The sequence below is a fragment of the Sebastes umbrosus genome, chromosome 5, assembly GCF_015220745.1.
Source record: "Sebastes umbrosus isolate fSebUmb1 chromosome 5, fSebUmb1.pri, whole genome shotgun sequence".
In the NCBI taxonomy this organism is placed as follows: domain Eukaryota; kingdom Metazoa; phylum Chordata; class Actinopteri; order Perciformes; family Sebastidae; genus Sebastes; species Sebastes umbrosus.
In genome coordinates this window covers 24,883,439-25,027,617 of record NC_051273.1, presented here as the reverse complement: position 1 = coordinate 25,027,617, position 144,179 = coordinate 24,883,439, and the positions used below count along the sequence as shown (strand labels likewise).

The 144,179-nt window shown below is 37.7% G+C and overlaps 6 protein-coding genes across 13 annotated transcripts in view; 3 read left to right on the top strand and 3 right to left on the bottom strand.

Annotated features, from left to right (window-relative positions):
* Positions 1–25,871: 25,871 nt before the first annotated feature.
* On the bottom strand, positions 25,872–46,470 carry kdr (kinase insert domain receptor (a type III receptor tyrosine kinase)). Of its 2 annotated transcripts, none has more exons than XM_037771200.1 (31): positions 46,168–46,470; positions 45,272–45,365; positions 44,988–45,190; positions 43,514–43,635; positions 41,464–41,632; positions 41,054–41,193; positions 39,824–40,007; positions 39,365–39,479; positions 39,049–39,215; positions 38,787–38,943; positions 37,114–37,234; positions 36,884–36,995; positions 36,585–36,784; positions 35,749–35,917; positions 35,268–35,414; positions 35,053–35,184; positions 33,005–33,111; positions 32,576–32,711; positions 31,623–31,727; positions 31,427–31,540; positions 31,058–31,146; positions 30,696–30,858; positions 30,500–30,591; positions 30,286–30,408; positions 29,321–29,432; positions 29,139–29,238; positions 28,954–29,059; positions 28,053–28,198; positions 27,825–27,909; positions 26,780–26,865; positions 25,872–26,673 (listed from the first exon to the last, which is right to left on the bottom strand). In XM_037771200.1, exons 1-31 carry the CDS (start codon positions 46,232–46,234, stop codon positions 26,457–26,459), a joined length of 4,080 nt encoding a protein of 1,359 aa, XP_037627128.1. In that variant the 5' UTR covers positions 46,235–46,470; the 3' UTR covers positions 25,872–26,456. The 2 variants fall into 2 exon arrangements, with proteins under 2 accessions (XP_037627128.1, XP_037627130.1); XM_037771202.1 differs by having other exon boundaries at positions 41,464–41,629.
* A 5,442-nt stretch (positions 46,471–51,912) lies between these two features.
* Positions 51,913–54,899, top strand: srd5a3 (steroid 5 alpha-reductase 3). Its single transcript, XM_037771276.1, has 5 exons — positions 51,913–52,183; positions 53,196–53,347; positions 53,425–53,610; positions 53,694–53,819; positions 53,904–54,899. Exons 1-5 carry the CDS (start codon positions 51,972–51,974, stop codon positions 54,161–54,163), a joined length of 936 nt encoding a protein of 311 aa, XP_037627204.1. The 5' UTR covers positions 51,913–51,971; the 3' UTR covers positions 54,164–54,899.
* A 2,677-nt stretch (positions 54,900–57,576) lies between these two features.
* tmem165 (transmembrane protein 165) lies at positions 57,577–64,287 on the top strand. Its single transcript, XM_037771282.1, has 6 exons — positions 57,577–57,892; positions 59,351–59,576; positions 59,672–59,847; positions 60,913–61,095; positions 61,317–61,422; positions 63,413–64,287. Exons 1-6 carry the CDS (start codon positions 57,767–57,769, stop codon positions 63,487–63,489), a joined length of 894 nt encoding a protein of 297 aa, XP_037627210.1. The 5' UTR covers positions 57,577–57,766; the 3' UTR covers positions 63,490–64,287.
* Positions 64,288–69,930: 5,643 nt separating this feature from the next.
* clocka (clock circadian regulator a) lies at positions 69,931–100,915 on the bottom strand. Its single transcript, XM_037771233.1, is given in 24 exon segments — positions 69,931–71,119; positions 72,231–72,507; positions 72,683–72,870; positions 72,962–73,171; positions 74,924–75,082; positions 75,993–76,163; positions 76,286–76,386; positions 76,480–76,624; positions 76,886–76,961; positions 77,068–77,215; positions 77,332–77,438; positions 78,418–78,500; positions 79,928–80,046; positions 80,143–80,197; positions 80,199–80,257; positions 80,968–81,088; positions 81,251–81,340; positions 82,746–82,837; positions 82,939–83,087; positions 83,331–83,390; positions 84,729–84,820; positions 84,904–85,138; positions 95,706–95,790; positions 100,733–100,915. Coding segments are annotated over 21 exon segments (2,700 nt in total). The 5' UTR covers positions 84,749–84,820; positions 84,904–85,138; positions 95,706–95,790; positions 100,733–100,915; the 3' UTR covers positions 69,931–70,849.
* A 7,060-nt stretch (positions 100,916–107,975) lies between these two features.
* On the bottom strand, positions 107,976–119,746 carry nmu (neuromedin U). 2 transcript variants are annotated; one of them, XM_037771300.1, is made up of 9 exons: positions 119,064–119,744; positions 115,017–115,072; positions 114,889–114,936; positions 114,730–114,783; positions 114,562–114,591; positions 111,886–111,960; positions 110,094–110,147; positions 109,954–109,996; positions 107,976–108,191 (listed from the first exon to the last, which is right to left on the bottom strand). In XM_037771300.1, exons 1-8 carry the CDS (start codon positions 119,257–119,259, stop codon positions 109,961–109,963), a joined length of 549 nt encoding a protein of 182 aa, XP_037627228.1. In that variant the 5' UTR covers positions 119,260–119,744; the 3' UTR covers positions 107,976–108,191; positions 109,954–109,960. The 2 variants fall into 2 exon arrangements, with proteins under 2 accessions (XP_037627228.1, XP_037627229.1); XM_037771301.1 differs by lacking the exon at positions 111,886–111,960 and having other exon boundaries at positions 119,064–119,746.
* Positions 119,747–138,086: 18,340 nt separating this feature from the next.
* The window catches only part of exoc1 (exocyst complex component 1), a 14,184-nt gene continuing 8,091 nt past the window's right edge, over positions 138,087–144,179 (top strand). For 3 of the 6 annotated variants that reach the window (XM_037771226.1, XM_037771229.1, XM_037771228.1), the window contains exons 1-9: positions 138,087–138,199; positions 139,678–139,809; positions 139,891–140,021; positions 140,133–140,292; positions 140,554–140,571; positions 141,944–142,131; positions 142,316–142,543; positions 143,616–143,748; positions 143,952–144,061. In XM_037771226.1, the coding sequence (XP_037627154.1) occupies positions 139,686–139,809; positions 139,891–140,021; positions 140,133–140,292; positions 140,554–140,571; positions 141,944–142,131; positions 142,316–142,543; positions 143,616–143,748; positions 143,952–144,061 (1,092 nt within the window). In that variant the 5' untranslated portion in view covers positions 138,087–138,199; positions 139,678–139,685. The remainder of the gene's footprint in view (positions 138,200–139,677; positions 139,810–139,890; positions 140,022–140,132; positions 140,293–140,553; positions 140,572–141,943; positions 142,132–142,315; positions 142,544–143,615; positions 143,749–143,951; positions 144,062–144,179) is intronic. The other 3 variants (XM_037771232.1, XM_037771231.1, XM_037771227.1) reach the window with 1 other exon arrangement.

Here is a 144,179-nt window from a genome sequence, read left to right as displayed (position 1 = left end):
ACCAAATCAACATCATGAAATTTGAGACGCATGCTTAGGAAACAGGTAATCACTTAAAATTCCAAAACACGTGTGGATGCATTCAATGTTACATGTGTGGCATTTGGCAAAGATTGTTATTAGGGCTGTCAAAGTTAATGTAATAATGCAAATTCTTAAAAAGAAATGACGCAGACGTCTCTTTGCCAATGTAAGTCTGAGGGAAAAAGTATTTTTGGGCTCAATGGAACCACGTGACGGAACGGAAGTTATAGTACCGCCATTTGGCCACTACGAAAATTGGGATCAACTACCGCCACTCTTCCCTGGGGGCTTGAAGGGTACCAACGAGTCTCACCTTTACAGACATGCCCACTTTATGATAATCACATGCAGTTTGGGGCAAGTCATAGTCAAGTCAGCACACTGACACACTGACAGCTGTTGTTGCCTGTTGGGTTTGAGTTTGCCATGTTATGATTTGAGCATATTTTTTATGCTAAATGCAGTACCTGTGAGGGTTTCTGGACAATATCTGACATTGTTTTGTGTTATTGATTTCCAGTAATAAATATATACCTACATTTGCATAAAGCAGCATATTTGTCCACAAATATCCCTTTAAGGTACATTTTGAACAGATAAAAAAATGTGTGATTAGTTTGGGATTAGTCGCGATTGATTATGGACAAACGTTATTGATCGAGATTTAATATTTGAATCGATTGACAGCCCTAATTGTTATAGAGACTCTTCTTGTATTCAAAGCTAAACCGGTATCTGGTCACTCGTTACCTGCTCATGTAGTTTGTGTGTGTTTGGTCATGAGTGCTACTTGAACCACGGAATCGCTGCAGGCTGGCGGGGATCCCCAGACGAGAGTTTGAAATAACAAGCTCCTGTTTTCATTCTTTGTGCAGAACTGTTTTGGACCCATAGGCAGTACATTTGTGAAAAACATGCTTGTAAAAATGTCTTCTCACCAGTATAAGGTATGAGCCATAAACTCAAGCCTGAATAGATTCTTTTTGTCATTTAATATCTTCCACAATCATTTCTCATAAGCACCCACAGACCACTCCTAAAGGCTCCTAATGGCTGAAACCAAATCTCTAATTTAACTTCCCCGAAGCATTAACTCCTGTAAAAGACCCCATCAATTATCACACATTGATTTTTCCATTCACATAAACGTCTTTTAGGATAACAGAAAAATTATTTTTGTCTGATCAACATGTGAAAACACGTGTGACGACAGCTTGTTGTCAAATCCAGCAAACGGAAGCTTTTTATGTATCCGACAGCACGCTCATTAAATGGAAAATTAAAACTAATAATAATTCACAAGTTGCTTAGAAGAGTCTCAATACACAAAAAACAAAGCTATACTTTGTGTATTTTCCCTTTAGCCAGAGCACCATCTCTGCCCATAAAAACAAGATTGTAATGTGAGAATGTTTTGTCTATGTGTGCTCAGATAGAGGAAGCATCCGTCTCCCCTCTAAGGCGGTCTCTGTCCAAAACATTTCCTCCGATGTGTTTGGTGGAAAACAGCGGGGGAAGGCACGGGGTTACTGGAAGATATAAGTAGGAACATGATACCTGTCTTCATGCTAAATGTTTGTTCAAGTCCGTACCCGCCCACTTACGAGCAACAGTTACAGGAGTCGCTGTCAGTTTTGATAAATTTGCCAACTTTTTAACTGCTTCTGTAATAGTGATATAAAGGTGCAAGCAGGTGTATGCAAATCTAAACTAGAGACCATCTTGTGATGGGATCACACCGGGGTTATTAGAGTAAACTAACACAAAAATAAGCAGTATTGTTAAATATTGTTAGTAAACTGAAACTAAATAAAAACGATATTCTTTAAGAAAAACTAAACTGAGAATAGAGAATGAGTTAGCATATTTGCACTCCGGTTCCCTCGTCATGGAAGTCAATGGGTTTTATAGATATACACGCCTCATATTTACTAACTGGGCATAATGAGGTGTAACCCATCCATCCATTACATTTCATGAAGATATTTATATCTAGACGACTAAATCCGACTTTTGAGTGTTCCGTTAAATTAATAAGTCTGGGTATGTTGAACTCGCTTGGTAGTACAGGCCTCTGTAAAGTTTCGTGACTGCCTCTTGCACGGTTGGGATCGCAGTGACAAAATATAGTTATGACCTGGCTCGAGTGGTCATCACAAAAAAGAGATACACAATACGAACATTTAACAAAGGAAGCTTAATTTACACAAACTAAACCAAATTAGACCAAATTAATGGTTAACTGCGTGGAGTGTGCAAATAAGTGGTGTCAGTACTGTGTGTGTGAGTGCATGAGTGAAGAATGTGTGTGTTGTAAAGGTGAAAAACAAAACATGAAAGGTGAACTAAAACAACATACTAAATCAAACCAAACAGGTGCCTGTAGGGAGAAGGGAACGAACTGCTGCAGCAACACAGCAGCCAGAGAGAGAGAGAGAGAGAGAGAAAGAGAGACAGAGAGACAGCAGGTCTTCACCGGGCCCAGGTATTCAGGTGTTCCCCCTTGGCCCTAACGAACCCTGACACCAGATCATTGGAAACCATGGAAAACAGATTGACAGGAAAAGGCAGGGGTCGTCACACCTACTACACCCGGCCTGCAGTCAAATAGTCAAATAATTACACCCTATGTAATTTCTTAACCACTTTTCATTGACCTCGATGGAAAATGTCATGAGGTCAAGGAAAGGTGAGGAGGAAACTTAGGAAATCAGGAGAATCAGACTGCATTTACAACATATTTAAAGAGACTCTATGTAAGAATCAGAAATTGCTTGTTAACAGCGACACCTGTGGTCGTTAAGTCAATGAAAGTCAGCGTCCTGTTGCTCCCGCTTGTGCTCGCTCTACATAGACATGAACGAGCATCGCTCAAAACAGTGAGGCGACACACGTCAATTAAAACACAATATCACTCTATATTTTACCTGCTTGAAAGTAATGTTATAGCTGACCAGACAAAGGTGTCTCCATGAATCACTGCTGATCCTAGTGTTGGCTTTTCCTGCTTCAGCCTCCCGACTGCGGCCGGAGGGAACAGGGGAGACACCGGAGTTTTGGTCGGAGACGATAACGTTACTCGAACATTGAATGCTATCGATAAATTACAGTCACCAGGACACATGACTGCTTGTGATTCCTTGCTCTGTGGACGTGTGCATGTGTAACCTAAATTTGGTAGAAGTTCATGCAGCGTTTTTTCCTATCTTTATTCAAGAGCGTGGTCTTTCAATTTCAAGAGCATGACTTTTTCTTTTTTTTGTACCTTCCATCAAAACCCTTTCCTTGCACTCAAATAGCCCCTGCTTGCGCTTGGACTTGCTCTGCTTCTGCTAAAACTGCATGCTTGCACTCAGATGAAAATGCACAAAAATATGTTGTTGAAAGTCATGCTGAGCGTCACGCTAAAAAAGGGATATTTGTGTCTACGTACACGAATCAAATAGATTAAATTTCGTGACTATTTCACGAACTGCCGCGACACTGTGTTGTCTATACATATGAATAGATCGAAACGGGGATATTGACGAAACAAGACAGACAAACAAAGCATGACAAACAAAAACAATATATACATATAAAAATAAAGCAACTTTATTTATGACACATAAAACATGAGTACAGTGACAAACTTGATGCTGTCCAAAATAGAGTGGTTGTTATTGATGACCGAATGCTGAACTGCGACTTTCTTGAGTTTGCAAAATTAGCTTATAAATTGACAAATCATATGTGTGATTCATGACGCAGTTCAAACGAAATAAAAAAATTCTCCCATCGTACATATTTTTTCCAAACTAAGGTCCTACTGGGGGACACTGGAAGGGGAGGGATTTCGCCTCTCTAAACCAGCCCCACGCTGTCGCAACTGGTAATAAGCAAAAGAGAATCTGACACCAGAGCAATTTGTTGTTTCTTGTTTATAGGTAAATATCACCTGAAAAGAAAATGTATGTAGAAAATTATAAATGAATTAAACTAAATGCTACCACTTATTTTCAAGCCACAATTAAAATAATTAAACTAATAATAATATACCATTTCATAACTAGAGGCCCTTTCACCACCTCCTACCCCTATTCTTCGAACTCAAGCTTTCATTTTGATCTCTTCACACCTGTAAAGTTTTGTGACCACATCTTGCACGGTTGAGTTATTGCGGTAATAAAATCTGTCCACACACAGAAATAAAAACACCTGGCAAAGTTCCCCACTACTGTAGGTGTCTCCTGGACCACATTTTGCCGTGATGACACAATGACTCACAAGATGAAAACAATATCGGCGTCGCTGTCGAGGCTGGTAAAAATGAAAACACCTTTCGCCCAGGAGACCGGTGTTTGTGTCCTGTGTGAAACCACAAGTCAAAGTTGATTTGTAACTTCTGTACTTAAGTCACGGCACTTTCGGTGTTGTTTTAAACCAAACCATGATCTTTTCTTAAAGTTAACTAAGTAGTTTTTATCATGTAACTTCTGTATTTAAGATACGCCACTTTTGGTGTTATTTTAAACCAAACAGCAATCTTTTCCTAAACTAAACAACAAAGTAGTTTTGTTGCCTAAGCCTAATCAAGTTGATCTTTTCCTAAACTTAACTAAGTAGTTTGTTGCCAACCAAGTCGATCTATTCCCTAAACCTTGCTAAGTAGTTTTATTTTGAAAAGACTGTAGCGGATATTTACACGTGCGTCATGTGTTGCTGGACATTCGTAGGAAAACGCACAAAAAATACATTGTTGAAAGTCGTGCTGAGCGTCACGAAAAAAAAGGGAAATTTGTGTCTATGTACATGAATCACAGAGATTACATTTTAGGACTATTTCACAAACTGCTGTGAGACTGTGTTGGTGTGCCGGCGTTGCTTCGCCTTTGATGGATGTGTGAATGGAAACATATCAAACATGCCAACACACATTTGTCTATATCACTTAGATGTTCCAATCACAAAACAACCTATGTTTAGTATTTTCAGTTTCATAGCATAATGTTGCATTCACATGAAAAAAGGCAGACAGACACGTTCTGGACAAACAAACAGTGGGATGGAATGGAAGGCAAAACGAAACACGCGTGACGATATGTTGCTATGATGTTTGAATAAAATATATCAAATAAAATTATTTTGTGTCTACTATTTTATGTAGTTATTCTAGTGATGCAATGTAAATGCAGTTTCTCTTCAAATACTAATGCAAACTTAAACAACTTTCTCCGGTGTGAGGGAGCTACGTAACATCCGACTGTAAGTTCTGTCGCAGAGGACGGCTAAAAGTTAAAATATTTTAACTTTAAATGGCAATTATGTCTACTGTTATCGTTGCTGGTATTCTCTGCCGGCCTCGCCTACTGACCTGTTCTCGTCCATTAACGTGATATCCGATTTTGCCGTCCACCGTCTGCCTGATTCTACGTGAATGCAGCATAAGAGATGCTTTTCAGTTTTATGGCTTATTGTGACCAGTTGGCTTTTGGGAAAATGTTTGTTCAGTGTTCGTACAGAAATGTTTGAAATGCTCCTTATTTTAATTATGAAAATAGTAAAGTCATACCAAAGTGCTTCCTCAGTCCCCAGCCAGAGGATTTTGTCTGTCTTTACCAAGCCACCAGGAAGAGCACCAGGCTTTGAAGCAAATTTTTTTTAGGTTAATCAACCTCCCAGTACGAACACTTGAATAGTCCTTATTGAAATCATGAGGTCGTAAAAGTTGTAAAATTCACTAATAGCTGAATCCAGAGTTATTTTCTTTCCTCCGTTCATGTGAACGAGACCCAGACCGCGGAGATAAAAGAAACGCTACTGCGCCTGCTCTGTGGGCTCAATGGATACGGAAGATCACCGGCTGATATATAGGATATATCCAGTTCTCTTTGTACATCCATGGTCTTGACACTTGCACTACTATTTCTGTTTAAAATAAACTGAAAGAAACGTATCCTTATGCATTTGGGGTTTTTCTTTTGCTGTACCGAACCATGACTCAAATCTTAACTTGAAGCATTAACTCCAGTAAAAAAAACATCAATTATTACAAGATTATTATTATTAGATTTTTTTTTCTCTGAAAACGTGTAACTACAGCTCGTTCTTTCAAATCTACCAATGAAAGCATTTTGTGTATACGAAAGCACTGTTATGAATGGGAAAGTTAAATCTGTTTCCACCACAGACAACACTGGAAGAAGCCAACTTTTATTTCACCTGTGGCTCTGTAATCAGCTCGATAAAGGTGTTGACATTTGGTGGCCGGGCATAAATGCTGCTTGCGTCAACAGTATAATTTACATTCCTTTCTATTGTGTCATAGAAAAGCATAGTTGCGTGTAAAAACAAATGTTCATGGATTTATGCAGTTTTATAACAACGCAAAAGTTTAAAAAACAAAACAAAGATTTCTATACACAGAAAATGTTTTTTCTCTGACGTGAAAACACGTGTGACAACAGCTTGTTGTCAAATCCACCAATGAAAGCATTTTGTGTATCAGAAAGCACGGTTATTGAATGGGAAAATTAAAATTCCACCAAAGACAGCACTGGAAGAAGCCAACTTTTTTCACTTGTTGCTCTGTGATCATTTAAAGTCTGCTATGTGGCCTGTAATCACTGTTCGACTGCAGTGTACAACTCAATATGATTGTTGACATTAAGGTGACCGGGTAGAAATGCTGCATGCGTCTGTCGTATAATTTACATTCCTTTCTATTGTTGTTGTCAGTGGGCAAGTGGGCCCTCTTGTTAGCAAAATTACCCTTGTTAACCTGCCGTACCTGCCACCCTCCACGGTATAATTTATGTTCCTTTCTGTTGCGTATGTGAAGTATTTGCTAATCTCTCACATGAGCAGAACTCTAGTTATAATAATTATAAAAAAAGAGAAGCCCTGGAAAAACTGAGAGAATATAAATCATCATGTATGATGCAATTTTTACTAAACAGGCCTTGTGCATACTTGCCAACCTTGAGACCTCAAAAAAAGGGAGGATCTCGAAAACCAAAGCATTTCAGAGCAGTGCGGGTCATGTCTTTGCCTGGGTATGAAAAAATATATTGCATTCAGGAAGATTCAATGATATTCTGCATAATAATAAGCAATGTGCTTCTGTTCGTTGCACGAAGAGTTTGAATTTACGGAACAATGGCCGTTTGTTTTCGGGATTACAGGCTGACGGACAAATGGGGTTTGGGATATTTTTCAGGCCGTTTCAGAGCAAAAGGTGTTTCATGTTAACTGGTGACTTTCAGCCAAATGCGTCCGTGGTTGCTCGTGGTAACTTATGTAAATGGTTAGTGTAGATAATAAACACAAATGAGTATGTTATTTATAATTGATTTGAGAGGACGCCTACATGTTCTGTTCATGTTTTCAACAGCTGCTGTCACTACGAGAGATCACGACACATTTGGTTGGGAGCTTTGTTTGAGGGCGTGCGAAACTAGCCGCTAGACATGTTATTTGGTGACATCACCACATTACAGAAGAAAAGGCGGGACTTCAATCAAGGCGTTTCAGGCAGTTCAGGAGCAGTGTTGCTGTGGGGGAGAGGAAATCCCTTTGGCGTGGACTTTGGGCTATGTAACTTTACAGATCTTTTACCGGCACCAAAAGAAAAAATACATAACACACTCAAGGAAAGGGAAAAAGCACAAAAAGCATAATAGCTCCCCTTTAATCCAAACCATGATCTTTTCTAAACCTAACCAAGTAGGTTTGTTGCCTAAATCAATACGTTATTGAGAATGCAGTTTCGAAGTGGCAAAAGCGCGACTATCAGTTAACGTTGATACACGCATCTAGTGCGTAATGTTGACATGAAACTTTTTGTTCAGAAACATCAAGACTCATTCATGGTTTACAAAAACGTACAATGCCAACATTTTATTAAGGTGACTGGGTTTGTCATGTTGTAGCTCATGGACAACCCAAACCCTCTGATAAAAAGTGTAGTTTTATCTGAGCGGTTGAAGTCTATAATATTTGTTTTTGTATTTTATCACATGAGCTCAGTATTTACACAAGAGAGTCTGTTCTCACGGATGATAACAATAATGGCTGTATTATTGCAAACATGTTAGAGGCCATTGTCAAGTACTATTTACCAAAAGTAGCTATTCTCACACATCTAACAAATGCAATAATAGTTATAACTTTGCTAGTGAACTCCTCATTGGACCCCTCGTGGTTCCCAAGACCACAGAGTCAGAATGACAAATGAGCTTTTATCACTTGAGTACTCTATAGTGTGAATTGTCAACTTTGCACTTCCTTCAATTTTAGTACATAATCACATGAACTTGTTGCAAACTCTTCCCACTATAATGCTTTGTTTGTTGTGAGCTATAAACCTATCAACATGATGCTAACAGACTGCAATGAACCTCTGAGAGTCACAAGAGAGGAAGTAGCTGGTCTGACACGGCTATACTTTTCATATTGTCTATGCTGTCAGTTATCACCCTGTAGACATTCAAAACACAGTTTCCCAGGGAGGAAAAAGGTTGTTTGTAGCTCGAGTTCAGACACATTTACGACGCAGATATGACTGGAAATTGCAGCTTTGAGAGAAGAGACGCTTGATTAATTCACTCCTCCGAGTTTGATATTTTTACTCAAAGAAAGTTTGCCTGGATATGAATCATAACTAGACAACTCTGTAATTCCCTCTGTGGCCTTTTGTTTAAGTTTCACATTTTATTGGGAACAGGTGGAAAAACCTGTGGGAATTATCATCAGCAGCGCTCCTGCAGCATGCCCTACAGGCCTCGTTTGCTTATGCCAATATTGACATAGCCAATGAAAGCAAGATGTAACAACCGAGTGTAAGAAAGTACTGTTGTAAGGTAAGCTCTGTTGTACCGCTACATGAATGTTAAGACTAACAAATATGTTTGAAATGTGTTATTTGGCTTTCCTACTATTTCCATCATAAGCCTTCACTAAAGGCACTAACTATGATATTTCCCCATCTGTTACAGCTTATATACAGAACTGTGGTATGAAGGCTTTGTGATCTCGTAGTACTTTTAATCAATCTTCAATTTAAATCACGTGTTGACCGGCGTCCATCGAACTGCTCTGTGTCTTACTGTGACTTAGGGTGACTTGAGGATGCCAACTATTTGTAGTTGAACTTTATGTGAAGTCTTGCCGGAATGTATCAAGTGATTGCTACAGGGCATGAGGGAAATGGGTGTGTTTGAGAGGGGAGTTAATCGGTTTGTGGATCATGGAGGGATTAGGAGCCGCTCAACTGGTTAGACAGATCCTTCAAAACACAGCCAAACTGGATGATTAGAAAGCACTAATTACTACACTTTTTTTACACACCCACACATGTGCACCAAGCCCCCAGGAAGAGCGCCGGTCGATGATCCCAACTTTCGTAGTGGCCAAACGGCGGTACTACAACTTCCGTGTCCGTCACGTGATGTTATTGGGCCAAAAATACTTTTTACCATAGACTTACATTGGGAAAGAGACGTCTGAAACTCAGCGGTTCATTTTTTTTTTAGGTAAATAAACTCCCCGCGTTCATATGAATGAGACGAGGCTGGAGCGCCAAGCCATGACAATGGCGTGACATTGGGACCCCGTGACCGAGTCATGTGACTGAGCGCACGCTACTGCGCATGTTCCACGTGCCCAAGATACGGTTACTTTGCCAGGCGGAAGTCGGGACATTTTGTCTTCATGCGCCACTGAGCAACTTTCATAGGAATGAACGGGGCCCCGCCTCCAACGCTGTATCCAGTTCTCTTCATACATCCATGATGTGCACGCATCAAACTTATTCCCACATTTTTTGCAACTTGTTGTGTAAAGAATTTCTGACTTATTCCAACTTTTAAACATTAAATAAGTTTACAGATATTTGCATTTCATTTTTTACTTTGCTTCAGTTCCTCATTACTGGGTGTGTTTTCTTAGTAATGAAGTGATGTTTGCACAGAGGCAATTTAGTTTTAGACATCCGGGTAATAATTGAGATTACAGTCCACAAATTGCAGTGTAATTATTTGGAATTTATGGGTTAACAATGAAATACTTACTGGGTTAAGTACAACAAAACAAACAACTCTCTGTTTTAAACTGTAGATCACTCAGTACTTATTTAGTACACCCATATTATTATTGCATAACATGGCAGGAGAAATTACAGTGGGGATATTGAAATTAAATGTTTTATGGTATGGTTTGCTTATCTTAAATACGATAAATGACATGTCAATTCTATGTTTTGTATTGATTTATTACCCCTGTATTCCCTTGTACATACCTAGAAAGTATTTCTGTATGATAAGATAAAATTATATTTATCCCGAGGGAAAATGCTGTGCAGCAGTTCAATAAAAAGTGGGAATTGTGCAAATATAAAAAGTCTAAGATAACAATAAGGTCCAAAATCCAGTAGCTTTGGATCAATCTGAGTTGCATATAGATATGTATGTACAGTATCAGATCTGAGGTATAAGTAGGCTGCACAGGGCAAACTGCATTCTGTGTGAAAGGTTGAGTTGTATTTAATGTAAATAGCCTACAGTATATAGATTTACACATTTAGCGATCTGTAAATATTTACTCTGTAGTCGGAGTGCAAATAGTGCATTTGCCTATAATAAAAACAGAATTATGAGTACTCCGAAATGGTATGTTTTTTTCTGTTCTTTCATCATTTTGAACTCCTTTAATCATATTTCAGCTATAGAATCAAATGAAATGATGACTAGTAGGCCTGAATAATGTAATTAAAGGTTGTCCATTAGCCTCCCGATACGCCTCAAATGCTGGCAGATGAAAATCTAACTGCAGACGTGTGAACAATTTCATGGACTTTTCCACTGTAGCTGAACCATTATGATCGCTTCGGGTAACTGCAGTTCCTCTGATGCTGCTCTGTAGTCATCACAGTTTTCTTCTCATATGGACAGTAAGACATTTAGGATTCAGCAGCTGTGACAGAGGAATCAACAACCTGCTAATCACTCATTTCAGAGTTTCTGCTCCACACATGGAGTTGAACTGCGTATTCTGAATTTTGAATGCCAAACTATGTCGTGACGTATTTTGTTCAAACCAAAGTTTTTTTTTATCTACGGGAGCCCTGAGAGCTCAACGCACTGCAACTTAGAAAACACGTGCAAATAGACAAAAAGAACCTAAGTGAAGAAAATATCAGCATTTAGAAAAAAATGCTGCAAGGAAAGAAAACTTGATCAATTAGAGGAACGTAAGTCACACAGAACACCACGGAAATTAGACTTAGATTTGGTTGCGTTTTCTGTATTTGCAGCGCATTTCTGTATTTGGTTGTGTTTTCTGTATCAATAGACCAAATTCCCCAACCACTGTGCCAATCATGACAAAGCATGAAGGATGTGTCCACAAGGGTACCTGAAATATACCCTGAAATTTACATTCAAATCAACCACTAGGGGCCGCTACAAATCAGACTATACATCAGAAATTGTTTGACCAATCAACACAAAATATAAATGTTTTATGACAATTATGAACCAAGTGTGTAAAACTATTTAGAAATTACTCCATAGAGGGCGCCACCAGTTCCAAATATGTGCATGGACCTGGCGCAAACTTGGCCATAAATCAATGAGTTTGTCCAAACATCACCAAAAATTGCTGGATATTTTTAATTAAGCTGCTGAAACGTCACCAAAATGCCAAGAAATATAACTGGCGGGACGTTGAGTGTACAAGTACTGAAGGGCTGCATACATTGTAATGATGAAACAAGTGTGTGTCTCTCATTTGACAATTCAGCTGCTTCCTTTTGTTGAGCAAAAAAAAAGGCTTGAATCCGCGAACTGTCGCTTACGGCTGTCATTTTGTATTTTTGTATATTTGGTCGCGTTTTCTATATTTGGTTGTGTTTTTTTTGTTTGTTTTTGCATCACATTTTTGTATGTGGTTGTGTTTTCTTTTCTTTATTTGGTTGTGTATGTTTTCTGTTTTGTGTTTTCTGTATTTTGCACTGCATTTCTATTTGGTTGTGTTTTTCTGTATTTGCAACATTTTTCTGTATTTGGTTGTGTGTGTTGTCTGTGTTTGCAATGCTTCGGGGGAGCGGTACCCCTGAGGGGAGTTTGCGTGTCAGTAACAGTAAATGTTTTGTTCCACTCAGGCGTCAACTTGTTTTTTCACTTCAAATTCATAGAAATATTATATTTCATACTAAAAATCCTTTTCTGAAAATAACCACATAAAATGTAGTGTTGCTCTCTACCCGTCACCATTGGGAAATAAAAGACCAAGTGTTGAGAGTAACTCAAGTCTTACTTTGACGCTGTTTTCTGGTTAGAAAATGCTGCAGATGAAGACAGACTCAGTGTGAATGTTGCCTGTGTTGAATCAGTAGAGCTGCAGCTGTATTGGCTCTGTCAGACCACTGCAGGATTAAAACCATCTCCACTAAGATCAGTTCAAAAGGGCAGAATTTGAATGTGTTTGCTTCACACCACATGGAGGGCATATCGTGGCCATTCTTTGATACAGTGTGGGGGGGCAGATGCACTTTGGTGACTTTAGAGAGTTTATTTCTGTCAGTCTGTCATATAAAAAGAGTATATTTTCCCCACTTAAGCCTGAGGCCCCTACAGAGCACCAACACAGCCCACTGTCACTGATCACATGAGTGGAAGGGTGTCATCCCCAGGCCAAGGCCAGAAGTCAAAAAAGCACATGACTACTACATTGGCTCAGTAGCACATGCATCCAAGCAGACACATCAAAGCTCACACTCTCGCACAAGATCCACTGTAAGAAACAAAAACAGTTTTATGTGAAAAACAAGTCCTCACAAGTTGAAAAACACGCCACACGCACTTTGCTTTGAGTAAACATTGTTGGATCCAGCTCAACCCTTCCAGAACGCAACAAGGCTCAGCGTTCCAGACCAAAAGCTATAAAATAAAGAGACGAGGAGGCTATTAAGTGAAAAAGAAAAGAAAAGGGAAAACAATCATGACTTTGTGCGGAATTTCTAAGATGCCTGTGTGTTTTTGAGAGGAGACAGAGGGGTCGGGGGGTGAAGCAGACGCCATGGATGTTGTTGCTTTGTCGTCGGCGTCTGATTGTTTCAACACATTTGGCTCAGTGAGCACACTGGAGATTATTGTTCTTTTTGAATGAAAACCTTTTGTTGAGTGTGGTCATTCAGAATTGAGGAAACACTGTAATGTGAAGCAGACTGGGCTCATTAATGTTTAAACATACTATGTGGTGGAGTGGCGTATAGGCAACAGTGGAACTGAATAGCTGAGTGTCCGATATCCTCAAACAATCACCACTATAGTCCAAGACCAAGCGGTGCTTGTCAAACCTGAACCGTCAAAGACTTTCTTTTCAAATTAAGTTCCCCTATCATGGATAATTAAATGAACAGTGTGTTACAATTAAAGGGATCTATTGGCAGAAATGGAATATAATATTAATACGAGGGCTGTCAATTGATTAAAATATTTAATTGTGATTAATCACATTTTTTATCTGTTCAAAATGTATCTTAAAGGGAGATTTTGTCAAGTATTTAGTTCTCTTATCAACATGGGAGTGGACAAATATGCTGCTTTATATCAATGTATGAATATATTTATTATAGGAAATCAATTAACAACGCAAAACAATGACAGATATTGTCCAGAAACCCTCACAGGTACTGCATTTAGCATAAAAAATATGCTCCAATCATAACATGGCAAACTGCAGCCCAACAGGCATCAACAGCTGTCAGTGTGTCAGTGTGCTGACTTGACTATGACTTGCCCCAAACTGCATGTGATTATTTTATATCTACGTAGGGATCGGGTCCTCTTCATGGAGCCGGCCGCCATGTTGCACCGCTATGTTTCCACAGTAGCCCAGAACGGACAAACCAAACTTTTCCTGTTCGGGCCGGAGTCGATAACGGTACTCTCTCCAGAGTTAACTCCCGTCACTACACTAAGCCGCCTGGAAACAAAACACAGGAAACCTCTGTTGGTCTGGAGGAGCTGCAGCATTTATTTTTTGCACAAACTTCAACTTCCACTGATCATTCACTTGATATTCTCAAAGCTAAACTAACTGTTCTGCTCCACTATCTCACTTGTTCCGAACCTCTACTATATCAACTTTATTTAATGAATATAACTCATCAGTTAAACGCCAACAAATATGAATTGAGTCTTCCTAACACTAGCTCTGAACAGATTATAATATATAATTAGAACTACTAATGCCAAGATTTGTTTTAATCAAAGGAAATATTTAAATAAAAATACAATAATTTATTTCCTAATCATTTGAATTGTGTGTTTTATGCAAATAACCACTATAGATGACAGTAAGAAAGTAAAAGGATAATATTTCAAATTGTTGACGGTTGGAATGAAGCAGCAGTGAAAGCAGTGCTGTTTATTTAAAATATGAAATTGCAATAAAAATATTTTGTCCCTAAAATCAATGAATAATTGGGTTTATTGTATCTCAATATTGATCAAAATTATTGTGATTATCATTTTGGCCATAACTGTGCATGCCTACATTGACGTGGGTTCTGTTGTCACCATAAAACAATCAACAACTGTACTAGTCAAATTACCACAGCGAACATTTTAATGACCCTTCTACTCCTGTTTTATTTCTATGATGCAGTGTCTATAGTGGGTGAAGCTATATAAGCTATGGCTAAATTGATTTTTATGGCCCCGAAGCTGTTTATGGAACAATTTAGAAAATATGTGCTTGCAAATCTGATAAAAAATGTCAAAAAACAAATCCTGTGAAATCGGAAAAAAAAACCTTCAACACAACAGACACTAAATACTAGTATGAGTCACTGACATTTATCCCTGAATAGACATGGAACTAATGGAAGACAGAGGAGGATGTTATTTGAAATGAAAGATAAGAGACAAATTAAATGCCTGTATGAGACCAAATGCAGTTTTTATTTTTAGATCTTTCTTGAACTCTCATGGTGCCTTCAAATGAAACTTGTGAGCTTGTGTTTACAACATGGGACGTCATGTACACAATATGCTTGGCATTCAAGTGGTTAAATTGCGAGAACATCGCTGCTAAGCAACAGCAATATTACCGTTACTGTCGCCATCTAGAAGTCACAGAGGCTAACGATTTAATTTAGCAAGAAATGTAAAGCTATTATGACAGAGGGAAAAGATGAGGCCGTTGGGAATATCAACTTTTCCTTAGATATATTATAAAATTACAAAGAAAAACAATATACGACTAAAATTACAATATATTAACTTAATATTCACCAAAAAATGTAAATTCCATGGCCTCTGCCATTTCTGACAATGTCAACAAACATGTCACAACCAAGCCCCCAGGACGTGCACCAGTCGTTTAGCCCAACTTTCGTAGAGGCTAAACGACGGTACTACAACTTCCGTGTCAGTCACGTGATGCCATTGGGCCCAAAAATACTTACATTTGGGAAGAGATGTCTGTAACTCAGTGGATAATTTTTTTTCTGAAGTGAATCAACTCCCCAGTACGAACACTCTAATAGTCCTTATTTAAATCATGAGGTCCTAAAAGTTGTAAAACACACTAATAGCCGAATCTAGAGTTATTTCCCTTCCTCCGTTAATATGAATGAGACCCAGACCGAGACGACGGCACAAGCTGTGACAACAGCGTGACATTGGGAACCCGTGATCGAGTCATTTGACCGAGCGGACGCTACTGTACATGTCCGATAGGCCCAAAGGATGCGGAAGATCGCCGGAAAATCCGGGTACTCTTCTAGACGGAAGTCGAGCCATTTTGGCTTCATGCGCCACTGAGACACTTTCATAGGAATAAACGGGGCCCCTCCTCCAACGCTGTTTCCAGTTCTCTTTATACATCCATAGTCTAGAAGCTACAGAGGATAACAATTTAGCAAGCTAGCAAGTGGGTAACAATGCAGGAAATGCAAAGGCATAATGACAGACGGAAAAAGATGAGGCCGTTGGGAATATCAACATTTTCCTCAGACATATTGTAAAATTATGAAGAAAACAATATACGACTAAAATTACAATATATTAACATTATTATGGACCGAAAATTTAACATCCAAGGCCTCCGCCATTTCTGACAACGTCAACAAACATGTCACAACTTGGTGCTTTCAGAAACTTTGCACTTACGAGGCCGTGAATATCACAAGAGGGCGGCATTCATCTTCTCGTGAACACGGTAAACACGACCCCATTTGAAGGTACCATCGAACATGAGATGATATTTGATAGTTATTGAAGAAAGAACCATATGAAATATTCTCCAGCTGTCACAGCGACAGTAAATAAGGAGCAAGATGTGACCCAACAAAAGTTGGCTTAGTCACATAAAAGTATAAATAAAAAAGGGAGTTTTTAAAGTGTTGTTTTGTGTCCTGTACTGTTCCAGCCTCCAGCGGTCTCATATGATTCCTAATAGCAAACTGTCTTCACAGTCATGAGTTAGCATGTTTTTCTGGCTTGCAGCGAGTTCCCGACAACAAGGCCTATACTGTGACTACAGCTTTAAATTAGAGACAGAGATCAGTGGGGTTTTTGGTCTTCCTACAGCATATATATATACGTGTCTTTTCAGGTTAGGTTAGCCTGTTGATGTAATCTGACTGCTGTTTATTTTCCCATCATTGTGTGAAAAATCAATGGCAGTATATTTTACAGAGATGATGTTTTAATCTGGATGCTATGATGTTAAACAAAAAGCCTTGGAAGCACATGCCGGCCCCTCCAGAGGGAAAAGCTTGAAATGGGACACCGGCCTTGAGGACACGAGACAAATCTGTTTTACAGCAGATCAGTCTAAACGCCGGACTACTCCTGGACCTATAGTCTCCCAGAGGAGCCGAGCACGGAGACCACACGGATGGCAACAAGGCGTCGAGTTTCACGAAGGAGACTGATGTTACATATCAAACAAACCAAAGAGATGGCTAAATCTAATTGTCTCACACTCACTCGTGCAGCCAAATATATCAAAATCAGATTCCCTCTCACTCCTGCAAAGTAAAACATGATGCAATCGAATTTCCCTTCATTCCCTCCCATGACTTATGATCTCTCGCTGAGTCTTTATTCGTCATTCTAAATCAGATTAAGTGACAGTTTGGCTCTCTGAGCATTTAGTAGATGCACCGCGTGTGCTTTGTTTGCCATACGTTTACGAGTCAGCCCTTCATTAGCAACTCAAAGAAATGAATTGTTCTTGTGGGAAGGCAGGGTCAACCAGGATCCAATCATATGATTTGTTGCCTATTTCTGTGTGCTAACTTGCCCAACAGTAGTTTTCTGTGCTACAGGTTTGTTTGAGTGCTTCCCCCTCTGACACATTTTGACAGAGGCCAAAACGCTGCAGGGCTCTAACTGCTGTATTAGCCTGAGAAATGAAGCCAACAGCGTGAAGTGTATCAGCGGCACACCAAATCACTTTATAAATAAACAAGTGTTGACACAGTCAATAATGTGTGGCTATGTCTCCCTCCTCCTCCCCTCAGCAAGATTGTTAACTTTCCACATTAGCACATTTGTTAGGTTAGCTTGTTAGGTTGTTTTGCTTTGCTTTAACTGCCGGCACTTTGGTCCAGACTGAAATATGCCGCCTATCACATGGATTGCTATGAAATGTTGTAGAGAGATATTCGTGGTCCACAGAGGAAGAACTCTAATGAATTTGTTGACCCCTTGTCTTTTCTTGCAGGTAAAGTTTCCACTTATTTTGTGAAATAGGACAACATCTACTGTAGGATCTTTATGAAATTTTGGACAGAGATTCGTGGTTCTCAGATGATGAATCTTAATGAGTTTGCTCCTTCAGATATGTTGAGGTCAGAGGTCAAGGGACCCCTGTGAAAATGGCCACGCCAGTTTTTCCTCGTCAAAACTTTACTTTGGAGCCTTATTTAGCCTCCTCCCCGACAAGCTAGCATTACATTGTTGGTACCAATGGATTCCTTAGGTTTTATAGTTTAATATAATACTCAACACGTTCTCATCTTAAATCGCCGCTCTGTCACGCACCTTGGCGGTTAGTTTTAGGAAAGATGGTTGGAATTAAAACTACTTTTTTGGCTTTTGCCTATATTTGATAGTGATAGCATAGACATGAAAGGGGGAGAGAAGGGGGGATGAAATGCAGGAAAGGGCGACAGGTTGGATTTGAACCCCGGGCCGCTGCAGTAAAGACTCTTAGTACTTAGTACAGGGGCGCCCGCTCTACCAGGTGAGCTACCGGGGTGCGAAAAAACTACTATTTTTGTACAGTGAAAATGATGCCGAATGTTGTGAACATGGGACACAAACAGCGGTCTCCTGGATGAAAGTCCACCTCCCCTCCCACTACCGGCACACTTTTTCTCGGAGTGTTTAGCATTGAGGGCTGTCAAAGTTAAGGCAATACTAGTGAGTTAACGTAAATACATTTTTTAAGTTTTAAAGCTAGAGTGAAGATACTGGTATCATATGAAACTAGAAAACCTAAAGAATCCATTGGTATCAACCATGTCATACTAGCTTGTTGCGAATGAAGCTAAATAATGCACCAAACTTGCACTAAGGAAAAACAGTCATGTCCATTTTCAAAGGGGTCCCTTGACCTCTGACCTCCAGATATGTGAATGTAAATGGGTTCTATGGGTACCCACGAGTCTCCTCTTTACAGACATGCCCACTTTATGATAATCACATGCAGTTTTGGGGCAAGTCATAGTCAAGTCAGCACACTGACACACTGACAGCTGTTGTTGCCTGTTGGGCTGCAGTTTGACATGTTATGATTTGAGCATATTCTTTATGCTAAATGCAGTACCTGTGAGGGTTTCTGGACAATATCTCTCATTGTTTTGTGTTGTTAATTGATTTCTTTTTAATCAATTGACAGCCCTAGTTTACATTATATTTAATGCCGAACGCCGATTGCCGTGATAAAGCCTCTGTATTTGACGCCCTTGGACTGGGCTCTAAAAAGGCCTCCGATAGAGAGTAAAGTCGGTCGGAGTCGCCAGCAAACCTGCAGGTCTTTTAATTGAAAAAATAATTGCTAGAAACATCTGGCAGACCAAATCAAACCTTATGGCGCACCACTTTGGCCCGTGGGCCGCACTTTTGGGCAGCCCTGGTCTATACATGTAGGTTAATAATGATTAAATGAAAAACACTTCAAAATTTGATCTCCAGTTAATTGAATGATTAATTACCCACTTCAAACACACAATGCACTACATAAACGTTCCAACTTTTGTCCCTGAAGGGCATGAAACATGAAACCAACGAATGGAATAACATTCGTCAACATCACGCCGTCAAACCGCAGATAACCCCACTAAACATCAGAGACACCAGAGCATGTAGGAACAACTGCATGAAAACACAACTCTACTGCCAGACGATCACACATCATGAAGCTCTTTAATCTGGGTGTGTTAGAGGTGGAAGAAGTGCGACCCAGCAGCACCTACAGGCGACTGGCAGGTCAGACTGACAGCTTAATAAGATCATTGCTTACAGTCTGAGCCCAGAGGCTCCAACAGAATATCCCATATTGCTCCTGCCAGACGTCAGCTCCCCTCGCAGACTCTACCCACAGTGAAACCAAACCAAATGCACAGGCCTCGGGTAACTGCAATAAATCATCCAATTTATTCTGCCATGCACTCCGTATTGCATCATCATTGTTCACTTGTGGTTCGCCCACTACTTTTTAATGATCATGTTTTAATTGCATGACATTATCTCAGCTTCTATTTCACCGCTTTTGTTTGAGAAAATGTAAAAACATTTTTTTTCCCTGCCAGAAATGCCACCGGAGTTGATTTTCCGCTAAATTGTTGTTGTGTATCACAGAAGTCGATCTTTACTGCCAGCAGAGTGAGTGACACGCTTGTACAAGCAGCCTTTAAAAGCTCCGGGGATATGACAAGAATATGAGATAAGGCTGCTGCGGGCCTGTCGGTGAAACAAGCATATCTATCTGATCAATATGTATGTGCGTGTGGTGATGTGTGAAAAAATGCAACTAAGCCCCCATGTTGAGGTTATTTTTCTTCCTTTTTTTGGGGGGAGTAGTTATATGTGTGAACTGACAGTGTAATGACAGACCTGGTTAAAGGGTTCACAATCTATTATCTCATGAGTGACACGCCGATTTAAGTCTGACAGCTTAACAAGCCAATCTATCATTGTACGGATGTGTGTGTGTGTGTGAGTACCCGTGTTCCTGATTGTGTCTTTGGATTTCAGCTAATCTTTCCTGATATGTGACTTCAACGGATATGCAGAAAGAGCACGCTAGATTTCATGTACGCACGACGACCCGACTCATTCTCATTTCCGTTCACATACCAAATGTCACATATTATCAGGGTGTAAAGATTTAGGGTGTGCCGTCAAAGTGACAAGACCTCCTGCTCTGCTTCTGTTTGATCTCAGGCGTTAGTTTGAGGAGCTGATGTTGGAGCGTTACTACCACTTAGTGGTGGAAGTTATAGCCTCAAATAAAATAGAGGTCAAATGATCCCTCCGCCTCAAACCCTGTTTGAGATCATGGGGTCATATTTCAGGTAGAGCTGCACATTGTGAGAACTTTATGTTGTTGTTTTTTAATTGTTTTTTCTATATTTGGTGTATACTGCAGTGGTTCCCCCAGACTTACCCCCATGTTCCAAATATATGTTCATTTTAATACATAAAAAAAACTGTAATTCATGCTTTCTTTTTTGTTTACAAAGCACTAAATGTGGTTTAGGGCCGAAATACATTTATGATCTTCTGCTTTGTTATGAACCATCCAGACCTCTCAGGTCGTCTGGATCAGGTCTGCTTAGTGTCCCCAGAGTCACAACTAAACATGCAGAAGTTCAGTTTTTATGCACCAAATATATCTGGAACAAGCTCCCAGAAACCTGCACGACCAACTCCAACTCTTAGTTCTACCCTAGTTCTTTTAAATCAAAACTTAAAACTTTCCTGTTTGCTGGTGCCTTTTAATAAACCAAATCATTATCTTTTACTGCACTATATCTATTACTGTTGTGTGTTATACTCTATTTTAGCTTCTATCCTAGCTTTTATCTTTAGCTTGTTTTTATTTTCTAATCTTTAATGTTTTTATAACTGTTTTAGTTATGTCTTAATGTTCTTTTGCACTTTGTCACAATGTTCTTGAATGTTTATGTAAAGCACTTTGAATTGCACTGTTGCTGAAATGTGCTCTACAAATAAAGCTGCCTTGCCTTGCCTGTGTTTACGTACTATATTCTACTGAGAATATGTTCAACCTTTGGAAATGCATGGATATATTTTACTGATTTTACAATGTGGAGATAAATTAATATTTTCATCAGTGTGCAGAAGCTCTCTAACTCACTCTAACAATATATCTGGAAAAATCTAACCGAAACTATATCATTACAGTTTTATACGACTGTTTAAGCACGATTTTGAAAACAGGGCTCATTCTGTGAAAACACAATTCACACAACCACACCCACAAGTAGCAGAACACCTCAGATATTCTGCAAAATGAAACACTTTATTCAGAACTATACAATAATTTATAGATTATGTCACCGTATGGCACACACATGGTTCATATCTGATTCTGTTGGAACCGGTTAGACACTGCTGGGCTGCATCTGAAACACTTTAAACGTTTATACTTTTCTAATCATATAGTCTGGGCTTGACTTTGTTAGTAAGAGTAAAGTACATGAATATATTGACCAAACATAACACACAAGACCAGTAGCTTCTGCACACATTGTACAAGTCTGTCAGTACATCCATGCATTTCTAAAGGCTGCAAATAAAAGTAAATATAATATAGTACATAAACACAGCAAAAACATTGGTGGAGACTAAAAATAAAGCATGAATTACAAGTTTTTTAAAACAGGCCTCTAACTACAATGTTGGCTTCTATTATTGTTGTAAAGAGGTACTCACCTGTGGTCTTTTTATAGTGCTTACAGCCTGATTGACGAGTTGACAATCAAGCATTAGGTGTTTGGCCATGTGGCACGTGTTCTGGCTAATTGGTCCGTGGGTGTGGCATTTTGTCTTTACACTAAGTTTGAAGTTCTAAAACACACTTTTTGCAAATAACTACACAGGGTTATCTACATTAGACGCATCATTCAAAACTAAAAGCCTGCGTGTTGTTTGCGTAACACCGCCATTGAAATATCACTCAATCACCTGCACCCAGAATGCACCTGTGAAAACACCTGCGACCAATTAGACCACTTAGAAATCAGAGCCTGAACTATATATAGGATGCAGGTTTGTTTTTTTTGGTGTGCACAACAATGGAGGCCAATTATGGAGAGAGAGTTAGTGGACTGTAATTGTAATGTACTGTATTTTGTTTGCAGTACAATATAGTAACTATGTTCATGTCATCTTCAGTTAGAGTAATGTGTGTGATACTGTAATGAGTATATGAGTATTGAGAATAAATACATTGCATTAGTGTTCATAGTCTATATTTACAGCATGCTACAAATGAAAATGCCAAACACTCTAAAGATAAGAGTGTTTTATACGTAGTGACATGTGGACAGAGCTATTTATTCTGTGTTTTGTGTGTAAAGTTGTGATGAAAAAAAATACCATTTTTAGCAGAGTATTTTTGAATGAAGTGGGTTTTTTTGCAAGCAATGTGAGATATTTTGTATTTTGCGTATATGTTTTTGTTTTTTGTGTGTCGACAAAGGGTCCTATTTTCAGAAATTGTGTTTTAACAATTGCAAAAGAACTGTAGTTAACACTAATTATTATCAGAATTGGGGGGAAATTGAAGCGTTACAGCTGCTCTTGTATAAACATAAAGAAATGTAAATAGAAATAAAGGAGTAAGTAACGTGTAAATTATGTACATAATGCTACAATATAAACACAACATATGTAAAGAAAGATAAGTACTAAAATTAAAAAATAAGGAAATGAGAATATAAGAAGTATGAAATATGATAAGATGTGCAATATATAAGATATAACCACAGTGCAAATAAGTAAATACAAAATGCTATATTAATATTTCACCAATTTATCCATCATTTTACCTATTTCAAACATTTATACACTGCTTTTAGATATCTATTTCACCAATTTATCCATCATTTCACCTATTTCAAACATTTATACACTACTTATAGCTATCTATTTCACCAATTTATTCACCTTTTACCTATTTCAACCATTTATACACTACTTGTAGCTATCTATTTCACCAATTTATTCACCTTTTACCTATTTCAACCATTTATACACTACTTGTAGCTATCTATTTCACCAATTTATTCACCTTTTACCTATTTCAACCATTTATACACTATTTGTAGCTATCTATTTCACCAATTTATCCACCTTTTACCTATTTCAACCATTTATACACTACTTTTAAATATCTATTTCACCAATTTATCCACCAGTTCCCCTATTTCAACCATTTATACACTACTTGTAGCTATCTATTTCATCAATTTATCCACCTTTTTACCTATTTCAACCATTTATACACTACTTGTAGCTATTTATTTCACCAATGTATCCATCATTTCACCTATTTCAACCATTTATCCATTACTTCTAGGTTTTAGCTGTTTAGACTTCTTTGCCTGCTTGCTGAGGTGTGCAGGTGGATTTTTTTTTTTTCAAATAAACGGATCTAATCCACAATCTCCCCACGTCCCTCCCTGATACTTGGAATCAATAACTATCTGTTCAGAACATCACTAGCTCTACTAACAGCTGTTAACAATCATGCACTCTCTGTTTGTCTGTAGTATTTATCTGCCTTGTCTGGCTTGGTTTGGTGAGCTGACAGCCGGGTTTGTTAGTTGGTTGGTTGGGTGTGTCTCTTTATGAATGCCAAAGTATTTCCTGGCAGAGCTCTGCTTTCAGCTCATCTGTCCATTCCTGAGGAAATGAAAGTTCTTGCAACAGAATATATCAGTTGGTTTCAGATGTCTTTGTTTATTTTATTCATTTTTGTACATTTTCTACATGCCATCTTTATTTTTTTATTTCATTTATTTTTATGTCATTTTAGAAACTTTTCTACATGCCATCTTTATTTTTTAAATTTAATTTGTTTTTATTTAATTTTAGAAACTTTTCTACATGCATCTTTATTTTTTAATTTTTTAATTTTAATTTTTGTACATTTTCTACATACCATCTTTATTTTGTATTTATTTGTTTAAATTGTTGTACATTTTCTATATGCCTTCTTTATTTATTAAAAAACTGACATTTACACCTTCAGTACAACAGAGGGCACTGTTGCTCAGCTAAACAATAACAACACTGACATCCTTTGAATAGTGGGCTGAATGACAAATATCTATCTATGTAATGTTTATAGATGTTTTACAAACAATTGCTGTAAGGTTTACAAATAATATCTTAATCATTAAACAAACTTACAGATATAGTTTATAAAATATTTTCTGCAACAAATTGTAAAAAATAAAAAATTATAGCATTACTAATAATTAGTAAACATTATTATTATTTTGTTGTTTGGTAACATTAAAATAACTATTAAGTTTAATTAATTAAGAATTTACCATATATAAATTATGGTTATTATAAAGTGTTACAGAATGGATCATTATGTTATTTAAAAATCCTCCGTCCCTGTCTTGAATACACCTACGGAGACATTAAGCTGTACTTCCGCCGGCGGTAACGGGGAGGATTTTCTAAATTTACCCCCAGTGTTACGTGTGGAAACAACAGCCTTGCGTGTCGTTTCCTCTAGTAAACTATAATTAGCTGTTTGTTGCTCCTGATTGCAGACAAAATATGTCCTGTGTTGCACCTTTAAGTTTTAGGCCGAGCATCAGGAGCTCTGTTACAGTAATACATCCTGGCAAACCGGGTGTTACGTCAGAACAATGTAGTGTCATAATCCTCAAAAAAAAGTCTAATTAATACACCATTAACTCTCAATACTATATACAAATTTACTGTTTCATATAACAAGACATTCACAAACAATACTGCGGTTACATGCCATCTTTAATTTATTTCATACATTTTTGTACATTTTCTACATGCCATCTTTATTTTTTTATTTCATTTATTTGTATTTAATTTTTGTACATTTTCTACATGCCATCTTTATTTTTATTTTGTTTAATTTTATTTAGTTTTTGTACATTTTCTGCATGCCATCTTTATTTTTATTTTCTTTATTTTTATTTAAGCTTTGTACATTTTCTACAGGCCATCCTTATTTTTTTATTTCATTCATTTTTGTACATTTTCTACATACAATTTTCATTTTTTATTCAATTTATTTTAAATTAACTTTTGGATATTTTCTACATGCCATCTTTATTTTTATTTCCTTTATTTATATGTATTTTCTACATTTTCTACATTACGTCTTTATTTATTTTTATTTATTTTTTATTATTTTCTACATGCCATCTTTATTTTTATTTCCTTTATTTATATGTATTTTCTACATTTTCTACATTACGTCTTTATTTTTTATTTTATTTTTTTTATTATTTTCTACATGCCATCTTTCCAAAGTGTCCTTGAATGACTTGAAAGGCCCTTACAGTATAAATATATTATTATTATTATTATTTATCAAGTGATTACACCTCCAGAATCCTATGTGGATGATTTTCTTTTTCCTCCTCAGCTCTCAAACCTTCTTTCTGAAATGTGCCCTTTACTTTGTTTGTTGTCATAGTGGCCCACACTGGCCTTGGCAGGGCTATAATGGGCATTGTGAGCTGAACACAGCTGAGAAAATACCCAAGGTTGGAAGGACATTGTTCCTATAGGACACACACACACAATGACCAAGGCTGAGAAAGTGCTGTTTTCTTTGCGTTAGACACAGAGACAGGAAATGAGACGTTTATGGTACAAAGACAAACACTCAGATTATCATGTTTGGGACGAACAAATAGTGAGACTTTCCAATAAAAGAGTAAATTTGTCTTAATCTGTGAGTATTTTTATTTTATAAAACTAGTTACATTTATTGCAGGTTTAGTAATACACGTTCAATAAAATACTGTAAGTTATATAAACACATAAAAGAACTGTACAAATGTGACTCTACAGAAACATTGTTCTGATTGATCTGAGAGAACTAACTCCTTTAACAGACATTTAATGTGCCAACGAGAAAAAGAAAGAAAACATTTGATGATTCAATTATCTATAAAATTCCAGATGTCATTTCCTGTAATAGAGGAAGTGGGTGGATTGCGCCTCAGGAAGTAGGCGTGTCTCGACCTTTTACTCGCTGAGTAAACATGAAAGCATTCCTCCGGCTGTCCAGCTTACAAACTTATCATACAACCTTCATTCTTTGTGTTTCATTATTGTTCTTAAAGTGTAATACCAAACTCTGTACAGTGAAAAGACTTAAGTGGTTGTTGGGGGTCAGACGGGCGGCGTGCTGTAGCGGATCTCCACGTTGAATTTGTCCGGCGTCTTGGGCAGCGGAGGCTTCTTCAGCATGTTGTGCTTCATGATCACCTCCTCGTTAGCGTAGATCGGCGTGTCGGTGTCGTCAGAGTGGTACCCCGACTGGTATCCGCTCGTCTGATTGGACGACTCCGAGGCCAGAGACTCTTTACTCTTACAGCGCAGCAGCTGGCTGAGGAGTGAAAACAGGAAGTATATTTATGATTTGCAGCTAAAAGAGATCAAGAACTGTACGGTTGTGGTTATGAGTGATAGATGTGCTGATATGTAGTGCTCACCTGAAGTTGGGCGTCGCTGTTAGCTGTTGATTCAAACCCTTCACCTCGTCTGGTGAGAAGCCCATCCCGCTGTCTGTGTGACCCTCCTGTAGAAGAGGCAGTCATTTTAATGAACACTGGTGGTTGGTGCAGACAGAAAAACTTCATATTCTTTAGTTTCCCTGTTGCGATACGATACGATCTACTCTATTGTCCCCATTAGAGATGGGTGATACCAGACTTTCTTAATTCGATATAATACCCCTCTTAACCATACCGATCATTTCTTAAATTGGTATGTGTATGTATATATATTATATTCCGCTAATATTCATTTTGCATACATTTACTACGTTCATGGTTACATATCTGCATATATGTATGTACGTACACATGTATACAGTACATACATATACAATACACACACACACACACACATATATATATATATATATATATATGGACTTGAATGTACTGCATTTATACTGTACATTCAAGAAATATTTTTATTTAATTCTTATTTATACCATTTATATTTAATACACTTAATAGATCCCACATCTCAGTATTTTGTATTTACTTATCTGCAATGTGGTTATTTGTTATATATTGCACATTTTAATGCAAACATTTGTACATATTTCTTATATTCTCATTTTCTTATTTTTAATTTTAGTACTTAATTATATTTCTTTACATATTTTGTGTTTATATTGTAGCATTATGTACATTATTTACAGGTTACATACTCCTTTATTTCTTACATTTCTTTATGTTTAAACAAGAGCAACTTTAACGCCTTAATTTCCCCCCCAAGGATCAATAAAGTATTTCTGATTCTCATCTGTACAGTCTAGTGCCATACGGTAACAGCTATCGTATTCACTATTTTTTTATATTGTGTCAGAGAGGGCTGATTTTGTGGCGGTGTTGCATTGAAAAGCATTATATTAAATGTTTTTCTAATATTTAATGTAAATGTAGAGGAACATTTCAGAACAAAGCAATCATTCTCACAGTAGTTAGTAGATCAAATCTGTGACTACATGTGTTTTTTGGGACTCACCATGACGCTGCTGCGTGCCACCGGGATGTCCTCAAACGTCTTCACGCTGAGGGGCCGACTGCACCGCTCGCTCTGCTGGGACAGTCTGCACAGAGGAGATAATTAAACAAGATTCACAGCTGAGTATCTGAACTTTAATGCCGTTTCACACCCATTTTCGCATCGCACTGGTGAGAAACGTCTTTTAGACGTGGAGAGTGAGAGTGAGATTATTATGCTACTGCTGACCCAAGAGACGATGGGTTGTCATAGTGGAGCTGAGCCTCCAGGATTTCCACATTTTGTGGTCTGTTGTAGGGGTTCCTGGGGTCAGGGGTCACTGGAGATCCTTCTGCCTCGTTGCCTGCTGTCAGAGGGATGTAGTCCTTCCCATCCTGGAGAGACCAAGAGTACTCAAATATTAGGACTGTCAATCGATTAAAATATTTAATCACAAGTTAATCACACATTTTTTTATCTGTTCACAATTCACCTTAAAGGGAGATTTGTCAAGTATTTAATACTCTTATCAACATGGGAGTGGGCAAATATGCTGCTTTATGCAAATGTATGTATATATTTATTATTGGAAATCAATTAACAACACAGAACAATGACAGATATTGTCCAGAAACCCTCACAGGTACTGCATTTAGCATTAAAAAAAATGCTCAAATCATAACATGGCAAACTGCAGCCCAACAGGCAACAACAGCTGTCAGTGTGTCAGTGTGCTGACTTGACTATGACTTGCCCCAAACTGCATGTGATTATCATAAAGTGGGCATGTCTGTAAAGGGGAGACTCGTGGGTACCCATAGAACCCATTTACATTCACATATCTGGAGGTCAGAGGTCAAGGGACCCCTTTGAAAATGGCCATGACAGTTTTTCCTCACCACAATTTAGCTTACGTTTGCAACGTTATTTAACGTCCTTCCCCACAAGCTAGTATGACATGGTACCAATGGATTCCTTAGGCTTTCTAGTTTCATATGATACCAGTATCTTCACTCTCGCTTTAAAACTGAGCCCGCTACAACCTAAATATCGCAAGTTGCGTTAATGCGTTAAAGAAATTAGTAGCTTTAAAACCAATTTGATTAAATATTTTACTCGATTGATAGTCGTAGTTTTGACCCAAACAGACCTGTTGAGCGCTGGCCTGCAGCAGGTTGCCCAGATGTTCCACCATCTCTGCGAATGTCGGCCTGTCTGTGGGACGATCCAGCCAGCAGTCCAACATGGTCTGGTATCTATGAGCACACGTAAATTAGATGATAAGACATTGGAGCGAGTTACATTTCTGTGTGTAAGTGCATCGTGTCCACTCACATCTCATTGGTGGCGTATTCTGGAGGTCTCATCCTGGTTCCCTCTTTCAGCCTCCTGCAGAATAACTCGTCGATGCAAACACCCGGATAGGGAGACGCCCCTGTAGGAGATAAGACAGAGGCGGTATTGCAGGTGATCATTGTATGTCTACTGTTATTTGTACTGGTGATTATTAGGCTTACCCAGAGAAAAGATCTCCCAGAGGAGAACCCCAAAGGACCAAACGTCACTTTGTGTGGTGTACACCCGATCGAAGATGGTCTCAGGAGCCATCCACTTTAGAGGGAGACGAGCCTGTAACAAGAAGAAGATGTAAGTTTCATTGCCTCTCACACCGTAACTGACCCTTCGCTAAGCCCCTCCCTAGAACGGTCACTGTCCAATCCTACATTAGCAACCGTAACTAGGCGGGAGGCCTGTCAAGCTTTCAGCAGTGTGTATGAACCTGCAAGTCCGACGCAAGAAGAGCGATCAATTAAACAGCGTGGGAGACCTCACTCACAGCTGAATCCATCGAAGATCAACAAAAACTCATTTGTTTGCTCAGCAAATATCATGAAATGCGAAATACTTGCCTGCGAATATAATACATCTAATGCAATCTAATCTAGGGTCTAGGTGCTAATCTAATGCAATCAAACGAGCGGCAATCAAACAAACAGTCATGTACCGAGCTATGCATGAATGGAATTTGCTACTTAGACACATCGCACAAGAATTGATTGATTGATTGTCAGGAGCTTGTCTTCTCAGAGTCTGTGTTTGATTGTTGCCGTTTATTCTGTAAAATTATGTTAGGTTATTCTGTGTTTGTGTTCAGTCTTGTGCTGTTTATTCTGTAATGTTATGTTATTTCTGTGCACTATCACATTGTAAGTGTGTTTGTGAACCCCAGGAAGACTAGCTGCTGCAATGCTGTAGCTAATGGGGATCTTAATAAACTAAGCTGAACTTTCTGTCTACTTCTCTCTGGCATTTCAGAACGATTATTCCAAAAATCTGCCATTATTTCCTTTGGTATATCTCCCACTGATATTGTTGAAAACACCATATTGACATGCCAGGTACGAAAGCTTGACCTTGACACGCCTAGCAACAGTAACCAAGGGGGGAGGGGTTTAGCGAAGGTAAATTTAGGGGGACTCACATCTCCCTTGCGGACATAGTCAGGGTCTTTGTAGACATCTCTAGCGAGGCCGAAGTCGCAGATCTTCACCACATTGTTCTCTGAAAGCAGGATGTTTCTGGCTGCCAGATCTCTGTGGATACACTGCAGAGCAAACAGAAACAAAGAGATTACTATCTCCGATTTTGGATGTTTACACGCGTACACACAGATTTCTAAATAGATGTAGTTTCACCTTGCGGGAGGCTAGAAACTCCATGCCTTTGGCCACCTGGAAGCTGTAGCTTATCAGGTCCTTCATGGTCAGATGGTCATCATCTGAGCTCTCTGTGGTCACATTTAAATCATAACTGTGAGTCCTGAACAACATAACAAGCAATGCACTGGTGCAAAAGTGGAAGCTAGTTTCATTCTGAGTTGTCTTCCCCCACCTTCATGAGTGTCCATGTTTCTGCCTGAAGACGTGTCTCCATCTCTGTAGCAGACTGCCGTTCCGGTGCAGATGTCCAGCTGGGCGATCTCCCCCAGGCCCAGATCCCCTTCGGTCACATCCTCCTCTGCAGGCGCCCACCTCTGGCTGTCCACACGCTTCCTCTGTTGGGATAACACAGAGAAAAGAGTTCAGAATCATACTGATATTTTATTCAGGTTGCAGGTTTTCCCATGTTAGATATAATCTGTGGATCAGTTACTGGAGTGCATTGCTGGGTAATGGTCCGTGGTCAATGCTGTGACTGCGTGCGGTGGTCTGGGCTGAGTGTAACCGCATCAGAAAGAGCTACGCATCATTTACCTTGTAGGGGCTGTACTCTCCACGCTTGCTTTTCAGATAGCTGGAGAGGTTTCCATTTTTACAGTACTCCACAATCACCATCACTGGCCCTGCGGAGAGCAAAGAGGTAAAGGATCAAAGTAAGACGACCATTAACTCTACACAGAGGACATCTAGAGGCTGATTTAATGAGAAGTGTGAGGCGTATTAGAGGGAAAGAAAAATAGACACCCCAAGTAGACATAGATAACTATAATTAGGTCAGGGAACGCTTGTTAAGTTCCATCACTAGCCCTCATAAAGGAGAAAATTACCCAGGAACACTGCATGCTCAGGACACAAGTAAATAGGCCTGTCTTCATGTTACAGTACAGCTATGTGCTCACTCACCTCCAGGCTTCGTACAGGCTCCCAGCAGGTTGACCACGTTGAGATGATGTCCAATATGAATGAGAATTTTCAGCTCTGACATCAGGGCGCGGTACTCACTCGACGTGGCTCCCTCTTTAACACAGAGAGAGATGAATTTAACTGTTGGAGGTTTTCATTGTGAGTACTGTCTGTTTGCATGTGTGAAAACACTAACCTTTAAGCATCTTGACTGCGACAGTGGTGCACGTTGTGGCTTTCTCGATGCCAAAGGCGGCTGCTTCTACCACTTGACCAAACGCTCCACGTCCCAGTGGGTCACCTTTAATGCAGAACACTTGTGATGAGGACACACTTGTAAATAACACCGTCAGTGCTGATGTTGTTCTTTTAGATGTAGTAACCCCTCATTAACACCACCCGTCATAAGAGGTTTTTTTTTTTATTACTATTATTTAGGGCTGTCAAAGTCAACGCGATAATAACGATTTAATGCAAATTCGTTTTAACGCCACTAATTTCTTTAACGCATTAACACAACTTGTGATTTTTTTGGTGGTAGCAGCTACGTTTTAAAGGTAGAGTGAAGATACTTGCATCATATGAAACTATAAAAACCAATGAATCCATTGGTACCAATCATGTCATACTAGCTTGTCATGAAAGAGGTTAAATAACGCTGCAAACTTGAACTAAATTTTTCCCCTTTACAGACATGCCCACTTTATGATAATCACATGCAGTTTGGGTCAACTCATAGTCAAGTCAGCACACTGACACACTGACAGCTGTTGTTGCCTGTTGGGCTGCAGTTTGCCATGTTATGATTTGAGCATATTTTATATTTTATGCTAAATGCAGTACCTGTGAGGGTTTCTGGACAATATCTGTCATTGTTTTGTGTTGTTAATTGATTTCCAATAATAAATATATACATACATTTGCATAAGCAGCATATTTGCCCACTCCCATGTTGATAAGAGTATTAAATACTTGACAAATCTCCCTTTGAACAGATAAAATATTTGCGATTAAATCACGATTAAATATTTTAATCGATTGACAGCCCTAAAAAATTCTTCTGGTGAAACTGTCTGAGCTTCAGTGATGCAGATGCTTGCTGTCTCCTTACTCACTAGTATGCTACCTTGCTGCCTACAGTATTTTCACCTAGCTTCAGCCGGTCCCGAGGGAATTCCCATTTGTTGGCGTCATACGTGAGTCTTTCACACTGCTCGTCCATGGGCATGTCCTCTGAGTCCAGGATCATGGACAGGTAGCCCGTCTTCAGCTCCCCACCACTTGGCTGAAACAGTGTGAGAGACAGAGAGAGAATATGTGTGAATTAATGAGGCCCAATCAGTGCAGCTGGTCTACGTGACTTATGGGAGCAGAGAGTGGCTCTGTTGTTCCTGGATACAAAGGAGATCCAGACCAGTCACTTCTAATCACCACCAGAGTGTGTGTGTGCTTATGCATGTGTTTTATCTTTTTATTTTTAATCGGTATCGGCTCCCCTGTGTGTTTAACAGGAGGGAAAATCCAAGGAAGGATGTATGTGGTATGGCACAGGGAGGATGAGGATGAGGAAGTTCTTACCCTCTTTCTTCCACGGATGACAAAGACGATCAGTAACCAGAAAAACATGGCGATGACCACCGACCCGATAGGAACAATCAGTTCCACATTAGTTTTTTCTTCTGCACCTGGAATAAAACACAACAATATGAGTTCAACCTTATAATGCAACGTGTCAAAGAGCAAAGCATACAACTAATCTGATAAATTTGAGGCCCGTTCTTCAGGGAGAAACGTGGGACAGCCACGGTGGAATGTCAATTATAATATCCGTGGCGCGCCTTGGCAGCGTTTCATAAATTTCAGACAGGTTTGTCATTGTCTTTGGCATGTACACGTGTGTATGTGTGCGTCTGTGTTTGGGTTGGAGGAAGGAGACTGTTGGAATCTGGACTGTAAGCAAACTGATATTTTATCTAGTCATAACAAATGGCGAGGAGTCGGCACCGAACAACTACTGCCAAAGACAACTTGGAAAAGACCAATCAGCGCACTAGTGTGTAACTACATGCTGTAATGAACCGTTGCTGCAATTCAGCTGTACGGAAATTATAAGGGGTAAAGAGGGGGTCAAGAAATGGGGAGGGTTTAGTAATTTTTATTTTTGCTAAAGAGAGGGAAGTGTAATTTTTTTTATCTTTAACTTTTTCGGATCCCAGATGAATTCTTCCCTTGTGAAATTTATAGTTAAGGTTCATTTTGAAGAAACATGGAATAAACATGCCCGGTCATGTGACTCATCTGGCACAATCTAATTGATTTGATGGACAGTCAGACATCTGATCTCATAAATGTCAGGCACATATAAGATTCAACCACCCTCCTCACCCCAAAAACCTTCGGAAAGTCTCTCTTTTAATTGCTCGCTCTTCTCTCTCTGTAAAACTCTCTCACATGCAGAGATTTTCATGTTAGCAGGTTCGTCCTCCCTCATTTGCAGGGCTGGCGCCTGAGCCGGGAGCTACTGTAACTGGGTCTACATTCTGCTGGCGGGGAGCAGGTCACGTAGGCCCTGGTTCCAGTTAGCGCATTTGTTTGTTTTGTTGTTTGTCGCCATGTCTCTGTGTTCAGGACAGAAAAGGGTGGACAAGAGAGCAGAGGCTGGAGCTGGGGCAGGGCTGGCCTCTCCCTTTGTCCTGCGCTCTCCTCATTGTTTTGGATTTAGAAACTCCCAGGAGGATGTGTGCTAACTGGGCCAACTTCCTGTCATGCGGAAGCAAAGTTATTCTTGTTCTACATCTTTGATATCAGAAAATGGCGTATGTGTGATGTGAACTGGTGAAGCCTTGAGGTCAAATATAAATACAGTCTTTGTGAGTATTGTGGGTATTGTCAAGCGGTTAAGGTTAAATTATCTTAAGTATGAACTATGAACAATCTATTTTTTACTATCAGCTATGGATGGATTATTGAACGGGCCTACCGCGCAAAGGCCCCTGGGCCAGAGCCTCTGTTTGAAGAGAAAGTTAACATTTCTTGCTGGAAAGTAAATGTACTCTAAATCTAGTAAATGGCTACAAAGAGATGCAAATGTACTACAAATTGACACAAAACAACAACAAAGAAACGCAAAAAGACCACAAAAAGACACAGAGACACAGGGTGACTGCAAAGACACACAAAACAACTACAACTAGACACAAAAAAACTACAAAGAGACGCAAATTGACTACAAAGAGACGCAAATTGACTACAAAGAGACGCAAAAAGACACAAAGAGACGCAGGACGACTACAAAGAGACAAAAAACAACTACAAAGAGACACAACAGCACAGACACAAAAAGACTACAAAGAGACGAAAAATGACTATAAAGAAACACAGAATGTCAACAAAGAGTTACAATAAGACCATAAAAAGACTATATTGAGACAGAACGACTACAAAGAGACACAAGACAGCGACTACTTTCAGTCTGGGGGCCTTGCTCCTATGTAGAAGGGGTGGGGGGTCTTTGACCTGTCTGTGCCCAGGGGCCCATAGTCTCATAATCCATCTATGCTGTCAGCAAACAGGAAGTACTTCATCATCACTGTAATATTTCAGGTGTGACTTGGGGAGGGACTGACCTTCAGTAGTCAGATAGGCCTGTGAGGTGTCACAGCCACGGCTGTTACATGCAGTGCAGGTGTACAGACCGCTGTCCTCCTTCTTCGCACGCTGAATCGTCAGAATGTGGTTGTGCTGAGTCAGAATCACGCCTGAAAACAATCCATACTGTTGTTTTTAAATAGCTGTGGAAACTCGTGAAGTGAGTCAGTGTTCATTGAAAAAGCCGTCTGACCTGAGCCCTCCACCACAGTGTGGTTGTTTTTGGTCCACACAACCGTCGGCTTCGGCGTCCCAGCAGCATCACAGAGGAGAGTGATCGTTGTACTCACGTTAGCTTTTTGATCGGTTAAATTATTAAGGATCCTTGCAGCCTCAAGACCTAAAATCAGGATCAAAGTAAATTCAACACTGAAAAACTATAAATGTCAGTTTTTGTTGATTTATGCTTGACTTTTTTTTGAAGATATTCTCTCTTAAAACATCTGAAAGAATTAGTTAAAGTTGTGAGGCACAATGCAACTATCATGTTTCATGTTTACCTCACTCTTGATACTAGCAGACCAATATATTCCTCATATTTTCATGATCCTAATCTTCATATATTCTGCCTTGTCCAAGTATAGTGACAATAGATTAACTGCACTTAAAACGAGTAAAATAATCTCATTCTACAGGCATTAAGCACCACTTGAAAGCTTGGATATCTTTCTTACCTTTGAGAGAAAGACGGCGCAGCAGGCAGGTTTTCTCCTGAGTCTTGATGTTTTCCACCTGACAGGCGTACAGACCCTCATCCTGAGGGGACGCGTTGGGCAGCGACAGCTCCAGGGTCACGTTGGTGCCAGGCAGGCTGTGCAGCGCCACATGTGACGGAGGACTCCGCTGTTTGTGCAACGGTGGATGAAGTATTCAGATATTTTACTTCAGTAAAAGTACTAATAACAGCATGTACAAATACTCAAATACCTGACAAATTTGATGCTTGTAAAATAGATTAGATCATTTTGCAGATTAATGTGGAAATATACATTTGATTTGTGTTTCTTTTTGTATTTCATTATAATTTAGAATATAAATATATTATTATTATCATGCATATACAGTAGAAGTCATTTGATTTGTTGACCAAAATGTGACAATGTTTATATAAAAATTCAATAAAATACTAATTAAAAAAAAAAATACTGTTACAAGTAAAAGTCCTGTATTCAAAATCTTACTAGTAAAAGTACAAAAGTATTAGCATCAATATGTGCTTAAAACACCAAAAGTAAAAGTACTCATAATGCAGAATAATATATATTATATATTCTTATTATAATTATTGATGCATTAATGTGTTCATCACTTTAATGTTGCAGCAGGTAAAGGTGGAGCTAAGGTGGAGGATAGTTTAATCTATAATAATACACCATCATTTATTAGTTGATTATATTTTGTAGTAATAATGTGAATATACATCAGAAATGTAAGTGGTAATATTTCCCTCTGAGATGTAGTGGAGTAGAAGTATAAAGTAGTATAGAATGGAAATACTGAAGTAAAGTACCTCAAAATTGTTCTTAAGTACGGTTACATTCCACCACGGGCGACATGGCTGCACCGACGCAATCTGCTCTGACTCTGATATGTTGGTCACACCGAACCAGGTCAGGTTGCCGTAGATCAGCTTGTCCGCCTTACACTGCAGAACGACGTGGTCCTCCTCTAAGGGCTCGCTGGAGGGAGACACGCTCACCCCGAGCCCACCTGCAGATGGACACGCAAGCAAGAATGATGAGTACTGAAATGTAGTCATGATTACAGACACATGAGACGAATAAAAAAAAGAAAAGGCACAGTGCTCACGTGTGACGTGGAAGAAGATGATGCGTGAATCCTCTCCTACTTTGTTGGCAGCCGTGCATCTGTAGAGGACATGGGCCTCCGCTTTCTGAATCTTCAAAGAGCTCATGATTTTCTGGGGAAATGCATTTACTTTGTTAATAATTGCACATTAAATATAGTCAAAATGCAACATCCACAGTTTAACTGATATATTATCACAGTGGTGGACAGCAGGGAGAGGAGTTATTTACCTTCTGGGCATGCTCAGCATCATTCATAATCCGTTCTACGGGATGGTGACCGGTGCTGTTTCTGATATCTCTCCAACCAGAACACTCCGCTAGCTGTGCCTCAGACTTTTTCAGCCCTGACCTGTTGGACAAAAACATAAACAAACCAGGTGACCCTCACATATCTTGGTATGATATCAAATTTTCCTGTCAACGTAGGTGCAGTGTTGCGCTTCATCAGAAGTTTCTCTTTCACTCTGATGCACCAAACACATTAATACTTACAAATGGAGAATTATTTCTGTTAGTGCTGTGTTATTCAACTTATTAAAATGGTCAATCCAGATTAAGAGGCACAACAAAACTGGGTATTTGTCGATTGTAAACTAGAGAGCTGCAGGAATGAGTCCTAAAACCCGGAAACGAGTTAGTATTTTTGCACCTTCGGTTCGAAGTTCATCTCAAAGTCAAGATTTGGGGTTTTTGTTTTATCGTTTTTGGGGGTTTTCTTGCCTTTATTAGTATAGCTGAAATTGCTGAAGATTGACAAGAAAGGGGGAGAGAGAAGGCCACAGCAAAAAGCCGTGGGTCGGATTCTAATCTGGGCCGCTGCAGTAAGGACTCAGCCTGAGTACATGGGGCGCCCGCTATACCAGTTTTTTTTAATGGGTTTTTAGTTTGATGCCTAAAATAAGGTCTGTGGCTAACACAAGCTGGAAAAATATTTTGTCCTACGATGTAAAATACGTCAGTAAATACCCCACTCGTGAATTTTGAGGCTTTTACATGTCTTTAAAAAGGCGGTTGCTATCAAGTGGCTAAATGACACTACTAAACATCATCACGTCGACACATCCGCCTTTAGCTTAGTGGTGGTGACGTGAAGTCATAGTGTAGTTTGTTTATAGCCTAACGTTAGCTTTCTACTTCTGGTGATTGCATTCACGCTACAAAAATCTGAAAAGTGGTGTTGCTGTGTGTTTTGCTGAACAAAATCATGTAAGTATCCCACTGGCTTTTTGACGAGGGAACCAGTGCGATGCTAACTTCCTGGTTGGTCTACAAAAACACGTCATCCCTGGAGCACTCTATAGGGTACATGATAACGAAGGAAAGAAAGTATGCAAGACGAGGCCAAGCTTCAGCAGGAAGAAGCCTTTTTTTTTGACAGAGAGCACGACAGGAACAACAGGAAACATAGTGCAGGACTGAGGAAGTGCTCGGATGTGTAGACAGGAGATAAGGGAACCTGCTGATGGTCTTCTCTGGACACTCACACACGCCTCCTCCTTTCTATCAACACTCGCCGAATCACGGCATACCTGAGGAGGCTGTCGTGTACCCTGCCGAGACCTCGGACAGAGCTGCCATCTTAAACGGCTGATCTAGATCGTACAAAATCAGTAAACACAATCAAGTCTGAATAATTGATGTCCTTCTAAAAAAAAATGGACATTGTGAGGAGCATGAATCACATCCGCTGAACTGCGTCAGGTCAGAGTGCGCTCTCATTGTCTCTTCTCTTGTTTTTTGTCAACATCACGAAAGCAGCTATTCCTCTCCTGAATCAACAACCTGTTGACAATGAGTGACCGAGAAGCATGTGAACACTGTGTACATACACAAAAGGAAGTCCCCCATCTTTCTTTCTCTTTTTCTCCGCGTCTCACACATATTGAAGAAATGTGACTTACAGGAAGGCCTCTGGACAGTCCTCTTTAGACATCCACTGCCACTGGATGTGTGCAGGTGTGGGAAATCCACGGGCGGTGCACCTTAGGGTGGGGCTGCTGCCGTACGGGTACACATCAGTGTCCACCGCCACTTCTTTCTCAATGATATGAGGACGCACTGTAGAAGAAGACACCAAGAGTTATCACCGCTGTCTCTCGAACCAACAGTGTCAGGCAGCTCCAGAAGGAATTAAAAAAAGGTAAAGAAACAGAGAAAACATGCCGTTGACCAGCAGCTGGACAGAGCGTTTTGTTTCCTCTTTAGTAATCCTATTGGTCAGGACCATCGTGTAATTTCCCACGTCCATTTCTGTGACTACGCGGATGATGAGGGCGTCAATTCTCTGTTTTATTCGGTAATCGTCCTTAAATGGGAGGCCATTCTTTAACCTGGGCAGACAGAGGAGAGTAAAAGTAATCTGTTACATAACAAGGTCACAATAGAAATGTATCTTCAAAACAACTTTTTAACATGTTACCAAAATTTAACTGTAGTGGTATTTCTTATGCTACAACGTATTGCTCTACTGTGAACGTACCATTTAAAGTTGGGCTCTGGGTAGGCTGAGAACTTGATAGGGATAGATGTTTGATCTCCCACATTTACCTCCCAAACCTTCGACCACGGCTCTTTCATATCAATGAAAGGCTTTTCTGGAAACACAACAAAAATCACAAAATGTTAGTGACACAAATCATCAATCAAATTTCAAAACTTAAGAAGGAACAATAGAAATTTGCTTTGGTGAGCTTACATCAAACAAAAGAGAAACTTCAGGACATTACATGACGCATAAAACACAGTCAAAGTGTGGATTATTCTCTGGCTCATCAACTTCAATCATCGTGTAGTTGTTGCTAGAATACAACTATTCAATCAAGTTCACATATTGGTTAAAGTTATGTTCATCATTTAGCTGAATTAACTAAGAGAAAAAACATGATCTCTAAGCTTTCTTGACTGTCTCCAACAACATTATGTTTTCAGTATGACCTACCAAACACTTTAAGAAGTGCTGAGGCACTCTTCTCCATCTGCCCGCTGTTTGCAGTGCAGGTGTATTCTCCGGTGTGATCAACGGTTACATTCTCCACTGTGAGGGTGTTGGACAGCTCCAGGGAGTTCCACAGCTTCTTCTTGTGGGGTGTCGTGTGGATCGGCCTCGAGCCATTCACCGATGTCTGACATGAGAGAGACAGAAATTATATTTAGACAATTTAGAAAAATTCAGAAAATATGTGAAAATAGAGAGTGAAAGCCTTTTTAGGGCTGTCAAAGTTAACGCAATAAGAACACAAATTTTGTTTTAATGCCACTAATTTCTTTAACACAATAATGCAACTGGCATAGCGGGTTCAGTTTTAAAGCTAGAGAGAAGATACTGGCATCATATGAGACTAGAAAAAACCTAAGGAATCCATTGGTACCAACCATGTCATGCTAGCTTGCGAAGGAGGTTAAATAACGCTCCAAACTTTCGCTAAATTTTGGCGAGGAAAAACCTTAACCACTGACCTCCAGATATGTGAATGTAAATGGGTTCTATGGGTACCCACGAGTCTCCCCTTTACAGACATGCCCACTTTATGATAATTACATGCAATTTGGAGCAAGTCATAGTCAAGTCAGCACACTGACACACTGACAGCTGTTGTTGCTTGTTGGGCTGCAGTTTACCATGTTATGATTTGAGCATATTTTTTATGCTAAATGCAGTACCTGTGAGGGTTTCTGGACAACATCTGTCATTGTTTTGTGTTGTTAATTGATTTCCAGTAATAAATATATACATACATTTGCATAAAGCAGCATATGGCCACATGCCGTACCTAGTCTGTTGCAGGCCACGTTTTGGGCTTTATTGTGACGTGATCGAGTAACGTTATCGACTCCTGCCAAAGCAGGAAAAGTTAACAGAGTCTGGTTTGTCTGTTCTGGGCTACTGTAGAAACATGGTAGAGCAACATGGCGGACTCCGTAAAGAGGACCGGCTCTCCTAAATGTTACACACTGGTCCTTTAAGTGAGTAGGCAGAACATTAAAGACACATCTGGTCACCTTTGCACTTTGACCTGGTGTGGAGATAAACTGAAGGATTCCTGAAAGCAGGAAGTAAGGAATATGTGCAAGGACAACAGGAAGAGAGATACAGTTATTCTGTCTGTCCTCAGCAGTGTGTAAAACAGGCTGGTCACATGTAAAGTATACAAGGGCATTGGGCACTCACCAGGGCCTGACCAGAGTGCGTCCAGTTGAACTCGATGCCCACGTTGAGCTCGGTTTTGGCGGTGCAGCTGAGCACCAGCCGCTCCCCCACAGACAGCCTCTGTTGCGTGGGGGTCAGGGTGAGTTCAGAGATCTTGTATCCTGCGGAAAAGGGAGGGAAGACACGGCAGTCAGTCGACGGCCTATTGTTCTCCTGAGACTACAGACTAGTGCTCCGCCTCGCTCAGTAGGCCACCTAGTCTTTCACTTACTTGCTATCAGTCCATCTCTCTCACACGCATGCAAAAACCTGCATTTAGACAGTCTTTCCACAAAGTTTTAGTATTCATTCAGTCCAATAAAACAAACACCTAGACATTACTTCTACATTTTTTACTTCTATTTTTCTGTGTAAATCTTTCTCCATCTTACCGACAACAGCGACAATGTAGAGAGGGGACTTAAACGTCTCATTTCCAATATGGGTCTGGCAGAACACGACGCCGGAGTAGCTGATCAGATGACTGGGAACAGTGAAACCCGTCTTGGCGTCCCACAGAGAGTCCTTCCCATCGGGATGAAGCTCCTTATTTGGATACTTCTGACAGACACAGAAATTTACTGATTTCGAACACAGAATTAAAAAAAAAAAAAAAAAACACAACACCAGCACATTTTACACAAGCACCCTTATCTTGCTGTGCAAACAAGATAACATTACTTTAAAAAACTTAGCACATTAGGTTAAAAAAAGCTCTGTAAATTGATATGAAATAATCAGCATCAGGAGTTGTTGATAATAGAGGAAGTGATATCACTCCTGAGAATGTATCTATCAAGCAAGTTAGCATGAAACCACGATAAATTGAAAGGCATTTTGTCTCAGTTCTACTGGTTTAGAGGGGCACTACACTGGTTTTACACATAGGTTATTTTAATTGTCACGAGGAGTACAACTCAGGCTTGAAAACACTTCTATATGTATAACGTCTGCATAATCTGTGACTCCAGAGGAGCTTCCTAAAGTCTGGATAACAACCCAGATTATGTTATCATTGTTTTGACTTGGGCTTGGAAATAAAAATAGAAAGAAAGCCTGTGTTACAAACTGGGGCACGGAGATGGAAAAACATGGGCATTAACCGGGTATCAAGGGTCAAATGTCAATGATGCTATTGGTTGCTTTTTAGGAAATGTAAGATCCCATGTTTTTGGAGCTTGACCCATACTAGGGACAAAAAAAATATATTATAATATCTCTGCCTGTTTTGCTTTAATTTTGACCTCTGTTTTTTTTTAATCTGTCTCTTGTGAGTCCCCAAACTTCATGGAAAAGCAATTCTAAATTACAACCCTTTAAAGGGCGGGTCCATTTGCGTTCTCTTCCGGGGTTTTCAAATGGGAACTCCCACTCAGCCGTTAGCAAAAAGTAGTGATGTAGGTTGCCAAAGTAAGCTAATCAATAAGGTTATTATGAGTAATGTGAATGCTAGCACTAGCTGAGTCAACGTTAGCTGTGCCAAGTTCGGAAATAACTGAAAGGGTTAGTTGGGATTTTTTGGGCTGGGTTTGTATGCATACTTCTGTGTTATGCGAGGTAAAGTTACTGCTTTTAGCAATGTAGTCTGGTGGCTTTGAATAGAGCAATATAACAGCTTCAGTTCCCCGTCGCAAAGGGCTGTCTGATGGCGAGGTAAAGCGGCTGTGAACGAGAGAAGAAGAAAAACGTATTTTAGCCAGAATTAGAATATTTTCACCACTTTACCTCGCCATCAGACAGCCCTTTCTGACGGGAGCAGAAGCAGTTATATCGCCGTGTTCAAAGCCACCAGACTCCATAAACTAAAAAAGTAATTTTACCTCTCAGAACACAGGAGTTGCTGGTCTACCGCTGCATCGATCGGTTAGTTAGTTTGTGTTAATGTTTGAGTTTTTGGATCCAAACTAATTTGGCGTCCACAGCAGTACATCGCTTAGCTTCCTGCCGGCACTCCTGTCTGCTTCTCCAAACTGGGAGCATGCCGACAACCATGTAAGTTACTGTATGTAACGTTAATACACTGATTATAAGGATGCATATATATATGCTGTATTACGTAGCAGCATCATCAAGCAGAAACCTATGTCATGTCACGTGGGAAAAGTTTTTAGAGGAGTTTGGGAAAATAACCTTAATTAGACCAAAATTTGAATACCAAAGGAAAACCACTGGGAAGCTACACAATCATATAAAAACCTCAAAAAATAATGGACTCGCCTTTTAAAATGAGATGCAGTATTAAATGTCAATGTGCCCTAAAATTGTGGTAAATGAAATATCACTTATAACTTATTTCCTGCTTCTTATAAAACAATGAAACTTTTCTAAATCCACATCCTGACATTATGCCTTTCATCCTACAGAAGTAGCTCCAGCCTGTGCAACACTTTAGATTTCCCTAAAAGAAAGAACATGAAGAGAACAGAAACAACTCTTCCTCACAGTGTGGAGCGTAACGTTGAGATCCTCCACCGTGCCTCGGCACGGTATCACCACCCGCTCGCCCTCACGGATGAACACCACCGGGTATTCTTTCTCAGACGGCACGAATGGCACCTTGTAATCTAAAATCAATTGTGCAAACATCAGATTAATGTGTCCTCTGTAAGTTAAGAAGAATGTTAGAGTGAAATCAACACAACACTGAGCAAGGATGACTGGATGTTTGAATAAACGTATTGCATTAAATGTAAAACTGTATCAGTAGCGTATCCTTTGTGAGACTGTAACAGTAGGAGTCCTGTAATGGCTCCAGTTATACTTTCACTATAATTCACTTTGAATGAACACACGCGTACTGTAGCTTTTACACTATTTACAGTGTAAATGTTTTTACAGTATTTTGAGGTTTAAATGTTGACAGTGATACTATTTGCAGTAATATTACTCATAGTAATCCATACTTTAAAGGGATAGTTCGGGTATTTTGAAGTGGGGTTGTATGAGGAACTTAGAGTAGATGGCGGTCTGCACGCCCCCAGTTTGGAGAAACAGACAGGAGTATTTTGCTGTGGACGGGGGCAGCAGCAACACAGATTTTAGAGACCTAAAAAATGAATTATCTGTTTAAGTGTACGCTATATTTAGAATATTTTTACTTTACCTTGCTGTCCGACAGCCCTTTCTGTCAGAGAACTGAAGTCGTTATCAATGCTTTCTTCAAAACTACCAGATTCCACCTCGCAAAATACGGGAGTTGCCGGTCTACCGCCACCAGAAACGAGTTTGTTTGTGTTTTAGTGTGACTTTGGTGAATCCAAACTAACCCTTTGAAACACCAAACTCACACAATAACACAAACAAACTGATCGAGGCAGCGATAGACCAGCAACTCCTGTGTTCTGTGAGGTAAAATTACAGTTGTTGTTTTTTTATACCTGTAGTGGCTTTGGCGAGAGCATATATAACAGTTTTAGTTCCCAGTCGGAAACATAGACTGTATATCTGTCTCACGTCAAGATAAACTGGCGAAAACATTCTAAATATAGCGTACATTTAAACTGATTTTTAGGTGTCTAAAATACATTTAGCTGCTGCCCCCCTCCACAGCAGTACATTGCTTTGTTCCCGTGCTGGTACTCCTGTCTGTTTCTCCAAACTCCATCTGCTGTAGTAACACACTGACTATGGAGAAGTACCTCATACAACCACACTGAGAAACATCCAAACTATCCCTTTAACATGATTTGACCGATTATGGCATAGCATCAGTGAGCGTCTCTGACGTGACAGTGGGTTTGTAAACCACAGTGTTACATAAAATATTTTTTTTTTACTGTATAGCCTCGATCAATACATTTTCTTCACTGTCCAGTGTCTATTTGCCATAAAGTTCTTCTGTATAACAAAACAAACCACAGTACCATCATGCCATCACTCCAGCTACACTCTAAAATAAGGTTAAAATGGGTTATACCGTGGACAAACACATAAGTTGCTGCTGAAGTCTTGCCATCTTCCACTTTCAGGTCTCTGTAGGAGCACTGGTACTGTCCCGTCTCATTGACAGTCGCGTTGGAGATCCGCAGTGTTGTGCAGAAGAGTCCCGATCCACTGCAGTCACTGGTGGAGAAGCGAATGCTCGTAGGAGGGGTCGTCCACCTCAGGTACTGCCGACCTCTGTGAGTCAAGAGATGGAGAGAGAGTTCTGTCTGTATGTATGGGTCAATGGATGGATTGAACTCAGTAAGGTATATTTACCTGCATGTTAGCTCCAGGTTGTCAGATCTGTTCATCCTATGAACGCCATAGATGTTCAGCGTTGGCGGGTCAGGCATAAACCGCAGTTCAATGGCTGGAGGAATCAACAATTCATGAAGTGATGACATCAGTTTGTACAACCCTAAACAATAGCTACATAGAGGGGTCAGAGGTCACTATTGTTTCCACGCACAGTACAGTCCTTAAAATTGTTTTAATGGAAATTAAATCAGGTCAAAAGCACAAGGTAGGAACTTAACGTACAATACAGAAAAAAAAGTGTTTTGAACTGTTTTGTAACTGGCTCTCTACGCAGGGCCATTTTTCCACTGCTGCAGCAAATGGCGGAGCTGTGTCAAAACAGGAAGTGGCCACAGTGTGGCCTAGGTGGGGTTCCTGTTTCTGAGGATACAGGCTGCCCACCACCTCCCAGTGAGGCCCTAAAGCACATATTGTATTGTATGGAAAAAACACGTTATAGGCTGACCATGTAGGCATGATAAACGACTTAATGACCTCTAAATTAACATGCTAATCCTTTTTCTTTAGCAAAGATAAACTGAGATTATGACTGGTTGAAATGAATTCTTCTTTGTCAAATAAACTCAGATTTCCCTCCTTTTCTCATCATATCTCAGAAATGGCACACAATACTTTTTCTTCACGCATGCAACTGTTCATAAACCACAAAAGTACTCAGATAGCCCATGTATGTCTGTCCTCATAGTCACAACTGAGGCCTACATTAAATTATCAGCGATATAAAAATAATCTGGTAGAATGTTATTGCCTCTATTACAAAACTCCTCCTTCAGTTTGTTATTTAACTGAAGTCAATAATTAAGATTTGAAGATTGAAGATGAAGATTTGATGAGTATTTTATGTTTTCTCTTACCAGCAACACAACTGATTTTCAGAATAATGCCAAACAGTAGAATGACGGAGACTGCCTGAGCCATCATCCGACAGAAGACATGGACAGAGAGTCCTCATGAACATCCAATAAAAAAAAAAGATTCACTGCAGTATTGTTAATCCTACACGCTCAGTGCTAATCCATCAACTTCTGATGTTTTATATTCCACTCCAGAGAAAGTTTGCGCCTCCACAAAGTCATGAAAACAGCAGCAGCAGCAGAGCGACAGTGGGTAAAGTGCGCCTGTGTTTTCCCCATGGAGTGAAGCTGCTGCTGAGGATGGAGAGACGCGCTTCAGCCAAGTCCTGAGCCAGCCTCCAGGGGAGGAGCATCTCTCTCTCTTTCAGTTGCATAACTTTGTAGTGAAACATGAGAGAGACTTGTGGACCTGTTGCTGGTTGTTTAAAGGACAAACACTGAGATTAGACCAGTGTCTCTCAAACTGTGGGGCCAGAGGCATGACAGGTGGGGCACATGTGACTGGGGGAAATCATGGGGAAAATGTGATACGCAATTAATGTTTTGATGTATATATAGTATACGTAATACATAAAGTATAGGTAATATATTATTTTTTTATTTTTTTATATTTTTATGAGAGCTACAAGTTCTTTTAATATGGTAATGAGCATATACTCTATACTGTATATTTGTATTCTGGGGGTATCATTCCTATGCAGAGGGTAGTTTAGTTTATTTATTGACTACACTGAGGGCGTTTTATGTTTTAATAATTTATTTATTTATTGTGTTGAGTTGAATGTGCTACTTATTTTGTACTGTAATTACCTTGTGCCTTTTCTACTTTTTCTTTTTCTTAAAGCTGACGGTGTAAACTGCTCAGAATTCCAATGTACTTCGGTGCAAATGGCAAATAAAACTCTTGAATGGCTTGAATGTTGGAATCTTTTTCATGGCGGAACAGTAAACAAATCGGCTCTTTATACATCAATGATAGCAATGGCGTTCATTCAGACAGGTAGTCTGTAAGTTTAAAGAATGGACTATATTTTACAGGGACAAAAAGAAAAACAAGACTAAAAATGTAAGTTCTGACCGTCTGGTCATAAACGTAATAGGCCCTTTTCACAGCAGACATGTCATTGCAGGGTAAACACAGGTGTAATTAATATCATTAATCATGGCAGGGCTCTGGTATTGTGCATACTGGCTCACTGGAATGGCTATTACACTAAATATAACGTAATCATAATTCATTTTATCAGTTACACCTGTGTTTACCCTGTAATTACATGTCAAAATAGCTGCTGTCGGAGTATGCGGGGGAGACTGTAGCTTTGGTCTCCAGGGCCGGAGTCTCTGCTCCTCTGTTCCTCTGCCTGCTTGCCTTCACTCAGCTTGCTCCACCTCACGTTCATGCGCGCACACTCCACACTGCAGAAGAGTTCATTTAGCTCTGAGAATATCTAGTGAATGTACATTAGACGTTTGTGCAGAAATAAATGCTGCAGCTCCTCCAGACCAACAAAGGTTTTCCGTGTCTTGTGAAGTGACGAGGCTTCGCAGAGAGAAACGTTATCGTCTCCAACCGGGTGCCGGTGTCTCCCTGCTCCTTCTGGCTGCGGTCGGGAGGCTGAAGCAGGAAAAGCCAACACTAGGATCAGCATTGATTCATGGAGAGACCTTCGTCTGGTCAGCTAACATTACTGCCAAGCAGCTGAAATATAGAGTGATATTGTGGTTTTAGCTGACGTGTGTCGCCTCACTGTGTTGAGCGATGCTCGTTCATGTCTATTTAGAGGGAGCAAGCTCGAACCCGACGCTGACTTTCGTTGACTTAACGGCCACAGGTGTCGCTGTTATCAAGCAATTCTGATTCTTACAAATAGTCCCTTTAACCCATAGGATAAGAACACAAGAGGAGCAATGTCAAGAGAAGTGGGAGAAATGGACGATGTTTACATGTCAACGACAAGATGAGGGAATGAACCATTGAATATGTCATAGCTATAAGAAACCTTTGTAGAGACAGGGCAATCTATATCCTTCCATGTTTTTTGTTTTGTTTTATTGTTCTATGTGTATGTTGTTTTTCTGTAATGGAAAAACAATAAAAATAGAGTATAAAAAACAACAACGCTTAAACCATTTTCAAAAAGTGTTTATTTAACTTTCACCTTGTCTCCAAAATATGAAAGAAAACATAAGCATATTTTAATACAAACTAGCTACATTTGTTTGGTTATACTCACAAATTTCTCTTTTTCATCCTCTCGATATCAAAAGTATGAAAGAACGTGGCGGCTGTCCGGTTACTAACGTTACCGGCCCAAATGCCCGGATGTTTAAAGTATCACTCTAAAGTGAGACTGTATATCAAACTGTACATCTTTATATAGATCGTGTCTAGAAGGGAACCCGCAAATTGCGAAATCTGATCAAGAGCTCGAAAGACTCTCGCGAGACTCGCTGCCCGACGATATATCCTAACCTTAACAATCTCGCGAGAGTTTCCTCAGTTTGCTGGCTCCCTTCTAGACACTACCCTTTATATACAGTCTATGGTGATGACTGCTGCAGCTAACTCTGTTCTCACTAGAAATTTTATTTACATAAAAGTACAAAAGCACATAAAGTATATGAAAGTGAAACCTCGGTTGAGTGTATTTAATGAGTTTCTTTCTTATTTGAAAGCCCTTAATGTAATGAAAAATAAGAATGCAATGGAACGTTTTAGCATAATAGAAGAATATGATTTAAATATATTAATGTTTCTGTCTGTTTATTTATCTGTTATTATTTTTCTGTAATTTTTGTGTGCATCTGATCCTATTTGTCTAATGTAAAGATCTTTATGCCATGTTGTTTTTACATGAAACATTGTTAGTAATAAAAAAAAACTCTGTTCTCACTATTACAGAGTCATTATTATACCAGAACCTCAACAATCATATATAAACTGGCCTAATACACACAAGGTTTTGGACACAGCCAAACAGCCTCAAATTTTGACTTTAGTGGATGAAATGTTTGGAGAAGATTAGAGTAGATTAATATAGGAATTACTATGAGCCTATCCAAATTATAAACAATAAGAAATGTATTTATATACTTAATTTTCGACAGGATTTTTTGGGGGTTTGCCAGATTATGTCCAGTGTATAAGAAACAAAGGGGGAAGAGTAGTCAACAGTCTCTCTGTCTGTGTGGTATTTTTCTCTGACTTTGTCTGAATCTGTACAAAGTGATTTGAATGTTCTGCAACACAAATCTTATTTCATGGTTAACTGCACTCTTTTGGGGGGCTAAAGGGGGTCCCGACGCTCTTGGCACAGTAAAAAGGAAAGAGGACACTGAGGACAGAGAGTAGGGAGGGAAGCAGGAAACAGTCCACACACTTCCTCAGACAGGATACGGTGATCCTCTAAGAGGCATCCTGGAATCTAACGCCTCAAAGGCTTTAGTCCAAGTCTTTCACACAAACACAACTCTTTTCCTCTGACACATTACTGCCTTGTGGAGAGGAGGAACTCACAGAGAGGGAACTGTGAGAGGAAAGCTCAGCAAAAAACGAGCATGAGTGAAGTACCAAGGCCAGGAGGTCGGTCAACATCAACACTGTGATGAAGATCAAAGTGTGATGAACTGATGAAGATTTTGAATCCAGGGAATTGCTTTGAATAATAACTTGCACATAAAACATAAATGCACCTTCCTTTCTACTTCTACTCCGCTACATCTCAGAGGGAAATATTGTTCTTTTTACGCCACATTTATCGATATGCTACATTTATCTGTAGTTAACAAGATACATCACAGATATATAAAGGCTTTACATACAAAACATGATGAACTTATAAGGTACAATTCATTGCTTTAGATTTAACAACCGAACAGCATATAAAGTTAAAATCCCCCCAATTACGCCATTAAAATGCAGCTTTCGTGTTAATTCATCAGTAATTATATTTTTATATATTATAATCTTTTTTTATTGTATTTGCACACACAAGACCTCATAAAATCCAAATAATGAAAAAAAATAGAAATATCAGGAGAAGTCAAGAAACCACAGTCTTATACAACCTCAACAGAAGGAAAAAAACAAACAATAACAATAACAAAAAAGGAAAAATGAAACAGAAAACTAACTAACAAAATTTAGAAAAAAATATATTGAACAATTGACAACAAAAAGCACACAAAATAAGCAGAAAAAAACTAATCATTCAGTAGACAAAATATTATTTTATTTTTCTGTTCAAGTCATTTATTAAGCTTATTCCTGCTTCTTAAATGTGAATATTTGCTGCTTTTATTGATTTTACTTTATGATATTACACCTAATATCTTTGGGTTTTCGACTCTTGGTTGGACAAAACAAACAATTTGAATATGTCAACTTTGAAAAATTCTAATGGGTTTTTTTTTTTTTCTTTTTCTTTAACAATAAATTAATTTGACAATGAAAATAATCATTAACTACAGCCACAATATGATTACTTATTCCACTACTGCATTTAACTTTGTATGTTCAAAGTCAAACTGATGCAATTTTAGAGAGGCATGGACATGAATATTTTGTTAGATGAATAGCTACTAAAGTATTACATAAACAAAACAAGATAAAATATATTTAAGAGTATTTCCTTTATCTGTAGAGTTGTGTTACATCTGACTGGATGGTCCACGCTCTCATGTTGGCTCCACATGTTTTGTGGTGAGATTCAGGTGCTCCCCCTGCTGCTGCACCATTTAACCACATTGACTGTTTACTAAGTCTGAATAAAAGCTCTTCTTGTAGATGCTGATTATAACGTATTTCACACAATTACCTGGCAAACAATTAAATTATTATGATTAAATTATTACCCTGCCAACAATTTCATCCGGAACTTTATCTATCATGTCGTATTGCTGCTAAAGTCAAAGAAAGAAATACATTTTAAAACAGTATCAGCTATTTACCCTGTTAGTGATTTTCTACACAAAAGATTTGAATTTGAAGTGGATGCTTGCAGCTTTTGTTCTTCAGAGGCTGAAACAGCTGACCTTTTTTTTAGTTCATACGTTAATTTGTTTTGGTCTGATATTCATAGTTGGTTGTCGATAAAAATAGATAATATACTGTAATTTACTTACAATGATATCATTTATTTTTTGAGAACTTGGATGCAAACATTTCAGATATTGTGATGTTAATCTTGTGATTATTTTGGGTAAATATCATATCCATACTTGTAAGTGGAAATGCAATACTCCCTCTTTCACCATGTTCATAGGCCTATATAATATATAATTTGCCAACTACTTTAAGTCGCTGAAATATTTGGTAAAAATTAATAGAAAGGCTAAACATGTGTATACACCCATATCTCTTATTTTTTCAATGTATCTTAAAGGCTTATGCTCTTCGTCTGTTTGCCTGATTGTTTTTTTGTTTTTTTTAAATAATCTTTTGTTCTCTCTTGATTTTCATCATTATCGAAGAGGATTAGGTTACATTTGAAAAAAAAATACTTGAGTTCTGACTTTTAAATATTTTTTTTGTGTGGCACTAATCCTCTTCCATACAGTATAATGGTGCCTCTATTGTTTATTGTTTGTGTTCGATTGTGTTGTAGCATAAATTCCACCATTACGTCTCTGAATATTAATTCCCTGTATTTTTTTTTTATATTTTCCTTGTGCTAAAAAAAAACTAAATTAATAATTAAAATAAATAAATTCCATCCGGAACTATTGAGACCGTTTCCAGTCGGTCTCTTTTCAGCGTCACACAAAACATTGTCCAGACAACCGGCAGCGGTTGGAGCTGTAAGATGAGTCTGAGCTCAGTCAGTTTGAGCTTTACTGATGTTTTATGGGCTTTTCTGGCTTCATGTTTCCTTTTAGCTTTCTGTGTTCACAAGATATCTCTGAGACATGAAACCCGTCGTGTTTACGTGTTATTTCAGGATCTGATTCGATACGGAAAAACAAAACAAACCCTCAAACGAGATGACAGACTGCGACTGTTTGACGTCCCGAAGAGGTAATGATAAAGACTGGCCTTCAGGAGACCACCTAGACTAACGTGATTAACTGTAATATCATGTAGTTATATCATGTGTATGTAATTTACACATTTATAATATAATTCACTGATCTTTTAGGGGTTCATTTAATTGTTTACACCTTAACAATCAAATGTGTAGCTGCTAATTGAGTGGTAACAGTTACACACAACAATCATAATATTACTAATTTATTATTTCAGTGTAAAATTGGTCATATTTAAATTATCATGTTTTCAATACCACTAATGTTACTCACTCTATCTAAAATAGAATTTGTTATAATGACAATATGAGTAACACATCTCTAAACTATGTTGTTTTATTTTATTTTTTATTAGTATTTTTATTAATCATTCATAAACTGACATTTTTAGGCTCACAACTCTTTTCCCTTTTTTTAATATATAATTTAATTCAATGCTTTACAGGTTCTGAAAATATTACAGAAACATAGAGCATGAAACCCCCCGAAGTCAAATTGATTGCCCTTTTCTAATGTCTGTTCTTATTTATTTATTTATTAATGTATGTATTTATTTATTTATTTATTATTTTTTGTATTATTATTATTCCCATGTATTATTTTTTATTTAAATATATTTATAATGTACTTGTTATTATTATTATTATTTCCAAGTATTATTTATTATTATTATTTAAATATATTTATAATTTATTTGTTGTCATTATGATTATTATGATTATTATTATGATTATTATTTTTATTATAACTATTTAATTCGTAACTTATTTCGAATATTTATTTTGTATATTATTATTTTTTATTCTGTCATTGCATTGTTATATTTTATTCATTCCTTAATATTTTTTTATATTTATGTACTTTTTTGTTGTTGTTATCAGCTCTCCTGTATTGTGTTGTGTACTTGTTTGTGCTGGGTATGTTATGTGCATTTTTTTGCGAAATAAAGTTTCGTGTAAAAAAAAAAATGTATAGTAACTTGAGCTACTTTTGTCTCCTGTCAGGTGGTTCTGGCACTTCTATGCCATCTCTGTTGGCTGGAATGGTCTTCTTCTGACCATCTACCTGAACTTGATATTTCAGCATCAGTCATTACCGTCATGGCTGACTGGAATATTAGACATTTTGACAGGTGTACCGAGCACCGACAGTCACGGTAGGCTCTTTTATTTAAAGCTTGTGTTTTTCCTGTTTGAGTCACACTGGTACTACTGGTATTAACATTGTCTGTAGTCCCACAGCTGTCTACTCTGCTGGTGCTGCTGCTGCTCTGCGTCCACTCCCTCAGGAGGCTGCTGGAGTGCCTCTTTGTCAGCGTTTTCTCTGATGGAGCCTTACATTTGGTGCAGTATGTATTCGGCGTGTGCTATTACATCGTACTGGGGTTGACTGTGCTCTGCTCAGATCGTCTGGAAAAAGGTTAAACTCAAATCAGCCCTCTCTATGTCAGCTATTCACTGGTTCTGCCATGTGATGTTGATGTTTTGTGATGTTCTGTTTAGGGACTGGAACCCTCCTCTCTCAGCTGGACTGGTTTCATGTGGCTGGAAGTGCACTTTTCATCGGGGCCTCACTGATGCAGCATCAGTCCATGGTCCTGCTGGCCAGGCTCCGCACTGGAAAGACAGGTAAGCTGTCTTTGCTTAAAGGGATAGTTCAGGTGTTTTTTTGAAGAATGGGGTCTGATGTATTTTCTGTTTGTTGTCTTTCAGGAGCAGTGGAGACGCTGGCTCACAGAGCGCCGGAGGGCGGCTGGTTCGAGCTGGTGTCTTGCCCACATTACTTCGCTGAGCTACTGATCTACGTCTCGCTGAGTTTGGTTTTCGGCGGTCTGACTCTCACCTGGTGGCTCGTTGTCCTTTATGTGCTCTTCAACCAGGCGCTGGCAGCACAGCTTTGTCACGAGCTTTATATCAGCAAATATGAGTCATACCCAAGACACAGAAAAGCATTTATACCTTTTGTGCTGTGAAAAGTTGTCATTTTGCGTTCCTGTTTTGGGAACTGTAAAGTCCTTGCAAAATGTCAGAGACATCTGAGGATCTGAAGGTGTGAGAGTAAAACTCACCTCTCTCTCTGCGTTGATTGACAAGGTGCTCTCGACCAAGTGAAGCTGCTCAATAGTCGACAGGACGACATGTGAGGCATGGCAGAGCCGCAGAAACATTTGTCTCTCCAGGTGAGAGGTGAGCTGTGAGACTGATGTGAAGAAATGAGGAATGTTACAAATCACTTGTTCATTGCAAGATATTGTTTTTGTTATAATAAGGTACATTCATGTAATAATAATGACACATTTTCTCTATTATAACATGCAGACTTATCTTGTTGTAACACATAAGATAAGTAAAGTTGTTAAATAAGGATGTTTAAAATGTTTCTTTGATAAAAAAAAAGGTCCTTGAGAATATTAAATCAGATAAATTGAGGCTTTGACTGAATATTTTTCTTGTTATAGCAACATAAAATGTTCTCTTCATAACAACACATACCGGCTTGTCTTTTATAATGATGGTTTTGTTAAAATAAGTGGGTATGTCGCGATAACAAGAGAAATATACAAGTTATTTTTTTACAACAAGAACATTTTCATGGTACAAACAACAATATCCTGCTATTGTTCAAACGTTGGGAAGATGTTTTTTGATATGATATCACTTTTGTTGTATTAAATACTACACATATACCCAATAAAAAGGAAAACTGATCATGGGAGTGGAATCTGTTCCATGTTTAATTACTCTCTGTATCCATATTTCTTTTAATTATTTTGTGTATATTTTGAGTCTACAGTAGGATTTGAGGAATCGACTAGATAACGTTGTAATTGATTGTAATTGAACCTTTGGTCCTAAAACCGATTAAGATTACTGTCATTGTAAAAGTGTACAGATCATATGCATTTTTTTTACGTATCAGAATCAGCTTTTTATTTTATATATATATATATATATATATATATATATATATATATATAATATATATATATACACACAGTAGGACAATGGTGCAAGTAAAATAATAAATAATGAGAGGTATAAGAGTTATATAAGAGAGTTATATATTATATTATTATATTACCCGTGACCCTGAACAGGAGTTATGTACCATATTATATATAGTGATAAGAGGTATATAAAAAACTAATTATTTTGTTTTATATATATATATATATATATAAATTATTTTTTTCTTATTACCATTTTTTGTATTTGCAGAACATGTATGTGGGATCACAATGTTCATTGTAATTAATTGTACCTGCTAAATGGATAAATATATATATCTATATAATTTCCCTCGGGATCAATAAAGTTACTATCTATCTATCTATCTATCTATCTATCTATCTATCTATCCATCTATCTATCTATCTATCTATCTATCTATCTATCTATCTATCCATCTATCTATCTATCCATCTATCTATCTATCTATCCATCTATCTATCTATCTATCCATCTATCTATCTATCTATCTATCTATCTATCCATCTATCCAATGAGAAAATAAATACAAAATTGAAAAAAAACTAAACAAGAACAAGAATATATGAAGACAAAAAAATGCAAGGTAACAGTGTACACCAGACTGATGATATGATTAAATAATGACACTTAATATGTATCTGTCTTAATATAGATAAATATAATATTGAATATGAAGCAAATAAAATAAGACTTCATGTTTTATTTTAATTAGTTTATTATGTATGACTTGTAGTGACAATCAACCTATCATGATAACTTGATTTATTTTTTTCCCCTTGTATGTCTTTGAAACACTGAACTCATCCTCCACTACATTCACTTTACCGACAAGCAGACTGTCCAATCACTGAGCTGTCCTGTGCTACGTCACCCTTGAATTCTACGTCATCCTGTTTACGGTCCAATCATCTCTCTCGGTTGGTCCCTGAACGCAGCAGCACGGTTCTACCTCCCGCCCCCTGGTCTGACGTAGTGATGGGAATTTCGTCTCTCTTTAGTGAGCCAGATCATTTGGCTCAGCTCACCAAGAAGAGCCGTCTCTTCGGCGTTGGGCCCAAAAAGACTTTTCCCCATAGACTTATATTGGGAAAGAGACGTCTGTAACTCAGCGGAGAATTTTTTTTTAGGTGAATTAACTCCCCAGTACGAACACTCTAATAGCCCTTATTTGAAAAATTAAGATTTTAAAGTTGTAAAATGCACTAATAGCTGTATCCAGAGTTATTTCCCTTCCTCCGTTCATGTGAATGAGACCCAGACCGTGACGTTGGGACCCCGTGACCGAGTCATGTGACCGAGCGAACGCTACTGCGCATGTCCCATGTTCCCTAAGATCCGCCAAGATACGGGTACTTTTCCAGACAGAAGTCGAGCCATTTAGGCTTCATGCGCCACTGAGCAACTCTCATAGGAATGACCGAGGCCCCGCCTCCAACGCTGTATCCAGTTCAATTAATACATCCATGGTCACACTGCCTTGAATTAAAGGGACTGTTTGTAACTTTTTACACGTATAAATCTACCGGGTTGATTTCCCATGCGCGCTCGCGTATGGCCGCTCGTGTGTGGCTACGCTGTTCAGACTCCCTGTGGACACGTACCATCAGACTCCAACACCAAAACCTCAAAGTTCTATCTAGTGAAGCCCATCCGTTAAACAGTGTTGGCCGAAGTCGGAGGACGCGGGGGAGACCGTAGCTTTGATCTCGAGGGCCGGAGTCTCCTCCTCTGCCTGCTTGCCTTCACTCACACAACGCACTCGTTCTCGCTCCACCTCACGTGCATGCGCGCACACAACACACTGCAGAAGACTTCGTAGCTCTGAGAATATCTAGTGAATGTACAGTGGACGTTTGTGTAGAAATAAATGCTGCAGCTCCTCCAGACCAACAGAGGTTTCCCGTGTCTTGTGAAGTGAAGGGGCTCCGCAGGGAGAAACGTTATCGTCTCCGACCGGGTGCCGGTGTCTCCCTCCGGCTGTGGTCGGAGACGATAACGTTTCTCTTCCTGCTTCAGCCCCGGAGGTTGAGGCAGGAAAAGCCAACACTAGGATCAGCATTGATTCATGGAGAGACCTTCGTCTGGTCAGCTAACATTACTGCCAAGCAGCTGAAATATAGAGTGATATTGTGGTTTTAGCTGACTGTTTTGAGCGATGCTCGTTCACGTCTATGTAAAGCGAGCACAAGCGCGAGCCCGACGCTGACTTTCGTTGACTTAACGGCCACAGGTGTCGCTGTTAACAAGCATTTCTGAAAGTTACAAACAGTCCCTTTAAAGAAAAAAAAAAAAAAAAAACGTCTCTCGGACGGGAGCCGGCTCTTATTGTTCACTTAAAAGAGCCGGCTCTTTGAACCGTTTCTTTGAACCGGCTCGTTCTGGACTCCTCCCTCCCCGGTCTGTCTCTCGGTGCTCTGTTCGGTGTGATCGTGACGTGTATCACCGAGGAGTTCCTCAATAACTGAGCAGCTAGCAGCTCGGTGGCTAATATGAGGTTAGCCAGTGTTGTAGCGGATGATATCAAGTGATCCTCGGAGGATAAACTAGCCTGTAAACCGTCTCCGGTCAGTATTATTATAGGAGTCATGAAGCCTCCACCGGGCCGCCGGCTGCTCGTCTCTCTGCTCTCCGTCTCCGTGCTGTTGTTGTCGGTCGGAGTTGCTGCTGTTCCAGAGGAGCACAAACCGGCTCCAGAGCAACCACAACCAGAGGTTAACATCTTTAACTTCATTATCTAACCATTAACCCGTCTACAGCTGTTTGTTGTTGTTGTTTTATACAGCTGTTCTGCTAGCTCGCTGCTACAGAGCTAACATGCTAGCTGAGGTAGCTCTCAGTGTGTTCCGGGTGGAGCTGCAGAGGCTGAAGCTAAAACATCCAGAGGCTGAAGTTATCTCAGATATGACAAAGCAGATGTTCAGATAAGATATAAGATGGTAGAGGAGGTTGTGTGTTATCATATTGAGCCACGTTGGCGTTACCAGCTTTGTTTATTCTAGTGTCCTTAAAGCTGGACAGACATGCACACATGTTGTACAGTTCATTTAAGTCAGTAACAAGTACAAGTAACTCCATTCTGAGGTACTTGTATCATTTTCTGCTACTTTATAATTCTACTTTCCTACATCTCAGAGGGAAATATTGTACTTTTTACTCCACTACATGCATTTGATACCTTTATTTATAGTCAACAAATAAATTAAGATGTAATAGATAGATATTGATTTTGAGGCTAATACTTTTGTGCTTTTACTTAAAGGTCCCATATTGTAAAAAGTGAGATTTTCATGTCATTTATATTATAAAGCAGGTTTAAGTGATATATAAATACTGTCAAACTATCGAAGCGCTCAATCTATAGAGAAAAACACATACAGCCCGTATTCAGAAAATTGTGCGTTTGAAACAAGCCGTTAGGATTTCTGTCCATTTGTGATGTCACAAATATACAATATTTAGATAATTTCAGTTTTAAATGTAAACATTCTAAATGTGTCCCAGTTTATTTCCTGTTGCAGTGTATGTAAATGACATAAGCTGACAGGAAGTAAACATGGACCCAAGCTGTTGCCAGGCAACTTAATTCTGTTGCAATTCCGTTGAAATGCGCTAAAACGGAGCGTTTCAGACGGACGGTAAATACAGGTATATTCAAGCAGACAGTACGAGGAAAATAGAGGGGTTTTTTTAACATTAAAGCATGTAAACATGTTCCAGTAGAAACATGAAATACAAGTATGAACCTGAAAATGAGCATGATATGGGACCTTTAAGCTGGACAGACATGCACAATTTAGACTAAAATTGCAACAGAATGGCGTTACTAGGCAACAGCTTAGGTCCAAGTGTACTTCCTGTCAGTTGATGACATTCACATACACTGCAACCAGTAATAAACTGGGACACATTTAGAATGTTTATGTTTAAAGCTGAGTAAATATTGTATATTTGTGACATCACAAATGGACAGAAATCCTGACAGCTTGTTTCAAATGCAGAGTTTCTGAATATGGGCCGTGTGTGTTTCCCTGTGGATTGAGCGTTTCAATACTTTCACAATATTTATATAGGACTTAAGCCTGCTTTATAATAAAAAAACATGAAAATCTCACTTTTTTATAATATGGGACCTTTAACTGACTGTCTACTGTGTTGTCTTTTCTTTGCAGAAAGCGTCTAGTCCCCATCCAATAGGCCCAGTGATCTCTGAAAATGACCCCAGTAAAGCAGACCTGGGTTTCATCCACGCCTTCGTGGCCTCCATCTCTGTCATCATCGTCTCTGAGTTGGGAGACAAGACCTTCTTCATCGCAGCCATCATGGCCATGCGTTACAACCGGCTCACAGTGCTGACAGGTGCCATGCTGGCGCTGGGACTCATGACTTGTCTCTCTGGTTAGTAGAAGTGGATGTTTTTTGGAGTTATCCCTCCATCTCTTTTGCTGAGCGATACTGATGTAATTGTTGTTGTCTCTCCACCCCTCCACCAGTGCTGTTTGGTTACGCCACCACCATCATCCCTAGAATCTACACTTATTACGTGTCCACCGCTCTGTTCGCCATCTTCGGTGTGCGCATGCTGAGAGAGGGGCTGAGGATGAGTCCGGATGAAGGTCAGGAGGAGCTGGAGGAGGTGCAGGCAGAGATCAAGAAGAAAGATGAAGAGGTGAGACAACTTTTTACTTTTAAGACCTAGAAAGACACTCTTAACACTCCAGTAGTACAACTCCAGAGTGAAGATAAGTTCTTACTAATAAGTAAACATACATGATTTATATAAGCAGCCACATAAACAGCTTCAGTGTGGGTACTGGTTCTCTTACTCACCGACCCACACGGTAGACATGACTGTATCATCGGGAAAACTCTGTCATGGTGTTTAAGATAATGTTGTACTTGCAAATTGGGGCTGTCAATCGATTAAAATAGTTAAACGGGATTAATCGCACATTTTTTATCTGTTCAAAATGTCCCTTAAAGGGAGATTTGTCAAGTATTTAATACTCTTATCAACATGAGAGTGGGCAAATATGCTGCTTTATGCAAATGTATGTATATATTTATTATTGGAAATCAATTAACAACACAAAACAATGACAGATATTGTCCAGAAACCCTCACAGGTACTGCATTTAGCATAAAAAAAGTGTTTCCCAAAGCCCAAGATGACGTCCTCAAATGTCTTGTTTTGACCATGACTCAAAGATATTCAGTTTACTGTCATAGAGTCAAAAAGAAACCAGAAAATATTCACATTTAAGAAGCTGCAAATAAAGAATTTGGACCCTTTTTTTCTTAAAAAAAATACTCAAACTGATTAATTGATAAGCAAAATAGTTTAACAGTTGACTTTGATTAATCGTTGCAACTCTAGTTCCAACCACAGCTTTTATAGGTTAAAATGAAGTCTGCCTTACATCTCATGACCCGACCAACTGATCTGCGTTCATAAATGCTTCAGATTATCTTGGGAATCCTACCGGTTATGTATGATCTCATCTCTGAACCTTGTACTTCTCTGAAATTGCATCATTTGAAGGGCAACTGTTGAAGCACTTACTGTAAAGTACGTGAATCCTGACATGTTTCCACATGTCTAGAGGCAGGTACTGTAAGAGAGTGAAACATAATACAGTTATGAAAATACTCCCATATTTAAATATGTAAATGGAGCGTTACATCCAGTGTTTTAGTTAAAGCACCTTGTCTCGTGTTGTGTGTGTGTGTGCAGCTCCAGCGGTCCAAGCTGGTTAACGGGGCTGCAGATGTGGAAGCTGGATCAGGGACGACGATGCCTCAGGGAAAGTGGCACAGCTTCATCTCACCCATTTTCATCCAGGCCCTCACCCTCACCTTCCTCGCAGAGTGGGGGGACCGCTCGCAGCTCACCACCATTATTCTGGCTGCGCGGGAGGTTTGTTACATTTACTCTGTGTGTTTTAATACATGTTTATAATATATCTTATAATATATAGCGTGTCTGTAGTTTCACTTTGGGCCTCAGTGCAAAAACAAATCCTTTGTTTATCTTTTTTGAGCCGTACCACAAACAGCAAACGCAATTACATATTTAGGAAAGGCAATGTATAATTTTCTTTAACATCAACATGAAAGGCACTTTTTTTAACTTCCCAGGATCCATTTGGAGTTGCGGTGGGTGGCACACTTGGACACTGTATGTGTACAGGACTGGCTGTGATAGGAGGGAGGATGATCGCCCAGAAAATATCCGTCAGAACAGGTGAGATCGTGTGTTTGTTTTTGTTTTTTTATGTTTTTAATAGCAGACTTGTTCAATCTATTTTCATGTTTACAGCTTTAAAATGTACTAAAATCTAATTATATTTGTTGAAGAAGCAAGTTACTTGAATACACAGTGAATTAGGGCTGCAACTAAATATTATTTTCTCGACTAATCGATTAGTTGTTTGGTCTAGAAAATGTCAGAAAATGGTGAAAAACGTCGATCAGTGTTTCCCAAAGCCCAAGATGACGTCCTCAAATGTCTCGTTTTGTCCACAACTCAAAGATATTCAGTTTACTGTCATAGAGGAGGAAAGAAACCAGGAAATATTCACATTTAAGAAGCTGGAATCAGAGAATATAGACCTCAAACCGATTAATCGATTATCAAAATAGTTGGCAATTAATTTAAGAGTTGACAACTAATTGATTAATCATTGCAGCATAAAAAAAACGTTTTGATTTCATTTGTTTGTAACGTTTGTAATTTCCCAATTTGGGATCAATAAAGTCCATCTAGCTATCTAGACACACATGAGATCTTAACTTGAGCGTACACACAGATTAAGAACTTTTATAAGATTCATCAATGTTGAATTATTTACAAATTGTTCTATTTTTATAAAGTCTTATGTTATAAAATACTAACAGAGTTATTTATATGTTTTTAAATTGTTTGTTCAAATGTTGATTTAAAGATAGGGTCGACGATGTTGGAAAGCTAGCATAATTTGAAAGTAGCATGGCCTCAGGAGCTCCGTCTAAACCCCCCCCCCAACTCCCCTCGGGGCTCCTTCCAAGGCAACACACACACACACACACACACATGCACGAGCACCGCCGCATCGTAACTACTTCACAGATACAGAGCGGAGAGAGGACCTCAACTCAACAACACTACCTCATGACCAGTAACCGCGGCAGTGCTACTGCAGGGCTGAGTTTTCTCTTCCATTCTCCAGGAAACGTGCGGCGGTGGTGCGCTTTGAGTTCAGGCTGGTGCACGCCAAGAGTAGTGTACGAGCAGGGAGGCAGGGAGGCATCTGATTGGTTGTTTCCAAGCGGACCGCGAGGCAGTGATTGGTAGATGTTTTTACAGGATTACAGCAGCTACAGATGACGGCTCTTTTCCGGTCCTTTTTCAGAGCTCATCAGTAATGGATCGCTGTCGGAGTGTAAAGACCATTTCAACCAATAGAACAGATAGTGGAGACTGGAGAACATCGTCAACCCTGCCTTTAACACTTAAAAGTCTTGTTTAATAAAAAAAGACTAATAATAGTCACGGCTTTTGGCACGCATGAGGAACATGCTTTCCAGCACAGATATCATCTGTATTGCTATATATCGGATTGGAGTGGATCATTCTCCAGTGCTGGCAGATGTTGATCTAGTGACACTTCAGACTAGAACAGAACATGTTTATGAGTTTTTAATCCACTGCTGGTAGATTGTGAGTTATGCCCCAATGTCCTGTCTCAGGTGGCTCTACTACTACTCCTTGACAGTTTAAAATTTAAAGTTTTTATGATTGAGCATTAATGACACACCGGCAACATGCTCCCAGACTCACGGTCTGCCGTGGCAAATTATTATCCATCCTTTAATGTTTGCATAACTTGTCCTGGTCAGTGTTGTGGTAGCAACATGACAACCAGAGCAGCTCAAACATTGTTTTACCCCTGAAAGCACCAAGAGTTTGGTTTATGAGTGCTAATGACAGATTGTCCAGGGAGACACATGAAGTACATCTAGATCTTGTCTGGAAACACGCTCAAAGTCAACTGCAATTCAGAGAAAGACGCAACAAATCAGCGGTCTGTGCACATTTCATCAATCACATTTAGACTTAATTCCTCTTTTAAATATGTTCCTAAAAACCACACTATAGTGAATGACCCAACACTTGTTTAATCGTGACCTGTTGGTTGTTTCTTATAATCCACCCCATAATGCAATTATTGTTTTCTCTTGTTTTTCTTCCATAGTTACAATCATCGGAGGGATTGTTTTTCTTGCGTTCGCCTTCTCCGCCCTGTTCATCAAGCCAGACGCTGGATTTTAATTGGACGAAAGACATTCAGGTTTTCTCTGTACATACGTGTAAAATTTGCTGTAGAGAGGCTGTAGTTTTGACTCTGTGTGTGTCCAACAGACGGTGCGACAGGCTTAAACAGAGCGCCAGAGTCCCGTCCTCGTCTCCTAGCTAGTGGTCTGTAACTCGGTGGGTTTTTTCTCGAGGAGGTTGAACATTATTTTGTTACCATTAAATAATACAGTATTTCCCCAATAGTCTAAAGAGTAGAGCACATCAGAGCCTCGTTGGAGGTGTTGAACTAGTCAATGTTTTATCTTTATCATGTACAGAAGTTAGATACACATTGAACTTAGAACACAAAAACCTGGAAACGTTTCAGAAAGTCTGATGACCTAAAAGCCTGAGTGAGAAGAGTTACAGAGGTTAGCTAGGAGAGAGAGGAGGCCGGACTGTAGCTCTCTAGAACAGCTGGATTCACATCACAAGGTGTGTGTGAGAGAGAGAAAGGAGACGGGAGTGTTACTGATTGCTGCCCTCCGACCATCTCTACAAGCTTCAGAAACAGAAGCCTGACATGCAGTACTTCCCTCAGTTAGACGCTAAGTCCATTTCAATATCTTTGCCTTTTTTTGTTTTGTTTTTAAATGTTGAATGTTTTTTTTGTTTATTTGATATGAGCCGCGGGGCTGTCAGGTGACTGTTGACAGATTTAGTAGCCGTGGACCGAGCGGCTTTATTTCCATCTTCCTCTCTGAGTGATATTTTCCTGCAACGATGCATTAAAACCACATAATAATGGGCCTACTTTACGTAAGATTTGAATTTCTCATTGTGCGCTGAAAACAGAACCAACAGCACATAATTAAAGGGATAGTTTGGATGTTTCTCAGTGGGGTTTGTATGAGGTTCTTCTACATAGTCAGTGTATTACCTACAGTAGATGGAGTTTGGAGAAACAGACAGGGGAAACAGCACGGGAGCAAAGCAAAGTACTGCTGTGGATGGATTTTAAACACCTAAAAGAATCAATATCAGTTTAAATGCACGCTATATTTAGAATATTTTCACCACTTTACCTCGCTGTCAGACAGCCCTTTCTGACGGGGAACTGAAGCTGTTATCTATGCTCTCTTCAAAGCCACCAGACTCTATTGGAAAAACAGTAATTTTACCTTGCAGAACACAGAGTTGCTGGTTTACTGCTGCCTCGATCGGTTAGTTTGTGTTATTGTGTGACTTTGGTGAATCTGAACTAACCCTTTAAAACACCAAAGTCACACAACAACACAAACAAACTAACCGATCGAGGCAGCGGTAGACCAGCAACTCTCATATTCTGCGAGGTAAAATTACTGTTTTTGTCAATGGAGTCTGGTGGCTTTGGAGAGAGCATAGATAACGGCTTCAGTTCCCCATCAGAAAGGGCTGTCTGTCGGCAAAATAAACCGGTGAAAATACTCTAAATATAGCGTACACTTAAAGTGATATCATTAATTGTGACTATGAATAAGTACCTCATAAAACCCCACAAAAAATCCAAACTATCCCTTTAAGAAAGTTTTTGAGATCTGATTTAAGTTGAGATTTTATTTAGTATTTCCCTGAGTTAATCTTCTGTTCCACATCTTTTAAAGAGACCTGAACCACTAGAATACCTCTGCGTCCAGGTGTCGCCATACCTATGATGATGTTACTACCTGTATAGGTACAGTGCTACAGAGAGCTATACCACAGCTTTAAAATGTGCACCTCTTCAAAATGCTAATCACACATTGGAGATATTGATCGGGGTACTCTACGCCTCCTGCTTCCAGTTCCAGGTGCCGATAGTGAACAAAACGTGGATCATAGCTGAAGAGAGGCCAGTTATCACCTCCACAGATCCTCCCACACGCTGACTCTTCCTCAGTGATTAAAGCCATTATGTACGATCCTCCTATCACAAAATCAATGATTACATCAGGTACAGAATGAATAACAAACTTATAATTTATCCTGCTAAAACATCCAGAATAAGTCACTCCTTTTTGCTATAAGCAGCTGTGTTGTAGCGACAGCGACACCTGAACACGGCAACGTAAATCAAGCCGTTTCACCTTTTTATTTAAAGTGGTATCTTCTATTTATTTAGCGTCCTTTTCTTTCCTTTTTAAAGGTCATGTACTGTAGAAACAGAAAGAGGGTGGGAGGTGGGAGACGTCACCATAAACCAGGAATGGAAATATATTTTTTAAAGGCTAAAAGCTGCATTGTCAATATTTGACAGGCTGTGAAATACTTCTGTTTGTGATACAGGTCGGTTGAAATGCCTATAAATCGAAAAATGCTCAATAAAAATGTTTCATGTGTTGTCTGATTTCTGAACCAATCATTTGTTCTGGTTTGAGCTGAGTGGACGCATTAAACTTGAGTTATTTTACTGTTAACAAAACAAATAATGAATCATGTTTACTAATTATTAGTAATGCTATAATTTGTGTTATCCTATCATTAGTTTGTATAAAATAATAATATATCTAATAATAATATATAAATATATATATAATATAAATATATATACATTTATATATCTAATATAAATATATATGAACATCTATATATATAAATATATATTTAGTTAAGTTATTTTACTGTTAAACTGAAGTTATGATTAATCATGTTTACTTAGTAATGCTATAATTTGTGTTAGTTTATCATTAGTTTGTGTAATAATACAAATTATATATAATATATACTATAATACATATATGTATCATATGATATCTATTATAATACAATAGATATATTATAATAAAATATAATTATATTATGTATTGTATGGCTGATAGACAATATAAGATAACAAGATAACAATTACATTCTGATTACATTAGTAAACTTAACATTTTATTGTTGCACACATTTTATGTACTATATTAAGTATTTAATGATTACCAAATGTTTGTAAACCTTTAATAATCATTTCATTGTTTGATAATAGTAAAATAATATATATATATATATATATATATATATATATAATATATATAGTAACTAAAGTTTAATTAAATATCAATTCACTATTAATTAATGATGGTTATTATTAAGTGTAACTCAAGCAAATAAAAGTAAAAACAGACTTTTCATTACAGGTTTATTTTCAAATTGAAGGGGAGCAAACGGTTGATACTTTTGCCTTTAAAAGGTTTTGTTTTAATTTATGATGGTTTGGCTCAAGAAATAAATACAAGGCAGCATTAATTAAATTAATTATAATGCAGTGAGGGATTGTTTATTGAGAAGGTACGGGCCTATTTCACATCATTTCTGAGAATGTAATGTTTGAAATAGAAATGTATTTCCGGTCAAAGAGCTTCACTTAAACTTGACTTAAAACTGAGCAGCAGATGGCGCCGCAGGATCAGAATATAAACTGAACATTTTAACATTTCAGGGTTTAAATCTGCAGTGCAGCATAATTTTAAAGTCCCTGATAGTATTGGGAAACATATCAAACATTTAGTACCACTTCTTAATGAGTTCATCCTTTAAATAGGAATATAAGTTGTGACTTTATTGGAAAGTGGTACCAAACATTTTAAGGGCCATTCAGCCAAATCGGTGCCATTTGCATGTTGTAACTTTTCAAGATTAATCTTTTCAGCACTGTATCTAATAATACATTTTTTAACTATTTAAAATGTGTAATGGTCAATCTCAGGCTATTTATGTATTTTTTAGATGGATCTTCTGAATGAAAGATGGTTCATAAAGTAACAGGACTAAAAGTAACAGGATCGGGTTTTTAGCTCAGCATTAGCAAATACATGTAATGTGGCTACATTGACATTAATGCTAATAGCATGAGAACATTTAGCACCTTCAAGTGGTTTACTAAAACTATCTTTAAACAAAAAACATAACATCTAAGAAATAATTTAGGTAACAGGACGTTGAGACTGACGCTCCAAACCTGCGCTAAATTTTGGTGAGGAAAAACTGTCATGGACATTTTCAAAGGGGTCCCTTGACCTCTGACCTCAAGATCAGTGAAAAAGTGTTTGGTTCTATGGGTACCCACGAGTCTCCCCTTTACAGACATGCCCACTTTATGATAATCACATGCAGTTTGGGGCAAGTCATAGTCAAGTCAGCACACTGACACTGACAGCTGTTGTTGCCTGTTGGGCTGCAGTTTGCCATGTTATGATTTGAGCATATCTTTTTATGCTAAATGCAGTACCTGTGAGGGTTTCTGGACAATATTTGTCATTGTTTTGTGTTGTTAATTGATTTCCAATAATAAATATATACATACATTTGCATAAAGCAGCATATTTGTTCACTCCCATGTTGATAAGAGTATTAAATATTTGGCAAATCTCCCTTTAAGGTACATTTTGAACAGATAAAAAATGTTAACTATTTTAATTGATTGACAGCCCTAATATCTATGCATGTAATGTCATGGGGACAGAAAAGGCACCGATTTGGCAGAATGGCCCTCAAACGATACCCAATATCTGGGCTGAATCAGTGATGTCAGAGCAAAGTGTGTCATCATCCTCCTGACATCACGGATTCAGGTGTGACCACAATATATGGGATTTTTTTGCCATTGTGTACTGCAGCAGTATATTTCATGAGCCAAACAATAACGTCACACAAATATGAACTGAAAAACACTGATAAGACATTCAGAGTTTCTAGTGTGTACATCAGAACTACACGACATTAAACACAATGCACCGTGTCCTTGTTATCTATTTGGGGATCCCCTCTCTTTGGATAACAAAACATTTTCCCTCATGTTGTTTTTTTTTTGTGTCTTGGCGATGACCCGACTTATAACTTATCTTTATTTCCAGCATGAAGGAAAAATAACTTCTTGGCTGTTAAAGACTCAAAAACAACCTTTTAAAAAGTTTTTTTTTTTTATAACCATCAGGTTCAACAGTCTTTGTGTGTATATGTCACAGTTCGTTTACATCCTTCGTGTTTAAAAGCAGTGCCGTTACTCGGTTCCATGTTATCTATGTAATGAGGTCTATTTCGGTAATAGAAAAATAATTTACTTCTCTTATTTACTGCTTTATTTCCTATCATACATTGTGCAAAGTCTCTCACAGCCACACGTCTCATGCAGAATCGTGTTAATGATATTTAATTACATTCTTGTAGTAGGTATATTGCACCAGTTATATATATCATAATCCAGAGTGCTGTTTGCATGTAGCACAGGGCCAAGTCCACTCTACAGGGGGAGGGTTGTTTATTATTTGTTGCCTTTAATTTCTTTCATGGCTTTCAGATTTCTTTTTCATTTCATAATTTTCTTGCAGGATTTACTGGAGCAAAAATAGTCAAATCCAAAGCATGCCTTGTGACGGTGCCATGGATCATAAAGTTGCTTTCTGCCATACGCAGAGGACGAAAATCATGTCTCAGTAATGATACATGTCCACATGGTGTTTTTCATCAGGAGAGATCGCGTCGCTTCCCAGCATTGGACGCTTGATGGGCTGCCACTAGACACAAGGCACTCGAACCGGATTGATTGGACGAACACTTTCCCTCGTGGGCTGCTGCTCCCAGCTTTCAAACCTTAACCAACATGGCGGCTTGTTTGGAAACTTTCTTCTCTTATAACAGCGAAATGTGTTTCCGAAAACATTTTATGTGAGAAATAATCAATGCAGTTGCTGAATCTGTCTTTATTTTAGTTCGACAACCGTTTGTTTAAAAGTTTCTAGGTAGTTTCCAGAGGCGGCGAGATGCGCTGGGCTCCCCTGATTTGCATGAAGTAGCCTAGACCTCAACTTTATGCAAATGAGGAGCGTCTCAAATCTCGCCGCCACGCTCCTCATTTGCATAAAGTTGAGGTCTAGGCTAGTTTATGCAAATCAGGGGAGCCCAGCGCGACTCGACGCCTCTGGAAACTCCCGAAAATTGTTGTAAAGTTGTTGATCTAAAATGAAGACAGATTAAGCAGCTGAACGGCTTATTTCGGTGAACTATTTTCGTGATATAAGAGAAAAAAAATTCACAACGAGCCGCCATGTTGGTTCTGTTGGTCTGTTGCCACTTTAAATTAAAGGTGATAATGTTGCTGGTGTGTTTGGTTCACAGCTGGTTCAGAGATATGAGGGGACCTCTGTGTCGTGACAAGAGCTAGTTAAGGTGGTTTGGGAACGACTGGAGGAGGACGTCTGGGCTGCTCTCCTCACCCTGTTGACCCAGATAAAGACTAAAGGCTAAAGACTGGATGGATGCTCTGACTACCAATGAGGACGTTGTTTGATTAGCCCCGTGCTAACACAAATCATTTCACTCAAGATTAGTCTGAGAATATTAGCCACAGTTTAACAGGTCTGATGTTATATCTCAATATATTTAATAAATATCTATAGAATGAGGAGCCATACAGACATCGTGCATGGCTCTGAAATGGAGGGACCTCTGTGATAAAAATGAAGAAATATGAAGAAATATGTTGGCAGATCTTATTGTTGCACACATGTAGCTTAACCTTGGCAGTCTTTAGTTCAATCACAACTCAAGTAGAATTTAGTGTGCAGACTTTAAGCACATCTTAAAAAGCTTTAAAAATACTTTTTTGATAAATTTATGAAATTCTGTGAAAATATGGTTCATGGATTAAACAAACTGTGACACAACGAGCAGCATCGTCTGCTATGCAGATACACAAACGCATCAGTCTGTGAAAATATCAGCCACTTGAGATCTTCTTTTTCTTAGAGTACTAGAAAAAAAAAACATATATTCAAAGCTGCAAATAACAGACTACGCATTTCATTTCATGCATCATATAAAATATTAGTTCTTTCTTTTTCATTGTATTTACATTATATATTACACATGATGTTCTGTACAGTAAAAGTTCAATCTATACCACATTCTTAAAAATATTTTCTGACCCATAATTATTTTCACATGTAAAAACAAGAATAGGAGAAAACATCCCGAAACAAGCGAGTCTCTGGTTGTTTCTGCAGGACGTCCGTGAAGCTTTGAGAGAAGCTTTGAGAGAAGCTTCGCTGCGTTAACTTGATTAACCGGAGAGCTCCGCATAAAATAATCCTGTGAGGGTGACACACACACACACACTAAACACACAGGGGAGGGTGTGAGTCCATTATAGGGGTCGTGGCTCCCTGTTTTCTTGGAGAAAGGGCTTTGTCCCCGGAGCCACAGCGTCCTGGTTCTCTGCAGCACTCGCTGCTCAGGAGTTAAGTGCAAACAGCAACAGACCCCGGTGAAGGGAGGGAAGCCACGGCCGGCCTGCCCATCCAATCACCGCTCAGACTCTGAGGTCTCAGTGCTGCAAGACTCCTCTTTAGACCCCCGTTACTCGGGTTCGGCTCGCTCCACGTCTGATTGTCTTCCGCTACTGTGGCTGCGTAGAGGAGCGATCAGACAAACTATCCCTCCTGTGAGGAGCCAGTTGCTGTTGCTGCTGTTGAAGTTGCTGTTTCTGCTGTTGTAACTGCTTCTGCTGCTGTTGTTGTTGTTGATGCTGTTGTTGTAACTGCTGTTGTTGTTGTTGTAACTGTTGCTGCTGTTGGGTTGTGGCAGTGAAGGTGCCCTGCTGCTGCAAAGGGAACGCCGCCTGCAGGATCAACTGGGTGGACTGGTTTCCATGAAGAAGCCGAGAAGCCTTGAGTGAAAACATTTGATTAGCTACTAGATCTCAGGATGGGAATGGACCTGTTGAGCCATGCACAATAAGCACGAGGCAACATATTGGTTTTGATATTTTTGATTCACTTTATAGAGGGGTTTGCAATGACACCACTTTTTTTCACAGCCACTGTATGGCAAAACGAACTCACTGTGTCTCAGTGTTTCACATTAATTATCTAGACTGTGGTGGCCCGCCATATTTTACACTTCTCAACAGGTGGGCTGGCTGGCTGGCCCTCATGGGGCATATATCCTGCACAGCGAACGGCTCTAGTTTGGCTCGGAAAGGCCCGGGGTGAAAGTGGCTCGCTGCTCCGGCTGTGTCAATTTTACAGCACACCTCGCCGCTTCCCGGGGCCGTGGACTTAGTGCTCGCTGTGCCCTCTCTCCCTGTGAGGTGGGACCTGCTCTCCTGCTCCAGGCATGACTGTCAACCGGGGCAGACTATCCTCAGTGCGTCAAGGGTCTGCGACGATATCGGCAACCCACCCGACCCGTCTCGAAAGACGGAGCCTGTCTCGTTTACCATGATTTGTCGGTGTGACTTGTTTGCTGTCATCACCATTCATATCTGTATACAACCAATGTGTTCATGATTATATTGTTTACTAGAGCGAAGGAAGAAGTGCTCAGACCTTTTACTTAAGTAAAAGTACTAATACTATAAAATAAAATATACCAAAAGTAAAAGTACTCTGACACCTGGATTCGACCAGAGCTTTAAACTCATTCAGGGTTACTATGTTTTGAAGTTTAAGATCTATTTGTGATTGTAAAATGTCTCTTTAACTATTTTTTATTGGTGTTTTCAAGGTTTGTTTTTCCAGGTGAATGCACCATGCAGATGTTGATTAGTGCGTGTTTGCCATTCCGTGGGGAGAGACAGTGGTGTCTTCCATGTACACTATACAGTGACATCACATGCACATCCTCCATTATCTGGATTCAAATCTCATATGACAGTGTGGAGGTCTTTGAGCACATGCGTAAATAAATCTAAACTACACATACTGAGCTCACACATGCTGAATACATAGTATGTCATTTGGAACCACCTAAGTGTTAATTTCCCCCCCGAGTGTTACCTGCAGGAACTGTGTTTGCTGCGGGGCCAGTTGCGCCTGCCCCAGCTGCATGGCTGTGACCTGTGATTGCTGCTGTACCTGCTGCTCCTGCTGCTGCTGCTGCTGCTGCTGCTGCTGAGGTGGCTGCTGGGAAATGCTGATGGTCTGAGTCTGGCCTTGCTGGGGAGCGAAGGCCGTCACCACTTGGCCCATAAACATGGTGGTGGGGACCATGACTGCACCGCACGCCATCTGTCCCGTCACTAGCTTGGTGAGCAGCTGAGGACTGGCAGGAAACCTGTCAGGGCACAGAAAGTGGGTGAAGGTCAGGTTAGAGGTCATTGAATCACATGGAAATAGTGTCAGGAGGAGATTTGTCTTAGTTTGCACTACTGCACAAATAGAGCTGCAGTGTAGACACATCAAATTAAAGTGGTGGACAATAATAATATTTTTAAAATGAGGATGCAAACCTGATCTGTGCTGAACGGTCCTGTGCAAACGTGGCCACAGCAGGAGTGTTGGGTCCAGTATTCTGTGACAGACTGGTGGCGATCTGGACCACGTTAGCGGGACTCTGCTGAGGGATCATCATGGTGTTGTAGAGAGACGCAGGCAGTTGATTCTGTTGAGGCTGCAGAGTGAGAGACGACCGCTGAGACTGAAATACACAGAACCAGAGTCAGATACTGGGCTGGATGTGTTTAACAAACAACACGGGGGAGAAGGAGATACTGTTTAGTTGGTCAGACCTGTGAGAGTGCTGAGTTCTGGTCCCGTAGGAGTGTTTGTTGCTGGGGCTGGGCCTGGACAGCATGTTGCTGCTGTATGCTGTTCTGGAGAGGCCCTGCAGAGACCACCTGGCCCTGCATGCTGAGTGTTCCCCCCTGCTGCACAGCGGTCCCCTGGGCCATCTGAACCGAGCCCAGACTTAGTCCTCCGGCTCCTTTCGGCAAGAACATCTGAAACATACAGCACAGATGAAGGTTGTTACTCTGTAGTCGCAGCTTAGGTGGGACCAAGTCTTTGTTTTACTAGTCACAAGTAGGTCTCAAGTCTTTGTACTCAAGTCCCAAGTCCTAAACTTTAAGTTTCAAGTCCTAAACAAGTCATTATGCACTTTTTACCAAATGTAATGTCATTTTAACAACAGAGTAACTGCCGCTCGGTAACATAACGTTAGTGCTTCATGGTTTTCTCCTGCAACTTGATTGGATGCTGTTGGATTTGTTCAAACAAAGTGGATCTGAGGAATTAAGGTCAGGTTCACACCTAAAGGTCCAGTTCCTCAACTGAACCGATGTGAGGAAGACACATTGTTTCGATTTTCCAACTGGCCCGGTTTGCATTCACAAAAGCAAAACTCAAACGGTCCAGAAAAATTGTAAACAAAACTCACGTGGTGGAAAATTTGATTATTGGTCAGAAAGTTGGCTGGTAAAAAAACAATATAGACAACACACCTCTCCTAATTTTTAGCTGGATATCGTAAAACAACGAGCACCGTCAAGTTCTGTTCATGTTGGTGTTGATCTGGAGCACATATCAGCAGACTTTAGTAGACCACGCATATGAACACCTAGTAAGACAGCAAGTATTAAATCATTTATTAATACAGGCATTTCGAGGAAGACGCTTGGCCTTTTCATAGAAGACGGCGGGCTCTGATGAGATCCAACCACGACTCGTTTGCATTTGCTATACAAAGAGGGCTAGTGAGGTCATAATTATTCATATATATATATCTCCTAGAATGAATGAATTAATACAAATGTGGCCCTGCATACATACAAAAAGAATACATCAAAAGGTGCTGCCCTTTCATCAAAAATACATATTATAATATTATTAGTATTATATATATATATATATATATATTGTACGTTCTTTTAACCAATGAAATGACAGATAAAATGGTACGATATAATAATATAGTATAATGGTCCAGAGTCCACTTGAGAGCGGTGCGAGACCACCCCTTCGAGCTGGACAAGAGAGCGGTTGTTTGGTCCGCACCAGAGTCCAAGTCCGGCGTTCACTCCAACCAAACGAACGCACCAAGGGGGTAAACGCTCAAGGGTTCGCTTCAACTGGACTAAACAAGGTTGGTGTGAACGCGCCCTAAGTGTAAGATGATCAAATGCAAGTCCCAATAATATTCATCAAAAATAAAGAGTCCAGAGTTCAACAAAAAAAATCACAATTTTTCGGGGATTCAGCAATAAACAAAAATAGAAAGTTTGTTAATTTCAGTCCAGTTTTTCCCCCACGAGTAAATTCTCTTCCCAAATAAATCAATAAAGGATCTCTCAAAAAATAAATTAACCCATCATCTCTGAGGCTGTCGGAGTTACCTCCGGTACCGGGCAGTTGATCATCTTTTTTGTACACACTATTGAAACAACAAACGTTTTAATCTTTGGGCTTGGAGGAAGGTGAAGTCACCAGTCATTGGTGTTAAAGTCAAAGTCGAGTTGCAGTCTTTTTTCATTTTGTCATGTCTAAAGTCATCAAATTTGTGACTCAAGTCTGACTCGAGTTTAAGTCATGTGACTCGAAAGCCCCTTGAAGCAAATTTGTGATATTGGGTTATATAAATAACATTGACTTGACAGATTCTAAATATAATAGCAAAACATCCGCCAAAACAGTGAATAAATAAAACAATAAAATGAAGCAAAGCTAAATGTATTCGGCTGTATGTCAGTCCTCACCTGCAGGCTCTGTCCCTGCACTCTCTGCAGCTCGTCCTGGATCTGTCGCAGCTCATCCTGCTGCCGCTGGATGTTGGCCTCGATCAGCCTTGTCCTCTGCTCCAGCTGCTCCTTCAGGTTCTGCATCACTTCTATCTGGTTGGAGAACTGCACCATCGACTGTAAGAGAACAATGAAATGGAGAGACACAGCAGGACGTGAAATGGCAGCTGCTGCTGAGGTGGTTCATATGGGAACATTTGTATATGGCGTAGGAGTGATTCAGTGTCAAAGGCAACGTCTCATGCTGACTAAAATCCAGCTGACACTGCGGTCCAGGTATATCTGGAGAATCCTGCCTGGATTCATCAAATATCTCAGTGTAAGAAACCAAAACCCTGATTGGCACCTGTGATCGTATGAGGCAGAGGAGAAACATTTTCATCCTGCCTCCTGCAAATGCATGAAAGAAATGGAATTTTACATTAAGCAACTGTCCTTATGTTTTTAATGTTTCCTTCATATGCTGTGATGATAATACAGTTTGGTTTGTGCTCAACGAAAGATTAAACCATAAAATAAACAATAATTTATTAGAAACTGAATTGAGAAGCAGAACTGGTAAATGAATTGTTCACATCCTTTCAATGCCTATCCCTATTTATCAGAGACACAATTCTACTTTACATACAAACTATTTTACACAATCTTTTTTGCTGTTTTTTTTATTAATCAAGCCATGGCATACCATAGGAAATTATATTAAAGTTATATTTAAGAATAAATACAATAATGAGGCTCCACTGACAGAATCAGCAAGATGTCAGACAGCCCTTTCTGACGGGGAACTGAAGTCGTTACATCCGTTTATACTCTCTCCTTCAAAGCCACCAGACTCCATTGAAGAAAACAGTAATTTTTCCTCGCAGAACACAGAACTTTGGTTAGTTTGGATTCACCAAAGTCACACAATTACACAAACAAACTAACCGCTCGTAGCAGCGGAAGACCGGCAACTCCTGTGTTCTGCGAGGTAAAATTACTGATGCGTATGAATTAGGCTTTAAAACAAATGAGATAAATATCTTACTTGGCTGCTGATCTGAACTTGTTGCTGTTGAGGCTGTTGTTGTTGTTGTTGCTGTTGTTGTTGTTGTTGTTGTTGTTGCTGCTGCTGCTGTTGTTGCTGCTGCTGTTGTTGCTGTTGTGAAACAATGGATGTTGCCATGTTCTGTCCTGTATTTTGGGAGCTCATCGACTGCTGAAAGAATTAATACAAAACAACATTAAAACCAAACAAAAAAAGGATGAAGTAAAAAACTTCAAATCCCTTTTTTTCCCCTAATTAAAGACACCCGACTCTGCTCTTGTCCCTTCACCCACCTGACTGCTGATAGATGATCTTCGTTGTGATGTCATCTCCACAGCCGAGACAGACTGGCGACCTGGCGTACTCCGATCTCCCTGAAGCTTCATCTGTGATGCTGAGAGGGAAACATAAACACGATGCTCAGATTTAGAAGAAAGAGAAGACCACCTGATATAAAATAGTGTCAGTAATAGAGATTGTTGCTTACAGGCTGGGTCAGACACGGCGGTGTGCGAGGATTTTCGTGAGCTGCGAGACGAGGCCGAGGGCGTCCGGCTGTGGTTGAAGCGATCTAGAGCCTCCTTCAGGCTGGAGGTGTTGAGCTGAGACTCGGAGCCTGAATCCTGGGACTGCTGTGAGGAGAGCGGGAGACAGTCAGTCAGCATCGTCACAGATTACTGATCCATCATCATGATTTTTTTTTGTATTTTAAAGGTTAAAGGTTTTTAGATCATTCTGTAGCTTCCCAGTGGTGTTCCTTATGTATTCAAATCCGAACATTCAAATTTTGGTCAAAGTCTGTTTTAGCATCAAAATGTTATTTTCCCTTCAAGCTCTTCAAAAAACGCAGATGGACCCGCCCTTTAATAGAAACTGTTGAACAGAAGTCTCACCTTGTCTGCTGTGATCTCAGGTTGTGATTCTTCTATTCCCAGCTCTCTGCGCTGTTCTGCTCTTACTTCAGCGTAACTGTAGAGCAAAGACAGGGAATAAACTACACTTATATACAGTATGTCTATTAAACTGTGATTAAAGTGAAAGTTGTTGTCTCCAGGAATGTAAATCTTCCACGTACCTAACAACAGTGTGTGTGCAGACAATGAACTCTGGTCTGGAGTTCCACTGGTGGTAGGTGATGTAGTAGTGGGTCTGAAGCCAGATCCACTGCTGCCCTTTGGTGAGGAATCTGTAGTAGCAGGACTTTCCTTTGCCATATTGCATCACTACGGACACACAGAGGAGAAAGAGCTGACTGATATTCACTGTCTGAAAGCTCAAAAACAAGCTGACAGTCGTAGATGAGCTCACTTTAATGACGTCTGAGAGAAGATGTACTCACAGTGTTCGTGGCATTTGGCCAGCGTCTCCAGGTCATCTACGTGGTAGTAGTCATATCCTGATGTACCCAGCACCTCAAACGGGAGGTAACCTATGATTGGTGGAGCTCTGGACAAACAAAGAAAATGTTATTGTTATTGGAAGACCTCTGTACATCATCTCCTGTTAAAGGAACAGTGGGTAGGATTTGGTGACATCTAGTGGCGAGGTTGCAGATCACAACCAACTGAGTACCCCTCTGTTCAGTCCTCGCTTTCCAAGACTGCAGTAACGTGAGCCGCCAGGTACAAAACCGTGGTATCGTTAAGGACCTTCAAGTACTTTAGGAGCAACAGAATTCAGACAGCGGCTGGCATATTCTAAGCTAACGAAAACGCAACGATTCTTAGTTTCAAGTGATTATACACTAATGAAAACATTGGGGCTGTCCTCAACCAAAAAAATTCTTAGTTGACTAACACTCGTATGATTTTGTCGATTAATCGATTAGTTGATTTTATAGACAGATCTGTAAAACTGAGTTTCTCCACAAAGAATCACACAGAAGCACCACTTTAAATCTGGTGTTTACCCGAGATGTGCTCAGAAGTTTCTTGGAAATAAGTCATTCAGCATGAAAAAAGCTTAAAAAACGACTAATCGACTAAAGAAATCTTAATCGACTAAGACCAAAACGACCGATTAGTCGACTAATCGACTAAGAGGGGGCAGCTCTAGATTCAACTTCCTCTGTTGCTGTCTACTTGTTTTACTACGAGAGTTACTACATCGCTAATAAGATCGGGAGATGGCTTCTTTGATACTTCACAATCAGCAGATGCATTTAATATTATATAACGTTGGAATTCCTGCTAATTACACACATCTACTTCTTTCACAGTCCTGTGGTAGCGGACAGAAACACAACTTTTTAGGTGGTCTAGGTTCCGTGTTTTAGTTTGATTGAAATTGAACCAAACAGGATAGTTGTGAAAGTATCCTTAATAAATGATCCATTGGTAAAGAGTTACTATATAAAAACATATAAACAGCAGAACACAATGAAAAACACACATTGGAATGAAGATACTGTAAAAACAAACTGTACCTGTGGTCCAAGAAGAGAAACTTCCACTCTAAACTATGTCTGGAGGTGAACTCCTCATTAGGCTCCTCTACAGTGCACATTTCCTGTGGAGTAGGGGTGGAAGAGCAAAATGTATTTATCACATTCATCTAAAAAAATACATGTACTAAATACTAAATTATCTCAGCCAATGTTGAGCTGAAGATGCATGATTATTATTATTATTATTATTATTATTATTATTATTATTGGTGTAATACAAAACAGCAGTGACTCTGCAGGTGGTACGACAATGATAAGAACAGGGGAGAAATACCCAAGAAAAGACTAAGAAAACCAGGTGACGCTCAGAGCTTGACATGACACATAACATACCAAACAAGCAAAACAAACATAACACCAAAAAGGGTGAAATAATAGTCATAATAATTCTAGTAATAAAATCTTAAATATATTAAAAAGAAAAAAAGAAAATAAATAATATGTTGAAAATATAATAATGCTAATAATAATGATAATGATGATAATAATAATACAATTAATGAAGTTTATCATAATAATAATAGAAACAACACCAAAAGGATGAAATAATCATCTTAACAATTTTAGTAATAACATCATAAAATAAATGAAAAATAAAAAGATAACAATAATAATAAATATGTTGAAAAATATAATAATAATTATAATTATTATAAATATTATTATTATTATTATTAATAATAATAATAATAATAATTATCATCATCATCATAAATTGTATTATTATAATAACAACAACACCAAAAAAGTATGATGTAATAGTAATAATAATTCTAAGAATAACATTTCAAAAAAAAAAAGATAACAATATTAATAACATGTTCTAAAAAAAATATAAATATTATTAATAATAATAATATTAATAATATTAATAATAATAATTAAAGCTGCAAGCAGCGATGATCGGGCCCTTGCCCCCGCGCACACGTCGGGGAACACGCTGTCGTGCCCTAACCCTAACCCGTTGCAACACAATGCTGTACAGTCAGCTTACAGACAGTCCAGTAGGTGGTATCACCATAACTCAATAATGGCACGGATGATGTTTGTCACATAACGCTGACTTCCTGTTGCCAGTATATGGCGCTATGACTAGTTACTAGTAATAAAAATAAAATTAAGTTTATCTATTATTCATCAAAGTTTCTGCATCTCTTTTATTCAGGTTCTGCTGTCTCAGTTTCAGTAACACCGTCTTGTGTATTATTCCATAATGCTGATGGGTTATCGTTTGATTATTAACAGGAAAAGTAAAATCAGCAGTAGCTCTTTAACTCAGCTAGAAGAAAGACTTCACACAGTGATAAAGAGACAAATAGATAAAGTATTTTTAAACAAAGGAAAGGTGGCAGCAGGGGACTAAACATAATGGTGGTGACTGGGCAGGCGTTACTGTCGAGCCCTGTCCTAATTAAAACCTTTTTATCCAAACCCTGAAGCAGGAAACTGAAAGTGTGTCAATGGGATAAAAAGGAGAAGTGATTCTCACCTTGATAAACTGCGGTTTGGCAAGCCTCACCGTTGCTATGAGACACACTCCGTCTTCAAAGGCAGAGCGAAGCGATCGCTGGATCACTCCATCAAAACCGTTGCGGGTACAGTTAGGCACTGGTGACAAACGATGAAACAACAGGAGAGTTTTAAAGATTTAACAGGCAGGAAAACTCACCTGGAGGCTCAGACAGTTAGTGAAGTGTAACTCACCATTATTCAGGGACTTGAAGTTTCCAATGAACTTGACATATTCGTACACGGGGGGGCTCTTTGGGGTCGATCGTCCCTCGGAGCATGTGGCAACAGAACTCTAGCTGATTTTTTGCTGGAAAAGAAAGATGACAGCATTAAAAAGTAAGAATTGAAGAAAATAATTGTCTGACTAACTTTACCAGTTAAAGGGTTAGTGAGGTACTTAGGTAGTTACAGTACTGAGAGAGGAGTAACAATACGGGAGCAAAGCAATGTAGCTGTGGATGGGGGCAGCAGCTAAACAGATTTTTCAGGGAACTGAAGCCGTTGTATCCATCTATGCTCCCTTCAAAGCCAACAGACTCTATTGAAAAAAAACAGTAATTTTACCTTGAATAACACGAGTCGCTGGTCTACCGCTGCCTCAATCGGTTAGTTTGTTTGTGTTATTGTGTGACTTTGGTGAATCCAACCCCCTTAAAGTCACACAATAACACAAACAAACTAACCAATCGAGGCAGCTGTAGACCAGCAACTCCAGTGTTCTGCGAGGTAAAATGACAGTTTTTTTGTAACGGAGTCTGGTTGCTTTGTTGAGAGCATAGATGGATATAATGGCTTCAGTTCCCGGACTGTATAGCTGTCTCACAACAAAGTAAACTGGGGAAAATATTATAAATATGGCAAACACCTAAACTGATATTGATTTTTTTAGTGTCTAGCACATTACTTTGTTTCCACCTACTACCCAACTTCATACTACCCAACTTCAAAACCCCCGAACTATCCCTTTAAATTATATAATAGCATAATAACACAAATAAAATAAAACATTCAACATACTTTTCAGATATTCTGGCGTCAGCGTCTCTCCCTCCATGATATGAGAGGACAGAGCCTTGTACACATCTGAATGCTCCCCCATCGGCAGGAAGTTCAACAGGTTCTGATCCACAAGATCAGACTGAAACACATTAAATACCTTTAATGAATCTTTGAGCATGTGTTGCTTCACACCGTATCAAACAGGTGGCACTGTTTGACATGTGGGCTTCATCATAGACTTAAAATATTCTAAAAATGTAATTATTGACACTATATAATCATGAATGCACATTATACTCACAGGTAAGTGTTCTAGTAGGGACGTCACACTCTCAGAGGCGTAGATTATGTTCCCATCAGTCATAATTGCAAGAAAAAATCCATCTAACGCCTAATAGAAACAAAATATACTCCTGTAATTCACGGTTAAGTTACAATAGCATGTAACCAAAAAGAAAAGGACATGTAAAGACTACAGTAGGGCTGTACCGAATGTCTTTTCTTCAAATGTCTGTCTTCATATTTTATGACGTCATCACCCAAAAAAATGTTTTTAAAAAAAATCCTCGAACAAAATCCTCAATTTTAATAAAGTGATTCAACGGATTAAATGAGTTTGTCTTTTTTTTATTAAATCAACTTTCTTTAATGAATATAACTCATCAGTGAGTTCCTCTCCTTTGTGTGCAGCGAGCGGGAGAGAAAACAGTTTTTTGACCGCAGTGAAAATGTTGTTTTTGAAAGGCTAAACGCCAACAAATATTGGATGGAAGCAGAATATTTCTTTAGATAAAAACATGTTGTGCATTTTGGAAATGATTACATCTATCTTTTTTTTCAATAAATGTTGACTTTTGGACTTTACAACGCTCTGGAGTTATTGAAATGCTTGGATCACACGAGTTGGAAATAATTCTATGCAGTCACCACTGGAATCTAACTTAACAAATAGTATAGTATAATATATAATACTGTTAACAACCAAGCCTGGTGCCGATCACCAGTTCGGCATGCCAAAACTTGCAGATTTTGTTGATTTGGTCATTTTTCCTGGATATTGGAGCTTCTACCAGTAGGCTACTAGTTAAATGGTTTCTTTTTTTGTCTGTTTTAATTGTATTTATTGTTGTTATTTCCTAATGAATGATTTCATACTCCTTGTTGTGTTTGTAGCCTACAGACAAAGTGAATACAGTTTAAAGTCCAGTTATGAACGACATGGATCAAAGATTTGTGGCTGTAGCGATGTGATCCGATCGGGAGTCTACAAAGGGATTTTATTTGGAAAATTGACCGGATGCTCTAGCTGTTTCACTTCCTGCCCGGCTCGATCTGCTCTGTCTAACGCCCCACAACTCCATCAAAAACATACTAGGCGCATTTATTTTACCGGAGCAGAGCAGAGAGACGCTTCTGGGACAATTGTGAAATGCACAACAATGCGTCTGGTGGAACCACAAGTATTGTCTAGAATGGCGCAGCCGCAATGCAGGCACAGCCAGGCTCGGTGGAATCCAGGGCTAAGCCCCACACTCGATGAAACACGAGAGCAGAGGATGATCGTGTGAAATTTTAGCAGCGGCGCTCATAATCCTGCAGCGGTGGTAAAACACTGATTAGTGTTGCCTAATCTTTATCTGTAACTGTGCAGAAATACAGAGTTTAAACAGAATGAATAGACATGCAAACAAAAAACCTGTGCAGCATTTGAATGTCAACGTTATAAATGAAGCTTCAGACTATTCGGTGCAGCCCCAGACTACTGCTCCCCATGCTTAGCGGTGCTCTTATCTCACCTCCAACATCAGCTGAGTGAATTCTTCATTACTAAGAAAAGGAGGCTTCCAGTCTTGTCTGATCTCAGTTGACTCCGACTGAGCAGCGATTTCTGATGGAGACAAACAACGAACAGGTTCAGCTGATCAATGAGACCCCCAACTCTCTGAATCTTTAACAGATTTCTGGCTCTCGTACAGCGCTCCTACTCACCTTTGTGTTTGTGCAGAAAGTCGATGCTCTTCTGCAAAATAGTGGACTTGTCCATCTTCCGGGTGTTGCCCGGCAACATGGTGCCCAGCTCCTTGATGAGGACATTGAACTGGTCTCTGCGTTTCTTCTCAGACTTGTTACGGGACACACTGTTGGTTTAGACACAGTAAGAGTAAGAGACACGTTTTGTGTTGATAGTTTGGTTACAGCTACATTAGCGATGCTGCATTATTGGGAGTGCTCCACAAGACTACAACTGCATTAATTTGGGGCAAATAAACCACATCTACGAGAACTTTATTAGGAACACGGGACAATCTGATGTACCCCTACGACAACAGTATCTGTCTCTTTGCATGTGAAGCTTTAATAATCACACAAAAGCGTCGTACCGCTTTGCTTTGTCCTTTTCATCTTCTTCCATTAACCCATCAAAGATACTGCTGTCATCCCTGCAGAGCAAACACACCGACAGTTGAAGATATTTGTTCGCCAATAATCTTTTATGATAAGAGCGTTCCTGCTAATCCTTCATTTTTATTTTGAGGTAAAAGCAGGAAAGAATAAAACTGAACACATAGAACTTGGACACTGTATCCAACAAGGCATCTAGTGCTGAGACAATTATACCCTTTTTCCCACCAAAATTAACGCGTATATGAAGTTTTTTTAAACACGAGAAAACCCACTTAAAATAAACTGCTTTCGCATTGCTAGTAGACAAGTATGTTTTTCTGCTTTGTTTTGTTTTTTCTGGTGCGTCACGCTCGTAGGCGCTGGAAAACAGGGTTTGTAAACAGTGGAAATGTTACGCCTCTTTTTTTTAATATCTGTTACTTACTAAAGTACTCACTATGCAGCCAAATGACCTCTTTAGTTGTTAACATTATTGTACACCGATCAGCCATAACATTAAGACCACTGACAGGTGAAGTGAATAACATTGGTTATCTCGTTACCATGGCACCTGGCAGTGGGGAGGATATGTTAGACAGCAAGTGAACATTTTGAACTTTGTGTTGGAAGCAGAAAAAATGGGCCAGCGTAAGGATGTGAGCGACTTTGACAACAAGGGCCAAATTGTGACGGCTAGTCGACTGGGTCAGAACATCTCCAGAACTGCAGCTCTTGTGGGATGTTCCCGGTCTGCAGTGGTCAGGACCTACCAAAAGTGGTCCAAGGAAGGAAAACCGGTGAACCGGCGACAGGGTCAGACCCGAGGCTCATTGATGCACGTGGGGAGCGAAGGCTGGCCCGTGTTGTCCGATCCAATAGAAGAGCTACTGGAGCTCAAACTGCTGAAAAAGTTAATGCTGGTTCTGATAGAAAGGTGTCAGAACACACAGTGAGGAGCAGTTTGTTGCGTATGAGGCTGCGTAGCCGCTGACCAGTAAGGGTGCCCGTGCTGACCTAATGTTATGGCTGATCGCTGTATATTATTATATTATATTATTACTATTGATGCAGTAACATGTAAGATGCATTTTAATGTTGTAGCTGGCTGCAATAGAAATAATTTTATTAATTTACTATACTGTTGGGTGGTTTAATTTACTGTATGAGAATGTATTGTATTTGTAAGTACAGTACTTGAGTAAATGTACTTAGTTACATTCCACCGCTGCTTAATACCTTGCTCTACCAAAAAAAAGGGTGCGACCAAAGACAGTTGTTAGCACCAGCGCTACTAGTGGAAAAGTTAGTCTAGAGCCCTGGCATAGAGCCCCCATTTAATAGAAATTAATAAGAAAAACAAGGCAAATGCAGGTCACTGAAAACATTTGACTCACCGGTCAATGCTCGAGGTCATTTTGTATCCTGTTCAGGGTCGCAGTGTTGGAGAGGGGTCTTTTAATCGTGAGGTAGACATTTGTGAATTAACCTTTGAGGAAAAAGAAAAAACTGAAATGACAACAACTACAGCTTCAAAACTAAATCAAGTCAGATGGTAAAACAAGATCTCACCTTACTGACAGTAGAGCCAGTCCTGTAAGAGGATGAGGAGGAAGCTGCTGCTGAGATGAAGGCCGGGTCTAGGCGGACACGCTGTGGTGGTGGTGGAGCTCTGGGAGTCCTGGAGGAGAGTCACTGAACGTTTCCTCAATCAGAGGGCAGCAGAAAGTCGATGGGATTTCTTCAATGAGCGGAGTTCTTCGTCTGCTTCGGGTGTGAGACCGGCACATGGCAGCAACATCCGAGTCTATAAGAGGTTAGAAACACACACACATCACACAGTCAGTATGTACGTCAGCTCAGCATGTGAAAGGTAGACCGCAGCGAACCACAGCGAAGCTGGCTAAGGAGAAAAGATTGACGCATAAGATGTGACTAATTATACTCCTGTCGCACATATAAAGATGTCTGGCCAGTCTAATATGGAAGACAGGCAGCGTGGGACATTTTGTGTGCTCTCCTACGACTCCAGATGGCCAGATAACCTCCGATGCACTGTGACGGACCTTTGCTTCAACAGCAGAGATAAGTGATGCAGTTTTTGTAGCGGCATCTGCCCAATTATCCAACTTTAGCTACACCAAAAAATAAACTATGAAAAGGAGCAGTAATACAATTTGCTAGGGGTGTAAATCACAAGTTTCATCACAATACTATATTATATTGATTCTTTCGACAACGATACGATATTTGCAGATATCACAAAGTCTGTCACGATACGATTTCAATCCAATTCAATTCAAGGGACGATATAATAATTCATATATATTCAACACAATCAGCTATAATAATATTAACTCAAAAAAAGCAACTAAATTATGATTTGACAATTTTATTACGGGGCACTTCCAGATATTTAAATGAAAATATTTCTTCATTTTAATAAAAAGAATAAAAATAGATCTCCTGTTTTTCACTATAAAGTGCCACATTTTTCATGTTTATCAGTTAAATATTTCTAAATGAAGGCGTATCTTCATCTTCAATCATTGACATATTCCCCCATTTAGTATACAGGAAATATTTAAATGTTTGTGGGGTTTTTTTCGTAAAAAACAACAACAATGGCATTATGTAAACATCTAAAGGATTAAAATTCAGAAAATTAATGAATATTTGGTAGTTATGATCAGGACTGAAGTTGGTTAAGAGATTTAACTCAGTGAAAGTGGAAAATAATATCAATATATAATTTTATGGCAGTTTTCTGACGAAGTGAGGTACAAGAGTTAATAAATAGAAACCATCTCCAGTCAGTCATAGATTCAGCACATCACCGACAGCTGTGTATATATTCTTCGTATCACCTGACTCCACTCTTCTCCTTGCGCAGGTAGGCCGACAATAGACCGTCAGATTAAAATGAGAAGGCCCACCGGGTCTCTAGCCTAAATATTTGACCCATTTATTTCATGAACCAATTACCGTCAGAACCTGTGTGGGAGGTTTTCTCACCATAATGGCCCATTTGTGTTGGTGAGAAAATCCCTTCTCTCTGTGTATCCTGGTACACAACAAAACGTTTCCATCATCACAAAAGTTTCAGCTGAAATTGGATTTTAACTTAAGTCATATAAGCTAATATATATAAACACAAAAAGAGTTTAATTGAGGTCTGTTAGCCAAACAGCATAAAACACATCTGCACTCATTGATATAACTGGTATTATCACACAGTCACGTTCAAGGTAAGTCCCCAAAACACCAAACCAAGCCAACAAACACATCACAAAAACTCTGTTTCTTGATTTGATTTTATAATTTCAGCTTTGTTTAGTTTAGGTTTTTTTTATATTTAATAGCACCTAAGATTACTGTTCCCATTTTATGAGCAATAAAATATGTTTTCAAAAGATAATAGATAAAATACCTCAGGACAGACTTTGAGAATTTGATATGAATATATTTTTTAAATTCATTATCAATAGATCAAGGATCAGTGTGTGAGGGAAACCCCAGTCAGCACTTATACTATTAAGGATGTCACGATACCAGAAATTTAGTAGTTGATACCAATTTGATACCACGGTATAAAACAAAAGTAAAAGAATAAATCCCATGTACTTTAACATCCGCTCCTTTATAAACCATACTGGTTTTTGTTTGGAAGTTAAACAGGTCACATAATTCCCTCTCTATTTTATATTGCTTATCTCCTTCAAACAACTGGACTATATTTTACAAGCTTACATTTGAACACATCATGATAACGTTAGAATTTACCTTCGCCCAATACTCATCTTTACGGAATAGAGCCTGAACACATCATAATGTAAAACAATGGCACCTCTCATGTTGAAATCGGCAGGACGAGAGCTAGTTAACTTTAGCGGTTAGCAGCTGGTAAGCAGCAATTCAATTACATTTATTTTTATATAGCGTCAAATTTTAACAGAAATTATCTCAAAACACTTTTCACACAGAGAAGGTCTAGATCGTACCTTTAACGGGTAGAAAACTCGGGCAGAACCCGGCTCTGGGTGGGCGGCGATCTGCAAAGCACAGTCCTGCATGGAACGGCTAACGTTAACTAGTGCCCGTCCTGCCAAATTTCAACACGGATTTGTTGTTCGCAATGTAGCATTATCAGGGAAATAATCGTTATCGATAATGAGTTTACTGCGGGACGATAGTGCGCCATTAGTCTCAAGCCCTGACGGTACCAACGCTACCTGTGGTAATGTAGAAAAATGAGTACTGTCACATTTTCAGAATTTTGGCATCGACTTGGTACTGAAGTATCGGTTCTCGTGACATCCCTAGATGTTATAAACACAACAATTTGAAAATTAACTTACTGCCAGGTTCATCCAAACGAGGAAAGGAAGTCAACAGCAGCACTGTGTGAGTATTTTTACACCTTCATGTTAAGACACGCAGGGGAAAAACTGACAACTGTAAGAGGAGGTTTTATCGTGGCCCGTTGACTTTCAGCTATGCAGTGTTATTCTACTGCTCACTGCATGTGACTCTTGTGACACAAATACAAAGAACGAGTGTCTTATCTGAGATTACTGTTTTGTCAACACAAGCGGCCAATAACTACGCTTTGTGGCAACATTATTAAAGGGAGTGGAACTTTATCTACACACTGAAAAACAGAAGCAGAGAGAGCTTTAACTGAAACGCAGACCCAGACTGAAAAAACACTGGATGTCAGTAAATTTAAAAAAAGACATGAGTGATACGCAATCAAAATAAGAGGAGAAAGGAAAATGTTGACAGTCGTGTATCAGCAGCGGGTTGAAGCAGTAGCTGTGTGAGCGTTGTGTAAGCGGAGAGCAGAGGTTGTATAACTGTGATGTCATCTGTGCTTCACTGACCTGCTGGCCCAATGACCTACTTTCTTCCTCCTCCTCCTCCTCCGATCTAACTTAATCACAGCTCCACAGGCAACACCTTCCTGTTCTCACCAATAACACCACACTCCCTTTCAACACAAATCCTTTAAAAAGACGAACATTTTACCAAAAGGTGTGTGTGTCTGTCACGCTGTCTGCATATATCACATTTCCTCATTTAAATCACATGATATGCAAAAGGTGTTCCCTGAGCCGGGCACAGACGTCAAGGAAAAAAAAGCAGCAGACGTGTAAAGGTGATGAATTTTCAACAGCTAATAATCAGTTTTTAGTAACGTCAACTTTGTGGACGAGCGGACATATTCAGATTAACACGCCTTATACATGCAGACGCATTTTAAATCCTGAAAACGCATCAAATCACAGCATGAAAAAACTCTTTTATCATCAGTTTTCTGTTGCTCACACAGCATTGTTGAATGTCTGTTGTGTGTGTGTGTGTGTGTGTGTGTGTGTGTGTGTGTGTGTGTGTGTGTGTAGGATGTAGGGCAGCAGAGCTCTGAGGATATGAGTCACTCTGAAGTGGATCTGTGGCGCCGCTCGTCACGCACCCCGTCACACCCCGCACTGAGATGCCAGCGCAGCAACGGTGCCAACGGGCAACACCATAGCAACCGTCCTCGCCGTGCGGAGTGAAAAATAGCCTGGCTGGATTCCTCCGCAGCTGATACTCTCTCCATCTCCATCATACACTGAGATTTATTAGTCTATAAGTCTGAGGATGTAAAACACTGCGACAGGTCGGATCTGTGCAGAGCTGCAGGAACACGCGCGTCAAACATTACTATGATGTTCTCTCGTGCAGTTGGCCGTCATCCTGCATCATTTAAAGGAAACTAGGGCTGTCAGTTGATTCAAATATTTAATCGGGATTAATCACACAATTTTTATCTGTTCAAAATATTTTCAATTCAAAGTCCCATGTTCATTAGAGTATTAAATACTTGATTTGTCAAGTATTTAATACTGTTATCGACATGGGAGTGGACAAATGTGCAGCTTTATGCAAATGTATGTATATATTTAATATTGGAAATCAATTAACAACACAAAACAATGATAACTATTGTCCAGAAACCCTCACAGGTACTGCATTTAGCATGAACAAAATATGCTCAAATCATAACATACATGCAAACTAAAACCCAACAGGCAACAACAGCTGTCAGGGTGTCAGTGTGCTGACTTGACTATGACTTGCCCCAAACTGCATGTGATTATCATAAAGTGGGCATGTCTGTGAGGGGAGACTTGTGGGCACCCACAGAACCCATTTACATTCACATATCTGGAGATCAGAGGTCAAAGGACCCCCTTTGAAAATGGTCATGCCAGTTTTCCTCGCCAAATTTAGCGTAAATTTGGAGCGTTATTTAACCTCCTTTGAGACAAGCTAGTATGACATGGTTGGTACTAATAGATTCTTTAGGTTTTCTAGTTTCATATGATACCAGTATCTTCACTTTAGCTTTAAAACTGAGCTGCTACAACCGAAAAATCGCAAGTTGCATTAATGCGTTAAAGAAATTAGTAGCGTTAAAACATATTTGTGTTAACGCGTTAACTTTGACAACCCTAAAAGACACCAATCACAATCCCTCCCATCCTTTTTGTGTTATGAACTCTCCGTCAGGGAGAGTGCTTTTACTATTAAATTAGGCCGCTAACTGAACAAAGAGAGAAAAACAGCAGAGCTAAACAGCTTTCTCTTATGAATCAGTAAGCTCAGTAATTCAAATAAGTGTCATATAAAATGTACCCGGCGTTGAAAAAAATCCAAATGTAAACCAAAGACCAGTAATTAATATCCACCAGAGATACAGCCTTTGTACTTTCATGCTCCACCACACAAGATAATATCACTGCATATTATAATACCCCTCTAATGAGGGCAGAAACTACTTGTTGATATGCAGAGGAGCAGCAGTCCTATACGCAGACACAGGCTAAAGCCTCAAACAGCTTGTTCTTTAAAATTGAAATACCAGGATGCATTCTTTTTTTATCCACATTATGATACCAAATCAAGCTTTTTTTCTATTATGCTGAAGACAAACAAATTAATAGGATTGTTTGAATAAGATTATTATGTCTCCTGCATTTAAAACATGTATACAACTGACAAGTAAGTCAAAAGGACATTTCTTTTCTTTTTTAAATCAGCTTGTACTATTATGTTCACAGTAGTGTGATTAGGACTGGTGGAATTTCCAGATATCTTTCTATCTTTCAATAATTTTCCAGGACAAACTGTCATTGACTGAGATAAAGACTTTCAGTTTCATACTTCATAAAAAGGGAACAAAACTTGATGGATAAGACTAAGAGTCAATCGTCATGCTAGTGGCTCTGTAAGGTTGAACTTTGGCGGTGCTTTGAGTGAAACGCTACCATGGCAACATGTTCACAGTGACAATGCAACAACATTTCAATAGTGGCGGCTAGGGATGTCCCGAATACAAGATTTAGGCTTCGAAGATTTGGTGAGAAATATTAGAATGTATTCAAAGCTTCGTGGGGCAGCAGGCTGACATGTTTTTCTGTCTGTCTGTCTCCATCTCCCCCGTTTCTATGCCCGGGACAGCGCCGCTGCTGCACTACTGAGCACACACACACGCCTCTACACACAACAAACAGCGATATCTGTCTGAAAATAACCAATAATAATTATTGTTGAATATGATTAATTAATAATGTTGTGGGATTATTTGTTATTTCATGGGCTATATTGGAACTTTATACATTATCACTACATACTTAACATACATAAAATTAAAAACGAAGCATTCAAATAGTGATTTGGAGGTTGAATACCATGGCGACAGTCAAAGCTTCGAAGCCATCGGGTCAGCGCTAGTAGCGGTTCACCGACATTTATTGGCATATCCACAAGTGACGTTTCGAGCTAATGCTCTTCTTCAGACTTAGTTATAGATACAGAGACGCCATCTTTAAATACATAAGCTCTGCTCACAAGATTGTCACATGATATTCCCGGTGAAAACATAAAACCAACAAATTTGTTTTAAAGGAAGTGTGTAGTATTTGGCGGCATCTAGTGGTGCCAAGCGTGTTGGAGAACGACGGTGGCCGACGTGAAAATGTGAAAATGCAAAAGTCCCTATCTGTTCTGAGCTACTGTAGAAACATGGCGACCGACTCCGTGAAGAGGACCCTGATGTAGATATACAGTAAATGGCTCATAACAAAAACATGATTCTTAATTTCAAGTGATTACACACTAAAGAAAACATACTTCTATATAATATTATATTCCATTTCTGCCAATAGATCCCCCCTAAATGCTACACACTGTGTGCAGGTCTTCATTTATGTTTTTATTGTTGACTGGTTTTTGGATGACCACTATGCATTGTTTGGCTCACCGACATTCAGGATGAGAGAGAGGAAGAACCACAATGAAAATACGAAGTGTGAAGAAAAATAGTCGCCCACTTGTAGGCACGATGCAAAAAAAAGATTTTCTTCAGGATATTGTTTTGTATTCCTCACTGACATTGCCATCCCCTAAAATCATGCTTTTATAGTTAAAGTATACATAGTTGACAGTCAACCAAATTGAGTTTATTACTCCACGAGTTCAGATCAGGTGACCTGCTGACGCCTCTTACTAGGCCAGTTGCAGACACAAATAAAGTGGCTATTCAGTCAACTTGAATGTTCTTTCAGGCCATCACAAACCGCACCGTCTAGACTAGGAACGTCACGACCTTTTCCATTTTAGTAGGAAAAGCCCTATTATCTGCTGTGCCTCAGAAACATTTCTCAATGGAGCTTGGATCAAAATAGTCTACAACTAATTGAATTCTGTAAAATCCCTCGAATATCATCCGATGTTATTAATTTTTTCAAAAAAGGGCAATTTTTTTCTGTAACATTAAACCCCGTCTGCAGACACAGGACTGTCTGGTCCGTCTTGTATCACATGGTTAGGTAAACTCTGTTGTCATGGCAACCCTTGTGTTTTCCTCATCATCTACGTCACACCCTGACACCCGAGAGCAGGGGATTTGTGAACCCTTCAAAGATCCTGTAAGTGTCTCAACACTAAGACCACAGCTTTTACCACATCTCAAAAAAGACTGGTACATTCAGTCGACCGTTTAAGATTTAAACTGGTATTACTGGTAGACCAGATCTCTGCAGTCTACAACAAAACAGACTTCAGGTTAGGAGTGTTCTTCTCTCTCATCCTGCCCTGAAGTGTTGGGAAATATCTGGGATAATGTTATGCAGATTTTAACAGCCGGCAAGCAAAAGACTCGCTGCCAAGGAGGTCACACAAATCACCAGAAACTCATGAAGGAATAAATTACTCAGTCACACATCCTGTCTAGAGGCATCCAGGCCTGCACATCCTGGTGGCTTCAAAGATGTGATTCCCTCAGTTCACAGGCAGAGAGGTTTCCTCGTGACTGGGATGTGAGACGCAGCCGAGGATGGTTTTAATAATGTCATGATCATTTGTAGTCTGGTCGTTTTGGTCTTAGTTGGCCAAGATTTCTTTAGTCGTTTTTTGTCCTTTTTTCATGCTGAATGACTTATTACTAAGAAACTTATGGGCATATCTCTGTTAAACACAAGATTTAAAGTGGTGTTTTCTTGTGATTCTTTGTGGAGAAACTCAGATTTACAGATTTGCCAATTAAATCTAAAAAAACTAACTAAAAACTAAATCCATTAGTCAACAAAATTGTATGAGTGTTAGTTGACTAATGCCTGATTTATACTTCTGTGAAAAAGCTTGCGCAGAGCCGCAGAAATGGTTTGCAGAGCTCGCAGAGAGCTGCGCACCTCCTGAAAAATGCGACTAAAATATGCAAGTGGCTGCTAGATTTGCTTCATTCACCACCATTGAGTGTGGCAGTCGTGGCAGTTAGACAAAAAAGTAAATTTCCAACCCTGACTACCTCACATTCATTCCAACAACAACAACTGTATTAATTCTAGGCACAGGGGCTCCTCTTCATCATCCAGCTCTTCCATAATTTTTCTTTCAGCCATGGAGTTGTGTTGGGCCAAACTTATTTGTAACTATTGAATCACGAATATAAAATAAATCAAAGACCGCCTGACAAAAGATTTGAAAAACCACGGGTCAAAATCAAAAAGAACGGGTTGGGCGATTGGGTGAATATATCAGCTTATTGATTTTTTGGGCAAAGTTTGTCGTTTTATTTTGCTAATTAAATTAAATGGTCTGCCTCCGAAGAACGAAAGAGAGAGAGGCTATATATCTAAAGACTATCAGACTAGGCACGGGAAGTGCATTATTATCATGCTGTCGGTGATGCATCTGTGTTTGCACAGAGCTGACACCTCTGTCCGCTCACTCACTCTCATCCCCGGCTCTGAAGCTCGGTGTCGGTGGTACGGAGGTCCCCCGGGACTGCTGGTAGACAATAACTTTATATTTTCATGTTAATTTTTTTTTACCTGAATTCACGATTGTGTAGGATATTACTACAGACAATCCGCACATTCCGCACACCTGCGCATATATATTGATAATCGGCTGTTGGAAAATTCTAACATATCGCCCAACCCTACTGTCAACGAGCATTTAGATTAGATCCTGATGGGCAGTTTGGCTCTTTGTATGGCAGCGTCTGCCATCAGTGACTAGATAGACGCTATATAAATGCAAGTCCATTTATCATTTACCAAGAATTTCTCTGGTCGAGGATGGCCCTCCAGTCATTTGGCCTGTGAGCAGTAAATCCACAACACAAGCGTGTCAACACTGCCCGCCATGCCGCTGCAACGTTGTACCAACCGAACCCTCGACGCTGGGCAGCCAGCTGTGTTTCCACTCAAAGCACACACATACCCTCAAGCCCAGCAGCACAAAATGGCTCTTTGTTTTGCACTTTCACTCCACCGCAGTCCACAGACAGGAATGTTTGAGAGGCGAGCAGCAGTGGTTGGTCAGTTGGCAGGGGCCCCTCGACTGCTGCTGGCCTCCTGTCCCAGCGGAGCAGGAACTCAGCCAGGGGCCTCAAACCGATGCCAAGTGGGTCAGTGGAGTTCAGGAGGACGACTGGCAGCACAAGAGAAGCAATCAAGAGTGACTGCAGACCTACAGCCCTGTACGACCACAGCCTATGATCAAAATATATGACCACCAACACGCTAATTATGCTAACCAGCCAACCATTTTGTTCACACAACATACAGCAGTGGTGCTCTAAGTTGAAGTTGAATTATTAGAAATAACTGATGCCTTCACTTGACATACTTTATGTGAGTTTACGGCCTTGTATAGTTTCCCAGAAGACTTTGCACCACATTATATTATACTCTACAGATGAATGTGTCAAGGCCAAAATCACACTTTATTGACTGCAGTTAATCTCAGATACTCTGACACATCTTAGATTAAACATCATTCATCAAGCAGAATTCACAAACAACTGATACAGGATCTCACAAGACCCATTTAGACATCCTGCACTGTAGTTAATACTTATACTTGCTGGTATTTTAGCCGATTAGTCGATTCATTGATTGAAAGAAAATAAATCAACAATTTTAATTACTGATAAATCATCAATCAAGCAAAAATGCAGCATTCTTATATGTGAGGATTTGCTGCTTTTGTCCACATTGCAGACTAAATGTTTTGTTGTTGTAAATCAAAACTGAAAAGCTGTAGGGATGCACCTATCAGATACGGATATTGGATATCGGGCAATTCTATGTCTGATTACACATGCACCTACTACGTCAAGCGTCAGTAGTACACCAGTAGATCGCATAGCTGAGGGAGCTAACAACAAACGTCAGTTTTTTGGAGGTATTTTACGCCAACAAGTTCTACGGCTACTTGCGATATCTGCAAAACCAATCAAGGGGCACTGCAAAATATAACGCAACCAACTTAATCAAGCACCTCCAGAAGCATCATGCCAAAGGATTCAACAATTTTTTTATTTTTTAGCAAGTTGCTGGTGCACGATTCAGGTCAAGATTTATGAAAATAAGATATTTAGGTTAAGATACTGGGTAGAAAAAGATATATTTAGACATCCGGAATTAGCCTTTTTTTGTACTACACTAATTACATAAACAAGCACACACACAAACAGCAATATTAGCACAACAAACTAATTAAGAGTATCAGCAGTCAAAGAATACTAAACTATTTATAGGAGCATCTTATCATGAGAAAATGATTTACAAAGCTCGTGGTGACTCGACTCAACATCTTTTCAATTCCACATTCATTATATATTCAGGAGAAACATCGACAGACTGCAGATCAGAAATAAACACATTACTGAATGCATGTATAATGTCTCTGATGAATTAGGCTTCAAAAGACTTAATGAGCCACATTTGTCCATCCTCTAATCTGATTGACCCAAAAACAGTTTACAGCAGCAACCAAGACCAACAAAATCAGTGAGTGAAGTCCACGATTTGTCTTACCTTTCTGTCTTTGAGTGATGGTTGATTAAGTAACCGCTTCATTTCATGACGGATGTCGTCGTCAACTCTTGTCTGAATCCTTCACCTGTTGAACAGAAAGAGAAAAGACAGATTTCCTCATTTAAATGAGCGGCTTTAGAGCAAAAGAAACTCACATTTCTGAATCAGAACTAAAACATCTGGGTCATCGAGAGCCTCCCACAGCACTGCAGAAATAAGAGAACAGCTCTCAACACACACACACACACTCACTCACACACACACACACACTCACACTCACGCGTCTCTTGGAAGTTCATTCATTCATTCGCAACACGAGCCCCCAGCCATCAGCTGGAAGGGGGTTTCACTTCCAGGTAATGTAAACATCTGCTCCTGGAAGTGCATCAATATAAAGCTCATTATTATAAAAAGAGTGATGCTTAAGGTGTGTGTGAGTTTGCATGTGAATGTGTGGTTTGAGCAGCAGAACTTGAATATTTTATAACCCTCGTCACGATCAGGAACTTTATCATACTGGCCCTCACAAACAGTATCATAAAATGGTGTTAATATGCTACTCGTGATAATATATTGAGCATTTATTTGAAGTACTTGTGTTCTTATAAAATACAGCCTTCTTAATTTACTGGGTCATATCAATATCAACATAGGAGAAATTCTCACACTGCTTTCTTCAAACAAGAAATTGATTATTAAGTGAAATGACTAAATACCAATCACAGTATTTATTAGTCAATCATGCATGAAATGAAGCATTTAAACTAAAGAGGAGCTGCAACTTACTACCTTTTATGCTCATTGTCAATTAATCTGACCATTATTTTCTTTATTGTTTACTTGGTTTTAGGGCTGCACACTTATGGTCAAAATGATAATGATTATTTTCAAGAATATTAATTGATTTCAGGGACAAAATATTAATTCATATTATACCGGATCGGATATCGAGCCGATATGAACTCAAATAGCTGGAAATATCGGTGACAATGAGGTCGATCTATTCAATTCAGTTTTCTGTTTATATATATAATACACAGTAATTTTAATTCCCGTTTTAGTTTTGACCGATTTGTTGCTGCATTAAAAAGTTTTACACCTGAATTGTAATTCCTGTTAATTTTAAAGACTTTTTACCAAGTTGATGGTGTACAATTTTAAGAATAAAGAACAATTAAATAAATGTATATCTATGTATTTATTGGTCACATTTTGTTTTACAAAGTTAGGAAAGCAATGTTTAAGTCAAACCTGATGTTGCCTTACACATAAAAGAATGATCCCAGTCTCTTCCACACAGTGAGGTATACAGCTCATTAATTAAACACTGGTATTGGATCGGTACTCGGTATCGGACGATACCCAAAGGGACTTAAAAAATCGGATCAGTGCATCTCTAATCTTTGCATCAAAATAAGACATAAAATGAGTAATATACATTATATTACTCTTCTACTCTGGAATGCAGCCACAACATTCAGGAAACTTTTTCACAGGCTGCCGCTGTAGTTGATTGGTTTATATGAGCGGAGCACACATTTTAAACATCAATAATGCAGTCGATCATGTGGGTCATTTAATTGTGGGAAGCCAAAATGGTGATCGCGATTAATATTTGATTAATTGTGAAGCCCTACTTGGTTTGTCTGTAAAAGGCGTAAGAAAATAGTTTAAAATGCTAATCACATTTTCCCACAACTCAAGATTACAAAGTGCTGATTTTATCCGAACAAATAAATATTAAATTTGTAATTACTGTATAAAAAAAAATGCAGTAAATCATTTCATATTAGCTGAGAGGAAATGTTTTTCTTCATAAATGACTTAAACGATTATTGATTAGCAAAAGTCTTGTCGATTAATCTTCTGTTCAAAACACTAAATCAATCAATCAACTAATTGTTTCTAAAGGACTGTGTTACAGTTTATTTTTTGTATTAATTACTCGACCTCATTGCAGTGACGTCATTATGCCCTTTTGAATGACAACGATCATCACATATTCTGTTAATAAAATCAATTTCCAAACCAGCCAAATTAATTTGCTAATGCCTGATGTGAGAACTGAGGCGCTATCAGCGATGATGTTGATGCTACAGTGCAGATATCACTGATTCACCACTACCACCGTCACTTTTTAGGGAAAACCCAACAGACTCACTTGACCCATTTTTTCTGGATCATAGTAAAATCAGATAGCATCACTCGGAGTCAGTTTTCTATTTCCCCTCCATCTCCATGTAGGTCAACTTTTTTTTTACCATTTTTACAAGAAACAACTGCTCTCTGAAAAACGCTGAGCGAGTTTGTTTTCTTATGCATATTTAACCTAATTTTCACCGCCTTACCTCGCTGTCAGACGAACTGAAGCTGTTATCTATGCTTTCTCGAAAACAACCAGACTCCATTGACCAAAACTGTAATTTTACCTCATAGAACACGAGAGTTGCTGGTCTACCGCTGCCTCGATCGGTTAGTTTGTTTGTGTTGTTGTGTGACTTTGGTGAATCTAAACTAACCCTTTAAAACACCAAAGTCACACAATAACACAAACAAACTAACTGATCGAGGCAGTGGTAGACCAGCAACTCCTGCGTTCTGCGATGTAAAATTACAGTTTTTTTCCAATGGAGTCTGGTAGCTTTGGCTTCACTCCCAGATCTAAATCAATTTTGCTGCTGCCCCCGTCCACAGCAGTACATTGCTTTGCTGTGCTGGTACTCCTGTCTGTTTCTCCAAACTCCATCTACTGTAGGTAATACACTGACTATGGAGAAGTACCTCATACAACCCCACTTCAAAACACCCAAACTATCCCTTTAATGTCTGGCAAAATATTACTCTTGGATGAATTTCAAGGATAATGCTTGTATTATTATATCTCAACAAGCAAGCTTATGCCATAAAACTCTATTGTTGTCCAAAAAAAAACATTAAAAACCCATAAAAGGGCCTCGGGTGACAAATTCCTTCATTACAACGAACATGGTCAGTGTCGTGTCAGTTGGTCTGGAGGTGTCAAGTCAATAACAAATCTGCTTTGTGGTGATTGGCTAGCAAAGGCCATTTGGGTAAATACAAATTAGATCATTTTATTCTGCAACTGTGTTAAAAAAGCAAGCAGGAAAGTACTCACAACAATCAATCACTGCCTGTACAATATATCTCAACAAACAGCATTTTTTGCTGCGTGTGTGAAGCAGACCAAATATTGGCGGTACGAGGTTATCTATCATCTGCAGGGCCACGAGTGAGAAACGTCAGTCTGTAGCCACAATAAGGCTCTACTGGTGAAGTCAGCATTTTAACAGGCTGTCATGACACAGTCACATGCTCCTACTGTAAATAACATTAAGAAGAAGAAAATGCCAAATGTAGTTCATTTGATATTCACACAAAGGATCATCAAACACTGGAGTACTGAGACAATACTATTTTACCTGATGCATTTAAGCTTTTAAGACTTATATTACTTTATAAGGTGAAGGCAAAAGTAAAGACCGTCATCAGTCAGCCTTTACCTTTTAGCGTGATAAGTATTCAGCTGCAAAAGACTTGAGATGACGTCAAAGTCAGGGTGACCTCTGGCAAAGACCGCGTCAAAACACAGAGTCGAGTCTTTAACCTCATGATAGCAGCAGGTCCGACATACTGTAGTAAACATACGGTCAACCTTGACTAATTAAAATTATAGTTATAAATTAGTTATAAACATTAGAAAAAAACACGAGAAAGCGAGAAAGCCTTGATACCTGAATTATGTACTATATGAAATTTCTGACTGTGATATCGACTACTGCGAAGTTTCCAAACATCAGCACTCATTAACAGGTCTGTAATCAGTAAGGAGTGTCCCAATAAAGCTTCTGACTATCAGTAACAACCAGGGATGTATAGTATTGGTATTAAAGTACCACCACTTCTTATCAGTCAACTGAATGATTCAAGCGTCCTCGGAAGAGCCTGATATGACAGGCGTATAGTAATTACATTATTAGGCATAGTAAATGACAAGATAAGAAGATATCACTATCTTAAAATATCTTGTTTTGAAAAGGAAATGGGAATTAAATTGGTGCAAAGTGCACAATACATAGATGAAAACAAGACAGACAAAATGAAGAATAACAAACAAAAACTAAACTCAAAAACAAAACAAATAAATAATTAGGGCTGCACGATTTTGAAAAAAATATCTAATTACGATTATTTTGACTGATATTGCAATTGCAATTTGCGATAATAGAGAGAACGATAATTTTTTACATCATTATTCTCATTTCATTGAAAAACATATTAAGATGATTAAGGTGTGATTTTTGCATGGATCTGTACCAAACAAAGATATTTTCTTACGTCTGTAGAATATGATGTGTAGACCAGGACATCTCTGCAGCACCACAATATTTAATTTTAAATGATATTTTAACACACATTTAACCTTTAACAAATATTGCGCCTCCTGTCATTTGAAAATTGCAGTAGGCCATATTGAAATTTCAATAAAATTTTAATTAATTGTTCAGCCCTGTAAATAAATACATATAATAATAATAATAATAATAATAATAATATAAAACTATCTTAAAATATATATTTTTTAAAGGAAGCAATATTAAAGTTGTTGGCATATCTATTTATTTCTTCTTTTTTTTGCAGTTTGCAGAGCAAATGAGCAAAGAGCAATGTGGAGCAGCATGATGTGAAAACAAGACACAGCTGCCACAGATGTATTCATCAACACCATGAGGAGCAGAAACACAGACATACCGCTAAAAAGAGGCATTAAATGTGGAAAACACTGTACCGGTGAGATGTGCACGGTTGTCAAGAATATAAAGACACCTGAACTTTGAGGTGACACACCTGTGAACAGCACATCTACCTGTCTATCTGCCTCCTGTCTATCTGCTACTGCTGCTGAGAGACCGGCCAGCAGTGATTGCTTACATGCTAACTCCACCTAGCTCACATGCTAACGTCAATTACAGCAACAAAACACAATATTTACAGTTTAACACACTTACTGCGATATATGACACACACCGTCCTGGCACCGTGACACATTAGAGAGTTGTTTCCCGCCGACTTTATAATGAAATAAAGCTCAACTGGTCTGTAACTGTAATGTATGTCAAGCTAGCCACCCGGGAGCTAACAGCTAGCTCCGTCAAGGACTATAGAAGGAGGCAGGTGCACGCGTCATCAATACGTCAAACTCCGGGGGTACCACACATGCGCAGTAGAATCTGGACGACACTCCACGCCAATCAAGGCAAGGCAGCTTTATTTGTATAGCACATTTCAGCAACCTTTACTATCAAAAGAGCCATTTTAGGCAAGAAATTAAATAAATAATCTGTCTGGAGCTGCAAAAGATTTTGCAGTGAGGTAAGGGGCCACATTGAGGGGGGGGGAAAAATTGATTTCCAGAATAAAGTCATAACTTTACGAGAAAAAAAGTTGTAATATTACGAGAATAAAGTCTTAGGTTTACGAGAAAAAAAGTAATATTATGAAAATAAAGTCATAGGTTTACGAGAAAAAAAGTAATATTATGAAAATAAAGTCATAGGTTTACGAGAAAAAAAGTAATATTACGAGAATAAAGTCATAACTTTACAAGAAAAAAAGTTGTAATATTACGAGAATAAAGTCTTAGGTTTACGAGAAAAAAAGTAATATTATGAGAAGTCATAGGTTTACGAGAAAAAAAGTAATATTACGAGAATAAAGTCATAGGTTCAGGAGAAAAAAAGTAATATGAGAATAAAGTCATAAGTTTACGAGAAAAAAAGTAATATTACGAGAATAAAGTCATAACTATACAAGAAAAAAAGTTGTAATATTACGAGAATAAAGTCTTAGGTTTACGAGAAAAAAAGTAATATTATGAAAATAAAGTCATAACTTTACAAGAAAAAAAGTTGTAATATTACGAGAATAAAATCATAGGTTCAGGAGAAAAAAAAGTAATATGAGAATAAAGTCATAAGTTTACGAGAAAAATTTTTTTAATATTACGAGAATAAAGTTATAACTTTACGAGAAAAAGGGTCGTAATATTGCGAGAATAAAGTCATAGGTTTACGAGAAAAGAAGTAATATTATGAGAATAAAGTCATAACTTTACGAAAAAAAGAGCAATTCAAAGTGCTTTTACATAAACATTCAAGAACATTGCGACATAATTAAAACAGTTATAAAAACATTAAAGGTTAGAAAATAAAAACAAGCTGAAAATAAAAGCTAGGATAGAAGCTAAAATAGAATATAACACACAAGAGTAAAAGCTCTAGTCCAGTATAAGATCATTATCTGGTTTAATAAAAGGCAGCAACAAACAGGAAAGTTTGAAGCTTTGATTTAAAAGAACTCAGAGTTGGAGCGGTTCCTGCAGTTTTCTGGGAGCTTGTTCCAGATATTTGGTGCATAAAAACTGAACGATGCTTCTGCATGTTTTAGACATAATTAAAACAGTTAAAAAAACATAAAAACATTAAAGATTAGAAAATAAAAACAAGCTAAAAATAAAAGCTAGGATAGAAGCTAAAATAGAATATAACACAAGGGGTCCTTGGCTGGAAAAAAAACATGATTATTATCTAAATTATCTATGAATAAATAAATGAATGAATAAATAAATAATAATATAATATAATAAGATTAATTATGATAATAATAATATTATAACATAGGTTCCTGCGTGTGAGTGTCCTACCCAGGTGATCCATCTCCACTTGGAAGTGGATCACCTGTCCTCTAACCCTCCTATGTGGACTCTAAAAAGCACGACCTGCAGCTGGAGCTACACTGCGCATGCGTAATACCCCCCTACACCACAAGACCCCTCCTCCCTCTGTAGGCCGTGGCTAGTTTGACATACATTACTGTTAGCTTCTCTGCAGCATTAGATAAGAATGTGGGTCAACGGGCCCGTTGGAGAGACACCAAAACAAACTGTTCCCATGTGTTTAATAGTACACAGAGAGGTTATAAAGAGATGTATAAACACGAAGCGGAGGTCAGCGGTAAAGAGGAGTCACACTTACCCCGGACAGGCTTCCTTTCATCGGGATATCCCCGCAGAGCCACAGAGAGCTGCTGCTGCTGCTGCTGCTGCTGACGGTTCACTGCGCAGCGCTGAGGAGCTGAGGAGCTGAGGAGGCTGACTGGAGCTGAGACTGGAGCCAAAAGGGCCAACTACCTACCATCCTACCTAGTTACCTAGTTACCTACCTAGTTACATAGTTACCTACCTACCTACCATCCTACCTAGTTACCTAGTTACCTACCTAGTTACATAGTTACCTACCTACCTACCATCCTACCTAGTTACCTACCTAGTTACATAGTTACCTACCTACCTACCCTACCTACCTACCTACCATCCTACCTAGTTACTTACCTAGTTACCTACCTACCTACCTACCATCCTACCTAGTTACCTAGTTACCTACCTACCTACCCTACCTACCTACCTACCTACCTACCTACCTACCTACCATCCTACCTAGTTACCTAGTTACCTACCCTACCTACCTACCTACCTAGTTACCTACCTACCTACCTAGTTACCTACCTACCTACCTAGTCACCTACCTACCTACCTACCTAGTTACCTACCTACCTACCTAGTCACCTACCTACCTACCTACCTAGTTACCTACCTAGTTACCTACCTACCTACCTAGTTACCTACCTACCTACCTACCTACCAAGTTACCTACCTACCTACCTAGTTACCTACCTACCTACCTAGTTACCTACCATCCTACCTAGTTACCTACCCTACCTACCTACCTACCTAGTTACCTACCTACCTACCTACCTACCTAGTTACCTACCTACCTACCTAGTTACCTACCTACCTACCTACCTACCTAGTTACCTACCTACCTACCTAGTTACCTACCTACCTACCTAGTCACCTACCTACCTACCTAGTTACCTACCTACCTACCTAGTTACCTACCTACCTACCTACCTACCAAGTTACCTATCTACCTACCTAGTTACCTACCTACCTACCTAGTTACCTACCTAGTTACCTACCTACCTACCTAGTTACCTACCTACCTACCTACCTACCTACCAAGTTACCTAGTCACCTACCTACCTACCTAGTTACCTACCTACCTACCTAGTTACCTACCTACCTACCTACCAAGTTACCTATCTACCTACCTAGTTACCTACCTACCTACCTAGTTACCTACCTAGTTACCTACCTACCTACATAGTTACCTACCTACCTACCTACCTACCTACCAAGTTACCTACCTACCTACCTACCTACCAAGTTACCTACCTACCTACCTACCTAGTTACCTACCTACCTACCTACCTACCTACCTACCTACCTACCTACAGCTCTGTGGTCCAGATAGTAGTCCACACATGATGGTTAGAGGACAGGTGATCCATATCCAGGTGTAGTTAGATCACCTGAATAGGAAACTCACATGCAGGAATCTATGTTATAATATTATTATTATCATAATTAATCTTATTATATTATATTAAATTATATATTATTTTATATTATATTAAATTATATTATATTAAATTATATTATGTTCTATTATTTATTTATTTATTTATTTATTCATAGATAATTTAGATAATAATAAATGTGGGGTTTTTTTAACCAAGGACCAAGATGGAGAAAATACCATGGACCCCTTCATATATGTCCCCCCTTGGAATAATTCGACCATATTGACTGTTGTTTTTTTACATTTCTATATTTATGTGAAAGCAGAACACAAGAGAAATGTATTAGAAAGATATTATTAGACATATATTTAACACATTTGCAAGTTCTAAGATTCATAGATTTGTTAGATTAGAACGTGATCTATGAACTATTTTTTTTTAAATATTTAAAATCTGTCACATTAAACTGTTTGTAGTTTTTTTTTTCCTATTTAGACATGTTATAGGCCTATATATACAAAAAACAACCATAACATAGGGCTACTATGGAATTGAATTGGTCCCATTATTATAAATACTTTTTTATTATTATTGGTGGTAGTAGTAGTGTTATAATAATAATGATTATTATTATCATTATTATTATTAGTAGTAGTAGTAGTGTAATATTAGTAGTATTATTATTATTACTATTAGATAAGAATATAATTTGACATAGTCTATTTTTAAAATTTATTTTTTTATTTCTATAGTTATGTGAAAGAACACCAAGATAAATGTATTAGATATATATTAGCCATTTTTTATTAAACATATTTGCAGATTATAAATTATATGTTTGTTGGATTAGAACATAATCTATGAACTATTATTATTTGTGGAACAATGAACAAAAAAAAAGTTATATCATGATAATTTAAATGAATGAATCTGAAAACGTTTTTTTTTTTTTTGCTTGGAGTACTCCTCAAAAGTGCTGTTTTTGTTTTTGTTTTTGTTTTTAACATAAAATGTATTTGTGTAAAATTTGTATTTATTTTTTTCAACAGTGAAAAAAAAACCTCGTAAAAATATCATATTTTCCTTTCTAAATCCCTTCGGAAGATATTTTATAGCATTATAGGTTAATAATGTTACTTATTTTTATGGTTATTCTACCATTTAGTACCAGACAAACAGGTACTGTGAGCCTGTGGATTTGCATACATTGTGTTTTTTAATTAATTTATTAAATTTACACAAATTCAGAATAGAAACAAATATAATGAATAAGTCAATAAATAAATAAATAATAACAGATAGTTCTCCTGTCTGCTGGATTAATTGTCCATCATCAGATTGCTTTAGCATTTTCCTCATCTCCTCCAGCGTGGTACTCATCACCATGGCAACAGCCAGAGTAGCAAAAGATGCAGTACCCTTTTTGACCACATAGCTGGAGTCAACAGGCTGGTGGCGCTGTTTCCATATTTTAGGCAAGGGAGAGATTAAAAGGATGTAATTGTCACACAGTGTATGGGGGAAAAGTGTGTCATACAATGCACATTTAATGCCCTTATTATCTGTTAAAAAAGTACATTATACTTATGTTGTCCATTCATAGTGAAGAGGCAGAGACGGAGGGTAATATTCTGTCACATTATAGCATCTAAACCCAGGTGTTGCTCACCAACTCTGTATTCACTGATGATGTTAAATGATTTGCATGCATCCCCTATGTCCCCGTAGGGAGAGGTGGAAGCAGGTAAAGCTGACCAGCTGGTGAAACTCATATCCCAATCACCTGTGAAGTGGATGCAAATGATTACAGAAACACTGAAACTGTGCGTCTCCTGCAAGCCTCTCTTGCAAACTGGTTGTATCCACTTTAAAAAATATATAGATTTGTTTTGTGTCAGGTGGCAGCAAATCAGCAGAGGAGATGCAAAGAGAAAATTACCCAATTATTTACTTCTGGTAGTAATAAAACTGTCCTAAAATATGAGGCCTGCAAATGATTATATGAGTTCATCTGTTTGGAGCTTCTATCTGTCATCTTTGCAAACTAAATGTCAGATCAGTTGAGGAATCTTGCTGCAGCATGAAATGAACAAATCTGCACCTTTTAGGATTCATCATCTTATCATGCCTGTAAAGGTGATCCATAATTTAAAAGGATAATGAAAATATACTTAATCCAACATCTTATTTATTTTATTTTATTTATTTTATTTATTTTATTTATTTTATTTATTTTATTTATTTTATTTTATTTTATTTTATTTTATTTTATTTTATTTTATTTTATTTTATTTTATTTTATTCTATTCTATTCTATTTTATTTTATTTTATCTTATTTTATTTATAATCAACATTTCAGTTTCCACCTCAATGTAAATGTGTGGTTTACTGTGGTGCATTTGAACCATTAAATAACTGCTGTCACATTGCACCGATACTGAGAGTTATACACAGAATATGAATAATTCAACTCTCTTTGACTTTTCGGTTTGGAGCTTCTATCTGTCATCTTTGCAAACTAAATGTCAGATCAGTTGAGGAATCTCGCTGCAGCATGAACTGAAGAAATCTGCACCTTTTAGGATTCATCTTCTTATCATGCCTGTAAAGGTGATCCATAATTTAAAAGGATAATAAAATATCTTTATTGATTTTATTTTATTTTATTATATTTTTTTTCTTTTTCTTTTCTTTTCTTTTCTTTTATTCTATTTTATATTTACCACGGACAGAACACATTAATCAACATTTTAGTTTCCACCTTAATGTAAATGCGCCAGTGTTAATGCTTATTTTCATGTGTAGTCCCCGGGCAGGTTATTATAAATGAATGGCCTTGTGCTTCAACAAGTACTATGGTACAACACAGTATCACACAATACAATAAAATACAATACAATAAAATATATAAATACATTACAAAGATAGCAGATATATAAAACCAATTATTAGAGTATGTAACAGCAGTGCCAGAGATGATGTAGTCTGATTACTCATGATTGCAGGTTTGGTTTGCTTTAAGTCGTCTTTTAAGTTTATGTTTAAAGGTAATTAATTAGTTCTCTTTCTTAATTCAATAGGAAGACTGTTCTAGTAGTGGTTGACTCTGACTGAGACTGTTTTATATATTAATATAACTGAAACCACCTTGTATATTTAGTGGTATAAAGATGGTGACATCTACTGTTGATTACAGTCATTACATATTCAGGGTTGAAAATAACACAACATTTAATAATGCAAATATTCCTTTTGCAAGAAGACAAAAGCAAAAAATATATATAATTTGTAGATTTAAAAATTTAGAACAACTAGAGCTATATACTATTTATATATAATGTTCCATTTGAGTTTTATAAACAGGGATGTTGAACTACTTTTGTTTATTTTTTTTTAAATAAAAAGGTGTGATTGGTCAGTTATCAGTTTCAGATCATCATTATCTGTCATTAAATATGGTGTAAAAACAAACAAACATGATCAATCCAAATATTTCTAATATACTTGCATGAATTTATGGCTTTTTGTTTTAGCAGCTTTGCTTCTTCAGTGTGTTATAAATTCTTTACTTTATGGGCATTATTATGAAGGACACATAAAAAAGGTGCAGTTTTTATTTTATCTTAGATGTGATAATTTAATAAGTGTTTATATTTTTGTATTTTCTCTAAATATTTATAAAGTAAAATGAATGCTTTTATTCTGGTTGAAATATTCCTGATGTGTGTTTAACTTCACTATATGCAAACGTTTATATGTATTGATTGTATGCACCAAGATTCCTGTTCATAACGTGCAGCAAAATCAAAACGTACACGACTCCACCCAACCACATTGTAGCAGTTTTAATGCAAATGACACACGTATAACACAAAATAAAATCTGGACAAATGAAATAGTGTTTTAATCATATTGTTTGTGTACATTCAGATATCACTATACAGCAGTGGCAGAGGGCTGTGGTTGAAGTCACTCAGTCGTGGTGCAGCGTTTCGGGTCTCAGGGTCTCTGTTGTCTCTGTACACTCAGCTCCAGAGGGGGCAACTCTACCACACATTAACACACACACATTAACACACACATTAGCAAACACGATAACACACACATTAACAAACACATTAGCACACACAACAACACACACATTAAGACAAACATTAACACACACCATTAGATAATGATTACAGGAACAAACCCCCAATATAAACATTGTGTAAGCAGCCTTTAGTGCCTTATTATTGGAACAAGGGAAATGACTGGAAGGACTGTATGAAAATTACTAAAAACAACTAAATACATGAAAAACAAGCAACAATAAAACAAAATAAGAAGAATAAAATATATAATGTGATTTCTTTTTTTACCATGATTATTATTATTTTAAAGGTCCCATATTGTAAAATGTGATATTTTCATGTCTTTTATATTATAAAGCAGGTTTAAGTGATATATACATACTGTAAAAGTATCAAAAACACTCAATACACAGAGAAATACACACAGCCCGTACTCAGAAATTGTGTGTTTTAAACAAGCCGTTAGGATTTCTGTCCATTTGTGATGTCACAAATATACAATATATATAGATTATTACATGGTTTTAAACGTAAACATTCTAAATGTGTCCCAGTTTATTTCCTGTTGCAGTGTATGTAAATAGCATCAGCTGACAGGAAGTAAACATGGACCCAAACTGTTGCCTAGCAACGCAATTCCGTTGAAATGCACTAAAACGGAGTGTTTCAGACGGAGGGTAAATACAGGTATATTCAAGCAGACCATATGAGGAGAATAATTTTTGTTTTTTAACATTACAGCATGTAAACATGTTCTAGTAGAAACCCCAAATACAAGTATGAACCTGAAAATGAGCGCGATATGGGTCCTTTAATGAATTTAAATTAATTTTTATTTTACTCACTTATTTACTTATCATTATTATTATCATTATCATTATTATTGTCTGTTTCTTTGACTGTTAATTTTCTCCTTGCTTTTTATTTTATCATCAATGTTATTATTATTTTGTATTTATTTATTATTTTTTACTTCTACCTTCTTCCCCCCTCACATAAAAATACTGTTTACATACACACACACACATATATATATATATATATATATGTGTGTGTGTATATATATATATATATATATATATAGTACTGGCCATGTTTTGTTTTGTTTTGAAGGTGAAGATGATTAAGCTGTCTCATATTATATGAGTGAATTTAGGAATATTCATATTTTCTTTGTACCCTCTGCTGAAAGTACATCACCGTCTCCCCCCAATATCTCAAAAGATTTTACACCACAGTTGGTTGGTAATTGGTTCAACTATTTGTAGATAAAAGAGACATTTTAAACCTTAATTTTTTTTGTTAAAAAGGAGATCTTTAAAAATGACACGCTGTTTGGAAGTACTTTATTCAATCACCAATAACTAAGAGAAATCTAGAAAGTGTTTCATGAAAACAGATTTTGATGTCATTGTGCCAAATAAATTAAACTTCCTTTAGTCAAAAGAAAAGTTTAAATACCCTTTCCATTTATCCAACCTCCTGATCTTTTTTACACAGTCCCTTTCTGTAAGCTTACAAATAGAGCTGCAATGATTAATCGATTAGTTGTCAACTATTAAATTAATCGCCAACTATTTTCATAATCAATTTGAGTATTTTTTTTTAAGAAAACAAAGTCAAAATTCTCTGATTCTTAAATGTGAATATTTTCTGGTTTCTTTCCTTCTCTATGACAGTAAACTAAATATCTTTGAGTTGTGGACAAAACAAGACATTTGAGGACGAGTATTACCTTTAATTCACTCATATTCTAAGGATCGTCTTCCATTTCGTGGCTGTAAGTGCAAACAAAATATTGAATGTTCAGGATATTATTATGCAGGGGAATTTATCATTTTTCTTTTCTTTTCTTTTTTACAAACACGTTCGTACCCGATAGAGGAAGTAACCTCTGCTCTGGATGCCCCCAGGTCCCTGGAGTTCAGCCTGTATGGACACAAAACACTCAGAAGTTAAACTTGAATAGAAGAACGTCTCCAGTCTTATGTACCATTTGTCCTCCGTGTTGCTACGACTCTACAACGCCAACAACACATCCAAACCAATCACGTTTCTCACTCACGATTCCTCTGTGTCCACTCTGTAAATGTCAGCGCTTGATAGCATTGACAGATAAGCACACCTGTCGGCAGCACTAATTTTAGACCATAATTGCTGGCAGCTTGGGGAAAGAACAACTAATGCAGCTCTTACAGAGAGTGAGGAGAGCTGGCTGACATGAAACTGCATCACTGAAGGAAGGAAAACATATGTATCAAACACAGTTCAATACCAACATTTACAAAACATACAACTTCCACTGTGAATGCCGCAGTTTTATCATTTTCTATTCATCTGCTCTTTCTATATTTCCAATCAAAGATCTGAATTAGGGCTGTCAATCGATTAAAATATTTAATCATGATTACCTTAAAGGGAGATTTGTCAAGTATTTAATACTGTTATCAACATGGGAGTGGGCAAATATGCTGCTTTATTCAAATGTATGTAAATATTTATTACTGGAAATCAATTAACAACACAAAACAATGACAAACACTGTCCAGAAACCCTCAAAGGTACTGCATTTAGCATAAAAAAATATGCTCAAATCAAAACATGGAAAACTGCAGCCCAACAGGCAACAACAGCTGTCAGTGTGTCAGTGTGCTGACTTCCCTATGACTTGCCCCAAACTGCATGTGATTATCATAAAGTGGCCAGGTCTGTAAAGGGGAGACTCGTGGGTACCCATAGAACCCATTTACATTCACATATCTGGAGGTCAGAGGTCAAGGGACCCCTTTGAAAATGGTCATGACAGTTTTTCCTTGTCAAACTTTTGCGTAAGTTTGGAGCGTTATTTAACCTCCTTTGCAACAAGCTCGTATGACATGGTTGGTACCAATGGATTCATTAGGTTTTTTAGTTTCATATGATACCTTCACTTTCACATTAGCTTTAGTTTTATTTATCTTTACTGAGCCCGCTACAACCAAAAAAATCGCAAGTTGCGTTAATGCATTAAAGAAATTGGTGGCGGTAAAACAAATTTGCATTAATATCGGGTTAACTTTGACAGCCCTTATATTTATACGTATATCTTGTTAATATATCCCACTTCAATGTTTTGTATGCATTTCATTATACGTTAGGCCTAACCATCAGGCCTAACGTATCCCTCACATATCTTGAGGTCAGAGGTCAACGGACCCCTTTGAAAATGCCCTTGCTAGTTTTTCCTCGCCAAAATGTTGCACAAGTTTGGAGCGTTATTTAACCTCCTTTTCGACAAGCTAGCATGACATGGTTGGTACCAATGGATTCTTTAGGTTTTTCTAGTTTCATATGATGCCAGTATCTTCACTCTACCTTTAAAACGGAGCCTACTACAACCTAAAAATCACAAGTTGCATTAATGCGTTAAAGAAATTAGTGGTGTTATTATCACGTTAACTTTGACAGCTCTAACCTGAATACATTCTTTAAGCCAGAAATGGTGAAAAGGTGTCACACAAAATAAGATTTCATGTCACCTCTGATTGCATACAGTTTATTTTTTTGTATGCTACAAAACAAACAAAGTTTCTAATATCTTTGTTTTATCAATCAGTGGATTATTTTTGTAAAGCAACAAAAACAAGACATGAAAAGTGGAAGGAGAACTGACGTGGGTGGTACATACGCGCATTGAGAGTCCTCTCTCTCTTCTGGTATGGAGTTGATGAACGAGACGCAGGAGAGGGTGCGACAGAGGGGTCTGACAACGAACACACAAACAAACACACAGATAGAGCCGCACAGAGATGATCTCTGTTTCATCTCCAGTAAACACACAAGAAACATGCAACTCAGAAATGCAAACAAATATTTCCCTTCATCGCAGCCGATAAACGCATCACATTCTGCATCATTCACACGCCGGCGACGGAGACAAAACAGCTTCATATTTCATTTAAAGAAATATGGTTCATTGTGGCGAGTGAATGTGCATCCTGGGATGTTTTATGGGGTTTTCAATAAACATAGATGCACAAAAAGGAAAATAAACACAATGCATTTAAATAATCAAAACTTATTTCACACTGATGCTGTAAACATTTCATATCAAGAAGGATCATATTTAACTATTAAAATGTACTTTGCAGTGTTGATATTTTGGCTATTTTTCCCTTGTTTCTTGTTTGTTGTCCAGTGTGTACGACAGACAGAGAGAGGAAAACATAATCCAAGTTCTCATGCAATCTGACATGCAGAGCACAGAACAAGGGATACGTTAATGTTTATGGCATATTACTACTGTAGTTACATGCATGAATTTGTATGGACATATGTACGTGTACATGGGATGTATTTAGATGTGTTTGTATGCGGATGTATTTGAGCATATGTTGGCCTATATATATGTGAATATATATATATATATATTCACATATATGACTCTGAACTTTATGATAAGTATAGAAGATGTAATTTACCTCACTTTGTGTGTTGTTATTTTTGTATTTATGCATATTTTTTGTGATTAAAATGTAAAAAGAAATTGTAAATATAAAAAAAGGGAGAAGAGCGCTGAAAGAAGATTTTCATTTTATATCTGCGTAAATGAGGTTTGTGCATGTGTGAATCCATGTTGCAGTCTTCATGCACACATTAGTGCTAATCTGTAGCAGTAAATGTGTTCCTCCTGCATGCACTTTGGTTTGGGGAATAAAGTGCTATAGTCTAACAATGCACCAGATTCAGGCGTTCACAAAAAGTGCAGGTCACATTTAGTTGTAAAACAATCCGAGGTGCTTTCTCAGGTCAAGCAGCAGACTGTAACAGTGCAGATTTATCTTTTAAACTTACAGTACTTACCACTCCCTCTGACAGGGCAGAACTTTGTCGTTGAGAGTAATGAAATAAAAACTGCACATACGGTGCATGATGTAAAAAAAAAACACACACACAAAGAAGCCGACACAAAGTTGTCATTATAATCTCACAGCTCTGTGGGTCTAGTCTAGGGCTGTATCATGATACAGGGGTTGTGATTAAATATACTATGATATACTGCGATACTTTACATAAGCAAGGCGATATATTGTGATTTATAAATACAATTTTAGAAAAACTGTCATAGTCAGGCTGTTCATAGCTATACCTACAAAAAGTAATGCACTGCAATTCATATATTCTACAAAATCAATGCATATTTAATCTACGTAATCGTGAACCAGGAAGAATAAAGAGCGACACGCCACGTGAAAAAAAACATCAGACTTTCACCCAGGAGACCGCTGTTTGTGTCCAGTGTGAAACCAGAAGTCAACGTTTATTTTTTTTGTCATGTATCTTCCGTACTTAAAGGTCCAGTGTGTAGGATCTGGCAGTATCTAGCGGTGAGGTGAGGAGATTGCCACCAACTGAAGCCTCTCCCGTGTGCCAAGCGTGTTGGAGAGCTACGGTGGCCGATGCGAAAACGCAAATGTCCCTCTCTAGAGCCATCTGGATCAGAGCCAGTAAGTAGAGTGTGCATGTATGTGGGAAGTGAGTGGTGAAGCAAGAGAGGGAGAGCGGTGTCGACGGGAGCGAGTAACGTTATCGACTCCGGCCCAAGCAGGAAAAGTTAACAGTGTTTGATTTGTCCGCTCTGGACTACTGTAGAAACATGGCGGACTCCATGAAGAGGACCCGCTCCCTATGTAGATATAAACGGCTCATTCTAAGCTAACGAAAACACAACGACTCTTATTATCAGGTGATTAAACACTAAAGAAAACATACTTATTAATGTAATATTCCATTTCTGCTAATAGATCCCCCTAAATGTTATACATTGGTCCTTTAAGTAACGCCACTTCTGTAGTTATTTTAACCCAAACCACGATCTTTTCTTAAAGCTAAAACTAAGTAGTTTTGTTGCCTGAACCTAGCCAAGTTGTTGCCTGTGAAGACGGAAGTTTATTTTGAAAAGACTGTATGCATGTAACCAGTGGAAATTGACACGTTCGTAGGAAAACGCACGCAAAATGAGGAATAACTTTTCGTAAGATATCATACGAACCGTTGTATGAGGACACGTTGTCATACATAGAGATTTTGCATAAAATCTGAATAAAATAAAGTTTACTTTTTAATGCAATCAGTATGGTGGCATCTGCATTTGCATTTATCACGTTTGTCCCTTTAACATCCAACATCATAGCACTACTTTTGTGTAATATGAGCAACGAATCTTTGCATGAAAACTAATTAAAAATCAATACAGTTTCGATATCACAAAATATAATATTGTGATACTCAAGTGTATCGAAATTTTCTAGTCTAGTTGAACCATTTTAGGGGAAATAATAAGAGAAAAATAATGTGTACTTACCCTTTTACTATTTTCTTGCACTTTCAGCTCCTGAGAAGAAAACAATAATGAGTCTTTTAGTTGATGTGAATCTTTGGACCGTATAGCTCTAATCAAACATGATGAACGATCAACGTTTCATTGTCATCTTATATGGAATCTATAGTATAGTGACATATACTGAATTACCTTTGACTTCTGAACCAGCATCAGGACACAGAGTTCTCCTAAGACATCAGAAGCCTGATACCAGAAAGAAGAGCAGCTGTTAAATAAAATAATAAATATACTATAAACCATGTGTGCAAAAAAAGACGAAGAAGCCAAACAGAATCGCACCCCGCTCACCCAAATCTCCCGGTCTGCAGAGAGGTAGGATGAGCACACAGCGTCTATCTGTGGAGCATCACAGAGGATGACGGAGCGGAAGGATGAAGGAGACAGAAGGAATAAAATGGCGCTGCATGCATGCGTACCTGGCTGAGTAGCTGCCTCGGATCTGTTGTGGCTTGCTGAAGTTCTGCTGGAGCACCTTTAGTTTACAACACAGAAACACACAGTTAATATAACATAATGTCTAACAACGTCTGATAACAAAAGTGTACTTTTACTACTGCATCTCCTGGAGGGATGGGACGATATAGGATTTTATCATGGATCGCGATATAACTACTCTGATCATGGTGAATTTCCATCATCGGAATAATAAAACTGTCTAGCTCGCTTAAAAATAGAGCCTGATTATTAAAAAAATACAGGAATTATCATGTAAGAAAGAACAGACACACTATGTTGCTATTTAAAAAATATTTATGCAGTGGGCCCATATGATTTATGAATACCTTATTTAAGATTAAAGATGTGTCCTATCTGTGATTGAATAAAAACATGTGTTTCTTAACAAAATGTAAGGAGTTTTAAGCATATTATGTTGTGAATCTCGATTATTTTGGTCAGGATAATCGTGACATGACATTTTTTATATTGTCCCATGACTAATCTCCTGCATGACGCTCTGCTCTGACATGACTGAAGTGGACGTGGTAAAAGCTTTAGTGTAGAACATGGAGGTAGTCAAGAAAACAAGTCAACAGAACAGCGTCACTGCACCAAAACTCCACATTGACGTCATGGAAGAAAGAAACAGTCAATCTACATCTACGCACATCAGTCAATCATTTGTGATTTCACGTCAGAGAGTCGACACATCGAGTCAGAGGTCGAGACCAGAACCAGGTGTTTGGATGGCTGCAAATTTCTGACAAAGTCACATCAGTTGCAGAGCAAGACTGACTATGATGGCTGGATAAAAAAATAAAACTTATGTGGTACCATGAATCATGACAGATATTTAGAATATGGATATGAGTCAGCAGCAAACCGATACAATAAATCACATGAAAATACAGCATTTTCAAGGAAAATAAGAGAAAAAAAGATTTTATTATTAGAAACTTAAACTGCATCCATCCATCTATTTATCTATCTATCTATCTATCTATCTATTTCATTCATTTGCAAATAGGCCTACTTGTTCTACAGTGTAAAACAAAGAAATATACATATATATATTAAAAGGTAAACAGGATGCACTGGGGCTCCTATATATGGCTATTAATGAAAATAAAATAAAATAAAATAAAATAAAATAGAAATAATTTATTTCTCAAATTAGAAATGAATATTATATTTTTTTCAAAACAATGAGCTCAAAATCTCTGAACAATTAGTTTGTTTTTCACAACAGATTAGAGTTTCTCATTCATTCAAGCAAATTGCACGTGCTTTGGCACATGTGTGTGCAAAAGAGTCAGTACAGTTGTCTGATATTTGCACAAAAACCACCTGCACGTGTCTTGCTGATCAAAACTGATGAGTTTATTCTCAGTAAAATTTTCATCAACTTCTAAACATTATTTCATCATTTGAGCCATCACATGCAAAATGATCGATTCAAATATCAAAATCTGTATGTATATTCTATAAATATCTATGATGAGGAGGCACAATTTGTTGTGTTTGAACTGAACTACTGTATAACATGATTTTTCATTGTTGCAGGGTTGTTGTTGTTTTTTTGGCATGGAGGTACTGTATATGACCATATGAAAGATCAAAAGTGAATTTTCTATTATAATACATGTAACACATTGCTTCACAAATACAATCACTATACACACACACATGTACATATCCTGTTTCTGTATACAGTATTGACTTTTCCTACTGATCTAATGTTGAAATTGGAATCTACAGCTTGGTGCGATACACATTCAGCCAGATAAAACTGACATTATTGTATAGTATACAGTAAGCAGTCAGAGTCAACAAAACAGAGAGAAGAAACATTTCCAGGTTTGACTTTTATGGTGAAATATGGCAAATTTTGACTAGGACGGCTCACACGATGACAAAACAACTTTTCATTTTGGAGTCATCAGCCAGTTTACTGACAGAATAACTAGCTTTTGAAGCATGAATGAAGTGTTTTGGGTAAGTTACTACCTTTTGCAGACATGCAATGGAGTTGTGACGTCCCATTAAACAGTTGAGACTATTGCACTGACAGTTTAGAGAAAGTTAAGACTGTTTCAGAAAATGAGCCAAAGCAATGGAGAAAAACTGTATGACTTCATATTAACCATATTATAATTGTTGAATTACTAAAATGTTATTACTTTTTTTTGCTTCCTTAGGTGGGGATTTTCCAAAATAAAATTCCTATCTTAAATTTGAGAATAAATGGATAAATAGCCTAATTATAAGGAGACTGAATGAAAAGATACAAATAGATAGATAGATAGATAGATAGATAGATAGATATTATTACTTCATATTACTGTAAAAAAGGCCACTTTTTGCATCATATTACTATGTAAATCAAACTAGTAATTTTAGCCACATTTCTAAAAGTGTTACTTAACCAAAACCTCCAGTTTATATTAAGATATTTATCTTTATTTAAAATAAAAAAATATATACATATATATAATATAAATATCATGTATTTATCATGCCATAGAAGCATATTATTATAAGTTGGTATTAATCATATTATTACTTATTGTTAACCATATTATAATTATATTATTGTTTTCATTTATTTATTTATTTATCTATTTATCTATTCATTTATCTATTTATTTATTAAACATAGATAGATAGATAGATAGATAGATAGATAGATAGATAGATAAATACATATTTAAATATTTAGATAGATAGATAGATAGATAGATATTTAGATAGATAGATAGACTGATAGATAGATATTTAGATAGATAGATAGACTGATAGATAGATATTTAGATAGATAGACAGATAGATAGATAGATAGATAGATAGATAGATAGATATTTAGATAGATAGATAGATAGATAGATAGACAGATAGATAGATAGATAGATAGATTGATAGATAGATAGATAAATAGATAGATAGATAGATAGACAGATAGATAGATAGATAGATAGATTGATAGATAGATAGATAGATAGATAGATAGATATTTAGATAGATAGATAGACAGACAGATAGATAGATAGATAGATAGACAGATAGATAGATAGATAGATAGATTGATAGATAGATAGATTGATAGATAGATAGATAAATAGATAGATAGATAGATAGACAGATAGATAGATAGATAGATAGATTGATAGATAGATAGATAGATAGATAGATAGATATTTAGATAGATAGATAGACAGACAGATAGATAGATAGATAGACAGATAGATGGATAGATAGATAGCAAAATGAAAAACAAAACAAGTTACACTTTCAGTCCCTCTGATGAAAAAGGTCAGATGATATTAAAACCTTATAGATATTTTTACTTCATATTACTGTAAAAAAAAAAAAATCAAGGCAACTTTTTGCATCATATTAGTATGTAGATCAAGCAAAACTAGAATTTTGCAATGATTTTTAGCCACATTTCTGAAAGTGTTACGAAGATCAAACCTCCAGTTTATATTAAGATATTTATTTTTATTTAAAAAAACAATATATATATACGTATATATATATATATATATATATTATAAATATCATGTATTTATCACGCCGTAGAAGCATATTATTATTAGCTGATATTAATCATATTATTACTTATTGCTAACCATATTATAATTACATTATTTATTTATTTATTTATTTATTTATTTATTTATCTATTTATTTATTTATTTATTTATTTGCTTCCGTAGGAGGTGATTTTCCAAAATTCTCATCTTAAATTTGAGAACAAATGGATAAATAAGATAGATAGATAGACAGATAGATTTTTGCAAAAAACCTGCACATATATTGCACATTTCTTTCTAGTATTTCTTCATATTTGTATTGTGATTGTCTTCTATAAATATGTTTCTTGATTTTTGTACATACTTTTATTTTTAATTATATTTTCTCTTACTATATTTTTGTTATGCATATAGAAAGATAGACAAAACTCTTCAGAGAGTTTCCTCTGCTGCTCAACAAGTTGAAGGATGAAGCGAGTAAGTGTGACTTACTTTTGCAGACTGGGATGGAGAGGATGAGCAGGGCTGTGAGGGTGATGCTGGCCGTGCTGAGGGGGCTGTTGCTGGGGCTGCTGGGGCTGCTGGGACCGGTACTGGGACCTGGACCTGGACCAGGTCTGTGGGGGTTCTGGAGGCTGCTGGAGGCTCCACGCTGCTGCAGGCTGCTGAGTCTCTGGAAGGTCCTCATCCTCTCTTCTCTCCTCTTCCTCTCTCGCTCTCTTCTCTCTGCTCTCTCTCTCTTCTGCAGGATGTTGTGAAGTTGTTGGCTGATGTGTCCGCTTGACTTCTTGCTCTTCTGAGAGTTTCTATCTCACGTCAGAGAAATATGAAGGCTCGTGTCACACACACCCTCTCCTCTCTGACTCCTGGCTGCGTCATTGGAGAAGTTATTATGATTTGAGCAACAGGATGGAGGAGGATGATGGAGGAGGCTGCAGGACGTGATGCTGCTGGGTGCTGCTGGAGGGAGAGGAAATCCTTAATTAAAGGTGAGTAAAGTGTGAAATTATAAAATGGAGACCATCAGAAAGTTAACATAACAATAATATATTAATAAAAAACTTTATTCATACACGAAATGCAGCACAAAGTGTTTTACAATAAGAGGAAATTTACATAGAATGAACATAAAACAGAAATAAAACACACTTGATACAATGAGATAAAAAAATAAGATTAAAAAAATAAGATGACATATAATGCATATGAAAATATAACAGACTTGATAAAATGAGATAAAAATAAGATAAAAAAATAAAACATTTGATAAAAATAAGAAAAAGATAAAACACTCTTGATAAAAATAAGATTAAAATAAGATTAAAAAATAAAACACTTGATAAAAATTAGAAAAAAAATAAAACACACTTAATAAAAATAAGATAAAAAATAAATAAAACACACTTGACAAAAATAAGATAAAAATGAATAAAACACACTTGATAAAAATAAGATAAAAAATATAAAACATACTAGATAAAAATAAGATAGAAATAATATTAAAAAAATAAAACACATTTGATAAAAAATAAGATAAAAAATAAAACACACTTGATAAAAATAAGATAAATAAATAAAACACACTTGATAAAAATAAGATAAATAAATAAAACACACTTGATAGAAATAAGATAAAAAAATATATAAAACATACTAGATAAAAATAAGATCAAAAAAATAAAACACAATTGATAAAAATAAGATTCAAACAAGAAAAAAAAATAAAACACTTCATAAAAAATAAGATTAAAATAAAAATAGAATACATATGCATATCATGAGATGGAGAATAAACCCACTGAATAATAATATTAAAATCAGTACCCATATCTGCAGCATGCACATATACATTAATAAACACTGCAGCAACATCAAAACGTCTCCAATCTCTTCTACTCTGTTCTTTTCTTTTCTACAACATTATGATTTGAATTTTCACTCATAAAGTATTTCACCTCAAACGACCGTTTCTCTTATTTCAGTTCTCAGCTTAAAGTATAATGTAAATCCACTATATGTGTACTTCCTTTGTGATGGTTACATTATTTTTGAGTCTATGAAATGTTTTTGCGTCTGCAGTTTGTTTGCCTGCATTATATTGTAAAGTGTGGAGGTAATTTGAGGTTATTTCAACAACTTCATGTCAGGAAAGCAGCTCTACTTATACGTCATACTTATGTTGAAAGGCCATTTTGTTGCTGCGGCCCTGCTGTGTGTTTCTGTTGATGTTGTGATGGTGAGTGCACACGTGACAGCAACCTTGCACCAAGATACCCTCTTATAAATACATACACCCCTGCTGTGTATCACTGCTTTTACTATCACAGTTTTTCTCAGTTGTTTTGGTTAATTTCTCGAATCTTCCTAAACATTTGCAAAATTGCATTTCTTGAAACAATTCACACAAACAATAATAATCTGCTTTGTTTCTCTCTCAGAAGTAAATATTGATGTCAGTGAACGTGTCAGTGGTGTCAGAATGACCAGTCCTTGTGTCATTGTTTACAAACAAGACGGTCAAAATGCTCCGTCATGTTGCCGATATAACAACGTCCTCTTTCAGGGTTTCTGTTTGACATCCATCAATTTCAACAGTACAACATATTACTGTATGTGGGAGATTGATTGCATCAGACTGGACAGGATTCACATGTAATTTGTTGGCAGACCATGTCATTGTGAAGCAGAAAAGTAAAAGAAACTGTTTTACAGTTACTGCAGAGCACAAAGGAACAAAAACACAAACGTAGAAATGGCTGCTGACCTGGTTCATGTCTTTGTTGTTCTTCCATTGTCAGAAACTGTGACACTGTGTTGTGCTCTGTCTATATATGTTTGCCAATTGAAGGTTCTCGAGTGACAACTTATGCAATGAACTAATGGCGAGATGTTTTTCGGGGATGAGAACAAGTATAATCCATGATTACATATTCATCAACATGACAATCATTCATAATCATTTGCATGAATGTACCAATTTGCAATTTGTTCAAAAGATTGAAAAAATTGCTTTTATGATGTGCACAAGTGACTCGATGATGATGATGTGGAGGTTGAACAAGTTGTTTTGAGAATTTAATTTCTGATCTGAGAAATCAAAGCTACAGAAAAAAAGTGTAACAGAGATGTCCTACAAAAGAAACAATGCATACAGGACTCATGTTTGGGAGTTACAATTCTATTAACCCATACAATCTCATAACATTTTCAACTCAATGAGTTGACCTTTCTGCCATTCTCGTTGCTGTTTTGGTTCTTGAATAATGTCCATTTCTCCCACTTCCATCGGTGTTTCTTGCAGTCTTAAAGGTCCAATATTGTAAAAAATGAGATTTTAAGCAGGTTTAAGTGATATATAAATACTGTGAAAGTATCAAAACACTCAGTCCATGGAGAAATACACACAGCCCGTATTCAGAAACTGTGCGTTTGAAACAAGCTGTTAGGATTTCTGTCCATTTGTGAATGTGTCCCAGTTTATTTCCTGTTGCAGTGTATGTGAATGACATCAGCTGACAGGATGTAAACATGGACCCAAGCTGTTGCCTAGCAACGCAATTCCGTTGCCATTCCGTTGAAATGCACTAAAACGGAGCGTTTCAGACAGAGGGTGAATACAAGCAGACAGTAAGAGAAAAATAATGGATTTTTTTGAACATTACAGCATGTAATCATCTTCTAGAAGAAAAACAAAATACAAGTATGAACCTGAAAATGAGCATGATATGGGACCTTTAACAATATTTTGACCAGATATCTATCACTTATTCGCACTTATTCGTTGTGTACCACCTTCCAAAACAGTAATATTTTGGGACATTTCCAAAATATATGAGAGTGATCGGCATAGTGCTCCACACTCTCTCCAACATGGTAGATTTCTGTTTAAATATTTACTCTTGACCTTCTGATCAAATCTGATTAAATTTTCCCAAGAGAATTCCCTCCATATATCCGTGAATTGGTGGATGTTTGATGTATTTTCCACATGTTTGCCCAAACCTCATCTGAAATGATTGTGTTAACACTCTGACTCCTGCATCTTTCTTTTATATATTTAGTTGAGTATTTACTTGCCGTCAGTTTTTGATATAGTGCTGTTCCTTTGTATGAACTAATTATAATCTGAATCCCAACATTCACTTCCACGGAGGGATCTCTTTTTTTTTATCTCCTTCTTCTAACAGTCCCTTAGTTGCAGGCACCTATAAAATTGCTAATTTTATTACTTTAATGTGAGTTGGCAGCAGAAATCTGAGAAATCCTGCACACACATACACCAATCAATACCAGAATTTTACACTTTAACTTTACGTCTTTTATTTTTATTTTTTATTTGTTTATATAGCACCTTTCTACAATATGGTAATTTACTATGAAGTGTTGTATATAAGATATAAAAAAGCATCAAGACAACGTGTAATAGAAGGTAACACTTTTATATGACGCCCATTTCTATAATGCATTATAAACATACTTACAATGTGTATAATTATAATATAATTAAGCATTTTATTATGACATATAACGTCAAGTATCATAAATACTTCATCATTAATTAAATAATTGCATTTCTTTTGCAAGGATCATAGTGCAAGTATAATTCTCATAGTTGAAATACATTGTAATCCTATTATAATCGCTGTTATAATGCAAGTGATTATAGGTTACTCTAAGCGGTCATTGTTTGCTTTAAGTTAAGTAAAAACTAACTTTATAACATTTTGTGTGTTGTACTTGCGTAGATATAATGATATTTTGTCACTTTAGACAAAAACTGTGTTTTTTTTCATTTGGTCATTAGGAAAAGACATCTGCATAATATCTTGTTCTCACCTGTGTGATGGAAAACGTTATTTCACGCTTGAGCCACACTGTTATGATCAGGAAGCTGTAATGCAAATATTCTAAAGACGTCATATTTAGAGCTGATTATCAGATTTATTACATTTCTTATCATAATTACTTCTTCTCACGCTGTCCTCCCCCACCACAGTGGTATATTTGTTTCATGCATTAAGGAAATGAAGACCCGATAATGGCGTTAATGGTGTAACTGATAAATGATGAATTCAACCTGAACAAACCAGGAGATTACATTTACATAAGAGAAGCATACAATGTATATTTAAGCAGGAATCATGCTCTTACTTCAGAAAAAAATCATATTATTTTTGTGTGAATGTGTGAAACTCAAAGCTTTGGACACTATATGAGCCCACACCACAAAATGATGTTTATGTATTAAGTATAATTGTGTGAAATATGACTTAATTTTTCAGCTTTTGTCTAATATTTCATGCATTACGTCGCCTTCATTATTAGAGAGAGTCATTATGGATCATTACTAAATTACCTTTTCTCATAAAAGTCAGGTAATGTGTTGGTCTTTGTGTGAAGCTGCTTGTGCGAGCGTATAAATATACTCTCCGCCGCTACAATTCATTTTGATCTGTTACAATAAACCAGAAGACATAATACAATAATAACCACCGTCCTGTTTTATGCAGCACAAAAGATTTACTGGATTCATGTAGATATTTCATAAGGATTTCATACAAAGAATAATAATGTGACGCATTTAAATTGTGGCATACTGTATGTTGTTTGCTTACATGCAGAAATAAATCTTGATTCATGTCCTTCATGTCTTGTTAGCGAAGCATTTTATTCTATCACTGTACAAATGAAAAATAATTTGCGGTGAAAACAAGAGACAGTCAACTAAAGGGGAGACAGATCCCAGACAAAAACATCGTTTTTCATGCCCTGGCCAATTTTTGGGCTATTTTGCTTCCATAACATGTCTTCTTTCAGCCTAATGGAAAGAAAATTTTTATTTTACTACTTTGTCTATTTGTATCATATACAAATAGACAAATAGACAAATATAAATTCACAAGAAGTTACCATTAGATAATGCATCATTAGCATATTTATAAAAACATTTCAGGAAGCTTGTAATACAAAAAAAGAATTGTCTTAATGTAAGTTATCAACTGGGAAGTTTTATTGTGATATATAAATATATATATACATATATATACTGTATATATATATATATGTTTCCCTCTTCACCTGAAGTGTTGAAAATGTATGAAATTTCACAATCTAAAAACGTTTTTTTTTCTCACTCTGAGCCAGAAATCTCCACTTCAGTAGCACTTACATCCATAACATACATAATACGTCAACAAAATGAAACAACAATTTTGAACCTGGCAATGTTCAGATTTCTGTTCTGGAAATGTATGCAAATTAGCATCATTTGCATATTTAAACATAACATTTTAGAAAACTTGTAATACAAAAAATAATTGTCCTAATGTCAGTAATCAATTGGGGAAGTTTCATGATGATATCTACTAGTTAAAATTTGTACCTTATTCACCTGTATAGGGTCTTAAAAATGTATGAAATTTGAGCATTTTCTCAGACTCTGAGCCATAAATCTCCAATTCAGTAGCACTTACATACACCAAACTTTCCAGTTTCATTCCTCTCTATATTGTGATGGTTTTTCTGAGGGATCTGTCCATTTATCATTCATAGCCTAATTTATACAACATTTTATTCCTAAAAACATGGCAAAATGTAGATTTCTGTTCTGGAAATGTAGGAAAATTAGCATATACTTATTAAGATACTGTAATGTCTCATTTGCATATTTAAACATACATTTTCAGAAAACTTATAATACAAAAAATAATTGTCTTAATGTAAGTAATCAACTAGGGAAGTTTCATGGTGATATCTATTATTTTATTTTTTCTTTTACCCTATTCACCTGGAGTGTCCTCAAAATGTATGAAGTTTGAGTATTTTCTCAGACTCAGAGCCAGAAATGTCCACTTCAGTAGCACTTACATCCACCAAACTTTCTAGTTTCATTCTTATCTATATTCTGAAGGTTTCTACAGAGGGATTTGTTCATGTATCATTCATAGCCAGATTTATACAATATTTTATTCCTAAAAACATAGCAAAAATTGACTTTCAACAGTCCTTGTTGTCCTTTTAAATCTGATGTTGTGATCTTTGTTTGAGGGCATGAGCAGCAACGAATGGAGTACATTGGTAATTGAGCAATTCCATGGAGTCATCACACTCATCCCCACCCTGGTCCTCCTCCTACACATCCTCTTTAATCTCCCACTTTTCCGTATTATTATGAATTAAGACTCAACAGTTGAGGTCAGCGGGCAAGAAGATGACGAGATGTATTGTTGTTGCAGCTTTGTCTTATTGGAGCGTTCGGGTGAAATGACGTCAGCGTTGCTTCAGTAACTAAACCAGGTGTGTTTCTCTGGAGAAAGTTCACCTTGGTCCACCGTTCTGGAGAAGTCCTGAAATGTCGTGCCCTTTAAAGAGTTTTCTTTTAATATGCGAGTTAACTGGCATTTGCATGAGCTGGTCTAATTGGTTTGTTTGAGTGAAAACCCCAAAGGTGTTGAGGGAAGGTTATTGTCTGTGATTCACACACTGTCGCACCTTGACGCCAGATTATAGTCTTTATTAAACTCTAATTCTGAGCCATGTTCAAGGAGAAAGAAATCTGCAGTTGAATTTGTTCCAGTATTTATATCATTTACACACAATCTACTTGCATCCTGACAAATTTAAATAATGCTTTTTTTAATTTTCTGCATAGTCTTTTGTATTATTTTGTCATTTGTTTTATTTCTAGCAGAGAGTTAAATTAGAAATCAATACCACTCCCGTGTCAATTAAATATGAAGCTACTGCAAGCATAAAGACTGGAAACTATAGACTTTATATAAGAAGAGGAATTAGTCACCGTGACATCACCAATTGGTTTATGGACTACAGTTTTGAAGCCTTGACTTTGGTATTTTGCCGTCACCATCTTGGTTTTTGGCCATCGCCATCTGGGATTTTTGCCCGTTGCCATCTTGCTTTTTGGCCATCGCCATCTTGCTTTTTGGCCGTCGCATCTTGCTTTTTGGCCATTGCCATCTTGCTTTTTGGCCATCGTCATCTTGCTTTTTGGCCATCGCCATCTTGCTTTTTGGCCGTCGCATCTTGCTTTTTGGCCATTGCCATCTTGGTTTTTGGCCGTCACCATCTTGTTTTTTGCAACCAGAATTGACACAAAAAGGTGGAGCTAAGTACAACCAAAACGCTGAATAAGACATTTTTAAGCGGCCAAAATGTAACTTTGATGAAGTGAAAACACACTGTGAAAGGGTTTAAGTTCTAAGCACGGAAAAACACGGACAACTCCCAGACCGGACAACGCCGTGGTAGTGACCTGTCAATCACAAGGTAACCCCGCCCTAAAGCATCCCCTGCTTTATGGTCTATTTGACTCTAAATGGGACCATAATTTACTAAATGAACATCATGCTGTATTGAAGAAGACTTAAAACTACCGATTGAGACCATAAACTCATGTTTACAATGTTTACTGAGGTAATAAATCAAGAGAGAAGTAGGCTCATTTTCTCATAGACTTCTACACAATCAGACTTCTTTTAGCAACCAGAGGAGTCGCCCCCTGCTGGCTGTTCGAGAGAATGCAGGTTTAAGCACTACAGCATTGGCTTCACTTTTCGGACCCAGAGGTTGCCGCCTGCTGGAAACAGGTGAAAACAGCTGGCTCTGTCCGAAGGTAACAAAACCCACCTACCAACACTTTTAAAGCTCACTCATCAACACAAATAGTGCTTGTTTAAACGCAAATGTAAAAACTTCACAGATGTGAACATCGTGTTGAAATTCTCATCAAACTCTCCACCAGAAAAGGTCCCAAAAGGGTCAAACCTTTGCTTTAAGCAGTGGGCCTAATGTTATGAATTGTAGCATTGAATCAGACCCACCAAATCACATCCATATCTTATGTTTATCTGCATGCTTTGACTGATATTCATGATTGGGAACAAGAGGAAAATGAGCAGAGAGAGTAGTCACATCCTCCTACAAAGATCATTAGTTAACCTCATAAAACATGACAAGCCTCTGAGTTTATTGCATTTCCAAATCGTAGGAATGATGAAAACCAATCGTATAACCAGCTGCTTTGGCTCAACATCCTGCAGTGAAACATTTTGCGTCTTAATTTCATTTCCAACTTGTGCACGAGATGGAAGTTGCTCCCTCGGCTTACGACTTAATGTTCAGTGTGTTTATTACAATAAAATGTGGTTCAAACCCAAATAATCTCATTGCAAATGTGACTTTATAAATCTAAAAATGTTGGAAAATATTCTCTTTAGATTATCTCAGAATATGTTAAAACCATGACACTTAGATTGGGTTGCAAACTAAAGCAGAAAATGATGGTTTAATATTGCATGTTAATAATAATAATAAAGGATTATTAACTTCAATCATAGGAACTTAAATGTAAAGCAGATGCTTGTCATAAATCTAACTCATAATACTTAAATATGCAGATTGTATCAAGTAACAGGAATCCACTCTGATTTATTATGAGTTGTTGTGCAATTTCGAAATATAGTATTTCACTGTAAGTATCATTATATTTTATCATTACACCAAGTATCACATTTTATCCCGGCACATTTACAATTTCCTGTGCAGGCGTAGCCGTGCTAAATGAATGTAAGCATTCAATGAGCATTCTTCTTATGATCACTATGATGAATGTGAAACGTACAGTGCAGATCCTTCAATCAAGTTTACAACACTTCCTCTATCATTTTCCATAAATTAAGTAGTTTCTATAGAAACTACTTAAAATAACACTAACACTGGGTCAAAATAACCCAGTGTTTTGAGTTTATACACAAACACATGAGTATAGGGTAAACTTTACCCAGAACTGGATCGGTGATAGTTTGACCCAGTATTGGTGACCACGATTGACCCAAATTGGATTAAAATTGACAGTGTGCCTATTAATGCCTTTATTGTATTCAATAATAGCATTAATAGGTACTCTTTAAGCTAAACTAAACTTCAAACTGATATTGTGCACCATAATACCACAAAACATATATAAAACTAGATGTTTTTCCACAGGTCCGTCTACAAGACAGGACGTCAACTTTAACTGTATCGTTGAAGTTTATAATGTGCTTTAGTGGTGTGTGCAGTATTGTACACATTTTCAATTCAAAGTGCCACAAACTAATTGGCACACAATATATACAGTATATATACACACCACTAAAGCACATTATAAACTTCAATGATACTTACCAAGGTTAATACTCTGCATTTTTGGCTCAGCATGAGAGTTGACTATTTTAATCCTTTTTCCTTTCCGTTTTTATTATTTTAATGTCCTGTTGGTTTTAAGTTGGTCTTAGTGTTTTATTGTGTTGTTTTTATGTTCTCTGGCCAACTTTTGTTGTTTTTAAATGTGCTTTATAAATAAATTTGGATTGGATTGGAATTATTATGGTATTATTGTGCACAATATCTGTACTGTATGAAGTTTAGTTTAGTTTAAAGAGTGCCTATTAATGCTTTTATTGTATACAATAAAAGTTTAATCCAATTTGGGTCAATCGTGATACCTAGTACTGGGTCAAACTAGCACCGACCAAGTACTGTAAAGTTTACCCAGTACTCATGGGTATAAAAACGTATGTATATTAGTCCTGATCCAGGACTGGACATTATGTTTGTACACTGTTTGCCTTCAACTTTTTAATGAGGCACAAATTGTAGAGTACATCTTTTAAGAGGAGCATTTTAATGCATCTGGAATATTGTATCAAAAAGTGGTTCTTTAGAAATCAGTTTCCTACCAGAGAAAAGGGACTGTTGGTTACGTCAACGGACCAGAAAACGAGATGTGAACCTTCTCTAAAAAAGATTAATTTCAAAAAGAAAAATTAGTAAAGTGAGGAGGCAGATTTAGAAGAGCCATTTCCTTTTTATTGTTGAGTGGAGATTAACATAATTAACATTTTCTATACTCATCAAGCTACAACACCAGTCAAACTTTCTTCTTCTTTTTCAGATCTGATTTTATTCTTCCAGTCATTATTTCTTTTTTTATTTGACTTTGCCGTCAGACTTCAGCATTTTCAACTCATGTTGGATAATCCTCTCTCTTTATTTCATCTCTCTCTAACCGTCACCTGACCCTGACCCGACGCAAACAAACAGGAAAGCACTCCTGCGAGAGCACGCATGTACACACTTTAAATTACATGATTACTTTAAAACAAAACCGCACACACGATCGACCGTCCTAACAAGCAAAGAGCTTCACATGCAGCGCTGCTCGTGTAATAGCGGCTCTCATGCTCACTTCAGTTTGGAAGACCGACCGCCGTGTTCTTCTCTGTGTGTAATTTGCCAGCGGTGATGAGCGAATGCCTCACCTTGGGATGAGGTCACTAAAGTGAGGCGAGCGTTCACACAAGTTTTCATGGTGCGGTCTATTATGTGCTGCAGTGAAAGACACAACATGGGAGTCAAGAGGAAATACCAACAACAGTGGCAGGAGGACACTTGAGTCAATGAATATGTGAAGAGGTTTGTTACAGTTTCCTGTTTGAAGTCACAAACGCTCCAAACTGCAAAAGAAATGAGCTCAACAATAAGTCAAAGATGTTTATTTTATTTAAGAAGTGATAATGCACATTAATTTACATGAGCCATCATGTAAATGTGCCAGATTTAGCCATACAGGTTAATTTTCATCTGCAGTCCCTGTCAGGTTGACCCCACCATTTTGGACTGAAAGCGACTACCATTCTACCGAAATGGCCTGCGTTGAACAATAACATATCATAAATATAATAAGCTTTGTCAAAAAAAACACCGGAGTTTAGTCTCTTTGCTTATATACTCTTTGGTTACATTATGAAGCATTCAATCTCTATTCAGTAAAAATGAGTATTGCGCAAAGGTAGATAATAAGGTTAAATGTAATCTTTTAAAATGTAGTTTTTGGCGAGAACCTTGATAATAAATTTGCAAAAACCAGCAGGCAAAACAGTAGTAAAGGAGTGTATGTTGATGTACATGGGATCTATTGTTTTGTTTTTTACTGTGGTGTCGAATTGAGTATCGAGACTTGTGGAATTTCATTGGTATTGATAATACATTTCTGGTATTGTGACATCCTTAACAGACACATAACTTTATATATATAGAGTTAGCCTTTACATATGCAGATTTCATCATTCCTGCGTTTATTTTTGTCACGCTGACAGTACAACAAACATGGATCTAAAACAACCCTGATGATGCCTTCTTAAAGGGCTGCACTAAATGCCATCCAGATAGCAACTCAAACGTTTCTGATTTCAAACACAAATAGAAAATGCTATCAGCCTTTAATCGCCGGTGTTAATGTCAAATGTAGATTGCACAGATGTTATCACCTCCCCCTGACGCTGCACCACCGGTGTGAAAAGCCCCTTTTGTTTGCAAGTCACATCTGCATGTCATCCGCCGTGCATGTCACCGGGGCTCCCTCACGGGCGTGGTGCCCTCCTGCAGCTGGTTGGACTGTCGTCAGCTCATTAAATAGGGGTTATGGTTATCAGCCTCATAGAAGTGGGTCATTAGGGGCCTGCTAGACCCACTAGTAGGTTTTATCATCGATTCACAGGAGAGATCACCAAAAGAAGGAATAAAAGAAGACGACAACGACCTGTAGCAACTGTAGTAATTATGACAGGAGCAAAAGCGGAAGTCAGGCGCTGTAGTATAGACATCGTGAAACTCCATCTGGGCTGAAGGTCATTGGCGATGGATGGGATTATTTTAAGCCAAAACACAATCTTTTTCCCGTGGTTTTGTTGCCTAAAGTTAAAGAAGTTTTAGTTTTGTAATAAACTCATGTTTACAATGTTTACTGAGGTAATAAATCAAGTGAGAAGTAGGCTCATTTTCTCAAAGACTTCTATACAATCAGACTTCTTTTAGCAACCAGAGGAGTCGCCCCCTGCTGGCTGTTAAAGAATGCAGATTTAAGGCACTTTAGCTTCACTTTTCAGACACGGAGGTTGCCGCCTGCCTACACTTAAACATGCTGGGTTGTTTGTATTCAAAACATAATGTTTCATTTAGATTACTCCGTGCTTTTAAGTTTCGCTTTCACTTTTAAATCTATAGCTGCAGTTTGGCCCATCTGAGGCATGACAATGACTGATAACACCCATTTAATCATCTGATTAAATCATCTGACGCATTACATACTGTACCTTAATGTTTCATAAGCAAAAGCAAACAGGTTTTCTGCAGCTATATATCTGTTGTAGGAAAATGAACGTCAGCACTGACTACAGACCTTTGACATTCACAAAATACATAGACAGTAAGTGCCAAAATAGCAGAAACCGAGGGTGAATCATGACTACAGGAAAGAAGCACAACATGTGGCAAAACAGAAATGTTGAATTAAGGTAATGGTTGTGTGTGTGTGTGTGTGTGTGTGTGTGTGTGTGTGTCTGTTTTATAATATGTGTGTGGTGTTTAGACGTACACATGTTGGGTCGAAAAACTATGTTATTTTTATGGACGTAACGGCCCAAACATGAGAAATATTACATTTTTGAATGAAGTAACACAAAGAGAAAAAGTGTTAAAATAATTACATTAAACTGGAAATACATGAGGTGTAGGCTCAAAAAGACTTCACATAAGAGAGTCTAACAGAATAAATGTCTGTCCCATTTTGTACCGCGTCTTTCTACTATCCATATGACTCTCTAATGCATCTTTCTACTGTCCATATGTCTCTTTACTGTGTCTTTCTACTGTCCATCAGTCTTTCTACTGTCCATATGTCTCTTTAATGTGTCTTTCTACTGTCCATCAGTCTTTCTACTGTCCATATGTCTCTCTAATGCATCTTTCTACTGTCCATATGTCTCTTTAATGTGTTTTTCTACTGTCTATATTTTTCATTTCATTTCAAATTGATTTCATACATGTAGAATAAAAAATAAATAAATAAATAATTAAAGAAAAAGAATGATCATTCCGACAAGTGGACAGTCAGAAACAAGTAGTATTTGCATACAATGAAAAGCATAAGAAAAATAAATTGTCAAACACTTTGATGCCTTGATTTACATATTTGAAAAGGAGTGAGAAGAAGTATAAACTTATTTAATCCCACCCCTTCTCCATAAGTCAATTATTAATAATTACCCAGCTTCCCTATTGAGCCATGCATATACTCTAATTAAATTTTCCTAAATTTGTCTAACTATAATTATTATTATTTATAATTATTCTAACTATATGTCTCTATAGTGCATCTTTTTACTGTCCATATGTCTTTCTCCTGTCCGTATGTCTCTTTAATGTGTATTTCTACAGCCCATATGTGTCTTTAATGTGTATTTCTATTGCCTATATGTCTCTTTAATGTGTCTTTCTACTGCCCATATGTCTCTCTAATGCATCTTTATACTGTCCATATTTCTTTCTTCTGTCCATATGTCTCTTTAATGTGTATTTCTACAGCCCATATGTGTCTTTAATGTGTATTTCTACTGCCTATATGTGTCTTTAATGTGTATTTCTACTGCCTATATGTCTCTTTAATGTGTCTTTCTACTGCCCATATGTCTCTCTAATGCATCTTTTCACTGTCCATATGTCTTTCTACTGTCCATATGTCTCTTTAATGCATCTTAATACTGTCCATTTGTCTTTGTAATGGCTCTTTCTCCTCTTGATGATCAAATTAGATTCAACATTCATGATTTTCATGTCAAAATCTTGGGACTATGTAACTTCTTTGTGTTGCAGTGAACATCCTTTTAAAAAAGTAAAATATAATATTGTGTCTTTATTTCCATATTAAAGTGATAACTTTGTCATATAATACTGTAGTAGACACAGCTCAACATGTAATATCCATGAGCTACAATCACAACATGTTCATCTTTTACCACTACCGGAGGAAAGACAGTGATGTCCAGGGACATTCATGCTGACAAATGATGGCTTCCTCCTAAAAGACACCACAGAGACCTGCAGTAGGATGTCACACACTCGACAGTGATGCTGTGTCATTCTCCTGAATAATACCCAGGACTTACACATTAGTTCTCTAAAGAAGATATTACTGTTTGTGCTGCGTTTGGAAGCTTTTTCGTCACGAGCAGCAATAGACAAATCATGAATTTAACTGTTGATGACAGTGAATGCCTCATTCACCAGCTGGGAAATCAAGTGCTGTCTCTGCAGAATAACTTCAGCTCAGGCAGAGCGCCTCAAGGCGTTGTCGTCTGCAGATCACTTAGTTAATCTGTGACTTTCTTCTTCCTGACGCACTGTCGACATTCAGTCTCTACAGCCTCCATGGGCTTTTGTAAGATGATTTATCACTTTTATTGTCACAAGAAAATATGAATACACTGCAACACTGATTAAAAAAACACTTCGATTAAGTGTAAGAACACAACACACAAGGAAAGAAACACAGTAATTAGAATTATTATATGGATTAACAATGCCATCTGCTGTCCTAAAAAGATCATGTATGTACGCAACATGACATTTACAGGCATAATCTCAAATGGCATTTATTAAAGGCTAAAAATGGAAAACCTATCAACTCAAAACCCCTAAAAACACTCAACAGTCAACACAGTCTACCTGAATCTAATCTGTGTTTTCTCCATCTGTGTCAACATCTAAAATTTTAAGTTTATATATAGTTTAATTTGTTAGAATACTTCCTGACTGCAGATTCCTAAATTAATTTAGGAATATGTAAAAAGTAAACGCACAAAATCTGATGAATAATGTTATGAAGGTCCTAAAACTATAGGTTCTGACACAAGGACTCCGGGCCTAATGGGAAAAAAAGAAGAAGCAGAGAGCCATTTATTTTACACAATGTAAATAATGACTAATAATATTTTAGTTTATTTTTTGTTGTGTTTATATAAAATCTAGGATCAACATTGTAGCCTACTGCAACTGCAATTTTTTAAATAAAAATAAAAATACAGGGGGATTTATATAAATTATATATAGACATATATACATAAACAGTTATTTCTTAATCACTAGGCATATAAGTACAAAAAAGAACAAAGAGGAGCAAGGACTTCAAAATTAAGGGGCATGAATCAAAATAATGTGAATATATGAAATCTATTTTACTAGAGTAGACTACATTTATGTAAAAATAATTTGAATTCATTCATAAACCAAACAAGGGATGGCTTTCTATTTTTCCATTTGCTATAATGAATATGATATTTACTCATAAGAATGATCATATGAATCATGTCAGAAATAGATGAGTTTAAATTATCCATATATATATATATATATATATATATATATATAAATAAAAAAAAGAGAACTGTCAAAAGTCGGAATGTCATTTACCTTAAAGTGATAAATTTTATACCCAACACCTTTTTGACACAGGGCATGAGAAAACATGCGTTCTAATGTTTTGTAAGTCATATTGCAAAAGGTACAAAGGTCCACTTCAAATGAATTTTTTTTTTTAAAAAGAAATTCTGCAACCGGGTAAACTTGATGAATTATTTTAAAATGAGCTTCTTACACGCATAAATCACCCGGGTTGGTGTCCCATGCGCGCTCACATATGCTGCTCATCTCCGACCAAAACTCCGGTGTCTCCCCTGTTCCTTCTGACCACGGTCGTGAGGCTGCGGCAGGAAAAGCCAACACTAGGATCAGCATTGATTCATGGAGAGATCTTCGTCTGGTCAGCTAGCATTACTGCCAAGCAGGTGAAATATAGAGTGATATTGTGGTTTTAGCTGACGTGTGTTGCCTCATTGTTTTGAGCGATGCTCGTTCATGTCTATTTAGAGCGAGCACAAGCGTGAGCCCGACGCTGACTTTCGTTGACTTAACGGCCACAGGTGTCGCTGTTAACAAGCATTTCTGAAAGTTACAAATAGTCCCTTTAATATGCCCTTGTACGAAGTATTTCCTTTTATTATTGTAATAAAACTTATTATTTTTAATGGAGCTTCCCAGCAAAAAGCATTTCACTCGATTGTACTTGTATAACTGGCGCGACAACAAACATCTTGAATCTTGAATATAGTTATTACCATAGATATAATGTGTTATTACTATAGCTATAATGTGTTATTACCATAGATATAATGTGTTATTACCATAGATATATAATGTGTTATTACTATATATAATGTGTTATTACATACATATAATGTGTTATTACTATATATATAATCACAGATGTAATGTGTTATTACTATAGATATAATGTGTTATTACTATAGATATAATGTGTTATTACCATATATATAATGTGTTATTACCGTAGATATTTAATGTGTTATTACCATATATAATGTGTTATTACTATATATAATGTGTTATTTCCATACATATAATGTGTTATTACTATATATATATAATCACAGATGTAATGTGTTATTACTATAGATATAATGTGTTATTACTATAGATATAATGTGTTATTATTACTATAAATATAATGTGTTATTATTACTATAGATATAATGTGTTATTACCATATATATAATGTGTTATTACCATAGATATAATGTGTTATAACCATAGATATAATGTGTTATTAGTATAGATATTATGTGTTATTACTATAGATATAATGTGTTATTACTATAGATATAATGTGTTATAACCATAGATATAATGTGTTATTAGTATAGATATAATGTGTTATTACTATAGATATAATGTGTTATTACCATAGATATAATGTGTTATTACTATATATATATATAATGTGTTATTATTAATATATATATAATGTGTCATTACCATACATATAATGTGTTATCACCATAGATATAATATGTTATTACTATATATATAGTGTGTTATTACTATATATATAATCATAGATATAATGTGTTATTACTATAGATATAATCATAGATATAATATGTTATTACTATAGATATAATGTGTTATTACCATAGATGTAATGTGTTATTACCATAGATGTAATGTGTTATTATTACTATATATATAATGTGTTATTACTATAGATATAATCATAGATATAATATGTTATTACTATAGATGTAATGTGTTATTACTATAGATGTAATGTGTTATTACTATAGATGTAATGTGTTATTACTATAGATATAATGTGTTATTACTATAGATGTAATGTGTTATTACCATAGATATAATGTGTTATTATTACTATATATATAATGTGTTATTACTATATATATAATCATAGATATAATGTGTTTTTACTATATATATAATGTGTTATTACTATAGATATAATCATAGGTATAATATGTTATTACTATAGATATAATATGTTATTACTATAGATATAATGTGTTATTACCATAGATATATAATGTGTTATTACTATAGATATAATATGTTATTACTATAGATATAATATGTTATTACTATAGATATAATCATAGATATAATGTGTTATTACTATAGATATAATCATAGATATAATGTGTTATTACTATAGATATAATCATAGATATAATGTGTTATTACTATAGATGTAATGTGTTATTACTATAGATGTAATGTGTTATTACCATAGATGTAATGTGTTATTACCATAGATGTAATGTGTTATTACTATAGATGTAATGTGTTATTACCATAGATGTAATGTGTTATTACCATAGATGTAATGTGTTATTACCATAGATATAATGTGTTATTACTATAGATGTAATGTGTTATTACCATAGATGTAATGTGTTATTACCATAGATATAATGTGTTATTACTATAGATGTAATGTGTTATTACTATAGATGTAATGTGTTATTACCATAGATGTAATGTGTTATTACCATAGATGTAATGTGTTATTACTATAGATGTAATGTGTTATTACTATAGATGTAATGTGTTATTACTATAGATGTAATGTGTTATTACTATAGATGTAATGTGTTATTACTATAGATGTAATGTGTTATTACTATAGATATAATGTGTTATTACTATAGATGTAATGTGTTATTACTATAGATGTAATGTGTTATTACTATAGATGTAATGTGTTATTACTATAGATGTAATGTGTTATTACTATAGATGTAATGTGTTATTACTATAGATGTAATGTGTTATTACCATAGATGTAATGTGTTATTACTATAGATGTAATGTGTTATTACTATAGATGTAATGTGTTATTACTATAGATATAATGTGTTATTACCATAGATGTAATGTGTTATTTTTATAGATATAATGTGTTATTACTATAGATATAATGTGTTATTACCATAGATGTAATGTGTTATTACTATAGATGTAATGTGTTATTACTATAGATATAATATGTTATTACTATAGATGTAATGTGTTATTACCATAGATGTAATGTGTTATTACTATAGATGTAATGTGTTATTACTATAGATGTAATGTGTTATTACTATAGATATAATATGTTATTACTATAGATGTAATGTGTTATTACCATAGATGTAATGTGTTATTACTATAGATGTAATGTGTTATTACTATAGATGTAATGTGTTATTACTATAGATGTAATGTGTTATTACCATAGATGTAATGTGTTATTAATGCCTGTGTGGGTGTATCAGGATCAGACCGGATGTTGACACTGTGGCTGGTCACATGACAGCTGAACCCGGAAGTGAGAGGAGGTGCAGTGCAGAGAGCTGCTGGACTGATCAAACAACAAGGTAGTCGCTATTTATGAATATATAACGTTACTTATGTCTGTCAAAATACAGATAGAGTGTATTTCGAGTAAAACAGTTGATGATGTCGCTGATGTGGTGATAATATGTGTCTGTTCTCTGCAGCTAATAGATGCTAACAGTTAGCTTAGCTCTCTGAAGCTAACAGACATCAGCTCTGATTTCCTGTCAGAGAGCTGATGTTAGTGAAGATAGAAGAGGGTTTAAAGAGTTAAGAGACACAAAACCAGTATTCACATGCGTTAAGATAACTTCTAAATCATTTAACATCATGACATTAACAGAGTCACAAACCAACACATTGTGGTTTATGTGCTTCAGTTAGCTGAGGAAGTGTTAGCTTGAGATGTGTTTAAAGCTGCTCATGGTCGGGTTTGTCTCTGGTCATAAACAGGACTGTCGCTCTGCTTTCAGAGACTTCTACTAATAGTTAAATGAAAGTAAAATGATGTATATTTTGTCTTTAAATGGCTTTGGTTACATGATGCTACGAGGCTGAAGTTAGCTTCCTGCTCAGCAGTGAAGGGCAGAGCTTCAAGAGATTGCACTGCTTTTTATTCACATCTAGACCACATTAGACCAGGTCCAGATCAAAAAACACTATGCATAGACCTGTCAAATCTGGACTAGATTATCCCTGAGAAGCTAAAGCTGCTTTAATACACAGTTTCTGATTTGTGAAGCCTTTATTCTATTTGAGAAAATGGAAAAAGGGAGATTTCACTGCTTTTTTTCCCACATCTAGACCACATTGGACCAGATCCAGATCAAAAACCACTACACCTAGACTGGTAAAATCGGGACTAGATCATACCATAGAGGCTAAATATTCTTTAAAACACAGTTTTTTATTTGTGAAGCATTTATTCTGTGTATGAAAATGCAGAAAAGGAGATTTCACTTGTTTTTACATCTAGACCACATTGGACCAGATCCAGATCAAAAACCACTATACCTGGACTGGTCAAATCTGGACCTAGTCCAGTGTAGTCCAGATGTGACAGGTCTAAGTCTTTTATTTTCACAAATGGAAAAAAGCTTTCATAAATCTGAAACTGTGTTTCAAATAGTCTCTGGCTCCTTTGGGATCTGACCAGTCTAGGTGTAGTGGTTTTTGAAAGATACCTGCTCAAAGGTGGTCTCGAGGTGAAAAAAGAAGTGAAATCTCCTTTTTTTTTTTGCATTTTCATAATTTGAAAGTGGGTTTCAGACAACGTTAAGGCTTTATCTAAAATATCTATCACGCTTTCACAACAGTAAGAGTGAAATTTCCCTTAACTCAGCCTTAACAGCCGAGTCAGAAGTTAACTTCAGAGTCATCCTGATACTGGGGAAGGAAATTCTATTTAGGCTAAATGTCGTGTAAATCCAACTTGATGACAAGAGTGTTTATGCATGTATGATGGATGTGTGTCCCTTATGTTCATAATAATAAGTACCTGCTACGTTCTGTATGACAGCATCCACCATGACAGCCATCAAGCATGCTCTCCAGAGGGACATCTTCACGCCCAACGATGAGCGTCTCCTCGGCATCGTTAACGTCTGCAAGGCAGGAAAGAAGAAGAAGAACTGCTTCTTGTGTGCGACAGGTAAGAGAGAGAGAAACGGTTGTAAACAGCTATTAATGACAAATGTTTCTATAATAATGTGCTTTTTTTTCTCTCTCCCAGTTACGACAGAGAGGCCTGTCCAGGTTAAAGTGGTTAAGGTGAAGAAATCTGACAAAGGGGACTTTTACAAACGACAGCAGACATGGGAGCTCCGAGATCTGACAGAAGTAGACGCCAAAGATGCAAGCAAGGTCAGAGAAATTATCTCAATTCATCCATAACCTTCAGTTGTCATTAATGTCCCCTTTCTCCCTCATTCAGTGCTCATACAGTACGCTCTCTTTTTTACTCTCATGGTTCAGGAAAATCCTGAGTTTGACCTTCACTTTGAGAAGGTGTACCGGTGGGTGGCCAGCAGCGCGGCTGAAAAAAACTCCTTCATCTCCTGCATCTGGAAGCTGAACCAGCGATACCTGAGGAAGAAGGTGGAGTTTGTGAATGTCAGTTCTCAGCTGCTGGAAGGTGTGGAAACGCTCTTATCTTTTCCTGTTAGCGCATGATTGTGTAAAGGCTTGTCTCTTCCTCTTAAACCAGTAGTGTTGACCCTAGTCATGTTTGAGGTATTTTCTAATTCCAGAAGTGAGAAGCTGGATTTTTTGGTTTACTTTATTTATTAATAGCACGTTAAAAAAAACTCTGCTTTGTATCTTGGTTTGTGGTATGGCTTTCTGTGTTAAATTCTTCTTTATTCTCACTTTTCTCTCTTAAACTTTCTCTGGCCAGAACTTCCTAAAGCGGAAGGTTGGTAGGACTTAACTTCCCCCTCCTCACTCCTCTCCATTGTTATTATCTCATGACCTCAAACCACCATTCTCATTAGAGATTCACCTCCTTAAAGCTCCTTCTGTGTGAATTACCTGACACTAAATACAGATGGGCATGACTCATTTTTTCAATAATCATAACACACATTTAGGTCATGTTTTTACCTCACTTTTAGCTTTTTTTAGGTGTCCATTCCACCTTTAATTCATAGGATTATTCACTGACGTGTGCATTAATGTACTTGGTATCTAATGTGACCGAAACTTGTAGCCCCAGTTAAGTGCAGTTGTTTAAAGGGTGGGTCCATTATTTATTTTTTTCCGAGTACGCATGTTTTCGCATCTAAATGCAATTGTCCCAAGCCCTTCTAAAAATGTTTTCTGCATCATGATGCCGCTACATGTACAGTATATATACATCCTTATAATCACATACAGTAACTTAGATGGCGGTCGGCATGCTCCCAGTTTGGAGAAGCAGACAGGAGTACCGGCAGGAAGCCAAGCAATGTACTGCTGTAGACGCCACGTTAGTTCAGACCCAAAAGTCACACAATAACACAAACAAACTAACCGATCGATGCAGCGGTGAACCGGTAACTCGGTTAAAAAAAAAAAAAAAGCGGTGAAAATATTCAAAATATAGCGTACAGTTAAACTGATATTGATTTTTTAGGTGGTTAAAATATGTTTTTCTGCTGATCCCGTCCACAGCTGCTTTACCTCGCCGTCAGTCGGCCTTTTCCAACGGGGAACTGAAGCCGTTATATCGTTCTCTTCAAAATCACCAGACTCCATTCACAGAAGCACTAATTTGACCTCACAGAACACCGGAGTATACATACAACCCCACATCAAACTACCGAACTAACCCTTTCAGTTATTTCCAAACATTGCACAGCTAACGTTGACTCAACTAGTGCTAGCGTTCACATTATTCATAACATTATTGATTAGGTTACTGTGGTAATCTACGTCACTGCTTTTTGCTAACGGCTGAGTGGACGTTTCCATTTGAAAAAGCAAAACAGAACGCAGATGGACCCGCCCTTTAAGTTAAGTTTTTTAATCAGCAATAACAAATATAGAGAAGTGCATTTAGCTGATAGTAGCCATGTCAGATTGCACGTATACTTCCATCTCTGGTAGAAAATAAGTAGCTGCTGGTAAATGAGTACAATTTATTTAAAATGTGTTTTCTGAAAACGCCATTCCCCATCACTGAATGTATTTCTGTCTGTAGTTATTCTTACAAGAGATGTGTAAAAACCTGATGTGTTGGAAGACACCAGAATGTGTCTTGAACTCAGTCTTCAACATACGTTTCCATCTCTTGTTTGTGGTATTAGAGTCTGTGCCGAGTGGCGAGAGTCAGAGTGTTGCTGGGGGCGACGAGGACGCTCTGGACGACTACCAGGAGCTGAGCACCCGCGAGGAGCAGGACATCGAGAGCATGATGGAGATGTGCGAGTACGCTGTCTCCAACGCCGAGGGTTTCGCAGAGCAGCTCTCCAGGGAGCTGCAGGTCCTCGATGGGGTGAGTGAAGCGAATGCACGATTCAGCATCAACATTGTGATGTGTGCATACGCAATAGTCACATCACAGGACGCATTTAACTTTAAAATGTAAATGAAATGAAATGCATAAAAAAGCAATGTTCTTAATCAATGTGAGTTTGGATAATAACATAGAAACATTCTTTATCGTTTCCATCTTTAAGGCCAACATCCAGTCCATCATGGCATCGGAGAAGCAGGTCAACATCCTGATGCAGCTGCTGGACGAGGCGCTGGGGGAGGTGGACACCATCGAGGGGAAGCTGAGCAGCTACGAGGAGATGCTCCAGAGCGTCAAGGAACAGATGGACCAGATCTCACAGAGCAACCGCCTCATCCAGATCAGCAACACCAACAACGTCAAGCTGCTGGATGAGATCCAGTTCTTAGTGGTGAGGAACACTTTTTAGTTCTGTTATAACTGAATTAAGCAGCTCAAAAAAATATTCACTGCCTTGATTTTTTAATATTTCAATGTGCATAAACCAGTTTGGAAATGAAGATATTTGGGATCCACTCTTATTTTTATTTATTTATTTATTTTAATTCAACCATTATTTTTCCAGGATAGTCCCATCTTTTTCAAGGAAGTCCTGGCTAAGACGGCAGCATGAAACTTTCTCATAAAAGCCCAAATAACAGACTTGCACAAACGACACTGAAAAGTAAAAAACACATAAGAAATTTCACATTAAAGAAACAAGTAACAGACTTAATACAAACTGCAAATTGCATCTGAGAATTAGCAGTGTCGTTCAGTAACAGGACATTTTCATTCAGTGTTCAAATAGTCCTTAATCCTATTTATTAAAATCTTGCATGCTTATAAAATAATCTAGTTTAAAGTGACTCTGTAGCTCACACCAAGATGAGAGTGCAAAAACTTTAAAAGCACTTTCACCAAAGGGCGATGCGAGTTCAAGGAATGACGTACAACTTAAACTACAGCAAAGAAATGTGAATTTCAAATAAGCCGGAAGTAAATGTGCAAAATATTCAAACAAGCCTATTTGCTAGATGTCAAGCCTTAAAAATGTGCTAATTTATGTAGAGCTGCAACAATTAATCCATTAATTGTCAACAATTAAAGTAATTGGCAACTTATAATCGATTAATTGGTTTGAGTAATTTTTTAAAGGAAAAAAAAGTCTACATTCTCTGATTCCAGCTTCTTAAATGTGAATATTTGCTGGTTTCTTTACTCCTCTATGAAAGTAAACTGAATATCTTTGAGTTGTGGACAAAACAAGACATTTGAGGATGTCGTCTTGGGCTTTTTAGAAACCCTGATCGACATTTTTCATAATTTTCTGACATTTTATGGACCAAACAAGTAATCACTTAATCAAGTTATTGTTATTAATCGATTAATCGACAATGAAAATAATCGTTAGTTGCAGTTAAACTTAATTGCTGTATTGTTAGGCTTTGTTTGATGACTGCGGCGTGTGTTTTCTCATGTAGAATTACATGGACCTGTCAAAGGGACACATCAGAGCCCTGCAGGAGGGAGACCTGACCTCCCCTAAAGGCATCGAGGCCTGCATCAACGCCTCTGAAGCTCTGCTGCAGTGCATGAACGTGGCCCTCCGACCAGGTTAGTTTACACATGTACTCGTCGATCAACTAAATCAGTTGTTGCTACTCTCAGAAGTTATGATCTTTGGTGTGGTTACAAGCAGATTTATACAATTGATGTTTATGCCGATTGCCTACTAATGCTGATACATTTTTCCTAGCCTGTAAATGGCTTTCTGAAGTTAGTAATGAAATGAAAGTGACGTCTTTTTCCCTCCGTAGGCCACGACAAGCTGATGGCTGTGACGCAGCAGCAGCTCCTGTTTGCTGAGCTGAGAGACACCTTCGCTCGCCGCCTCACCAATCACCTCAACAATGTGTTTGTTCACCAGGTAACAGGCACACTTTGAAAGCATTTAGTGAAGCATTACTATTAGCTGATGAAGACTAAGTGCAAATTCACAAAAGGATTGCGCGGCTTTTGTGGCCGCTAAACCTGCACAAATAACA

Bases quoted from the DNA above. Each gene is read 5' to 3' on its own strand.
- kdr (XM_037771200.1), bottom strand. From the start codon at position 46,234: ATGATGGCTCAGGCAGTCTCCGTCATTCTACTGTTTGGCATTATTCTG. The intron at 45,191-45,271 runs GTAAATATACCT...CTTGACTCACAG, and splicing joins AACCTGGAGCTAACATGCAG to AGGTCGGCAGTACCTGAGGT. The intron at 31,147-31,426 runs GTGAGTGAGCAC...TGCTCTCCGCAG, and splicing joins AGCCTGTACGAAGCCTGGAG to GGCCAGTGATGGTGATTGTG.
- srd5a3 (XM_037771276.1), top strand. From the start codon at position 51,972: ATGAGTCTGAGCTCAGTCAGTTTGAGCTTTACTGATGTTTTATGGGCT. The intron at 53,348-53,424 runs GTAGGCTCTTTT...CATTGTCTGTAG, and splicing joins ACCGAGCACCGACAGTCACG to TCCCACAGCTGTCTACTCTG. The intron at 53,611-53,693 runs GTTAAACTCAAA...TGTTCTGTTTAG, and splicing joins CTCAGATCGTCTGGAAAAAG to GGACTGGAACCCTCCTCTCT.
- tmem165 (XM_037771282.1), top strand. From the start codon at position 57,767: ATGAAGCCTCCACCGGGCCGCCGGCTGCTCGTCTCTCTGCTCTCCGTC. The intron at 57,893-59,350 runs GTTAACATCTTT...TTTTCTTTGCAG, and splicing joins CAGAGCAACCACAACCAGAG to AAAGCGTCTAGTCCCCATCC. The intron at 59,848-60,912 runs GTGAGACAACTT...GTGTGTGTGCAG, and splicing joins TCAAGAAGAAAGATGAAGAG to CTCCAGCGGTCCAAGCTGGT.
- nmu (XM_037771300.1), bottom strand. From the start codon at position 119,259: ATGAGGACCTTCCAGAGACTCAGCAGCCTGCAGCAGCGTGGAGCCTCC. The intron at 111,961-114,561 runs GTAAGTACACAT...GTTCGTTGTCAG, and splicing joins TGCAAGAAAATAGTAAAAGG to ACCCCTCTGTCGCACCCTCT. The intron at 110,148-111,885 runs GTATGTACCACC...GTGTCCATACAG, and splicing joins AGAGAGGACTCTCAATGCGC to GCTGAACTCCAGGGACCTGG.